Here is a 123,101-nt window from a genome sequence, read left to right on the forward strand (position 1 = left end):
TATTGATGATTCTATGTACTACATTGTAAACTTACTGCATCGAATTCCAGAGGAAGAGTTAACGAATTACCAACATCTTTTACACAATGTCAACTTAGTGAAAGAGGAAACTTCTGAACGAATTGTAATGTGTAAATTAGTGATTAAACGATTTAGATTCGACAATGAATTAAAACTATGTCTGTGCAAACGGTACATTTCTTGTGTCAGAAAGAGGATTTAGTATGACCTATTCATGGATACTTTACAAGAGAACATTCGTGCTTTGCCTGTGGAGTTGAGAGAACGCATTTACCGAGAGCTGGTCAAAATACAAGTCAAAGGTAAAGAACAATTGCATCCGTTACGTCACCAGATGTTTAACCACTGGTACCTAAATGGTATAAAAGGACTGATTCGTCAGAAATTGTTTCAGTGGTCAGACCTTGTTCAACACTTTGAGTTAGTGAGTGAACGAAATGTTCATCATTTTGGTTACTTCGAGATTCACCTGGAGCAATGCATTGAGGAAGACGAGTTAAAGGCTTACCAACATATTTTACTTGGAATCTGCTTAGCGGAAGAGGAAACTTCTAAACGAACTCTGAAGTGTAGGTTACAGTATGCAAGATTTAGATTCCCAACTGGAGAACGAAGATCTCTAGTTAGAAAGTACCTTTATTGCTTCCGAAATAAAGAGACTATAAAAACAGGAATCCATGCTACGGCTTATGTCACAAGTGATTGAACAGATTCCGTGGAAGGAACTCAATGACCATATTCAGACCGTGGATCATTACCATCAATTATTACAAGAACTGTATCCAATCAATTTGGGACGACGCATAGTGTGTGTCTTAGTAACTTGTTTTCTGGGATTTCGTTTACCAGCCGATTCCTTGTGGGCTATTTACGAACAGTATTTACCACCCCATTCAACATGAAAGTGGTGCCTTTAAATGTTCACGGGAGACTCATTTTGCTCAAATCTTACGTTTTCATCTGGATACTTCTCGACCTCAACGGGAAAAAAAGATTCGTCAACTTTTAGCTACCCAAGACGTGTATGACGATGTGTGTGTAGCTTGTGACTTACAGCCCGATTGGACAGATGTCCTTGCCTGGAAAAAATGGGATCTTGAGGCTTGGACCCAAGAAGTGGCCCAGTATGCACGAGACATGTGATCCTTCCTTTCAACGTCCAAAGAAAAAAGTCACTTTTCCACCAGTGTTAGTGACAGTGCCAGAAGAAGAACTCGTCACTCAGGACAGGACTGTCGTGGACATGCCTGAAAGACCCTTTCGGGAGGACACTTGTGTGACCTTACCCCCTATAGAACTGGTCAGAACATTACCCAAAACATGTTGTACAGACACTTGTTTTTATTCCACGTTGATGGTTTTCATGTGCCATTTATCGTTGTACTTAAAGCCTTTGGCTTTTTTGTATTTTTGTCTTTCGTGTTCATGTTTAAAACATTCAATAAACGTGTCCTGAAAAAAGTATATAAACTCTTGTCTTGTTTGTTTTCGTGTCACAAGTGACATTCCTAACACTATGGCTACCTCTGCTGTCTCTGCTCCCTCTTCCTCCACTGTCAAAGTCATCGACGAACACTTAGATTGTGCCAGTTGGGAGGCTTTGTATCTTCGCCATCCCTTTAACATGCTCATTGCTGGACCTAGCGGTTCAGGCAAAACCGAATTCGTCAAACGTTTGATCGAACATAAACATCATTTGATCGATCATCCACCTCATCGCATCGTGTGGTGTTACAAAGAGTGGCAATCGGCGTACAGTCTCTTGCGATAAAGTCAAGGCGATTCCATCGTGTTTGTGGAAGGCATTCCTATAGAAGACGACGGCATCGTCTCTGACTCCCGTCAAACCCATTTGGTCATTTTCGACGACATGTTAGGAGAAGACGAAGAAGAAATTAAACTTTGGTTCACGCGCAAAGGGCATCATCGTAATGCCAGTGTCATTTACATCACTCAACTCAAAATTTGTTTCAACAAAGTAAAGCCCATCGCACCATCAGTCTCAATGCGCATTACGTGGTCTTGTTTAAAAGCCCTCGAGATAAATCGCAAGTGCAAGTCTTAGCCAAACAGTTAGGAACGCCTTGGCTGACTCAGGCGTACGACGTTGCCACTCAAACTCCACACGCTTATTTACTCGTCGATTTGAAACCTACGACCCCCGATGATTTGCGATTTCGTACCCACTTGTTTCACCACTGGTGCCAAGACGGAGGGCCTGTCCTGTACACGTCTCCGTCCTCGACTTAATTTCACTCAAAAAAAATCTATAAAAACCTCGGACACTTTTCGTCTGTCTCACACAGTTTGAACATGACGTCCCTTCAGTCGCATCTTCCCGTCAAATTGATTCGTGCCTTGTATGGCATCAGTCGAGAAAAAAATCCACAAATACGGGCTCGTGTCTTAGAAGCTAGTCTCAAAGAAGTCTTACGATGGTTCACGGTGACAGCACGTCAAGTACTACAAGGGATCATTCAGATTACTCATCAAACCAAACGCTTTTTTGATCGAAACAAAGTCGCTCTGACCCAACTGGCCGATCGCCGCATCGACACTCAAACCAAAAAACAAATCATTTTGAAGCCTGGAGGAAGCGGTACTCTAGGAGGGGTCATCATTCGCTGTCTCTTAAGATGGGATCCTAATGCTCCCAAAGTTCTCCCAAGAAAAAAAGTCAAACGAAGCTCCAAGAAGAAGAAAAAGAGCCACGGTGGCAAGACCATGTCCCCAAGGAGACCCGTGTCTCCAAGAACTTCTCCAGTGGCGAGACCCTCCTGTTACCAGTCACCACCCCGGAAAAAGAAAAGCCCCCAGAAAAAGAAGCAGAGAAAAAGTCCCCAGAAAAAGAAAAGTCCACAGAAAACTAGTCGTAAGAGAGGCACTTCGGCTAGGACGCAACCTTACACTCGCAAACCACGACTTGCAAGGACGGTGACCGCGTCTCCGGTAGCCTCAGGTTCATTCACTTCTCCGTTGATGACACCAAGAACTGAAAAGTACTTGGAGACGTTGATCACACCAAGAACTTCCCCGTTAATGACCCCAAGAACTTCCCCAGTGGCAGGACCCTCCAATTTAGCGGCGGTGGCTGCTGATCACAAAGTACCTTCTCCCAAAATCAAAGTCCAAGAGAGATCGGGCATGTTACAAAGTGAACTGGATTTGTCCAAGCAAGAACTGGCTCGATTTAGTCCGTTGCGTACCCATGCACGACGTGTCATGCCTGTCCTCAAGTTGATACGACGTAAAGACAATCAGTGGCGACGCGTTCCAGTATAAAAACGGCCTGCGACCAAGTAGGGGTATCAGTGAACTTCCAAAAGATGTTACCTCAAAGAAGTCAAAAAAGAAAGAGACAAAGGCAGACTTGTCATCCGACAAAGCGTTTAGCCAAGCATCGACGTTACCCTAACAAAAGATACAGTCGTTCAAAGAAAAAGAGGCGTCAACAAAGGGGAGGATTCCTTGGCGATTTTGGAAAAAACATTGTCACCTTTATGACAAAGCGATAGTCCCATAAAAAGATAAAAGGGCGTGTGTTAAGTCATCGACGTTAGTGTATGTTTGGTGAATGTCCCGGAACCCACAAGCAAAGATGTCACCCTCCAGAAAACATTCCTCTTCTAAACCCCAAGAAAGAAAAGGAAAGGACTGCCTCCACGTTTAGTCAAATGGGGACATGTTATCTGTCCTGACCAAAGCTTCTCCACCCCTGCGAAAAAAACTCATTCAATCGGCCTCCAAAGAGGTCATCGATACCGTGTGCGAATGTTGTTTGAACGTCTTGAAAGGCATGATCCCTTTGTCCAAACACCAGAAACAATGCTTAGGCAAACATCGTCACGTTCTTCGCCAAATGGTTCAAAAGAAAATTCCCATTCGTCAAAAAAAGATGTTGGTCCAACGTGGAGGCATTTTACCCCTCTTGTTAGGTCCATTGCTGAAAGGAGTCTTGGGAACCATGTTGGGAGGACTGGTGGGAGCAAGATAAAAAGGACCTCTGAAGTCCCAAGATCTCAGAATCGACCCCTGACATCCCATGGAAGGACAAAAACTAGCTTTAGTGCCTTACAAACGATGGATGGAATACCATCGTTGGCAAGAACAACGCACCCCGCATTTACCTCCCAATCCGCATTTGAGCGAGATGTCCCAGTTACAACAAGAATAGCAGTCCTTTGTGGATCGCCAAGATTTGTCCGAAACAGAAAAATCGCAAAAGTACGGTCAACTCTTGCAACGACTGCAACTCTTTCACCAGAAAGCCTCAGATGAAACAGCTATTCCCACTCTGAAAGATTTTAAGACCTTGATGAAAAGTCCAGCACCATCATCACTACCACCACCACTACCAGTGACCAAGACAGAAAAAGGAGAAGAAGAAGAAGAAGGGTTTCAAACTCCACCAGAAAAAGTACGCAAGTTAACAACACCACCTACCTCCAGAATTGGATGGATTAAAAAGATGATGACCACTCCTTCTTCATCAGAAGAGAAAAAGGTGAAGACAGAAGTGAAACAAGAACCGATATCCCCCGCTCAGACGTCCTCCTCTGCAACACCTATTGCCGGACGCACGCGCAAAGCATTGCAATCCAAGAAAATACCCCAAGAGAAAAAGAGTAGCATCCTCCAAGAGTGGGTGCCTTATTAACAAACAAACAAAAAATGGAAAAAAGTATTAGGCAGCATTTACTACGATCCCTCCCATCCTGCAGGTTACGCAGGAGTTCAAAAATTGTATCGTGCTGCCAAAACGCGACTGAAAAGTCTCCGTTTACCTCAAGTGCAACGATGGTTACAAGAACAAGCTACCTACACTTTCCACAAACCCATTCGACGCACGTTTTCCAGAAGTCGCACCCGAGTGGAAGGCATCGATCACCAATGGCAAGCCGATTTAGCCGATGTCTCTCATTTGGCCAGATACAATCGTGGCTACAAATATTTGTTTTGTGTCATCGACGTCTTTTCCAAATTTGCCTGGGTCGTGCCCTTGACTTCCAAATCGAGCAGCGAGTTAGTGCGAGCCAAAGCGGTCGTCACCCTCTTCGATGGCAAACGGACAAAGGTACCGAATTTCTCAACCAAGCTTTCCAAAAAGAATTAAAGAAACGTGACATTCATTTTTTTATCACCGAGAATCCTGAAACCAAAGCCAGCATCGTGGAACGTTTTCAACGCACTTTGAAAGAACGCATGTGGAAATATTTTACGCATCACCACACTCTGAAGTACATCGACATCTTACCGCACCTGGTGCAAGTATACTACCAATTTTACCATCGAAGCATTGGACGTGCCCCGCAAGAGGTGACTCCCGAAAACGAAGTGATGGTGTCTAATCGCCTGTTTGGTACGTCCCCGACGAGGGTTGTCCCCAAGAAAAGTGAAGTGTTGGCCGTAGGAGAATGGGTGCGCATTGGCAAAACCAAACGCACCTTCGACAAAGGTTACTTACCTAACTGGACTACCGAATTGTTTCGTGTCACTGAACGAGTGCATGGTCGTAATCCTACCGTCTATAAATTTGAAGACATGAATGGAGAAGTGCTCAAAGGAAAGTTTTACTTACCCGAGTTACAACGTGTCACCAAACAAAGAAGACGACGTGTACGACATCGAAAGCATTCTCGAACGCAGAACCCGTAAAGTGAGCAAACGACGTGTCAAAGAAGTCAAAGTACGTTGGAAAGGATATCCACCCAGTTTTGATTCTTGGATCGACGCTTCGCAAGTCATCGACTATAAAAAGAAGTGACCATCATGCCATTTCATACAGACGCAGCTACGGCGACCACTCCTTCACCCAGTTCTTCTCTGCAAGATTTACAAAAACAACCCTTGTGGGTGTGGTGTGGAGAACGTGTGCCTAAAATGCAAATCGTCTTTTTCTGTCAAATCTTTGTGGTGTATTGTGTCATCGGGGCAGCCATCGCCAATTTGAGTTTTCAACAAGGAGAGAAACAATTGTGGACCATTTTATTAAGCAGTTGCATCGGTTACCTGCTTCCCAATCCCTCCCTGAAATTCTCCTCGAACGGGAGCAACGGGAACCTTGTGTCCAGTACCAGTGCCAGTCACCATTCCAATAACAACAATCCCATTTTGAGCGGAGACACGCCTCTGACGTCCAGTAACCCCTCGGACAGCCACAGAACTCTGGAATTATGAGCAATAACAGCCAGTTTTACTTAACCTTATCCAGTGACAGTTCCATGGAGGTGTTTCCCAAGAACACGTTGTGCTGTTACACGGTCAAATTACCTCAGACCATCCAATTAGATCACGAAGCCCATTGCGAAGTGGCTTTGGTAGAAATGATTCACCCGACCCAAGTCCTCAATGTCCTTCCGAATCAAAATTTTTTACGGTGGAAGTTCATAACGAGCAAATGCAAAAGTACTTTAATACCCATGTCAAATATGATCACAAAACCTATGATGACAAAACTCAAAAGTGACCTACCACTTGTTCGTTCCTTCAGGCTATTATTTTAGTGGTCAACATTTGGTCAGCACCATTACTTCCAGATTTAATGACGTGTTTCTGAAAGCTTTGGAAAGTGTCAAAAAAAGTGTCACCATGGAGTACCACAAAGCAACTCGTCGCTTCCTGATGAAATTTGACGGGGGTAAAATCATGTCTATTTTATTTTGTCCTGAATTGTTTGACATGTTGGGCGGGGACATGGACATGAGAATGACCATGATCAAGAAAAATGAATTACCAGTCATTTCTGACAACGATTCTTTTAGCAAGTTATTTCGTTCCCCGGTAGAAATGAACCAAGGACTGAATTTGATCTTTGTGTACTCCGATGTGGTGGAGTACAATGTGGTGGGACACACCTCCGTACCGTTACTGCGTGTCATTCCTTTCAAAGTAGATTCTGCCACGGCCGCTGACGAAGAAGGTGGAAACACTTATCACGTTCACCGCGAATTTGTACATCGTCACTATTTGCCTGTCAGCAAGTCTTATTTGGACACGGTCAACATTGCTATAAAAGGAGATCTGGGACAAAATATTTCATTAACCAAAGGGAAAGTCACGGTGAAACTCCATTTTCGAAAACGGTTCTCTAAGGAGTTGTAAGTCATGTATCCAGTGTACCGAGGGGTTTCTCGACAGCGAGGACACGGTTTAGGAGATATGTTAAAATCGGCTTTTCGTTAGGTGGCTCCGGTGTTGAAACCGATGATGACACGCGGATTGCACGCCTTAAAAGATGCGGCATTGACACACGGCAAAGAATTTCTCCAAAATGTCATCATCGACAAACAAAACCCCAAAGAAGCTTTCCTGAGGGCAGGCAAAAATGTCTTGCTGCAAACGGGTAAAGACCTTTTGGGCCGACGAGAAACACCTATAAATGCCCTACATGCTACCGAGTCAGGCATTCCTACTTCCCTGAAGCCACAGCAAGGAGAAGGCAGAAAAAGACGACGAAGAAAACACCCTTTCACCAGACTTCACACGTCTAAAGCTAGAAAGACAAAGAAAAGAAAAACCTTTCGAGACTTAGACGTTTTCGATTATTGAGAAAGAGAAAAAAAAAATGATGCACCGAGAGTCTTGCGCTTGTTCCAAGTCGGAACTGGATCTGTTTGCCATGCCACCCACCATGATGACGATGCAAGAATCCCAATGGGTGGAATTTCACCCTATCTCCTCTTTGACCGATTCAGCTCCCATCGAGTTTGATATCAAAGGTCAGCCCGAAGATTACATCGATCTGAATAGCAGTTACCTGGATTTGAAAGTCAAAGTAATCAAAACGGACAACACCAATCCAGGAGGCGATGCTAGAGTAACTCCTGTCAACAATTTCATGCATTCCTTGTTCAGCGAAGTGGACTTGTACTTGAATAACAAACTGGTCAACAGCAGCATGGATACTTACCCTTATCGTGCCTACCTGGAAAGTCTCTTGACGTACGGAAAAGAAGCCAAGAATACTCATCTGGATGCTTGCGTGGTATGGAAACCTGACACAGCGGGTGATAACACGTTTAACGATACAGCCCTGACAGCAGATGACGATCCTCACAATGTGGGGTTTAACACACGTATAAATAAAATTCTGCAAGGAAGTAATTTAGAACTGATGGATCGTTTGCATTTGGACATGAACGGGGTGGATATTCGCCTGAGACTGAATCGTAGCAGTACCGCTTTCCATCTGATGGCCCATGATAACGAGTACAAAACCATCATCCAAGAAGCCAGGCTCTACGTGAGAGGCGTGGAAGTGTTACCCAAGTGGGAAACAACATCAGTCAAACGTTGAGCAGAACGACCGCCAAGTATCCAATACGACGCGTGGAAGTAAAAACGTTCACCTTTCTTGCTGGACAGCGATCCATGATCTAAGATCATCTGTTCCAAGGCCAGTTACCCAAGCGTTTGATCATTGGTATCGTCAAGAATTCAGCCTTCAACGGAGTCCATAACGAAACTCCTTTCCTGTTTCATCATTACAACGTAGCCAAGATCGAAGTCAGTCGCGATGGCAATACACTGTGTACCCGACCCTTTGAGCCTAAGTTTGGTGACAGGAATTACTTGAGGTCGTACTTGTCCCTGTACGAAGCCACCGGACAGTTAGGAACCAACACCAGTGACGGCATATCGTACGAGGATTGTACAGGAGGCTACGGCTTGTGGGTGTTTGATTTCACTCCAGACCAAAGCAGCGACGAGGGACATTTCCACCCTATAAAATCCGGCCAGATTCGTGTGGAACTTCAGTTTACTAATCCTCTACCTGACACAGTGAACGTCCTCCTGTATGCAGAATTTGACAATGCCATAGAAATCAACAGTTTAAGAGAAGTCATTCTAGACTATTAGAAATCATGGAAGACTGTTATCCCTCTTTACCTAGTGGAGAAACTTTAGACTTGAAATGTGAGGAGACTGTGGAAGAAGAAGAATCCCAAGACAAAGATGAAGAAGTTATCATGATGAAGTCAAGATGGCCAGAACAAGAAGCCCGTTTAGTCTCCTGTTTTGCTACAGTCCTGGCAGATAAAATGAAAGAATTAATCAAGGAAGAGTGCTATGGATGTCAAAACGATCATCCCAGTCAAATTCAACACGATAAATGTCTGATGCCGAGTCAAGAAGAAAAATTGGACGAGTATCTGGACAAAGCTTGGGGTCTCATCTCGAAAGAAGTCGTGTTGCATCAGTGGTATAAAGGCTTGCGTGAACATTCTTGTCCTCCATTAACGCCTCTGGAGATCCGTCGCATCGAATCTGTCTTTGACCAAAGTAAGAAGTCGGAGCTAAACGCCTTTTACTTGTCAGACATTTTCCAAGAGAAAATCAGGATCGAATTGATCACTTATCATTACCTGTGAAGAAAAGAAAACACATACAAATAAATGGATACCTGGGAACTTTATTACCTTTTGAACCACAGTTCGTATACGGCTTCTTGGAATCCTGTCGTTTGTGCTAAAGATGAACTCCCTCATCGCAAATCTCAAGACCATCAAGGTTATGTGATCAACACGGACGACAGGAACCCACTGGGTAGCTGTCTACTTTCCTCAAGAAGGATGTGTGGAATATTTCGATTCGTATGGATTGCCTCCTTTGGAAGACGATATCATTGACTTTATGAGAAGAAATGCTCAGACCACCCGATTCAATAATGTAAAATTACAAGCCACAGATTCCTTGGTGTGTGGACAGTATTGTGTGTATTTTCTGCATCATCGCAGTCTGGGCTATTCCTTAGAACATTTAGTGACTCATTTTGATCCTCGTTCTTCTTCTAGAAACGATGTGAAAGTAGATAATTGGTTTTGTGACCATTATGCTTATCTTTTGTCTCTAGCTAGGAAACGTAGTGTCCATCAATGGCCTAATGACTTCCAACAGTGGAAATCACAATTTCATTCACAACGTTGTCAACCCTGTCCAAAATAATGTGTTAGTATAGTGAATGAGCTGGCTGCGGAGGCCATTGTTGAAGAAGGGAGAATAAAAGAGGAAGAGGAGCAAAAAAGAAAAAAAGAAGAGGAGGAAAAGAAAATAGGAGAGAGGATGGCTTACAATATTCCAGAGACAGAGGATTGGGGTGCTGAAGCCAATTATCCTCCCTCTGCGCTCCCATCTAAGAAAGTCAACTGGAAAGATTGGAGTAGAAGATGTGTGTGTGGTGCCAGGCCGGGGAGGTGCAACCATTAACCAGGTGCCCTGGAGTTCAAAACAAACAGCCCTTTTCAGGGCTAGCCAAAAACCTTGAAAAGAGCTAGTAATCCATTTGCCAATATGTGTATGTGAAGTAGTGTATTTATAAACACTCACTCTTTTCCTGTTAAGATTGTATGTGTTTATGTATATGATTATGTTTTTGTAAGTGCAATCGTAGGTTTGTGTGGATAGTAGATTATTGGGTTTTGTAATCACTCACGTTTGTGTGGATAGTAGATTATGAATATGTTTTTGCTGCTTGGCTTGTGTGGATAGTATAGTTTGGGTTTGATTTTGCTGCTTGTCATGTGTGGATAGTATATAATATCAGATGACAAAAGTAGGGGATGTTTTCCTTCACGTCCGCGCGTTTTAAGTGATGATCTAGCTAATATAAGATTTGGGTCTTAGGGGGATGTTTTCCTTCACGTCCGCGCTTTTTATATAAGAACCCACAGTGTTCGTCGTTCATACCATTCTACGGAATAACCGATACAAGATGGAAGTGTCAGAGCTGTTTAACAATTTAAGAAATGTTTACTTTTGGATGATGGACTGAGAATATGCTATCGAAAGGATAGAAAAAGAATGGAAGTTAAGAAAAAGTCTTCACTATGCGAATGAACTAAAATTAGCAAGGAAGATGATAGAGGAAATGATAGAGGAAGAAGTTAAGAGATTGAGAGGATTGATTAAACCAGAGTATGTCAGAGTGGGGACAACAAAAGAGGCCATGGACAAGGTAACAGAAGTAAGAAGGTTTTTGGAAGAGATAGAAGAAAGGTCAGACTGGTTCTTTGTGATAAGGGGCAGTGAACAAATAAAGAAGGCGGAGGAACAGATGAAAAAGGTAATAGATGAAGAAGTGCAGAAAATCAAGGACAGGTGGGCAAAAGATAGGAAAGAACAAGAGAATAGAAAGAAAAAGGAAGAATATGAGAGACTGAACAATAAATGGATAAAAATCCAACAGAAGTTTAGAGCGATCGGCCACCCTGACTGGATACCGGAAATTGAAAAGAGGAAGAAGAAAGGAATTTTGGAAAAGATAAGGGGATGGATGAACAACTGGAGGAAATAGAAGAAGAGGAAAACCAAAGGCCCTTTTCAGGGCCACTTCATAGGCCTCGAAAAGACCTTGACTTTCATGCCTACCCCTTTTTTTAAAAAATGTCTGTTGTCTATAGTGCGTGTGTGTGTGTGTGTGTGTGTGTGTGTGTGTGTGTGTGTGTGTTCTATCCCTCTCCCCTGTTCCATTTCCATAGACCCATAAGGTCGGGACCCTATTAAAATAGGGTCCCGACCCTGTTCCATTTCTCCCTTGTCCCTAGATAGGCCCACACTATATTCTTATGTTCAATTCCCCTTGTCCCTAGACAGGCCCAAACTATATTCCCATGTTCAATTCCCATTGTCCCTAGACAGGCCCAAACTATATTCCCATGTTCAATTCCCATTGTCCCTAGACAGGCCCAAACTATATTTCCATGTTAAATTCCCATTGTCCCCCTAGAGCCGGGCCAGTTTTCCCCATGTTAAATTTACATAGTCCCGCTAGTGCCGGGACCCTGTTTTTAATGGTAAGTCCCATTGTCCCTACGGTGCTCCTATTCACTACTCTCATTACTAAAATTAGCACCTGACTCTTTGGTGCGAAATTGAAAGCACATGTTTCAAACACCATGCAGGTCCAGAAAAATTCCTCAACACAAAAGCTGACATGTAGGTTTCATCTCTACTGATAAATAAAGGTTTGTTCATGAACACTCAAAAATTTTAAGCTATTGAATTTTTAATATCATGGAGTTTGCATAGGTTTACAATGGGAACTGAATTAGTATCGTGAGTCCTGAAGCACAACAGGGACATACATCGTGCCTATTTTGAAAATCGTATTGCTACTCCTCTCGAATTGCAGACAGTCTCACAGGTGAGGCAATCGAACCATCACGTTACCTCAGGTGAGGCAAAAGAACCATCGCGTTACCTCAGGTGAGGCAATCTAACCATTACGTTACCTCAGGTGAGGCAATCTAACCATTACGTTACCTCAGGTGAGGCAAAAGAACCATCGCGTTATCTCAAAAGAATGAAACGGCTCTTCAGCATACTTCCTTTATTCTATCTTCTAGTCCGTCGAGTCTGGCATATGATGTATACTTAAGGCACAAATGCCAAACGTCTTATGCTCAGAAATCAAAGTTCATCCTCACCTAGAAGAAGAAAAAAAACACATGTTGCAAATGCAGCAATCTTTTTATTTTTGTTCCCAAAATCACTAGTTATCAATCACCCCTCCCCTTAATATTTGATCTGTTTCAGATTATTAAGTTCTCAAGAAATTCGCATGCCTTTAAGAGTAACTAAAATAGATCAGAGCAAAGCGTGGTCATAAGTCCCTATAAACAGCCTATTCAAAGGATGGAAATAGGTTGCAGTTACAACATCCCATGGCACCATCTCTATTCTACAAAGATTCCATGTTTACAACAACAACAAAATTATAGCGTAGTTAAATCTTTGAACTGCATTAAAACTTTTCAAAAAGAAATATTTGTATCATCTTTGTTTCATTGAAAACTTTCCAAGACCTGAAATGTTGACAACCCGTAATTACCCCAAATCTTACATAACTATGTTTTGCTCATAAAATCGGCAAAAAGTAGATTGTGATTTTAGCTACCTGGTAACATCGGTATTAAGGGTAATGCAAGGACAGATAAAGCAGCCGAAGCTACCCTGCAGTGACCCGCTTCCGGTTGGAAGATTCCATGTAGTGACTTCAAATATTAAATAAAATCTGCATGCTATATGTATCTGGCAAAACATGTGGAATGAAAAATATAAAGACAAGCTTCGTAGCATCAAACCTATATTTGGACAGTGACATCCCTCAAACAAACCCCAGAGATGAAGTGGTATTATGCCGAATGAATATAGAACACACACATGCCTGATTTGTACATACCTCTTGATGGATGAAGCTCGACCAGATTGCATACCCTGACAACGTCCACTGACAGTGAAACACAATTGTCGAGTATATCTGATGTGAACTAAAGTACGGAACTTTATGATGGGCCTCCAGTATAATTTTTTTTTAACCCTATATAATTTGGACCGTATATATTTTTTACATTTATATTTTATTTTATATACATTTGACAAAATTTTAATATTTTAACGATTATCTTTTAATTTTTTATTCATTTTATAGAAAAATTGCTAGTACACAAACTACGTCTTGCAATGTGTAATCCCAAAAAGTCAAGTCTGTAAAAGGATTCAACGATATTATAAGCTCTGAGCTGTTTTCATTCGAGTTTTGTGGGTGATGATATGTTTTGATGTTTGCCCTTTTATAGACCTTTTGTGAAAACTCGTCCCAAGAAGAACAGCAGCAAATAAACTATAACAACGATTGTCATTGATTCTCAAAAAAATGGTTAGACGGAGGAAAACGCAAAACAAACGCATATTTTATAATAAATAGCAACATGGAATTACATGCACTTGAGAATTATTTTTTTATTGATATTTATTATAATTTATTATATGTGTAGAGATTATGTCAGAGATCTTATCTCAATATATTATATACATATCATAAATATTAAATAAATATTACAATTTCTCGTTTTCGTTTTTTTGTGTTGCCTGTATATATGAAACGTCGATAAGGTCTTGGTAACAAGGCATATGAAACGTCGATAAGGTCTTGGTAACAAGTCATATGAAACGTCGATAAGGCCTTGGTAACAAGCCATATGAAACGTAGATAAGGCCTTGGTAACAAGCCATATGAAACGTCGATAAGGTCTTGGTAACAAACCATATGAAACGTAGATAAGGCCTTGGTAACAAGCCATATGAAACGTCGATAAAGTCTTGGTAACAAGCCATATGAAAATAATTTAGATGATTCTTTGCATGCGTATCTTCATTTGGCAAAATGTCAGATGCAACAGACTTAACTTTGTACTGTTTTTATTACGAAGCAAAGAAGCTGGTCTTACTTTGTACTTGGTGAAACCTTGGCTCCCTGGTTCCTAGGAAAAGTATACTTCTCTGAAAATAATTATAATAATTGGTTCACGTAGTGTAAGGCACACCTATGCTCTCCACAGCTGTTTTACTGAACGAGCTTTACTCGGCAATAAGGAAACTGCAGGGCAAACCAGGCTTGCTAAGAGAAGAAATACTGGTTAACTCTGCTGCAGAAACCACACATTCATTCCAAGGTCACACGGAAACCGAAGCTAACATGACTGCCGCACCCGTGTCCAGCGCTTGGGTTGATAACCAGTTAGGGGTGCTGAGAGTCAGTTTTGATGACGCAGACAAGGACAAAAGTGGAAACCTAACATTTCCAGAAGTTCTGGATGTTCTAAGGAAATCCGGTTTTGTGGGATCTGACGAGCATGCAAAGGTATGCGTTTCTTATTTACGATCTTGACTGTAGAGTGCGCGTACTACAATATGTCCTTTAATCAGATAGTTTGGATTTTTGCTATCGGATTTAACATGAGGGAAACAAAAGGCATGCTCATTACATTTCGTGCTGAAGGTGGTAGATAAATAATGTAACTAACTTACCGCCAGATACATTTCTTACATTAGGTGCATAAATAATGTGATTCACTTACCGTCAGATACATTTCCTTCATTAGGTACATAAATAATGTAATTAACTTACCGCCAGATACATTTCTTACATTAGGTACATAAATAATGGTGGCTTAGTGGTTAGAGCGTCCAACTCGGAAGCGGGAGGTCGTGGGTTCGAATCCCGGTCGAGTCATACCAAAGACTTACAAAAATGGTACTGACAGCTACCTCGATTGGCGCTCAGCATTAAGAGGTTAGTGTTAGGACTGGTCGGCCTGATGTCAGGATAATGTGACTGGGTGGGACATCATGATACGTGTCTGCGGCATGATGCCCCAGTGCTAGACATCACTATAAACTGCCACACTGCAGACATCGTAGCAATATGACTGAAAAATTAATAAAGCTACGTTAAAAATCCTAATCACACACACACACACACACGCACACAAATATTGTGATTAACTTACCGGCAGATACATTTCCTTCATTAGGTACATAAATAATGTAATTCACTTACCGCCAGATACATTTATTAAATTTGGTACATAGATAATGTAATTCACTTACCGCCAGATACATTTCTTACATTTGGTACACAGATAATGTAATTCACTTACCGCCAGATACATTTCTTACATTTGGTACATAAATAATAAACTTACTGCCGGAGACGAGGTAATCACGCCCATTTATTTGCAATGCGCTTTACAAGAAATATATTTATTTAAGTAGTATGGTTATATTGACATTACGCGAAAGTTTTCGAATTAAAGTGGAAGTTTCACGAAATTTGGATTGTAAATAGGGAAATTGATATGAGGTGAACCTGCATAAGCATCAAATTATGCTGCCCAAAGGTCAGACAATCGTACCTTCCCGGATACAGTGAGCTGATGATTAACACACAGCTTGCAACAATTTTGGTCAGTAATTAATCCGGGAAAGCAACGCTGGGCTTGAAGCGAGCGAATATTACTAATGGAGCTGACATTAGTACAATTCATTCCATCTTGCCTCTCCTTCTCCTTCAACTTCTACTCTTCTTCCTCCTCCTTTTCCTCCTAGTAGTAGTAGTAGTAGTAGTAGCAGCAGTAGTAGTAGTAGTACAGCAACTGCTCCAGCTGCTATTGCTGTCACCCAATCACCCCCACAACGGTGCAGTAGCTGCTGCTTTAGCTACATAATTATACATTTTTTCCGAGGTTTTCAGCAATTATATTTGTTTGGTGTTTTACGTTTAGCAACGCATGATAGTGTTCAGGTGCTGAGACACTTCGAGTAAAATACCTTGCACAGGGACATACACAATAGCCGATCTTCGTCCGATAGTACGAGTCTAACCCGCACCCTATTGGTCGCAAGGCCAATAGGGTAAGCATTAAGTTACCGTGACTCCCATCGTGCACCATGCATACCTTGTGGGATTTGAGAAATATTGTTAGTATTTGTACGTAATTAGGGAGAAAAAAATCCGCATTTGAAGAAAATCAAGATGGAAATTGGTTGATGTAGCATAAAACATTAGATTCCTATCTTTTTGTCGAACCCATGTTAATGGGAAGCGAAGCAGAGCAGTCATTTTTATTGTTTTATAATGATGATGATGATGATCATCATCATAATTTAACAAGGATAACACAATAAGTAATGAAAAACACATCTGCCATGTGATCCTCGCCGTTGTCATCAACAGCAGTCATTTTAAGTTTTTAATTTGCTTACATTTTCTAAACCCCTTGATGGATTTTGTTCTTACTTGGAATAAATTATTACGAAAGTTAAGACCACTCTGCGCCATGACAAGCCCTTTTAAGTTAATAATCGTTGAAAATGTGCATTGATGTTTTTTTTTATTTTTTATATGTGCTTATATTTTCTAAATTCCTTCATGGATTCTCATGATACTTGTATTTAAGCTTAGGTTAAATAAATTGGCTCGGTGTGTGTGTGTATGTGTGTGTTAACAAATTTTCAGTCATATCGCTGTGATGTCTGCTGTGTGGCGGTTTATGGTGATGTCTAGCACTGGGACATCATGCGGAGAATACGTATCATAATGTCCCACCCAGTCACATTATCCTGACACCAGGCCGACCAGTCCTAACACTAACCTCTTAACGCTGAGCGCCTAGCGAGGCAGCTGTAAGTACCATTGTTATAAGTCTTTGGTATGACTTGGCCGGGATTCAAACCCGCGACCTCCCGCATCCGAGGAGGACGCTCTAACCACTAGGCCACCGGTCAAGGCTTGGTATTAAAAGTACCGCTTAAAAAGCGCTTACATTTTCTAGACCTTGTGATGGATTTTGCTCATAATTATGAAGCTAAAAGAATTAATTATGTGATACGCGCTGGCCCCTATGACTTTTGGGTGAAGATCACAATAATTGTTGTTGTTAGTGGTTGAACGCCGTTTTTCAGCACATGATGGCTTAACAACGCTATTTCGAAATAAAAGCAGTTCTAAGCAGAAGAATTAAGAATTTAAAAGAACCGACAAAACGATGTAATGTTAATCACCGCTTTCTAATTCTGTCAAGCAATACAAAATTTGCACACTACGTAATACAGTAAAGTCATTGGGTGTGATCTGCCTTTCACCGACTATCAAAAAGGAAACCTTCACTACAATTTATTTTCTCGTGCTGATGATGTTGAATTTTTTTATTTTTATATTTTACTTTTGTGTGTCTTAATGAACACGTGCGACTATAGGCTCCACCTGGTGTCGATCTTAACACAGATTCACCTGCCGATCATGTTTCATAGTTCTGAGTGAATGTACGGAAAAGAAACTTTTCCAATGTCACGTTTGATTCTAATGTTGGGACAAGCGTACGGAACAAAATCACATGCCTCAAACAAGAAAATCCGGTCGAAGTTTTGTGAGAATAAAAGAACTTAATTTGTTTATGATGATTTCAAGTCCTACCTACTAGACATGTCTGAAGTGGCGGATCCCGAACTATTGTTTGTAGGGGTGAGGGACATAAAGAACTAGGCGAGGAATCTGTACATTAAAGCGTTTCCAGGGCATAATTTTATATAATTGTAAAGAAGACTTACTCTAGGAAACATCCGCTTGTTTCGCGCTTACTTTTGTGTGTGTATGTGTGTTGGCCGGGGGGGGGGGGGCGGATACATACCGCTTCTCTGACCCCCCCCCCCCCATCCGTCCCTGATTTGTTGTTTGCGGCACAAATGTATAAAATCAAATTTAAATCAGAACTAATAGTATCGCTGAATTTCTGTCTGTCTGTAGGATGCTGCGGCTTAAGCACCGTGCACGGTATACCTACACTCGACTCAAGTTCTTGTTATATTCACTTCATATGCGGGGGGCCCCGAGTGTTACATAATTTCATTAAAAAATATATAATTTATACTACAAATACATTAAGGGTATTTAATCATAACAAGTGATTTTAATTATTCCTTTCCTGATTGATCCTACTTGTCCTGACATCAAAAGCAAACAAATTCAATTAAAGTGTATTAAAAAGAGGAATAATTGTTTCATGTTTAAAGCATGATAATTTGATTTATAAACAAGTGATAATAAAGATTATACAAATGTCTTCACTCGCCTTAATTAGACATGTTACATGTTTGCACCTTATGAAGTTCCCATGTTGTTTCTTCATGCAACCTTTTAATTACAGTTACCTCATCATGTACAAAATGATAAATATTGTTTTAGGACTTGTTAATGAGTAATGCAGTGTTAATACTTACTCTTTTGTTATCATTGAATGTTATCTTGTGAGACAAATCGCAAACCAGTAAGTCAACTTATTTTATTTCAGTCTACAATTTAAAATTATCAAAATTGTGCAAGTTTAAATGAATGTAAATATTTAATTTCAAGTTAATTGTAAATAATTTTAAATTTGATTTTTGAATATAGCTTTTTTAAAGTCAGCATTCTTGATATATGTCAGCATATTAATTATTAATGTCATTATTTTAGTTTACTAATTAAATTTAAAGAAAGAAAGTGATATCATGATACATACTGATACTGATGTAAGATTGCAAGAAAAAAAGTAACGTTAAGTGGTAATTCAATATATGTTTCTTGTTGTATCATGTTTGGACAGTTGTAAATAATTTGTACTCATTGTTACAAATGCATTCTTCTTCTTATTCTTCCGTTTCCTTAGTACTTTCGGCGGTGCATTATGCATATTAGTTACCTCAAAAGAAGCTTCGTATCTATGCAGATTACTAAGCTAGAATGATCGGTACCTCAGCCAATACGAGAACTCGCGAGACAAATCTAGCTAAGGCTGATCGTTCGAGGCTGATCGCCAGAAATGAGTTGCTATTATACCTCTGGTTCTTCCTCCACCATTTATACTGGCCGCCATATATAACCTATCTTGTGCTGAAAACTGGCATTAAACCCTATAACAACAACAATAACAACAACAACAATCACTTCATCTGCAAGGGCAAATATGAAAACTGATGGATTCGCGTGCACCTGCATCCCCCAAAGGGTCAATATGTCAGATGCATGTTTCAATCTGCATCCGCATCTTCGAGAGTGTAGCATTCATTTGTACGGTAGTGAAATTATTTTAGAATCCCACATACAAACTTTTCTTTTGATGACTCAGAGTATTCAAATGTATAGTCTATATCAGAAATTGCCGAGTTTCAAAGCATCGGTTTCTGCGAAGAACGCCGGGTGATGCGAGTGGGGAAGTATGCGTGATGAATGAACCGAGGAGAGTACGACAGCTGTGATCAGTGATTTCAAGAAGGAACGATGGTTGCACAAAGACGATATTTTGAACTCAACTTTTGCTATGTTATCGAGATACTAGTAACATTAAATAGACTCGCTCATGTATTCATTTCATCCATCTACGTTTAACTCCCCATTGCTGCCGCTAGGATGATAATAGCAACGATACAGATAATATTTATGATGCTAAGAAAGCTAACATCATTACCATCCTCATTCACACTACCGTACTTGTCGTCATAGTCAACATCATCAGTGGCAGACTTAAAAGCAGCATTAGCAGCGGCAGTAGTAGTACTAATATTAGTACCCTTACTCGTACCTCGTGGACAGGGTACTAACATGAGCACATACGTGTTAATGGAGCAAGCCGGGTGTGATTCACACCCGGCGCTCTTTTAGCCTAATAATAACACTTTAAACATATTCCTTGCATATAATCCAATAAACTGAGTAGTCCTCTTATTTAATACCGGAAGTATCGAAAATCATTGTAGAAATAGTTGTAAAATCTCGTTTACCTTTTTTAGCCGATATTTTCGTTTAGATCGTCCGCCATATTATTTCAAATAATGATTACTTCCGTTCTCAGCCTCGTTTGTTTGTGTGCCATATAAGGACACTGACGCCTTATTTGGAAATGTAAACAAATCGTAGTAAAAATTTGGCGCCGTTTGGGTCAGAAATTCTGCGCATTAAAAGTAAATACAGTTTGAAACTCACCAACAAGCGATTATTCGCACTTGATTGATAATAATATAGCGTAGAATATCCAAAATATGGTTTGGCAAGCCTTATGTAGAAAAGGGGTCACGGCGAGATTCTCGCGTTATCTGTCATGGCGGACAGTATAAGGTTAGAGTAACCATGCCAATTTATTGTATCGTGTAAGGGCTTAATAAATTCAAAATAAGCCAAACTTCTTTCACAACGTGATTATACTTATGTAGTTGATTTCTACACTGTTTGTTTTTCTGACTTTAGTGATGATTTTTTTTGCTCCATTACATGATATGGGATCAGTTCGTAGCCTCAACCACAACACAATCAAGTTGAGGCTACGACATCGTAGCTACGGCAGTAGTAACGATAGCGGTAGTAGTGTTGGTAGTGCTGGTCAACGCCTCCAGTTTGGTGTTGGTGGTAGAAGCAGCGAAGTTTTGGCTTATCCGATTGGTGAGATTCTTTTGAAACTTATGATTGGTTAGAATCGACAGCATGTGCACGAATCATTTGTTCCTACATATTCTACTATTAACCGTGGGGGTGCACAAATGTTCGTGGATGAAGAAATAAAATATTATCGCGGGTACTTAAATGTGGCTCTAAGTGCTGAAGACCTTTTGATGGAGCCTGATATTTGTCTTTCACCGCAAAAGTCTACGATAATTGATACATAACAAAAAAGTGAGAGAAAAAGGTGAATTCACCGTATACTTTTATGTGTATGGACCGCTCCGTTGGCCTAAGTGGTTAGTGTCCGCTTCATATGTAGGAGGTCGCGGGTTCTAACTCCGGCCAAGTCATACCTAAGACTCGTAACAATGGTATTAATAGCTGCATTGCTAGGCGCTCAGCATTAGGACTGGTCGACCTGGTGTCAGGAAAATGTGACTGGATGGGACATGATGCTACATGTCTGTGGCATGATGCCCTAGTTCTAGAAATCAATATAAACCGCCACACTGCAGACATAGTAGCGACATGACTCAAGAAGTGTTAAAGCTACGTTAAAAATCTGAAACACACACACACACTTTTAAATGTTATTTTTCTTCGAATTTTTTCCTTCTCGTTATTTATACATTATCTATGTTTTCCTGTCAGTTGATTTATACCAGCATAATTCACAGCTTTAAAAAAAAAAGATTAATTTTCATATTTCCAGATTATTTTTCGATTTCTGGATAAAGACAAGAACTCGTCCATCTCTAGACAGGAGTACCTGGATGCCATGGGAAAAGTGCCAAGGATTGAGATGAAGTAAGTATCCTCATCCCGACGAGACGATAACAGAAGATCAATGGTCTCTCACAGTTGTAGGTTTCAAAGAGAACGTAAGAATGTATCGTGATATAGACGAAGTCGCCTTATACCATTTATATTATACGGACCAATAAAATTCAACTAATTTAGTGGGAATATGCATACACTAGTGTCACATCAGGTGTTGTGTTGTATCGAGTCGTTTTATAGTGAGGGACCAATATAAATATATTGTTACGTATATCTGATTTAATTTATATTTATTTTACCTTGATTGTTTGCTTGTCAGCTTTAATTTTTTAAAATTCTATTGCATGCTATTATAATGTAATCTTGTTTACGTGATTTTGAATTTTTTTTCAAGAAAATAGTTTGACCATGGCAGTTCATTTGGTAAACACTTAAAACTGACCTAGTTCCCGACCTTAATTCAAAATTAGTAGCAGCCACATGAACAAGTTCTTTTATTTATTTATTTTGTATTGTGGGAATAATAAGAACGAGATCTAGGCTGTACTGAATACGTGACCCTAGGCTTGTAAATAGTTTTAGTGAAGTAAACAACTTTTTTTCTCGGAGTAGGGTGGTTGGTTTTTGTCGGGTTTATAATGGGGCTTCGTAATTTTTTTTTATATGTAAACATGATCACGTGATCCTTTTTTTCGCAATTAGGCATTTCCAAAACTGCACATTACTTAGTTTTAATAGTGATGTTTAGCGAGAGATATCTCACAGTCTGGGCTTATAACACTTGATGTCAAGGTGTTATTTTGTTGTGTCAGTTTGGAGTTATTTTGATTTGTTTGGATTCAAAAGGATTAATTCTTTTTTTCTGGAAATAGATGTGTGCTCATACGAAATTCTTGAACAAAGGCATTTCTTAAAACATTTATTTGGATTTTAAACACTGGTGGATTATTGTTTGTGAATAACACAGAACTGTAGACGACATCACTGTACCGGATAAAGCATACGTCTTCGCCTTCCATCTTGGATTCTTCGTCGGGACTAGAACTTGAATTAATTAGAATATTTCAATGTTAGGACTTCTTAAAATTTATTCGTAGATTATTCTTGGATTATTGTTTGGATATGATTCTTAAAACCGTAAGTTCTTATCTTTTCATTGTTACAGTCTTTTTCCAGGGAAATAAATTATTTGTTTAATTTTTCAAAGCTTGTTGTTTTCACTTTTTCTTGTGTTGCTGTTTATTCGAGCCTAAACACGTAACATAGGAATATATATATATATATATATATATATATATATATATATATATATATATATATATATATATATATATATATATATGCATGTATGTATGTGCTTGTTTCTATATTAATAGTGCATTTCTGTCATCGTTTCGAACTCCTGAATACATATTGTAGACCCGTTCATTTCTCTCTCAAACACGCGACCGTTTGGTGCTTGAATGGTAAAGCGTTCTCATGCTCATACAGTGAACTTTTAATTCGAACAGAGAGATGGCTTTGAGACGAGCCTTCAAAAAGCTGGATAAGGATAACAGCGGGTTCCTTACACGAGATGAAATAATTGACGCCACGAAAACTGAAGCCGGACTTGACGTATCTGCTGAAAAAATATCCGATCTTCTTATATACCTTGTTAAGGAAGATGCAGACCAAAAGGTAATTCCCAATCAAGTTTGATTTCCAGGAGTAAAAGTTTCTATAGCCTGTACGGTTGAGAGAGAGAGAGAGAGGGGCTAACAAAATTTTTGCGGATATCATTGTTGTACGACAGTTGATATTTTCGTTGGTACCGAGGGTGGGTTCTATCGTTTTCTTTGGTGGGTCTTAAATCCATAGTGTGTAGAAACCGCAAAATTCGCGACAATTTATCCCCCACTGATGGCCATCTGTTGGGCCAACCTGTTAGGCTAACGTTTCGTCAACGGATCATCATATAATTGCGACATTGGCCGACATTGGCCTACGATAGTTCAAAAGTGCTCACGGTTAAACCAACCTTGGCCCAGTAAAGTCCAGTTAGCAAAATGATGTTTAGCGAACTTCATTTAGCCACGTTGGACCGACATTGGTACAATGTTGACCCAACACAAAATCGATACAAGCACTCTCCTCGAAGTATTTTTCGCGTAGTTGTTTCAATTGGAATTTAACTTTGGAATTTTAGGGAGAAAGCGATTTGCCGAATTTCTTTTATTCATATAAAGACAACATTTATCAGCCTCCCTTCATGCGAGAGACTTCCTTTATGTCAATCCAGCCTTTTGTTAAGCTAGAAAGTAACAAATTTGAACATTGAGCTTAATCTACGCTGCGGTCGGGCAGGCGGACAAGGACACGGACGCCAAAGTGATGGTCATGTTAAGCTTCGGCCAAAGTTCGTATGTAAGGCTTTGCCTAACAACACATGGGTTCTCGCACATATGGGTGAGGTGGGTGCATTGCCCCTCCCCCTCCCCGGACTTCACCTCTAAACATGTTTTGGCTTACATCCGTAAAACTTAATAGCTGACCACTTTATGTTTGCCCACACCATAAAAAACGAAAATAAAAAATTCTGCTGCTCCCCTGCTGACACCTAGCTAAGATATTAGAAAAGAAAAAATACAATGTAAAGTTATGGCCGTTTGATTATAAATATCGCCGCAGCTAGTAGCAAATAATACTACTGAACTAATTTTGTTAATTTAATTTTAAAAAAAATAGCCTCTCATCTAAGAGCCCATATATCTTTTCTTATTTCCTTAGGTTGACTATCGGGAATTCCTGCACGTGTTTGAAATACGGTCAGCAGGAAACGTGATGCAGGAACTTTTCCGGAAAATTGACACTGATGGCAGTGGGACGTTATCCAAAAACGAGCTGATAGCCGCCATTAAGTCTGATCAAGAATTGGAATTGAAAGCGGAGAAAATCAGTAAACTTCTCTTGAAATGGTGCCAGGGCGATGACAAACAAGTCAAATATGACGACTTTGTGAAAGTATTTCAAGAACAATCTCGTGAAGAGTTTTCAAATATCTAAACTAATATTGCTGATACATGCATTTATTACTGGCCATTTCTTATTGAATGGATTAGATATATATCTTCCTTCCCCCTAGACTGGTTATTTTGTTTAGTAATTTCGATAGCGAAAATCAGCACTGGAATATTCCAACAATAACATGGTCTGAAAAATGTGTAGCTTTATCGTCTTCTGGGCAATCCTTGATTTCCAGACGTCGTTCAGAATGTATCATTGTGTGATGCAATTAGACCAATAAATCGGCCCTGCACCTATTATGATACTGACTGGCAGTTTAGAGGCTGATATTGCCTGTTCATTAAAATTTGCAAAATTCTGCAACCATTCTTGTCTCCACACATCGGTGTATATTTTATACACTTACCGGTATTTCTCGCGGCTTGTGAGCTACCATCGGCATAAAATTTTTCTTTTTTAGCGAAATGTACATACTATTTCCAGACCAAATCCTATGTTTGGCGACTTGTAAATCCATGTGGATCCAATAACACAACACTCTGTCCTGCGGCCATTTTGAATTTCACGCTATATATGGCTGTTACCAAATACCGATAAGTGTCTAAACTGGACGTTGGAATGTTCCGGAAAGATTTGCATGCAGCAGAATTGCACATTTTAATAAACCGGTGACATCATACCCATATATCGTTCATCAGTATCAACACAGATTATTTTAATCATTATTTTTTTTTGGCGCGGGTGGGGGGCTTATTTATCGAACAGTGATGTCATATGCTTTAGTAAAATGATTCAATATTGTTGATATAAAAATATGTGGACGTGGAAATGATCAATCTAAATAATGTATTTTGTTATATTTAATCAAGTTCTGTTTTAAAAAGACCGAAGTCTGTCGTTTCAATAAATCATAATTCAAGCAGTTTAAAAAAAATGTATAATGTAATAAATCAGATTTTCTTTATATGCATATAGAGGTAACTTTTTTGTTGTTTTGTTGCTGAAACTTGATGTATTGGTTCCACTCATGATTATGTCTGTCTGTCTGTCTGTCTGTCTGTCTCTCTCTCTCATGAGTTTGTAGTAATTATGTGTTTTTTTTTTTCTTTACTGAATGGCATATTGCATACGAATGGGAACCAACCCATATTGGTTCATGCTAATGGAATAAAACACGTTAAACTAAGGTTTGATTTGTTTTAACTTAAAAGATCTTAAAGTAGCAAAAAAAAAAAAAAAAAAAAACACCTCTAAATTTAACCATTCTGATTCATAGGATACGTTGATTTGAAAATTTCATTAACTTGAGAATCTGAAACTCACTTCCCAAGCAAAAAGTCTCCGAATTTAGTCCAATTTAATTCATGGGGCATATAAAATCTAGTAGTTCATTAAGAAAGACATAACAACAACAACAAAAAAAAAAAAAAAAAAAAAAAAAAAAAAAAAAAAAAAAAAAAAAAATAGAAAAGGTCAGGGACTATGGTGATCTTGAAAACCCTAAACCGATTTCTTTTTCTTTTTTTTTTGACGAGGCTGTAGCTGCCTCTGACTCCGTAGCAAAGTGACGGATTTGTCTCATTTTCCACTGAAGTTGGCTCAACAAAAATAACAAAGACCTTACCTATTTAACTACAGGGTAACAAAACTAGATCCGAGTGAAATCCGCAAATTCGAAACTTCGGGGTCAAATAAGCTGGTTTTTGCAGGTCCTGATTGAAATACTGAAGACCTTGTCAGCTCAACTGTGATCGAACTTGAATTCATCAAAATGATGTAAACCAAATACTTGCCTGTTTCGTGATCAAGTGCACATACGAAGTCTTTTCGCGAAAACCCCATGTTGATATGACCATCCATACAGGACAAATAGTTTTCGGCCAATGTGGTTACGGGAGAAAGCTTGCCAGTAACTTCTCGTTGGTCGGTGGTTCTTTCCGAGGTTTTCCCAGGTTCTTCCTCCACCATTTATACTGGCCACCATATATAGCCTATCTTGTGCTGAAAAATGGCGTTAAACCCTACAACAACAACAACAACAACAACAGGACAAATAGTGATAAGATTTTTGAAGATGGCCCTGAGGAGGCCACGCTGAATGTCAAAACAGCCCTCCCCCCAATTTAAAAAAAATCTCATTTTATATCCCCGTTTGTTTGTACCCCGTACAGATTGACTAAGTTCCTTGCACTTTTTATGACATTAAAGTTTTCTATCATTGAAATCGTTAAGGGGGTACAAACAAACGGGGATGTTTAGTCAGACTTAGTTTCATTTTGGACCTTGAGAGGAATTTATGTGTAAAATTTCATGGTAATCCTCCAAATAGTTTATGAGGAGATGCAGTAACAAACTTAGACGGACGGACGAACGATAAAAAAGTCTATAAGCCTTTCTGATTAATGGCCAGTAGAGCTAATGATAATGGAGAAACATTCATAGTTTCCGAATTACGTCATAAGACGCCATATTTGTGACAGATTTAGCGTTGAGTTTATATGGTGTTTGGAAGTTGAAATAAATTCATTGAATCTCAAGATACTGTTACAAACAAAAAATACTTATATAAATAGAATGCAAATCAGGCTTTCTGTTTTTTTAATTATATTTGTAATCTACAAGTTGATTCTGCTTGAGTGTGTCTTGTTCAAAATGGTCCCAAACTGCCAGGTTCCCCATGGCCCAGGTAAAATGGGCAGAATATCGTCCGCTAGTGACCTTATCGTGAAGCATCTCTTGTTAAGCATAGGAATCGCTTCAATGAACAATTTACACGTAACTAATCGTGTACGAAAATTTAAAGTACTACCTTGATTAGTTCTATCCTCATTCCAGACAAAACTGCAGATATGCCTTTTCTGCCTCAATTCACAAAATTGTTGTTGTTGTTGTTGTAGGGTTTAACACCATTTTTCAGCACACGATAGGCTATACATGGCGGCCAGTATTAATGGTGGAGGAAGAACCCGGGAAATCCCCGAAAAGAACCACCGACCAACGAGAAGCTACTGGCAAGCTTTCTCACATAACCACATTGGCCGATCCCGAGACTCGAATCCACGCAGACAGAGATGAGATGGCAGTGATCCGTAACGCAGAGCGCTTTAGACCACTCAGCCACTCGGGGCCCTCACAAAATTAAATGAAATTCCTTAAGGTGCAGAAAACTGTACGTATAATGTTACAGAGACCCAGATATGCTGCTGTATGATGATATCTATATTTATTACTTTAAGTGAACATCATAGATCCAGATCTGCCATCATATAATAACTGCTCTACTTTAAGTGGATACTGACCCACATTTGCCACTGTACAATGATCGCTGTATTACTTCAAGTGAACAATATAGAACCAGATACGCCATTGTATGATGATCGCTGTATTACTTTACGTGAACAATATAGACCCAGATATGCCATTGTATGATGATCGCTGTATTACTTGACGTGAACAATATAGACTCAGATTGTGCAACTTATGATGATCGCTGTATTACTTTAAGTGAACAATATAGACCCAGACATGCCATCGTATGATGGTTGTATTTATTACTTTTAGTGAACGGTATAGCCTCAGATCTGCCATTGTGTAATGATCATCACATTATTTCTGAGTGAACAGCATATACCCAAACTTGACATCATACGATGATCGCTCTATTTTTATTATGCAACGTATAAATCCAGATTTGCCTCTGAATGACTACTCTACATTGCAGAGATCCAGATCTTTCATCGTATACTGATCACTCTATAACTTCAAGTGAACAGCATAGACCCAGATATGCCACTGTTTAATGATCACTATATCTTTAAGTGAACAGCATAGACCCAGATATGCCACTGCTTAATGATCACTCTATATCTTTAAGTGAACATACTAGACCCAGATATGCCACTGTTTAATGATAACTCTATATCTTTAAGTGAACAGCCTAGACCCAGATATTCCACTGTTTAATGATCACTCTATAACTTTAAGTGAACATACTAGACCCAGATATGCAACTGTTTAATGATCACTCTATATCTTTAAGTGAACAGCCTAGACCCAGATATGCCACTGTTTAATGATCACTATATCTTTAAGTGAACATACTAGACCCAGATATGCCACTGTTTAATGATCACTCTATATATTTAAGTGAACAGCCTAGATATGCCACTGCTTAATGATCACTCTATATCTTTAAGTGAACAGCCTAGACCCAGATATGCCACTGTTTAATGATCACTATATCTTTAAGTGAACAGCCTAGACCCAGCTATGCCACTGCTTAATGATCACTCTATATCTTTAAGTGAACAGCCTAGACCCAGATATGCCACTGTTTAATGATCACTATATCTTTAAGTGAACAGCCTAGACCCAGATATTCCACTGTTTAATGATCACTCTATAACTTTAAGTGAACATACTAGACCCAGATATGCCACTGTTTAATGATCACTCTATATCTTTAAGTGAACAGCCTAGACCCAGATATGCCACTGTTTAATGATCACTCTATATCTTTAAGTGAACAGCCTAGACCCAGATATGCCACTGTTTAATGATCACTCTATAAGTGAACATACTAGACCCAGATATGCCACTGTATAATGATCACTCTAATTATTTCAAGCGAACATCCGATACCCTGGTCTGCTATTTTATACTACTTGCTCTGCTTATTATTTCAAGTGAACCAGATCTGCCAATCTATTTAGCAACAGTAGATCTGGATATATGCCACTGGTAATTGGATGCAAATATTTATATGGGTAAACATGGTAGGCTTTTGGTACATATAATAACCAAGCGATGGGAACATCTCGTCTCTTTCTAATGCAAGTTGAAGATGGTTGTTGTTGTTGCAAGGTTTTACGCCATATTTCAGCACAAGATAGGCTATACATGGCGGCCAGTATTAATGGTGGAGGAAGAACCCGGGAAAACCCCGGAAAGAACCACCGACCCACGAGAAGCTACTGGCAAGCTTTCTCACATACCCACATTGGCTGAATCCTAGACTCGAACCTACGCAGACAGAGGTGAGATGGCAGTGATCCGTAACGGAGAGCGCTTTAGACCACTCGGCCACTTGGGGCCCCAGTTGAAGATGGACACTCGGAAAGAGAGGTATTTTTCTAGCATGAAATCGAAAGGGCTGAGGACATTAAGTGATTTTTAAGATTAAAATCGAAGCGAGATTTACATATCTGGGTATTTGACTGACACGTATATTTTGGATGCTTTCAAGTTTTCACTGAATGCAATATTTTACTTCTGATTTTCAGTTTGTATTGCACTAAATGCATACATTTTTTTCAATAAAAAATTAACAAACAAGAAAGTCAGGGACTGATTGTCGTGCCAACAATCTAATCATTTTTATGAACATGTGACCTTTTCCCCAAGGTCAAAAGGGAAGAGAAAGCATTTTACATAAATAATTACCCCAAATATTCTATGATTGCAACATTGACCCCAAAATCCAAGAGCACGTGTAAATGGATTGTGTATGACGTGGATATGTGTCATTTGGATATATATCGTAGCTTTACTCAATTGTTTCAGTCATATCGTTAGGGTGTCTGCAGTGTGGTAGTTTATAGTAACGTCAAGCACTGGAGTATCACGCTGCAGACATGCGACATCATATCCCACCTAGTCACATTATCCCGACACTAAGCAGACCAGTCCCAACACTTTCCTCTTAACGCTGAGCACAAAGCGAGGCAGTTGCTAGTATAATTTATATAACAAAAATAGGTCTTTGGTATAACTTGGCCAGGATTCAAATCCGCGACCTCTCGCATCCTAGGGGTACGCTCTAACTATTTAGGCCACCAGAGCGGTGTGTGAAATGGATTGTCCTAGTATTATAAAGACTCATTATAAGTATGAAAAATACCCATCATGGCATTTACGAAATGTAAGCAAATAAAAATCCTTAAACTAAAACCGTAACTCAAATTTTCTACCTTGACCACAGGATCGAATGGACAATAGTGCATGTCACCGAACGAATTGTTGTTGTTGTTGTTGTTGTAGCAGGGTTTAATGCTATTTTCAGCACACGATAGGCCAGTATTAATGGTGGAGGAAGAAACCGGGAAATCTCCGGAAAGAACCACCGACGTTCGAGAGGCTACTGGCAAGTTTTCTCACATATCCACATTGGCCGAATCCAAGACTCGAACCCATGTAAACAGAGGTGAGATGGCAGTGATCCGTAACGGAGAGCGCTTTAGACCACTCGGCCACTCGGGGCCCCCCGAACAAATTAGCTTCATAATGATTCATGCCAAGTACGAAGAAAAAACAAACCATGGAGATTTTAAGGAAATATATGCAAACATAAAACTTGAACCATATCTGTAAGAAACTGTTGATGCTGCCACCACAATTGCTTCCACTGTCAATTAAATGACATCTAAATTCCCACTCACACTGTTGATGCTGCCACCACAATTGCTTCCACTGTCAATTAAATGACATCTAAATTCCCACTCACACTGTTGATGCTGCCACCACAATTGCTTCCACTGTCACTGAAATGGCATCCCAATTGCCACTCAAACTGTTGATGCTGCCACCACAATTGCTCTACCATCACTGAAATGACATCTCAACTCCCACTCAAACTGTTGGTGCTGCCACCACAATTGCTTCCACTGTCATTGAAATGACATCTCAATTCCCACTCAAGAGGGCTCAACAAAAAAACACTATCAAAGTCTTGAATACTTCAGATCTGATGTTATGAACTTTTGTCTGTTTAAATTTTACTGGCACATCAGCTCAGGAAAGATTATATTATACCAAGGCCATATGGGAAAAGAGTCTTGCCCTGCAACACATCATGGAAATTGACATGACCTTTTCTTGGTAGGATGAGCAATGGAGGACAACATGAAGTTATGCCACTGAAGAATGCTACACAAATGATTGGCTACTTTCTCTATAAAATACAAACATTTATTTGGAAACATTCCATGAATTTTATCATACAAGACGACAAAGAAATAAACCACTGACAAAAGAGCGATTTAAACTTGTTAAACATTAATTTTATTACTTTTAGATATTACATGACACATGATAATAGCAACATGAGATTACTAAAAATATTATACAAAAATAATTTTGTTTTCCAAGCAGGAATTACAAACACGTATAAGTATTAAACCCCCCCACCTCCCCCACACACACGATAACTATCAGGTAAATTAACACGTGATTGCCCTCTCTCCTTACATGCTGCACATGATTACAGGTGTTGTTAGAATAGCTATAAAAAAAAAAAACTGTACTCAAGTGTTCTGCAAGATTTTGTTTTTGTTTCAATGGCACTTAAGACACATTGCTAGCTATTATCATTTATAGGAAATAAGACCCAAGTTATCTTTCCCCAAAGCACACCTAGTGGCTGACCCTGACTAGCCTGGACAGCATATTGACCCAATGACTCTTGCAGTCCGGCAATCAACCAATTGAGCTAAAACTGCTCCCATGTTCTGCTAGAAAATTCATTTAGTTTAAACCTCTACAACTTTCAGGAACAGTAATAATGTGACACAAAAATCCTGAACTAATCACTGTAAAATAATTCTGACTTTTTGTTTCTGTGTCTGAATCTTTGTTCACATGATTACTTTTTATGGCCATTTTGTATTGAAATGATTGTCAGCATGGGAGGAAACCGCAAAGTGTAATCAATCCCACACAGGATTAAGATCTGAGTAACATATCTTTACACAGCGAGCCTCAATTCAAGACCAAATGAGCTAAATACAGAAAAGTTCCTATAACACTCTACTATAATAGCAAAGTATTCATAGCATTAAAATAAATAGCATGCGACATCCTTAGAGGTATAAATCCATCCAGGCCAGAAAGTCTGCAGCTTTTCTTTTCTACAGGGTCACATTTCACAAACACACACTCAAAACAACTTTCATATTCTAATTTCTGTACGGAAATGTATAGCTCTAACATTTTCTTTCATCTGGAAAATTGAGAGAAGCACACAAATTTAAATACTTCAGATTAACTCTTTTGGAAAATGTTGGATTGATAAAGAAACAAAATAGAAAAATTCCAGTTAACCCTACCATAAGCTAAAACCTGACAAGGCAAACTGACCAATCAGAGTATAGTTTACTTATACGGGGTATATATATTTTACAGTTCATTTCAGTAACACATGTGATCAAATGAGATGGCTGGTCTGCATGACGTTGAAGCCGTGCATAATAACAGCTACTGGGTTTTGTAAAGGAATGCTTTCTGACAAATTGTTGACACAAGCTGCGAACACAAAATTATGCAATACATAAAAATTCAGTGTAGTTGGAGCTTTGTCGACTTAACTAGGTATGCTATTACTGCTGGGAAAAATAAAGCTTGGCATGATGTTGGTTCGTTTTAACGACTACGCAAAAAAAGTCATGGGATTGATCTGTTCTTTCACTTTGTTGACGGATACTTGCATTTTTATTTAAGTGATTAACCAATACTGTTGTTAGTTATAAATATTACCAACTTGTCAAAAGCATGAAAATGAACAATTTATCTATTAAAAGCCTGGGTATACCATTAGTACCAGTAAACTATCATCAGGTTTATTTTTTACTGCTACTAAGCAAGTTAAAGAAATCTGATGCTTAATAACACAACATGTGCCAAGGCAACTGGAGTGAAGTGCCTTGCCCATGGACACCCAACAGCAGTAGTGCTCTTTGGGTGAGATGTCAAAGAGACCTCTGTCCTCTACAATTATCAAGCTGAGTGGATTTGTTAAATTTAGGGAAATATGGCAGTTTGGGATGGAAAATGTCCACTGAACTTGCTCAAGACACAACACTGCTGACTGGGGCTGATTGAATAGTAGGATTCAGATGCCAACAGTATGCTGATCAGTTAGCCACCATCAGTCCAAATCGATTAAGGACCAAGTTTGTAAAATCTGGACAATAAGTATACAACAGTATGCTGATCAGTTAGCCACCATCAGTCCAAATTGATTAAGGACCAAGTTTGTAAAATCTGGACCATAAGTATACAACAGTATGCTGATCAGTTAGCCACCATCAGTCCAAATCGATTAAGGACCAAGTTTGTAAAATCTGGACCATAAGTAAACAACAGGCAGATAAGAGTCTACAGAAAAATAAGTGTGCAGGGGCCTTCCAGTGTTTTGTAGCAAAAATAGGGGCATACATATTTGTAAAAGAAACTGATGGCTGATAAAAAAATTTTGTATAATCTAAGGTCTTGTTTCTAATGAATGAACAACCACATTAACATTTTCTTTTGGTGCTCCAGAGCAACTTTTGTGCTGAGATGCCATAAAACAAGACTACATATATACCTATTTATTACACATTACCAGTTATTATTTATCTACAGTACATTGTTTATTAAATTACCTATATTTCTGAAAAAGCACAAACATAAAATTAGTGATCACATGATACTTTTCGCTACCAATAAGCATATATAAAAATCAAGTGTATACTATCTGCATGAAAACTAAGGATGTCTACATCCAAAAACCAGTCTATAATTTGGCAGTGCTGAAGTACCAAAACCTTGTATGAACAAAAATCTCAGGATGTAATTTTTTTAAAGGCACTATTTTAAGTGCAATGAATTCTTTAATTTTTGTGGTTTTCTTTTTTCAAACAATACCTTTTTTATCCGTACCATTTATAATCTCATTTAAATCGAGTTCCACAGCAAAACAACACTGACCCTCACCTGCTGTTGCATAATGCACCGGTAAATCAGGGTCTGTATTGTTTGTTCTACTGATAACTCCTAACAAATGCATAGACATGGAGCTGCTGATGCATGAAACAACAACAGATCTGGCTCTATGTAATTGGTTTATAAGTGAGTATACATGACATAAATTCATGGACTGCAGATGGGGGTCGTCATGTTTCCACAGAAAATCATCCTTTTTGGGTATTTCAATTCATGGTTTTGCAAACATAAAATTCATGAAAATTAGTGCCCTGAAGACAACAATGCATTCAAATTGCATGCATTTTCAGAACTTGTCAAAAATCTGACAAAATCTGCCACTTATACATTTGTTTCTCATCAAATATTAAAGTTTACACTCACAGTTTGCATGGATATAAATTTATAATTATATTCAAAAGCTTTTAGCACAACAGAACAAGGAAATTTTATATATAAATAAAAGTAATGAAAACACCGATGGCTTGTTAGTTGAAATGACACTTATTTACAGACAATTTGAGGAAAGGAACGCAGTTCCAGACATAGCACTATTTATCTGTCCTTTTAAGTTTTGGTAAACAGAATGCCATATATTCGAGGTTCTCAAACTGTGGTATGCATACCACTAGTGGTCCATTCAGGAGGTCTGCAGAAATGTTTACAATAGTTAGCTAATGGTAGGAAAGATCACAAAGTGGTCAGCCAAGACCGTCAGCAATGATTAAGTGGTCAGCCAAGACCCTTAGCAATGATTAAGTGGTCAGCCAAGACCCTTAGCAACAATTAAGTGGTCAGCCAAGACCCTTAACAACGATTAAGTGGTCCGCCAAGACTTACTGCAATGTTCAAGTAGTCCACAGAGAAAACAAGTTTGAGAACAACTACTCTAAATGTTTATATTTATTCTAAAATTTTGTTTCATTAGCTGTCACAAGAAAATTTTTATTACCATCTTAAACATCATTCCAGGAAATTAATATTGTAATTTCCTTTTTAAAAGCATTTCCAACTCTTGTTTCAAATATTACTATCAGTAAAATATTTATGGGAGATAACTAATATATGGTATAATAATTTGCCTAATGTTGAGTTGCTTCCCATGATAATAAAACTGAGATGACATGGCCTTTACTTTGATACTTATTTTTGCCAGACTGTTGCGTTCATTACGGTTATTAGTAATACAAACTATATTTAAATAAAAGTGAATGGAAATGAAATGCCATAAGCATGGAGGGATTAAAGTCTTTATAAACCAAATAAAAAGCAATTAGATAATTATTCACTGACAATAATACAAAGAAAACAGAAGCTGTACAATTGAAATGACAATTAATGTACATACATTCGTACAAATGTACAATAAGCAATGCTTGGAAAACCATACAAAATATCACAACTCTAGCTTTGTTAACCGTTTTATCAACATAGTAATACAGACTTAGAAAGAACTTTCTACATCATATGCAAACATAGTGAAACAGAACATATAGAAAAACATACAACATGCTACCAATACAAAATGCAAAATGTTACCTAACACAATTCAGAAAAAAATTCATAAAGTTTACTTTAATTACTTTGGCTGATTTTTTTTGAGAGTAATGGTAGAGATCATAGGACATTTCACTTTTGCTACATTTTTATTATTTTGCTTATTTTGTGTAAACTTGGACCATGCATTTTAACTGTATAATACATTCCACTTTATCCTCATTCACCCTGATTATTAAAGAGCTAAACCAAATGTAAAAAGAATTTTTAGTGGTTTAGCAATTCTACTGATTCAGGTTTCTTAAAGTTACACTTTAAAAATAAACATTTAACACTTTAAATGCTGTAACCTTTCTAGATCTGCTAAAATACTGTTAACCACCCACAATGAACACAATTATCAAATGTCATGTATGCAGTTTTGTATTTATATCTTTCGTGCTTTCATTTTAAAAGTGTGTGAATACAATTCAAAACCATCTGTTATTTATAAAAGCTTCAAATATCGAACAATGAAAACATGCATTTCCAATCTTGTAGTACAATACAGAATTATGGACTGAACATCTGAGTGAAACACCTGATCAAATTGGTCTTTAAAAATATGACTTTCTACGCCATGTTACTTTCATATGAATAATACGCAACACTCCATCCCTTCGGCATCAGTTTAACCATTACCTAGCTGATGCATTGAACATCAATTCTTTCATGATACGTCTGAAGTTGTTAAAGTACTGAAAATAAATATGAAAAGAAAATGGATTTTTGTCTTACACATACTATGGAGGTAACTGGAAATGAACTCAAATACAAGAATTTCTTTGTTTTAAGTATTTTGCACAACAATTCTGACAATTTACAGAATGTGCTCACAACTAAACTTAACTAAACCATGATGAGTACGTCCTGTTATCTGTGACAACCGGTTGTGAATAATATACAAAAAGACTGAAAAAAAATCAATACCACCTTTTTCAAAATAAAAAAGGAGGAACAACAACAGAAAAATAACATATTTCTAATGACTGAACACTACAAAAAATGATAAATTAATTTTTTTGTTATACAAGTCATGATTTAGCTTTTAATATACAATCATTTTAGTGTAATGACTGACGTATAGTCATTTTTGCCAATGTTCTGGTATAATGTTAAGCCATGAACTGAACAGTAAGAATACTATGCAGTGCTTTATTTTTCTAATACTACTATTGCAGTGTTTGCTTTATGTAGGAATGCCACTATTTATTTACTCTTTTCTGTAAAGAGTACCTGAATAAGCCATAGAGTCAGGCATGGTGTTGACATCATTCTAATGACACTGGTTTAATCATTTCAGGTAAACCTTAGACGTAATTGTAAACTAAGGCATGTTTGATGTCTTTTCTTACATTGTGGCTATTTTTATCAAAGATGGATACAATCTTGCAATAGGACTATACAATTTTTCATGGAGATTTACTTGTGACATGCATATGTGGCCATACTTGATGGATTAAAGTAGTCCAAGTGAGAATGTATACAACTCAATAAAGCACTCCCTCATTACAATGCAGCCCTGTAGATCACTCGAGTATACAGTCTCATAGCGAGACCACCTTATAATGAAGTATATGATACATTACTTTCCGATTATAATGCTGTCCTGTAGATCATTGAAGTATACAGCCTTATATTGAGATCACCTTATAATGAAGTATATGGTACATTACTACCTCATTATAATGCAGTCCTGTAGATCCATGGATCATACAGCCTTATAGTGAGACCACCTTATAATTAAGTACATGATACAGTACTCCCTCATTACAATGCTGTCATGTAGATCACTGGAGTATACAGCCTTATAGCAAGACCACCTTATAATGAAGTATATGATACAATACTGCCTCATTATAATGCAGTCCTGTAAATCAATGAAATATACACCCTTCAGGAAGACAATCTTATAAGTACATGGGACAAAGGGTTGCACATACTTAATGTAGCTTCGTGTAAATATCCTATGTCTTGATATTATAATTGATATTGTAATTGATATTATAATTGCATCAGGAATTGTTGGTTCATGGTAGATGTCTTCAGTTGTATCAAGATATGTACAAACTAGCCAATTAAGTAACTGATTAAAAAATGTTCAGCTGGTTATCAGCAGAGAGAAAAAGCATCTGGGTCTGGTGTTTTGCTGCAGTGCAATACATAAAGGTTACATCGTTGCAAGGCAATAGAGTAAAGCATGTTCTCGAAGAACACCCAAAAGGCTGCTGTTCTGGGCTGATCAATGGTGGAAACTGAACCCAAAACTTTCTCGTTAAAAGTTGAGACAACGGAACTGGGTTGCTATAAACTTATCCACATGATAAGAACATATATATATTTGCTTGTAACTTGAGTCCAACTGCAATCATCCAGATCTGCCAGCACATAATGTTTGTAAGGATTATTCTGGAGAACACAGATCCTGATCTGTCAGTGCATTATGATGAGTGTTACACTGAAATGTATATAGCTTTGATGACAAATTTGGTTTTTACATGATTAATTTTTTTCTTCAAACAATTAAGTTTTTGGTTAGTGACACAAAACAGTGACATATCCTGTTGATAAAATGTTACGCCTGACATAATACAAAGAAAACGATGAAAAATGAAGAATGAAGAAATATATACAGGACATCTGAATTCTGTACACATTTGGGAGAGTTTCCTCCGTATTCTCGCAATTTTCAGAGCACAGGACTCCTACACTTGATACAGAATCCCATGAGCAGGTTACGATACAGTAGGATAAATTACAATAAAATATTATGTCTTTTATGGACAGGTGATCTGCATATAAATTTTATGTATGTAATTGAAATTTGAAATAAAATAATTTGGGGTTTATAGATGTTTTCCTGTTGGAAAGGTTTCCTTTGTGAGAAAAGTGTACAAAAAAACAGATTTCATGGTATACCTAATGCTGGGATCCCATCTCTGTCAATAAAGTTCAGCAAGCAAGGACTTAAATCAAAGCTAAGAAAATCCCAATATTTCCCTCAGCTCAGAATTGTGTTTAATTTCTTTGAATTATCCAGCCCAGTCGGAAAAGCAGAATTCTGAGCAATAATTTTTTTTAAAATTGCTAGCCTTCAGGCTTTAGTTTTGAGTTTAAACATCAATTATTTTTTGTTGTTGTTATTAGGTCTGAATATCAACATAAATAAATCAATCATAAAATGACAAAGAATCATGGGAAATATGCCACAAATAATGTGAAGTGCGTTCGCTCAAGACAACAGTGACAACAACAAGCATAAAAGTGTCATTTTAGGACACACCCTTGACATATTTTTCAAATTTGGAAAAGGTCCACTGGTTCATCAGTTAATTCATAGTGAATTAATTCCAAGTGCTTTTAAAACAATATTCAACTGGTCTGAATCAAAATCTAGATTATGGGCATCAGCTTAAGATGGTCAACTTTTGTAAAGTCAATATACAGTGTTCGATTCAAATTATTTATTATCCAATTGTAATGTAGTAATGTGAATTCTGTGCTATTGTAGCAATGTGAATTCTGTGCTACTGTAGCAATGTGAATTCTGTGCAAGATTTTAAATAAAATTTCATGATTGTCATGGTTGCATATTTGCCCTCTTATGAAATAACGAATCTTTTACAAATCTGATAATCCCAATAACAGAAAGAAAACTGGCCAGACTGGCTTTCTGTTTGTGGAAAAGCAATCTGATCTCAATAACTGTGTCAGACTAAAACAATCACAAATCAGATATACATATATTTGTTTATTTGATGAATTTAAACGAATTCATCTATTATTTGATTGACAATTAGCGACAAGGTACCCCCCCATGTAATGACCTTTACTTTGGGATATTCATCTAAGAGTAATACACAAAAATACATACCAACCTATAAATATTTTAGTGTTTCAGCTTGTATAAAAATATAAATTTTTAAAAAGTTATATATTCCAGCATTTAACTAATCAAAACTTGATGTTTCTTCATTTAAAAAGGCTGCCAATTTGTTTACTTTTATGATAAAAACCAATCAAAGATTCAACATTGTTCATCACGGTAATAAAGCAAAACTCTCAATAATGAATACATATTTACACTTGTCACATTTTTATCTTTGTGCAAACTGTGACAGAATTTGACTCCTTTCTTTTTTACACACACTGTAAAGAAATTCCTGCAAATATCTGCAATAAGCATACTGACACGAACAATTACATTTTTGCCATAAGTGACAAGAAAACACCTAGAAATAATAAAAGACTATGCCAGTACAACTCTTCAGCAAATGTCCTTCAGTACTTTACACACACACACACACACACACCATAAAGATCTTCAATAAAATGCAATCCCATCTTATAACATGGTAATGGATCATACAGACAATTTTACTTAATTTGCCCATACATTTTTATCTTATTTCACTGGAGTTTCATTCTTTGTGGGTATAAACCAAACATAACACGATTGAACATCATTACATATCCTAATTATTGTGGTTTTGTTTACAATTTATACTATTATTATGTTAACCTACAAATAAGGTGGTCTCATGTATGAATGTAGTATGCTTTCATGGCTCCAACAAAATGCATTATATTGAGGGTGCATTGTATAATTGACTAGCTACCTCAGAATGAGATGGTCTAGTGTATGACCTCCCATTGAAAAGTGTATGACGTGCAATGCTTTTATGGCCTCCCATTGAACAGTGTATGACGTGCAATGCTTTTATGGCCTCCCATTGAACAGTGTATGACGTGCAATGCTTTTATGGCCTCCCACTGAACAGTGTATGACGTACAATGCTTTTATGGCCTCCCATTGAACAGTGTATGACGTACCATGCTTTTATGGCCTCCCATTGAACAGTGTATGATGTACAATGCTTTTATGGCCTCCCATTGAACAGTGTATGACGTACAATGCTTTTATGGCCTCCCATTGAAAAGCGTATGACGTACAATGCTTTTATGGCCTCCCATTGAACAGTGTATGACGTACAATGCTTTTATGGCCTCCCATTGAACAGTGTATGACGTACAATGCTTTTATGGCCTCCCATTGAACAGTGTATGACGTACAATGCTTTTATGGCCTCCCATTGAACAGTGTATGACGTGCAATGCTTTTATGACCTCCCATTGAACAGTGTATGACGTGCAATGCTTTTATGGCCTCCCATTGAACAGTGTATGACGTGCAATGCTTTTATGGCCTCCCACTGAACAGTGTATGACGTGCAATGCTTTTATGGCCTCCCATTGAACAGTGTATGACGTGCAATGCTTTTATGGCCTCCCATTGAAAAGCGTATGACGTGCAATGCTTTTATGGCCTCCCATTGAAAAGTTTATGACGTGCAATGCTTTTATGGCCTCCCATTGAACAGTGTTATATTATGGAAGTAGTGTATAATTGAAAATTTACCTCAGAATAAGGTGCTGTCATGTATAATTTAGTATACTTTGACCCCCCCCCCCTTCCATTATATTATGGAAGCAGTGTATATCTGAAAAGCTACCTTGGAATAATATGGTCTCATGTATGATGTAGTATGCTTTTATGCCCCCCTCCCCTCCATGAATTGTGTTGTTATAAGGATACACTTGTGCATTACAAAAGGAACAATTTTCAATAGGATTATCTGAATTGGTCAATTTCACTGAATTGCTACCTTGCTACTCATGCTGTTCATTTACATAGTCCCAGACTAGTGAAGCATACTTATAACTTCTTTCTTCGGTCCAAGAATTCACAATACCATTAGATAAAAATAAAAATAAAACTTACAAAAACTAAGTAGTACTATGAAGAAACTCAATACGATAGTAAAATATGTCATGTTCATCCAGATGCTCTGATATGTTAACATCAATATCATTTACTTTTGTAACTGTGAAAGTGGCTAACTAAAAAGGACAGCAAACTGCGCATAAATTGACTGTCAGTAAAATTGTTATATACTACTCCATGATTATGGCAACAGTATTTTGGACTAATGAGCAATAATGAAGGAAACACAGCAAGGTTGGCACAAAAATATTATGCCCTATATGAAGCAACAAAAGCCATAAATCTGTAATAGACACAGTTAGTACTAAAATATATCCTATGCCGAGATGACGGTATAATGCCTAATGTTGAAGAAAATGATTGTTCCACAAACCATGGTATTCTGTCTGCAAAGGCAAAGCTTGCAGACAGAAATTAAATGTTTACAAACCAACACAAGCTTCAAGATGGCAATAGTTAACATTGTCAAGTTTATACAAAGCATAGCCTGTGTAATGCTGAAATCCATTATTAAAAAAAATTGGTTTGCTTTCATAGGCAACACAATTTGTCACTTATTTTTCATATCCTCTGGAATGCTGTAGTACGGCATCTTTTGTAAACCTTGTGGCTTGACTCGATATCTGGGGAAAAAAGAATAAATAAGATGTTACATTTATTGCAGAAGTAAAACGTTTTAGAAACAAGTAAAATTAAAATGCATGCTAAGTGTAATGCATTATTTCCTCACTGCTATACAGATCTGGGGGTGCAAATGTTTGCATATGTAATTGATTAATAATTTCCTAGGTAAAAGTAATCATATGTAATTGATTAATAATTTCCGAGGTAAATGTAATCATATGTAATTATTAATTTCCTAGGTAAATGTAATCATATGTAACTGATTATTAATTTCCTAGGTAAAAGTAATCATATGCAATCGATTATCAATTTCCCAAGAAACTGTGATCTTCAGTAAATGATCACAAAGTTTCAAAGTAACTGCAACAATTTTTGATTACAAGCATTGTAATGTTACCAACTAGTCAAAATTATCACATAAATCAAGATTACTTTCTGATTTTATTTTCCTGAACATACATACATCCTGAACCGTTTTGATTTCTATCTTTCAAACTGAATGACTGACAGGAATGTAGTTAAATTTGGAGTAGATTTTAAACAAAAGTATTATTAGTATGTTATATTTTCCTTATTTCAACTGTATTATTAGTATGTTATATTTTCCTTATTTCAACTGTATTATTAGTATGTTATATTTTCCTTATTTCAACTGTGGTTCTAAATAACATACTGTAGTACCATTTCTCGTGGGTCTCAATTTTCATGACATTGTTAAAAAAAAGAAGCATTTTTTTCATGGGTACCTAAATTCATGGATTTGCCTGTCAAAGTTGGCATATTCATGGGTATTCAATTTTATGGACTATGGCATATTCATGGGTATTCAATTTTATGGACTATTGCATATTCATGGGTATTCAATTTTATGGACTAACCTCAACAAATAAAGAGTTAAAAGAACAAAACCATGCTGACTACAAACAACAATGGTTAAAACAATACACCACATTTATAAGCACAAATCAAACACCTATCCAGATCAATCACTTATACTCAACAAAGGGAGTTAATGCAGCCAACAACACTACATGTAAGGTAATCAGGTAATAAAGTACAAGGGTATGATCTATTCCTTAAAACAAGGTCCATCAATTACTTTCTCATGACCATGGCATTAACACAGTGGCTAAAGAGTGGTAACTCAGATCCCCTTCTTTTTATGAAACTAAAAATAAATACCTTTCTAGGCAAAATAAGTTTTTGACTCTTTAACTTTCAACCTTTTAATGAGGTCTTCATCAGAATTATGTCTGGACTGGAGTCACATGATCATCTAAATGCTAATCAGGTGACAAAACTCTTCCGCAGGAGTTCCAATCCAGACTCATGGTTCAACACCGACTTCCCCTCCATGATTTCAGTAGCTTCCTTTATTTTTCTCCTTAGGAAAGTTATCCCAAGAGAAAGTAAGTCCTGATTCTTTGCAATGTTCACCAAATGCTGTCAGGGATTCTCTGTTGGTGTACAAGTGTTCTGTAAGTCATGGAGGGGGAGCCAGTGTTGAACTGTGATGGACAAATCTGGACAAGTTTCTGTAGGACGTCAGTATGCACACTCCTACGTGTTCACAGAAATGTCATATTCAGAGTGGGTTTATGTGATGTGATGTGATTTTGGATTTTTAAAGTAGCTTTCAAAAAAATTCGGTCATATTGCTACGATGTCTGCAATGTGGCAGTTTATAGTGATGTCTAGCACTGGGGCATCATGCCACAGACATGTAGCATGATCTCCCACCCAGTCACATTATCCTGACATCAGGCCGACCAGTCCTAACACTAACCTCTTAATGCTGAGTGCCAAGCGAGGCAGCTGTTAGTATCATTTTTGTAAGTCTTTGGTATGACTTGGCCGGGAATCGAACATATGACCTCCCACATCTGAGACGGACACTCTAACCATGAGGCCGCTGGAGCAGTTGGGTGGGTTTATAATGGAAATCACATTGTACAATTGTAATGGCAATGAAAAGACAAAACCGCTAAATGTACAGTGAAAACATGCATATGGATAATATTCAAGTGAATTTTGAGGACCTACTAGAAACTTTTGTTTGCCTCTACAAGGTAATCCCCAAACCCACAAACAGTAGGGAGGGTGGGTCTCATTGTGACCAAATACACTGAAAATTATCCCTCTGGACAATCAAAAGTATTTTTGTTAACTGACAGACTGAGGGATAATACTTGACAATCAATAGGAATAGGAATATAAGGTTCGGAACAACAATAAACCATCGCTGAAGGTAGTTTTTCCTGAGAGAAAATTTTCAATGTGAAGACAAGTTGATGTCTAGAAAAGAATGTGACACTGTTATGCATGTGCCTGTGACATGGATCAATGCAGGTGATCTAAAATCTTTCTAGAACAGGAGGATGGTGCATCTAGCACAGACAAGGTTTTTTCCATTGTGGAAAGGGTAAGCTAGGCAATAGGGGCAGGTACTGCATTACTAATATTATTACTGATATTATGATTTAAATTTATTTGAAGAAAAAAAAACATTGATGCTGTATATGAAGCAAAATAATAGGCTCTGGATGGAAATAAACACTATTGTGATTTATTAAGGTTCAGGTATAATGGAATTAAAATAAAATTGAAAGGATGTTCAGTGACTATTATTAACTCCATGCTGTCATGAAGTACAAAAGTTATAATACTGAAGCAAACATCCTGGGTCTGCATATCAAGCTCACAATCAAAACACTACTGTAAAATACTACTGTAAAACACTACTGTAAAACACTGCTGTAAAACACTGCTGTAAAATACTGCTGTAAAACACTGCTGTAAAACACTGCTGTAAAACACTGCTGTAAAATACTACTGTAAAACACTGCTGTAAAACACTACTGTAAAACACTGCTGTAAAATACTACTGTAAAACACTGCTGTAAAACACTGCTGTAAAACACTACTGTAAAACACTGCTGTAAAACACTACTGTAAAACACTGCTGTAAAACACTACTGTAAAACACTGCTGTAAAACACTACTGTAAAACACTGCTGTAAAACACTACTGTAAAACACTACTGTAAAACACTGCTGTAAAATACTACTGTAAAACACTGCTGTAAAACACTGCTGTAAAACACTACTGTAAAACACTGCTGTAAAACACTGCTGTAAAACACTACTGTAAAACACTACTGTAAAACACTGCTGTCAAACACTACTGTAAAACACTGCTGTAAAACACTGATGTAAAACACTACTGTAAAACACTGCTGTAAAACACAAGACCTAAATCAAAAGGCTGTTGCTTTCATCATTGTGGGCTGAATGCCATTTTTCAGCACATGATAGGCTACATATGGCAGCCAGTATAACTGGCAGAGGAAGAGTCCAGGAAAACCATAGTAAGAACCAATGACCCACAGGTAGCTAACCACACTGGCCAAACCTAAGACGTGGAGTGAAGTGAGATGACAGTGATCGGTAAAGGTAGGTGCTTTAGACCACTTGACCACCCAGTCAAAAGGTAAAGTGAACATGTTGCACAATGAACTGTCTTCACTTCATAATGATTTACACAAAGTATACAGAAAATCAATCAATAGGTTTAGGAAATGTAAGAACATAAAAAAATCTGTAACCAAATCCTTAATGCAAATTTTCTGAAACTATGACCTTGACCCCAACATCAAAGGAACAGGAGCAACTGTTGTAGAATTATGTGTGTGATTTGAATTTTTAATGTAGCTTTAACAATTTTTCAGTCATACTGCTATGATGTCTGCAATGTGGCAGTTTATAGTGATGTCCAGCACTGGGGCATCATGCTGCAGACATGCCGAGCGCCTAGCAAGGCAGATGTTAGTACCATTATTATAAGTCTTTGGTATGACTTAGTTGGGGTTTGAACCCACAACCTCTTGCATTCAAGGCAGATGCTCTAACCACTAGGCCATCGGAGAGGTCAGAATTAAGTGTCTTAGCTTCATATTGATTCATCCAAATATATAAGCAAATCACATTTTTGTAAAACCAAGAGCAATGCAGATTTTCTATGTCTGTGATATTGACACTAAGGTAAACAAAAAAGGGGTGAGCACGCATGTAACAGAATGGATTATCATAACCTTTTAATGACAGACAAAGAGAATCTATCAAGGGGTTTAGGAAAGAAATGCAAACAGAAAAACCAAGACCATAAACTGTCCATGCTAAGTGACTGTCCTGACTCGCTTCCCATAGACATTAGCTCACAATCAAAATGTCAGGTTGAGAGCATTTATTTGTGTTTATCTTAAACAAATAAACTCAATATCATAACAAAGACCTTGATAGTCCTCTGCAATATTGTAAAAAAGCATAACACATATAAAGATAATCATCATTTTGAAAAGGAGCATGTATATGCATGTTATTTTTCTTTATGCCACAGAAACACATAAAGGTTATTTAGTGCCATTGCAACTGGAATAAAATGCCTTGCCCAGGAATGCATCAATATAACCAATCCACACTGACCTGATGACAGGATCTGAACTAGCATCCTTTTGGTTATAAAATCCGAGAATTAATCAACACAAATATGAAAGGCCCTGGTGCTAGGTTGTTCTCCCTTCAGGCAAAACTTGAAGTGCTTACGGATGGTGTTTAATGATTTTTGTACGTGTTTATTAATAGTGGCCATATATATCAGTTTGTTGAGCAAAACAAAATGGACACTTACCACCAATGCTTTGGTCCTACTATTCCACTCCATGAGCAAAAATCATGACTAGGCCAGGTTCCATAATCAGGTCATCTGGCATGTGCTGGTTTTCACAGTACATCACAACCACTGCTTGCTTACCTGGGTAAAAAACAATAAAAGAAGAGCAATGAAATTATATGCTTTTTTACCTGGGTAAAAAACCAATAAAAGAAGAACAATGAAATTATAAGCTTAGGATATGCACAACAGTTTAGCTTGCATTGGACAAGTGGGTGATACCAGTCTGACTGTTATGTATCCATGTAATCATTGCTCTGATTGGATGCATTTGTGATGTCATAATAATCACCCATATATCATTCTCCAGACTTTAGATAAATAAATAAATATATAAATAAATAAATAAATAAATAAATAAATAAATAGGGAAAAGCCTAGCAGTGTAGTAACCATATCCAACATAAAATTTAATTTCAACAGAAACAGATTAAACAGTTAAAAGTTCAATAAATTGAGGGAAATAATCCTTTCACAGCAGTAAAACAAACACTTGACAGTGATCTGTTTTTAAAAAAGGTTTTTATCCTCCATTTTATAAGAGTACCCATGGGAAACAAATCTTGCTAGAATAAATGTATAATAAATTCCTTCAAAGGTACTGCTCTACAGTTTGTACTTTGCATAGAGTTTGATTTTTAAACAAAAAGAAGTTCACAGGTTTCCCTCAATGGTTATCCTGATATTTAAAAAGAGACCTTTTATATCTAAGGTATTGTTAAAATAACTTATAGCTCCATAAGTTTGGTGTATGACTAATAGGTGTAATTTGAGTTTCAGAGTATACAGCTTAGTCTCATTGCAAAAGACTGTTCCACCTGGTCATTTCACTTCCTGGAATTCAAAAGTAAATTGGAGAAAAAAAAAAATGAGCCAATAACTATTTCTGGCACTTACAGAAGCTGATATTGTCTACTCTGGCAAATGAATTTTAAAAATTTTAATATTACTTTGGCCATTTTAATAGCTGTCTACCTAACAGAGTGCATAGCTTCCATAATTACCACATTTAAAGAAATTTCAGTCATAGTATATGAAAGTAGCACAGAGATATGTCAACTCTTCACTGTATGTTGCCAATGCAAACAATCTTACCTTCTACTGGTCCCTCTCTCAGAAGTATATAGTTACTGTAGAGCAGTAACATAAAATCAATGTCAGATGAGCGGCAAGATTCGCATTCCATCAGTAAGAATGAGATATGGGTAGCCTAAAAATATTTACTTGGGCATGGAACAATTTTTATCTCACAGGCTGTGTTCAGATATAATTCTAGAAGATTTAATTATTTAAATCATTCATTGGAATTACTAAGCTCATTGACTGGATTAACATCCTATTTTGGGATTTTTGTGAATTCATTAAAAAAAAAAAACATTCTGGATTGCATCACTGTTATATCAGGTCATTCAAGAATACTGGAATTAATTTGGAACATTCTACATTCTTGGACTTTCCCTGAGAGTCAGTCCTTCCAGGATTGTAAGGCATTGATGATGGCCTTGATTTGAAGAAGGTTGAAGTGGAGAGGCAGTTTCCATGGCTCCCATATGCCACCAATTGAAGCCTGGCGACAGGTGGGCTACTCAACAATATGTAGTCATCTTCATGTAATGTCACTTCTGATTAGGACTTCTCCAGAGGAATTCCAGTCATGGGCCAGCTGTGCTTGTGCCACTGATCTAGGAATGATTTTACCTCATTTGTGATCCTAACTGTTTGATCACTTGGACTGGAAAATGAGTGTCATTGAGTCGGCAAAGTTGTCTGTAAGGGGTGCATAAAATGACTGTTCACTGGGAACAAGTCCATTGCCACCTTGAATAATATGAAGCCTTGAATGAACTCTCTCACTGAATTCTATGTCCTGTTGGAAATGGATTTGCTGAGTCTGTCAAACTGCACTATGCAAACATGATGGAGACATATCTGATTGAGACTGGTGATAAACTCCATACCCTGGTGATAAACTCCATACCATGGTGATAAACTCCAGTTCACTAGAAAACTGTGATGAGTCAAAAGGGATAGATCATTCCTGCCCTTGAGAAAAATAGAACGTAGCAAATATTGCTGGAAGATTTCATTCAAGTATGCTGAAATTTCTGTAGGTGAAGTCAGCTGGAACAGGATGACAACACAATCCATGATTTTGGTAAAGACCCAAGGGCTTATGCTTTGAACAGACGAAGAACTTAAAACTGGTAACATTGTCACGTTAAGCAAAGTGAAGAAACTTTTGCGATGCAGGGTGGATAGCAATGTAAAAACATGCACTGGCCAGAGTGAGAATGATGGCATACTCGTCCCTTCTGATGGAGAGTCATATCAACATCTCCATTTCGACTTTGGTGGAACATTGATCAACTTGACTGTTGCTTAAAGAAAAGCCTTGAATACAGCCCCCCACCCACCCAGATTGTAGTTTTCTCACAATTTTTACCATTCTCTTGTCAGTGAGCAACAATATCATTCTTCTCCACATCTGATGGAATATCCACTAGATGGGGAGAGGATCAATGAGGAGTGTGCTAAAAGTATCGCCAAAATGATTTTTAATCTCATTCATTCTGAGGAAATACTGATCCAACGAGATTGGAATTGTAAGAGTCTGGTGCCCACCAGTAGGTTGTCTGTAGGTGATGGAATTGACAAGTCAGCTGCCATGAGTAGGAGGCTTGGAGGAAGAGAAACTTAAGATTCTTGCTCCACCCCAAAAAGGTTGCCTCCTAAACTGGCTAAGTTATTGCATCTGGCAATAGGCTGGGATCTAAACTGAACCCGTGGGAAAAAAGATTGCCTTTTCCAAATGTCTGTCACGTTGTATCTGGTTGAGATTCAGAGGCTGTCTGGTTATTTGCCATGGAATGGTGAGCTGCCCTGTGAATGCCCCATGCATTTCAGACTATTGCCTCCCAGACATGCCGATTTTTCTGCAGTTTTCAACTTCGCCAATGGTGGCAAGTCTAACACATAGAATGTGGCAACAACATTCTGAACCAGCTTTGATGTGACATGAATGAAACACATTCTTCACTACTTTATAACAAAAGAAAAAAAATGGACAGGTAGGTGGAAAGCAACTAACTTCTTAACAGTAACCAGGATTTCAGTATGGCAGGCAATGCAGTGTACTCTGCACAAGCATGATAAAAAATGTTGCTGGTACCTGGCTGAGTGAAAATAAATGTTGCTGGTACCTGGCTGAGTGAAAAGAAAGCCTGAGTATTCCTGGGATCACAGACTCTTCCAGACAGACAGACAGTCAATCATCTCCCTGAAATTTGCTGATTGAGAAGGAAAGAGTCTCTTCCTTATCATCAAAATCTACCAAAGCCTTGCCCTTAAAATCTTGGATTGCTGTAGGGGGATGGATGGCATTTGAACAACATCTGGTGTATCTCCCTAATGGCAGACTTAAAGCTGAACTCAGTCCACTCCATGGCTGGATCTGAGTAAGGCTGTTATTTACAAGCATCTTCACACTCTCTGTGTAGTGACCTTTCTTTTTCTTCCACTACAGATAAACTATCCTGGGTAAAACATAAACATATGGCATGCCCGCTCTGCAAGATGAATGTGTTACCTGTTTGCTGGGAGTATTGTTGGCATGGCTACCAGCTGTGCGGAAGGAGGTCCAGTGGGTGTCAGAAGCAGCTATGCCATGGGAATGACTGAACAAATATATATATTACAAAAATCCCAATCATAATGTTTGCGTAGCTGTATGCAAGACGAGGTGGACAGATCTATCACCAAGATCTCCAGAGTAGTATAGAGATGGAGCCATGGGCAAAGCTCGATGGATGTATCAATCACTAAGATCCTAACAGTTGTAACTGTATGTGGGAACAGGAAAGGCAGACAGACAGACAAATCATTAAGATCTCTGTAATTGTAGACATGGTTTGACCGATCTCTCACAGAGATCTCCAGAATTCAAGATGAAGCTTTAAGCCTGAGAAGATGGATGGATCTTTCAGTAATATCCCTTGAATGAGACGGTTGAACTGGATGGAAAGTTGGCTAGTTCAGTTGCCTTGACAACTGTGGATAGTTCATTTATTACTCTTCATCGACATGTTTCAATAAAATGACATAATACAACAAAAACAAAAAATATACAAGTTAAAAATGCAGCATATTAACAAGTCTCTAAAACAACACCCGTTACTAAGTGAGAAAACAGTAGGCAATGTGCACAAAAACATGACTCACAACATGCATCAATAATAGCACATTGTACCATTCAGTATAGTGTGTGTGTGAGTTGGATTTTAAGCACAGCTCGAACATGTCAGTCATATCACTACGATGTCTGCAGTGTGCTAGTTTACAGTTATACCTAGCACTGGGGCATCATACTGCAAATATGTAACATCATGTCCTACCCAGTCACATTATTGTGACACCAGGCTGAGCAGTCCTAACACGAACCTCTTGATGCCGAGTGCAAAGAGAGGCAACCATAGTACCATTTTTATAACACTTTAATATGACTAATGAAGTTAGAACCACATGCATCTGAGGTGGATGCTCTAAGCACTTAGGCCATTGGAGCGGTACCATGCAGTATAAATAGGCCAAGTCAGAGAAAGTGACAAAACCACAAAACATTGGTTAAAAATTCAAATAATATACACCACCTGTAGAGGAGTGATTAATGCAAAATATAAATCCAAATTTCTGGATGGATAGTAAAAATTCATGTCTATAATGGCATGTCCTGAAGGGATGTTTTTCACAAGGTGTTGACTCTACAACAGCATTGCTTAAAAACTAGGAACAGCAAGTGTTAGCATGGAGAGATAATGGAAAAGAGTTATTGCCCTTTGTCATTATTGCAAAGACTGAAAGATGAATTTTCATCTTTTCATTAGGGCTGAATTCATTAGGTAGTAGGCTTATATCCCTAACATTTATGTAATCAGGGAACATATTTCCAGGAGAAACTGCATTACCTTTCAGGCTGGGACATTTTTTGGGCAGAAAAGATGTGACTCTCCTTCATCTGTATTTCTATGGAGTTAAACCCCCTGTACTACAATGTCAACAATGTCAAAAACCCAGTATACTGTACCGCTAATTAGACAGGCTTTGTGGTCTGATAAGGTAAAACAGTTCACAAAAATTTACAATATCTAATTTACTGTAACAGATTTGATCATCCAAAACTGACTGTCCTCTTGGATCGCTGCTATTTTTATGACCAGCCAATGAATACAATTCAAACTTGGTGAACTTATGAAATCAAGTTCATGTCAGTGTGGGTGTTAATCATCTTAGTTTTGATCCAGGAGTAAATCTGAGATATAATAAAAACAAACTTTTCATTTTGTGCAAAAATGCCAGAGATATATTTCATTTTGAAGTACAAAAAAAAGACATTTTAACTCCTGGATTTTTGTGACTTGTTGAAACTTGTTAAAAAATTTAAGTTTTTATATACCACAAAATTTTATTTCTTTTAGACAAGTATAAATATTGACAAATTGTGGGGTGCAGATTGTTACTGATTGTTGCTGCTACCAACTATGAACCCAGCAAATGACACAGTTGTCAAGAAAGAGACCCCCACCACCACATATTTAAATGTAACAACAATTAATTTTCCACAAAATTACAACTTGTATCAAAAGAAACAAATTAAAGTAAATGCACCACAGTTGATACTGGTAATCTGTAATTCATGACAATTTATTATATATGAAAGCCCAACTACGAAGTACTTGTAGTCTGTAATTCATGACAATTTATTTGATACAATAGCCCAACTACGAAGTACTTGTAGTCTGTAATTCCTGACAATTTATTTGATACAATAGCCCAACTATGAAGTACTGGTACTCTGTAATTCCTGACAATTTATTTGATACAATAGCCCAACTATGAAGTACTGTTAGTCTGTAATTCATGACAATTTATTTGATACAATAGCCCAACTACGAAGTATTTGTAGTCTGTAATTCATGACAATTTATTTGATACAATAGCCCAACTATGAAGTACTGTTAGTCTGTAATTCATGACAATTTATTTGATACAATAGCCCAACTATGAAGTACTGGTACTCTGTAATTCATGACAATTTATTTGATACAATAGCCCAACTATGAAGTACTGTTAGTCTGTAATTCATGACAATTTATTTGATACAATAGCCCAACTATGAAGTACTGGTACTCTGTAATTCATGACAATTTATTTGATACAATAGCCCAACTACGAAGTACTGGTACTCTGTAATTCCTGACAATTTATTTGATACAATAGCCCAACTATGAAGTACTGTTAGTCTGTAATTCATGACAATTTATTTGATACAATAGCCCAACTACGAAGTACTTGTAGTCTGTAATTCATGACAATTTATTTGATACAATAGCCCAACTATGAAGTACTGTTAGTCTGTAATTCATGACAATTTATTTGATACAATAGCCCAACTATGAAGTACTGGTACTCTGTAATTCATGACAATTTATTTGATACAATAGCCCAACTACGAAGTACTGGTAGTCTGTAATTCATGACAATTTATTTGATACAATAGCCCAACTACGAAGTACTTGTAGTCTGTAATTCATGACAATTTATTTGATACAATAGCCCAACTACAAAGTACTGGTACTCTGTAATTCATGACAATTTATTTGATACAATAGCCCAACTACAAAGTACTGGTACTCTGTAATTCATGACAATTTATTTGATACAATAGCCCAACTACGAAGTACTGGTACTCTGTAATTCATGACAATTTATTTGATACAATAGCCCAACTATGAAGTACTGGTACTCTGTAATTCATGACAATTTATTTGATACAATAGCCCAACTACGAAGTACTTGTAGTCTGTAATTCATGACAATTTATTTGATACAATAGCCCAGTATGAAGTACTAAAGCTCTTATTTGGCTAATTACAGGTTCTGGATCAGCTCATAAAAAATGTAATCGTTATTGTAAATGAATCAAATTCTATTAATTATTTTACTAGTCACAGATGCAAAGTACAGTTTTCCTTATGTGGTGCTTTTTCCCTGTTAGTTCAAAACATACTTCGCTGAGTGAAGAATAAGTTATGATCTAACGGTGGAAATGCTGTTTATAATGGCAGTCTCACCTGGTATTCTTTTTGTCACATAGTTTTCATATTGCCGTCTATTAAGCTGTCTTGTTTCTAATGTGCTTAGACCACTTGGCCATCGTCTTTCATGTGCATTTTCCATAAGTTCGTTCACAATGTGTGATGGACAACCACTCTCTATCAATGAGCGTTTAATCACTGCCTGAAGCACTGCATCAGGTGTAGATATCATACCGCCCCATCTGGTCACTCGGGCTGCAATCAAACTTGAAACCCACCTGCAAAAAAAAACCCCAAAACTGATTACACTATGTGTTAAGTAGATTCTCAAATAATTTTAGGCATATGTCACTAGTTTCACCATACCAACACTTATATCAACAATTTGTATGAAACTAGCAAAGATTGCATGTGACTATTTCAAGCATCATTGATCCTTGAATCGGCAGACATCTGCCCCCACCCCCTCCCGGATTCTATACCAACAGTAGTTAGCATGGACTGGCTGATGCAAGGTCATAATTCTTCGTAAATACCTTGATCTCTATAACACCATATCTGTTATACAGAGAAATGCCATTGCCTGTTTTATTTGTCAAAAGTTCATCACAACATCAAAGTCACAGGATTCACGTGCAATGGCCTCATTGATAATCATGCAGGTGCTTGAAATGAGTGCAACATAGCATTTCAAGCTTCAGCGATAGAGCTGAATATATATGTACAAATATGGTTTGACAGCACTACAACACAATACTTGCTTTATGGTGTCTAGTTAAAAGCAAGTAATAAAAATGTAAATATAAAGAACTGCACCAAAAAAAGATCCAGCAAGAAAAAAACCTTCAATGAAACAAACATATACTACAAGATTAAAGATGTTAAAAGTCTATAAAACATACATAAAATAAATGATAAGGGTAAAATATATAAAAACCTTAAAATATGATACAGCTAAAGAACATAAGAAATGAACAGAACTCTGGCATGCAGCATCTTTGCAGAAAATTCTCTACCTATAAAATCAATACCTTGAACAGCAGTCAGTACTTTGTAAAATATTCTGTAGAAATTATGGCAAAATTGTAGAAGTAAACAGCTGGTTTATATACACCTGATCTTGACTGTATATTAGTTTGGTAGTTTCAAGAGAAAATATAGCAGTATATTCAACAAGATTTTTAACAAGCAGCAAAACGTTTGGAAACATACCTGAAGAATACTTTTTACACATTAATTATAGAATTTCAGAAGAAGAAAAAAAAAATGCTGAGACAATTCAAAATCAAAACAAAATTCTGCCAGCTGTCACTTTTGTTGTTGTTGTTGTAGGGTTTAACGCTATTTTTCAGCACACGATAGGCTATAAATGGCGGCCATGATTATTGGTGGAGGAAGAACCCAGGAAAACCTCGGAAAGAACCACCGACCCATGAGAAGCTACTGGAATGCTTTCTCACATACCCACATTGGCTGAGCTGCCACTTTTAAGGAGAACATGGGTCAGTTTTCATAATGAAATACCTAAGTGATGTAATTTTTGATTAAATAAACAAGTTTTCAAAATGGATCACACCAATCTTCTTGAAACTTGGATTTTACAGAATTTGCCGGGATAACGTTTTATAATCATGAAAAAGAGAAGAATATAAATGCTATTCCAGAATTAAATTTTGGGAAGGGCTGATAGAGGTGGGGCACATAAGCAAACTGTATGTTACATAGTAGCGTGTTGTGGCGCCTCAGCGCAATAATGGCTATATGGTACCATCTAAAGGTAATGTTTGAAAAATGTAAAAATTTATTGCACACAAATTTAGGAAGATTACATCCTTCCAAATAAATGTAAACACCAAGATAAGATATAAAACAAAAAAATATTAAAATTCTAGAAAAAGCACATAAAAGATAAAGGTAATACATGCAAAACCTTTCAAAATATGGTCAAAATGGGTTATATAACCTCACTATCTCAAAAAGTCCAGGAAAAAGAAACTTGCTTTTGTGACATAAGAGTGATGGAACCAATCTGGACTGGTTGATGGAGTTTCCAACTTTTTCAGAAAATAAATTAAACACTTAGGTTCTATTAACTTAATTCCCTGACTCTAAGGTTGCAACATTTACCAACGTTCCTAAACATCTATATGGTTTCCAATAAATAGAACAATACTGTTTAATTGAAAGGATTGGAAACTCAACCTTTCCCTGAAACTCAACCTTTTCCTGCATCTACTGGCTAGACTTGCTGAACTGTTGACCGCTGTTATAATGCGCATCCCATACCTCTTTCAACTTGTGTTTTCCTTTGCTGTCTGCTTTTTACCACTTATTATGACAGGAATCTGTACGCAAGATAGGTCTTTGTTGAATATATTGGCTTATTTATGTAAAACATCCTTTGGATTGACATGAAAATGTTTATTTCTGGTGCATGCATGTAGATGTTGGAACAAATTGATAATGCAACCAGAAGTACTGTGTGGACACACATGGAATATTTGCTGGAACAAATTGATAATGCAACCAGAAGTACTGTGTGCACACACATGGAATATTTGCTGGAACAAATTGATAATGCAACCAAAAGTACTGTGTGCACACACATGGAATATTTGTTGGAACAATTTGATAATGCAACCAGAAGTACTGTGTGCACACACATGGAATATTTGTGATAATGCAACCAGAAGTACTGTGTGCACACACAAGGAATATTTGTGATAATGCAACCATAAGTACTGTGTGCACACACATGGAATATTTGTTGTAGGAGCTACAACAACTAAGAAACTACAGTGTTTAAAAAAGCTTGAAATGGTGTTTCTTTAAAATAAAATGTTACTAATTATAGGTTTTGGTACAAAATGTTTTTGAAACATAAATAATGTAGTTTAAACACAGTTATATCAGCATTATCAATACATCAATCTGATTTGTAATGTAGTTTAAACAGTTACATCAGCATTATCACTAAATCAATATGATGTGTAATGTAGTTTAAAGTTATATCAGCATTATCAGTAAATCAGTCTGATGTGCAATGTAGTCAATACGATGTGTAATGTAGTTTAAACACAGTTATATCAGCATTATCAGTAAACCAATCTGATGTGTAATGTAGTCAATACGATGTGTAATGTAGCTTAAACACAGTTATATCAGCATCATCAGTAAATCAATATGATGTGTAATGTAGTCAATACAATGTGTAATGTAGTTTAAACACAGTTATATCAGCATTATCAGTAAATCAATATGATGTGTAATGTAGTCAATATGTGTAATGTAGTTTAAACACAGTTATATCAGCATTATCAGTAAATCAATATGATGTGCAATGTAGTCAATACGATGTGTAATGTAGTATAAACAGTTATATCAGCATTATCAGTAAACCAATCTGATGTGTAATGTAGTCAATACGATGTGTAATGTAGTTTAAACACAGTTATATCAGCATTATCAGTAAATCAATATGATGTGTAATGTAGTCAATACGATGTGTAATGTAGTTTAAACACTGTTATATCAGCATTATCAGTAAACCAATCTGATGTGTGATGTAGTCAATATGATGTGTAATGTAGTTTAAACACAGTTATATCAGCATTATCAGTAAACCAATGATGTGTAATGTAGTCAATACAATGTGTAATGTAGTTTAAACACTGTTATTATCATTAAACCAATCTGATGTGTAATATAGTCAATACGATGTGTAATGTAGTTTAAACAGTTATATCAGCATTATCAGTAAATCAATATGTGTAATGTTGTTGTTGTTGTTCTAGGGTTTAACGCCATTTTTCAGCACAAGATAGGCTACACACGGCGGCCAGTATAACTGGTGGAGGAAGAACCCTGGAAAACCCAGGGAAGAACCACCGACCCACGAGAAGCTACTGGCAGGCTTTCCCACGTACCCACGCTAGCCGTGCCTTGGACTCGAACCCACGCAGACAGAGGTGAGATGGCAGAGATCCGGAACGGTGAGAACTTTAGACCACTCGGCCACTCGGGGCCCCCAATATGTGTAATGTAGTCAATACGATGTGTAATGTAGTTTATACACTGTTATTATCAGTAAATCAATATGATGTGTAATGTAGTCAATACGATGTGTAATGTAGTTTAAACACTGTTATATCAGCATTATCAGTAAATCAATATGATGTGTAATGTAGTCAATACGATGTGTAATGTAGTTTAAACACTGTTATATCAGCATTATCAGTAAACCACTCTGATGTGCAATGTAGTCAATACGATGTGTAATGTAGTTTAAACACAGTTATATCAGCATTATCAGTAAACCAATCTGATGTGCAATGTAGTCAATACGATGTGTAATGTAGTTTAAACAGTTATATCAGCATTATCAGTAAACCAATCTGATGTGCAATGTAGTCAATACGATGTGTAATGTAGTTTAAACACAGTTATATCAGCATTATCAGTAAACCAATCTGATGTGTAATGTAGTCAATACGATGTGTAATGTAGTTTAAACACAGTAATATCAGCATTATCAGTAAACCAATCTGATGTGTAATGTAGTCAATACGATGTGTAATGTAGTTTAAACACAGTTATATCAGCATTATCAGTAAACCAATCTGATGTGTAATGTAGTCAATACGATGTGTAATGTAGTTTAAACACAGTAATATCAGCATTATCAGTAAACCAATCTGATGTGTAATGTAGTCAATACGATGTGTAATGTAGTTTAAACATAGTAATATCAGCATTATCAGTAAACCAATCTGATGTGTAATGTTGCTTAATGTACTCTGGTAGTCATCATCTTTGGGTTTTCCCCAAGATGACACATTACCTTCTATACTTGCCTGTAAGCTGAGTCAAGCCACAAACAAAAACAATCCTGATCTGCTGTACCATAATGCACCTGCAGATCAGGGCCTATGTTGTTTGTTTTACTGATTACTCCTAACAAAATGCACTGACCCAGACCTGATGTCACATTATGTGATGGCAGATCTGGGTCTGTGAAGTTTGCAGAAGGACTTGTCTTACAAGCTAGCATATACTAAATGACAAGAATGGCATATACTTAATGACAAGAATGGTATATACTTAATGACAAGAATGGCATATACTTAATGACAAGAATGGTATAAACTTAATGACAAGAATGGCATATACTTAATGACAAGAATGGCATATACTTAATGACAAGAATGGTATATACTTAATGACAAGAATGGCATATACTTAATGACAAGAATAGTATATACTTAATGACAAGAATGGCATATACTTAAAGACAAGAATGGCATATACTTAATGACAAGAATGGTATATACTTAATGACAAGAATGGCATATACTTAATGACAAGAATGGTATATACTTAATGACAAGAATGGCATATACTTAATGACAAGAATTAACAAGAGTCCCCCTAAACAGTAATCTTAAGCAGAGCTGTGGAAATATATAATTAATTCGAATGGGTAATTCCAGCATGAATGACAAATACATGCATGCTTGTTTACACGTCTTCCATTTTATAAAGATTTACAGCCAGTGATCAAAAGTAAGCCATTTACATATGCAAAAAATGCATCGTTATCTGCTTCTAGTGGTGAAAACACATCCGTATCTGCTTTGAGTGGTGAAAACACATATATGAAACAAACGTTGCAGCCTTACCTACTTCTGGTACTGAAAAATGAAACAAACGTTGCAGCCTTACCTACTTCTAGTCATGTAAAATATATATATATATATGAAACAAGAAATTGTAGCAAGGCATATCCATGGATCTGATTAAAAAATTTTAAAGTGGAATTTAAGGAATGTACTTCTCCAAAAATTCAGAGCTATGTATGGTAAAAACTGTAGACCCAATTTTCAACAATGCAAGTCCAGGATCAGAAACCGGACTCTCACTACAAAGAACTCTGATATTCCAGTACTTCTTGTAATACTGGTGCCCACCCACTTGTTATTATCTCCCCACACTGCCATGTTGCCCAACTCTATCCACTCACTCATTTCAATTTGCTCTTTATCACATCCCAAGGTCTCCATATTGGCATGCAAGAATGTGTGTGTGTTTTGGAATTTTAACTTAGCTGTAAAAGAATTTCAGTCATATTGCTACGATGTCTGTAGTGTGGCAGTTTATAGTGATGTAGCATCATATCCCACCCAGTCACATTATCCTGACACCATTCCTTACACGAACCTCTTATTAATGCTGAGTGCCAAGCGAGGCATCATCAAGAGAAATTATGTGACAATACATGTAAACCAATAAAAGATGTAGGTTGCATTGAACATATAGCCCTTCTATATTTTTTCTTTAAATAAAAAAAGACAGATGCAAGGTTTAATATGCCTCCCAAATGTGTCCAAATAAAAGTTTGTTAGGAACAAGAACAAAAATATAATAACTGGTATATTATCAAAACACATCATGCTGTAAAAAGTATTCTTATACTTCTATGTAAAACCCTCTTTCAAAGGTCAGATACTCGGGTAATGAAATACATAGCACTTGGGTACTAAAACAATTCTTGCTAAGCAAAGTCACCATGAAATTCTAAATGAAAGAAGCTATTTCACTGGTCAATGATATCAACAGGTATTTCGACAGTTATAACATGTGCGCAACTTGTGGCTATCTTGGCATTCATGGAAACTGGTGATTCGTCATTTTCAGTTTTGTGATTTAACTAAAGTTATTTTATGGAAAATGTATTTCTGGTGGCGCTCACCAGATAATATGTACTTTTGAGAGAGTGACGTATGTAAGGTGAAGTAGTTCACATTTAAAACATGCACAGTGGAGAGAATGTTTGCATACCTCTATGCTACATTAATGTAATGTGGATGATATTTCTTTTGGATATTGTACTTTTGGAAATTTTACATGATTTAAGCACACTGCTAACTAAAATGACTGCTCCCTTGTGTTAAAAAATCAGTCTGAATTAGTCTAAAGTACACTATACATAGCAGCTATTAAAATAGGGAAAATGAATTTTGCCAGACTAGACAATACCAGCTTCTGAAAGTGCAATGAATGAATTACCAAATATATAAAATGTAAAAAAAGTTATCGGCTCTTTTTTATACAATTTACCTCTGAAGTTCAGGAAGTGAAAATGACCAAGTAGAGCTAGCACTTTTTTGAAAGGTGCACATTTGAAGTAAGGCCAAGCTGTATACTCTATAACCCATAGTACACCCATCAATCATACACCAAAATAAAGGGAATTAAAGGTTCTTTGCATTATACCTAAGATATACAAGGTCTTTTTTAAATAGCCAGTATAACCAGTGAGGAAAGCCGGGGACATTCTTTTTCTTTAAAATCCTAACCCTATGCAAAATGCGAAACTGTATAGCGCCACCTCTTTCAGTCTGTGACCTTGACCTTCAACGTATTAACCTCAAATGCAAGCACACAATTTGGTCATAGTTTGTGGCAAGGGACATTAATTATTTTGTGGAAACTGTTTTACTTCTTGGAGTCCATCTGACTGTGAACATTAACATCTGAAGAAAAAAAAGATCAATAAATGTCTTAACCGACACAAATGCAACCCATCTACAAAGTTTTGTCAAGGCAGGTAACACAGAGCTTAAATACTCATAAGAAAATAAGTTTTGCTACATTAAATGTGATACTGACCTTTGTCATGTATACTTAATTTGCTTTGTTTATTTGTTAGTTTTATTTTATTTTATTTCATTACAAGTTATTTTAATGTAACATTGTATGTTGGACTTGAGCTTGTCCAAAATTGAGTTAATTTCTGCTTGACCCAAATTGACTTTTTTTATTTTATTCATTGTAAACAATACAGAGATAAATTATTCTCTCTGTGTATGAGCTTAATATCAGGATCATTATTAACAGAAGGAGTAAATATGTTTATTTGAGTGTAAGTTTTGGAATTTCCTGAGTGTAATCCAGGTTATGGTTTTGATTTTGTAAACATCAGGATCATTCTAGAAGGTTATTTTCCATTAGGAAATGTTTCGTTTAGAAAATGATAATTGTGACCTGAGGTCAATTAGAGAACTATATAATCTTGTAACTGTAAGGACTTGGACATTTGTGCTTTAACATCTAGAACTTTCGAGTTGTATTATGTTGTATCCAGTTGGGATGAATCTTTTTCTTCAAGTTATTTAATTCAAGTGATTATTTTCTTAAAATAAAAAAGTGCTCTGTTAAATTTTTGGATAAAGAGATTCAGTGGAATTTATACTGAATTCAAACTTGGAATTATGTCACTGTGATTCAACCAAAGACTGCTGACACATCAACACTCTATAAGCTACAACAGACATATCATCACCTTCAGTTTTTGGATTTCTTTGGGAATTTTATTGGGTTTTATTCAGGGCTTTTAAATTATTAGGATTTGTGTCTGTAATTCTTGGATTATTTTGGGATTTAATTTGCAATACCATATGTTTTTGTTTTTTTCATTTTCACTTTGTATTTTAGGGAAATAAATCATGTTAAATTTTACAAAGCTTGTTGTCTTTCACTCTTTTATGTTACTTATTTCAAGAGCAAAGACTCATAACACTTTTAACCCATAATGAACACATCATGTCTCAAATCAAACCATCCAGAAAGCACAGTCAAAGCAGGTGATAGAGCATTCAAGGTATGGTACAGAAACCATTGTTCTTCTTTGAATCACCATTACATTGACATTTTGACCCCAATAACATCAGGTGTCTTTCTTATCTCAAATGCATGCCATTTACAATGTTTGGTCAAGGTTCCTGGCATAGAAGTTATTGTGTGGAAGTAGTCTTCTGTCTTTCAGTCCCAGTGACCTTGACCTTTGACTGTTTGACCTGAAATCAATAGGTTTCTTCCTTGCCCTAAATGCAGTCTACTTACAAAGTTTGTCAACAGCAAATGAAACCAACTAGGGAGCAGATGGATTAATGTATGAACAACATTGTAATATGCTATGCAATGCTTTCTGGCATGTGTATTGAAAAAGGCAAGGAAATTAGAAATAGCACTTCAAACAAACTTACCTTTGCACATCGTTGTTTTCCATTTCACTCTGAATTTCTCGCATTCTTGGGTTTGAAACCCTCATGGACCTCATATACTCCTGTAAAAATGGGAAAAAAGGTATATTAATGGTACCAATTTTAAATAACATGCACACTTTTAAAAACCTTATTTCCACATACAAGAATTGTCAGAATCAATGACATACAGCAACCAGAAAGGCACACCCTACACAATTCCTGCATATATATATATATATATATATATATATATATATATATATATATATATATATATATATATATATATATATATATATATATGCCAGATATATAGATATAAAGCAGATTAAAAAAAACAAATTTGATTTCTCTTGCAGTCATGGTGGCTTAAAGGTTTGTGCACTATACCCACAACCAGTTGTTGGTTTCAAATGTCACTTTCAGCACTCTATTTGGCCACATCATGCAGATGAAATGGGAGCCAAGTGCCTATCCCTAGGGCAAACCAAGGTGGCTGGTCTGGGCTGGTATTGACTGAACCTGTTATCCTTGTGTACCCCATGCTCTGCCAAATGAGCTTCTTGGACCCACAAACAATGGGTTGCAGGTTTGAATCTTGCTTAGACAATCTGGGATCAGCTGCTGTGATGGTCAAGGCACTTTACTCCTGTTGCCAAATCAATAAATAGCCTTTCATGTTCTTGTTATATACCAATCAATCAACTGCCATTGGTCATCTTTTAGTGTCTCAGCCTGTTGCTAAACACAGGGTTGAGGTTTTAAAAAAGGATGGTTAAATGAGTTGTGTTGTTTTCTCTCTGGTTGTGGAAGTGGACATTATCTATGACAACTTAATGTCCACACTGGCTGTGGAAGTGGACATTATCTATGACAACTTGATGTCCACACTGGGCTGTGGAAGTGGACATTATCTATGACAACTTGATATCCACACCGGCTGTGGAAGTGGACATTATCTATGACAACTTAATGTCCACACCAGCAAATAACTATCTGGAGGTAATTTATTTGTCTGGGAAGATATAATCTGATATGTAGTGAAACCCTGCTATAACATCCTTTGTTGTAATACAAAGTCTGATATAGCATATATCATAGTTGGGGATGGCTCAAGATATTTTGCAGTAATTGCACTGATTGCCTGAAGCACTACAAAAATGTTAAGAGTCAAAATAAAAAAGTCTGATTTTCTAATTTATCAAGATATGTTGCATTCTCAAAGAAAAACAAATAGCACTGACTCTTCTTTAATTGTTAAATATGTTAGCTCCTTAAAATGCTGTTATTTGTAAATCATATTATTGCTGACCCATCAACAATAAAGCCATTAAGTCTTCTTTGTGTTTGTCTTCTATGCATCCTGTGTAAAACTGTTGCTCAATCAAGGGCAAACATGAGTCAACAGATCTTTGTTCAGTCATCTGGCATACACATCCAAATACCAATCAATGCTTTGGTCTAAAAATGTTTCTCACCTGAATTTGTAAATCAATTAACTTACATACCTATTTAAAGGTGCAAAAACTGAGTAACAATGAATCCTCAATTAACTATTCACTATAGACATAACAATGAATCCTCAATTAACCATCATGCACATAACAATGAATCCTCAATTAATCAGTATACACATAACAATGAATCCTCAATTAACATAATACACATCCAATGAAATATGCTTAATGCCCAAATTATCAGTAGCAGTTTTAGTCATTGCCACATACATCCCCACCTGTTTCATCATAGTGCTTTTTATTTTAGAGTCAGAAATACAAAGAGCAATTCTAAATCACATGCATACACTCAAAGCACTTGTTACTGTAATGCTAACTTTCAGGTTTGCAACCATTTAATTTGTGGGGATGGAATTATTTCCTTTACAATTAAACCTACTACTCCATGTTTTTGCTCTGTAGTAGTGCCAAATCAAAGTTGTAAACATACGCAACAATTAATATTGCTTTTTCTTTGTCCTTTTGAGAATAATAATAATAATAATAATGAGGACTTTGTATAGCGCCTAATCTTTAGAAGCTCTACGCGCTTTACAACATTAGACAACACCTATAAGATAAAAAACATATAATAATATTATTACAAAAAACAAACACCATGAAATTAGAAAAACATGAAAAAATAAAAAACATGCTGAGAATATTTCAGGTAGGAAACATTATTAGGTCTTTAAGTTTGTTCTTGCAGTCGAAATAAGTGAGTTTTGAGAGCCCTCTTAAATGTGATCACTGTGTCTCTGTGTCTAAGTTCAGTGGGCAATTCATTCCATGTTGCTGGGCCCTGGTATGCAAAAGAACGCTGTCCATATGGCTTTGTTTTCATAGTGGGAATAATGAGCATATGATTGTCAGAAGAGGAGCGTAACTATTTTGCTGGTGTGTACACATGGGTGAGGTCGGATTGGTATGTTGGACTAGAGTCCGACATTGAAATGTAGCACAGAGAACAAATTTTGTGTTTGATTCTGGATCGAATGGATAGCCAGTGTAGGGTACAGAGCAGCTGGAAGGTGTGCTCTGATCATGGTACTCTAAGTATGATCTGAGCAGCTGTGTTTTGAACTTTTTGAAGTTTCTGGAGTAGATATTGAGATGAACCAGACAGAATTGAGTTACAATAGTCCAGTCTTGAAAGTACTAATGAACACAAGTGTTTTAGTGGCATCAACTGAAAGATATTTGCAAATTAAGCTGATGCGTCTCAGCTCAAGATATGCAGCCTTGCATATGTTCATGACATGTTGGTGCAATTTGAGAGTACTGTCCAGAGTTACACCTAGGTTTCGTACTGATTGTGTGAATTTAATGTTGGCATTGCTGATATTTATTGTTTGAGGTAAAGGATGTGAATGAGAAAGTCTTTTTGTTGTGATCAGAATGGCCTCAGTTTTATCTTCATTCATCTGCAGCTTGTTACATGTCATCCATGATTTCACATCAGAAATGTACCTCTCTACACCTTGGATGGTAGCATCAGCTTCAGTTGGGTGGCTAGATTTGTATATTTGGGTGTCATCAGCGTACAATTGGTGAGACACTGGATGATGATCTATGACACTTGAGAGTGACTGAGTGTACAGAATGAAGAGAACAGGTCTAAGAACAGACCCCTGTGGAACACCACAACATAGATCAACTGGGCTGGAGTGTATTCCATTTGCAGATACAATTTGTGTCCTGTTGACCAAGTAGGACTTGAACCACAGTAAGGCTGTATCATGAATGCCAAATACATGCTGGAGACAGTGAAGTAATATATCATGGTCTATTGTGTAAAATGCTGCAGACAAATCAAGGAGGGTGAGGACTGTAATCTTTCCGCTATCCAACGCAGAAAGAATGTCATTAACTACTTTCAGAAGAGTAGTTTCAGTACTGTGGCAAGGGCGCTATGCAGATTGTACATTGCTAAAAAGACTGTTTGAATTTAGATGAGATACAAGCTGGGATAGAAGAACTGTCATGGAACTGTATATGCGTTATATCAATAAATATATGTTGTCAAAAATGTACTCGGGTTTCGTTGCCACGTACAGCATCACCCGAGGGTGGTATATTTTTTCAGCTCTAGTTATTTCAAAATCCTGAGTGAAACTCAGACCATGCTGCATGAGCAAATTGCCTGCAGTGGGAAACCTAAGTACCTAGCTGCGCATATCTGTCACAACTAGTGTACATATAGAGTAAATTCTCTATAACCAAATTACATTACGCTGAGTCTTGTCAGAAAGCTTACCCTTTTATGGGAGCAAATCTCCAGCTGTAGAGGTAATGAAATTTAAGTAACCTTTATTACTATTCGTTTTATATGACAGAATTGTTTTCGTACTTTAGATGCTTTAGAATTTATTCTAAATTCTACAGTGAGTCAATACCTAGGTTATACAACGCCATATTAGAAATACTACAGTCTGGTTCGAGTTAGCTATTTGTTGTAACTGAACAGACAAATAGATATTTAATTATACGCTGCATGCATTGAACGATTAATGTAATGGGTAACGAATTCATTTGCGCGCAAGAGCAACATATATTAATGCAGAAGTACTTATCCGTGTCATATGTACTACACGGTTTAGTTATAATTTTAGCTGCCTTATGCCATGCCTTGTATATGGTTTGATGTGGAGTCACCAGCTGTAGAGCTGCTTTATACACGCCTGCCATGCCTTATACATCGTTTGATGTGGAGTCACAGAACTCTGTGTGGTTTCGTGTGACGTATATGCTGTGTTATGGTGAAGTAGGATCATAAGAGTGTACTGGTTTTGTCAATACGGGGGACCAGGGCTTTGGGTCTGTGATTGATGTGAGGGCTCTCGAGGGATCGTTCAACAGACTGAGAGGGACATACCATGCATGGGTGCTTCTCTGGCCATTGACTAGAGCGAGTGGAATCGGAGTTTCATCTTGGACGTCAAATGGGTGCCACGATAGTTATATACAGTGTTCCATGTTATTTCCACTATTGCTATCTCATAATTTCATCCATTCCTATCGCAATATCGTTATATGAATGATCGATAGGTTCATAATTTCATTCATTCCTATTTCAATATCTGTTTACAATCAATAGGTTCATAATTACATGCATTTCAAAATCGTTATTTGAACGATACATTCAAATTTACATTCATTTCAGTATCATTATATGAATGATACATTCAAATTTACCTGCATTTCAAAATCATTATTTGAACGATATATTCAAATTCACATGCATTTCAATACTGTTGTATGAATGATACATTCAAGATTTTGTTTATATTGGGGTATAGATCATATACTTTAATTTTGTTGATCGGTGATAGGATATAATTCACGTTTGTTTGAAATTCCATTTGTTAAATTCATGTTTGAGGTTTTTCTCGTTGAGTTAATTGTTGTTGATAGTTCCATGTTAGGAACTTCATAATTTGCCTTATCTTTTTGTTTATAATGGTGTCAGATTTGTTAATATTTAATTTGCATTTATAAATAAACATCTTATAAACGCAGTTGCTTTTGGTGTCTTCCCTAAACCAGTCCCAACCTGGCTTCATCCTGTGACAACAACCTTTTCTAAGATTTTTGATATGAATGGGAGATTAGAAACTGTGCCGTAGTTCTTTAAATTGTTATGGTCTAGTGTTGGTTTCTTCAGCAGAGGCTTTACAATGGCAGTTTTGAAAAAATGATGGGAATTCCCCGGATGAGAGAGAGGTATTAATAACATCAGTTAGTGAAGGCAATACTGGATCTAACGACTCAATTGGCTTTGTGGAGGTACCTCTTCCCACACAAAACTGAATGGTTTACTCACGAGCTTCATCCAGGCACACATGCTGAATTGTTAATCAAGTACATTATGAACCTTAACATCCCTTATGAATTTTTGTTAAAGTGTCTATCAAAAAGCTGACTATTTTCCGCATATGTTGGGACATGAAAAAATAATTATTTTTAACAGCACATGTTGGGACAAGAAAAAATAATAGTTCACCAGAACATCTGGTGAATTTTTAAAAAATCCACATTATGTGTCCCAAGATTTAGGAAATTAAATAAATTGTGTTCAATTTGCACCCCCCTGCCACAACCAGCCACACCACATGTTACAATAAAATCGATAAATAAAATGCCTTTTTGATAATAAAGTGAAAGAAACTGAACTTGTACAGTTATCATTTATTCACTTTTTTGGTCAACATTAGCATTTTATTAAAGGTAAAATATATCCACGAACTCCATATAAGTAGAACATGCATCCACAGTGTTATCGCTTTCGTCAGACAATACAATACATTAGTTACTGATGTAAATATTGAGAAACGAATCATGTTTGGTTGTCCTCAAAGGTTTGAATGTCATGTGAATGAAAACTGGATCATGGAAAATAACATATGAATGAGAAAGAGAAAGAGTGTTGATTATCAACCCCATTGCTCAAAAGTACCTGCCATTCATGCGTGACACAGTGTAAGGTACAAAATAATAAAGACAGTATTATATCCAGGGTAACAATATGACAATATCTCGCCAACTAAATCATTATTAGAAATACATACACTGTGAGTACAAATGACAATCTTTTTTGATTTTGATTCCATGGGTTACAAAAATTATTGTTAAAGAAAGTTAATGCTGTGTAAAATATTTACACTGAAGAACTCTAAACTTATTTGTGTCAATTATGACTACAGATGGTATATAAATGAAAGCCCAGGTGTTGAATAAACACACCTTATAACAGCCATAAAATTGTTTGAACTTACCGGTAGGATATCAAATACGAAGGTTAATTTATTACAAAGCAAGCCAACCCCAGAAGCAGACTTTGGATTCCTTTTAGCATGGAGATTTTAAAAAAAAACTATACTAATGTATACAATGTTGGCTGACATGGGGAAGCAAACTTTAATTTCTTTCTACCGGTTTTCACTGGGATTTTGAATTCTTTTTAGAAACAATGGAACACTTTGAAATGATAACTTCTCACACATTTACACAAAAAGTGATTCCTCGCAGTCATTGTTATCGCATACATAGCATATATAAAGGGGAATAAAAATAAATAAAACCACATCATAGATCTCCGCTATTATGGATAAGTTTGTGGTGCGATACTCAAGTGGTGAAGAGGCCTTGCCTTGTGCATGGAAAGAAAATGAATTGCCTAAAGCTTCACATAAGAGGCCTATAGGTCGACCAAAAAAGCGTGCTAGAGAGGAGGAGTGAGATGTAAAAGAAAATGAACCAGGTAACAAAAAGACACAAAACTGGAGACCCGTCAGGAGAGAGAAGATGCCTACGAAAATGATGTCAGGTGAGGGCATTAAAAGCATGTTACATTAAAGCAAAAAGAGAAATTTCTCAAAATTGCATGGAATTTGAGTAACAGCAAGACACTTTGAAATCCTAAAGTCAACCATTGCAAATTGGTCAAGAATAGACTTTTCTCAGCAGCTGAATGAATGGAGACATTTAGCAAAGAGTGGGAGACCAGTATCATATGACAATGAGTTAGATGGAAAAATTGTATAGTGGGTTCTCGTCCAATGCGATCTGCAGATACCTGTTAGTGTGGACACTATAAGCGCTTATGCCAAGGAATTTGTGTCAAGTGAACGTACAGAAAACGAGTTACAGGTGAGTAGGAACTGGGCAACAGGCTTTTTAAAGCGACACAACCTCATGCTTCATTCACTGACAATGATGTCCCAGAGTCTCCCAGAAGATTTGGAGGAGAAAATAAAATTGTTCCATGAATTCTTAAAGGCCAGAAGAGAAGACAATTTCAAAGACAAGATGATAATTAACATGGATGAAACTCCTATGTACTTTGATCTCGTTCCCGGATGAACTGTTGAAAAGAAAGGTATTAAAAGTGTGAGAATTTGCATGACTGGTGCGGATAAAAAGCATCTAACCTTAGTACTTGCAGTTTCCGCAGCAGGACATGTGTTGCCCCCAATGACAATTTTTCATGACATGAGGGAGTTAAAAGATATTCAGGCACCAAAAGGTTGGATCATATGTGTGCAGGAGAATGGTTGGGTTGATGAGGAGGTGATGCTGCAGTGGATTAAAGAGATATATCTCAAGTATACAGAAAAGAAATGAGCTCTTTTAGTGATGGATTCATTCCAGGCACATATTACAGATGCTGTAAAACAGGCTTTGAGAAGGGGTAACATGGTGCCTGCAGTTATTCTGGGTGGATGCACCTGCAAGATACAGCCACTAGATGTCAGTGTAAAAAACAGGTCAAGTCCGACATGAAAAGCTGGAAAATTTTATTCATAAAGCTGCAGAGGGCCTTTCCAAGGAAAATGACAACACATCTCATATTAAGATAAACAGTTGTGGAAGCAGCTGAATCACTTCGGGACAAGCCAAATCATTTAAAGTTTGTGGTATTAACAAAAACTTGAATGGATGTGAAGACAATATCATAAGAGATACTGAATCGGATGGCAGTGACAGTGAAGAGGACAAATTTGATTGAATTGAGCCTGAGAAGGTTGAGTGGGCAATTAAAAATGTGGACAGATTGAAGGATTTAAATTAAATATATTAGCAGCATGCAAGTTTGTTCAGCAGTACTTGGGTTATGTCAGATATCACAAAAGATGTTCATTTTCAGAATTAGTATGTTTATCAATCACTCTGTACCATCACTATTTACCGGTATCTCTCTCTTTCTCTTTCTTTCTCTCTCTCTCTCTCTCTGAATATATATTTTACGTAATTACAGTGACTAGTTTATACTGTGCTCATCGATAATTATTTTGCCATAATAAGTCGTGTAACGAGCACGAACGGCAAACAAACCTTGACATTTAATTTTAAAAAAAAACTTTGTTGAAGCACAATTTAGAACAGATAAAGTTGAACTCGTTCTCATATACACAAACAATTCATTTTTACCTGAGCTCTTGTTCTTAGCAAATCTGTATCTAGGAAGAAAAGTGTAGACAAACAACAATCAGTGTTTTCTTTTTTAAAGTTTTCTTTACTAAACTTTACGTTTGATTGCATTTTCCAACATGTAATTTTCAAATGATTTAAAAGGTGTCCCACCATTCATGACTCTAAAATAACAATGTGCCCCAGAACATACAGTGTACAGAAAAATTACTTTTAAAATAAATTTATGGCGTCCCAGCAAATATTTTGTCCCAACATATACAGTAAATATGGTATCTGGACATGTCTAGTAAATATGAATGTTTCAGAACATACAGTATTTTGCAAAGTAGGATATATGTATTATCAAGAAACAAAGTATTTGGAATCTAGCAGGAAAACTTTAGAAATGACTATTATGAATACAATGAGAGCAGTTCGTACATTATGCAATAACTGTTATTAATATTAATATGTTTAATATTAAACAGTTTAATATGCATTAAGTTGGTGACCTCGTTGTTGAAGTCCTTAGATTTGAACCACTCTGCACATCTTAAACAGCTATGAACATACCAAGGCAAAATTTCTTCAGTTAACTGACATGGTTGGATACGGCATATGGTACACAGCACAATAGCACTTTATGGACCCTGACCATAGTGTTACAGTAGAACCCCGCTATAATGCAATAATTGGGGTCCAAAAAATTGGATTGCATTAATATCCCAGTCGTATTAATGCGGGGTTTTACAGTATTTTACTTTTTTCAGAGAACAACTCATTGGTACATACACGTGTATTCATTTTTAATGCATATGATGAATAGGGTATCAACACCGTTTACTATCGTGCCATCGTGGCAAGCAGTTTATCCATAATGCATGTAATTCCATTGAAAATTGCACACAGATTTACAATATTGTGTCTGAATTCAACGTCTAATATACAGCAAGAACAGAGTATTAACACCATTTACTTGCTGTCTGATATCGTAGTTGGGGCTTGCAATTAATCTATTTTACATGCAATTCCACTGCAAAAATTGCATACATATTTAAACTATTCAATAATTTTTTCACAGATCATTATGTGTCTGAATTCAATAGGAAAAATTAACAGCAAAATTAGGTTAAGAATGACAAAGCACTTGTACGGTTCATTATGTTCCCGGGTCTATGAACAGTGTCTGTACAAATTTCATACTGCTGACATTTTCTCATATGCATTTCTGTGTACATTTATCCAATGCAAATTTCCAATAATTAACGCTTGTACGCCCATTCTTTTGAATGTCTCCAGCAAGAATAATTAAGAACCAATGCATGCTTTCAGCATGCATATAACTTTTACTTCAGATTTTGTGAATATTGAAAGAAATGTGTGGAAACTATGATACTAATCACTGCGCAAAGTGCAGAGAACGACTTATGTTTGTGAACTTGCTTTTCCATAACGGTAAAATATTTTTAAAATCAAAAAATAGAAATTAATAACAGTTCATAATCAAACACCATACACATGTAAAACCAGAGAACTAAGTGCAGTAGGCCTGCAATGGTCACGAGTCTCTTTTATACAAAATTTGAAGCTGAATGCATGTACAATTTCATACCCTTCAATTTCCAGCTAATAAAGTGGACATTATTTACTGGTCAAATGATTGCGTCTAATAACACCGCCAAACCCAGCAAACATGTTGTCGGCTTTTGTTTTTTGATATTTATTAAATTGTGAGAATCTGTTATCAACCACCGCATTGTCTGCTGCTTGGCTGTGTATGCAGTTAAAGAAGAAACACATGTTGGCTATTGTTTGAGCAATGATTGTATACAGAATTATTTGAAGACAATTACAAAGACGACTTACAGGCGTTATTCATCGATCAGTAATAAGTAACATTTCCGGTAATGTTTATTTTGGCATAACACTTCAAGAACCCCGTGATATTGTTAAATTTCACAAGCAATGCCATCTTCGTATTAAAATTCATATGTGAACTCTTCCCCAAAATGATAATAAATGTTTTACACACTATTTCTCGTACTTAAAAAAAATAAAACTTTCCCTGTACGAGAAAAATACATGCACATGCATTTTAAATTTCAGGAACCATGCCACGATCATATTATATTCGAATTCATACGCAATCTCTTTCCCAAAATGATAATAAATCTTTTATACACTATTTCACATACTTGGAACAAAAAATATTTTTACATGTGTGAATGAATATAAACAATTTCGGGAGCCACGCCACGATCGCGTTATATTCGAATCTGTGTTATCACAGGGTGCGTTATGGCAGAGTCACACTGTATAACGGGATTGCACTTTATGGACCCTGACCAGTGTTATAAGACATGACTATCGACCCTGACCATAATGTTATAATGGGATTTCACTTTATGGACCCTGACCATAGTGTTATAATGGGATTTTACTTATGGACCCTGACCATAATGTTATAATGGGATTTTACTTATGGACAATGACCTTAGTGTTATAATGGGATTTCACTTTATGGACCCTGACCATGGTGTTATAATGGGATTTCACTTTATGGACCCTGACCATAATGTTATAATGGGATTTCACTTATGGACCCTGACCATAATGTTATAATGGGATTTTACTTATGGACCCTGACCATAATGTTATAATGGGATTTTACTTATGGACAATGACCTTAGTGTTATAATGGGATTTCACTTTATGGACCCTGACCATGGTGTTATAATGGGATTTCACTTTATGGACCCTGACCATAATGTTATAATGGGATTTCACTTATGGACCCTGACCATAATGTTATAATGGGATTTTACTTATGGACCCTGACCATAGTGTTATAATGGGATTTTACTTATGGACCCTGACCATAGTGTTATAATGGGATTTCACTTATGGACCCTGACCATAATGTTATAATGGGATTTTACTTATGGACTCTGACCATAGTGTTATAATGGGATTTCACCTATGGACCCTGACCATAATGTTATAATGGGATTTTACTTATGGACCCTGACCATAGTGTTATAATGGGATTTTACTTATGGACCCTGACCATAGTGTTATAATGGGATTTCACTTATGGACCCTGACCATAATGTTATAATGGGATTTCACTTTATGGACCCTGACCATAATGTTATAATGGGATTTTACTTATGGACCCTGACCATAGTGTTATAATGGGATTTCACTTATGGACAATGACCTTAGTGTTATAATGGGATTTCACTTTATGGACCCTGACCATAGTGTTATAATGGGATTTCACTTTATGGACCCTGACCATAATGTTATAATGGGATTTCACTTTATGTTCCCTGACCATAATGCTATAATGGGATTTCACTTTATGAACCCTTGACCATAGTGTTATAATGGGATTTTACTTATGGATCCTGACCATAGTGTTATAATGGGATTTCACTTATGGACCCTGACCATAATGTTATAATGGGATTTCACTTTATGGACCCTGACCATAATGTTATAATGGGATTTTACTTATGGACCCTGACCATAGTGTTATAATGGGATTTCACTTATGGATCCTGACCATAGTGTTATAATGGGATTTCACTTATGGACCCTGACCATAATGTTATAATGGGATTTCACTTTATGGACCCTGACCATAATGTTATAATGGGATTTTACTTATGGACCCTGACCATAGTGTTATAATGGGATTTCACTTATGGACAATGACCTTAGTGTTATAATGGGATTTCACTTATGGACCCCGACCATAGTGTTATAATGGGATTTCACTTTATGGACCCTGACCATAATGTTATAATGGGATTTCACTTTATGTTCCCTGACCATAATGCTATAATGGGATTTCACTTTATGAACCCTTGACCATAGTGTTATAATGGGATTTTACTTATGGATCCTGACCATAGTGTTATAATGGGATTTCACTTATGGACCCTGACCATAATGTTATAATGGGATTTCACTTTATGGACCCTGACCATAATGTTATAATGGGATTTTACTTATGGACCCTGACCATAGTGTTATAATGGGATTTCACTTATGGATCCTGACCATAGTGTTATAATGGGATTTTACTTATGGACCCTGACCATAGTGTCATAATGGGATTTTACTTATGGATCCTGATCATAATGTTATAATGGGATTTCACTTATGGACCCTGACCATAATGTAATAACAGGATTTCACTTATGGACCCTGACCATAATGTTATAATGGGATTTCACTTTATGGACCCTGACCATAATGTTATAATGGGATTTTACTTATGGACCCTGACCATAGTGTTATAATGGGATTTCACTTATGGATCCTGACCATAGTGTTATAATGGGATTTTACTTATGGACCCTGACCATAGTGTCATAATGGGATTTCACTTATGGACCCTGACCATAATGTAATAACAGGATTTCACTTATGGACCCTGACCATAATGTTATAATGGGATTTCACTTTATGGACCCTGAACATAATGTTATAATGGGATTTTACTTATGGACCCTGACCATAGTGTCATAATGGGATTTCACTTATGGACCCTGACCATAATGTTATAATAGGATTTCACTGTACCTGTTAGGGAACATTACACAGCAGATACTCTTCACGAAAATGTGCAAGAAACATACAAGTGTTTTTTTCTCCTCTGCTATTTGAGATATATATCGGGTAAGTGGGTCACATTCCTAACATTTTGGGACACACTGCCCTACCTGTATATCTTTATGCTGGGCTCACATCAGCAGGTCAAAGGTCAACTTTGTATAAAATAGAAGTGAGAGTTAGGCACAAATATTGGTTGCTTACAAAGAATAGTTGAGCTGTGTTAATGCAAGTCCCTGTACGTTTTATATTATGATTATAAAAATGGACAGAATAATCCTGGTGGTTCAGATTACATATATATACCCTACTGTATCTTGGAGACCGATTTTCATTATTGACTTGTGATGTTGTGACAGGGAATTTAAACACAACATACTTTGAAGAAAATTTTGAATGGCTGCAGACCCTCCTCCTTGCCTGTCTTTAAGAAAAATAAAGATATTTAGGGGGATACTAGTATTTTCCAGGACTGTAAGAAGGTACCTTGAGCAGTTGCAATTCTCGTTTCTGTTCGTTTATTTGTAATTTATGTTCAGCAAGTTCTGACTGCATCTCTACAATCTTTTGGTTCTGTTGCTGCACCAGGCCACGCAGTTCCCGTACACAGTTGTGATTCTGGAAAAGAAATAAATGAATTAAGCTACAACAATTATACATTAAATGAGCGAAGGAGGGAGACATTCTAAATGCAGCAGTACTTTTCAAGCAGGCAACAAAAAAAAAGCTTGCTGAAAAACATTATTTTCATGCACTGAATTGATTTTTTGGCATAATTGTTTGAAAAAAAAGTGCTGTGTCTACTAAGACTGCAGTGTTTGTGTAAAATGACTTGGTTGCACCTAGAGTGTGAGCCTGCATGTTTCCCGCAGAGTTTAGTCCCCAAAATTTTGACCCAGTATGCACTTTTTCATGTTATAGTTCAGAGAAACAAAATCTCAAATTCTCCTTGCTGTACATCAATTTCAAAAGGACAAGTAAAATGAGAAACTTGAACACACTGAATTCCTTATACTAAATCGCTTGATAATGTTGACATAAGCATGGATGAATATGTTGTTGTTGTTGTGGGGTTTAACGCCATTTTTCAGCACACGATAGGCTATACATGGCGGCCAGTATTAATGGTGGAGGAAGAACCCGGGAAAACCCCGGAAAGAACCACCGACCCTCGAGAAGCTACTGGCAAGCTTTCTCACATACCCACATTGGCTGAATCTTAGACTCGAACCGCCGCAGACAGAGGTGAGATGGCAGTGATCCGTAACGAGCGCTTTAGACCACTCGGCCACTCGGGGCCCCCATGGATGAATATGAATGGTATATGAGTTGCCTGTTTATGATGTTATCACTTTTAGGAAATATAATTAGCTGATGCATGCATGGATTTCATATGTAATTAGGCCAAAAAAAATATGTGTTACTTATTGTCCATTTTTCATTGCCGACCCTAGCACACATCACCATAAAAAAATAATAACTACTACTAAAAAAATATTTTAAAAATAATTCCCCGAAATATAAAAATTCCTGAAATTGATTTGTTCATCTAAATGAGCCTGTTGAGCCCAGTACTTGAGGTGCTTTGTACATTATATATACTAACCATTATAATATATATTTAAAAAACAAACCAACCAAAACAACTACCTATCTACCCTGATTTTAAAACCAGTGCAACAAGAAACACTTTTGTGGCCTTATTGCAAAGAGGAATTGCAATAATTGATCAAAAAATGGTATCCTCCATTATTTTCAGAATCAAATTTATCTATTAAGCAGCAAAAACAAACCGTCTGTTGGTAAATACTAGCTCAGAGGGATATGTGTAATTCATTAATAACTGTCATTTACTTGAGCAACCATGACAAAGCCAGATTCATCAGAAAGAACATGTTAACATGTAGTCACATGATAAAACAAAACCAAGGTTAATGTTCTTGATGATAGTATCAGGTTTCTGATCATTGTTCTTGGAATAAATATGCTGAGAATCATGTGTTTTTGTTCTGTTACAAACAGTATGAGACTTCCATTTAATAATTCAAATTTTTGTACAATAACATTGTAATGGTGATTATTATTTGTATCATGTGACTCTTGGACCTCTCATGTCACTGACATGTAAGTTTCAAGATTTGTCATCATGCACTAGCGATGCAAATGGCAAGTACCAGGTCAAACTCAATGCTGTAGTTTTGTCTCATCTGTCAGTAGATTAGAGACAAAATGATTATAATACTCAAAACTTCTCATAAAATAAACCATTTTGTTATTGATTTCATGCAGGTATGATGCGGTGTAACATTGTTTATGTTTGCTAGACACGCTGATAAGTGGCTACCCTATGCCAGTACAGCATGGTGGTGGTGAATTCCAAGTTTTTTATAAGCAAAAGACTCGGACCATACCCCAACATAAATAATAGTGCTAAAAAAATCTGATAACCTGATGACTGGGGCCCCTCTAATTTCAGATCAGGCCTGTTCTGTATTCAAAGTGAGGTGCCTGTTGGGCCTGTCGAAAATGTTTTTTTAATTTGCCTGAGGAAAGTTGGATCATTCTGATGTAAATGTGTATAAATGTATTTTCAAGATGTTGACATACTTGCCATAACATGACACAATCTAAATCAGATCACCAATGTCCTATGTGAAATTGAGGTCTGATTTTAATGAAACTGGAGCATGGCATGTAATGATAAATTTTGTACTCCCATACTCCCTGACACAGTTGTTTCAAGAAAAGACAATTTTCAGTCATCTTCAAAAAGAAAACAAGAAAGAAACCCACTTTCAGTATATGCCCCTTACATGTAGCATGTATAAACAGCAAACAGACATGATTAGAGCTGATGTAAAACTATCCCTTGGGCAGTTTAAATAGTGGCAATTAAAGTACAGGAGGTCAGGTATAAACCACCATTTCGCACATTACTTAACTGGCTGAAAATAGCTAGTGTGATGTATTTGAAGGCTGCAGTGGGTGAGCCCATTGTGCAAATTTGTAAAGGTAGGATCAGGAAGTGGAACATCCCATTATAGGTAAATCAAAGATATGCTGGATGTGTGTACAAGAACAAAAGTTATCACATATCATTGCCTACAATTAAATTTTTTAATCCATATGTATCATATTTTTGACAAGTTTGTGAACAGTGGAAATGTTTCAATGAAGTCAGATTTTTGCCGCATATATATAATACAAAGCATGATCGTTTCAGTTGCTGGAATAGTGTTCAAGTGTAATTAACTTTTGAAGCCAATTTAGGAAGCAATGAACAATCAGCAAAGTCCCCTTCTCAAATAAATTTCAGAACTCTTGGTTGACAGAGTTTTGAGAGGGAGCTATTAATTATTTGCACATAGCGCATACATAGTTCTGACCAGGATTAACTCAGAGAATCTAGCAGAGAAGTTTGAATACCAGGAACGTCTAGTCCCAAGTCTGTGTAGTGATGAACACTAATGACACTTGCATTACCTTCAAACCCCTAAGAACCCTACTGAATTTATATTCAAATTGTATATTTTGCAATGTTGTGTGACAATATCAAAAACATGGAAATTTGGGGGATGTGGAAATTGGAATTCGGGCTTGTGGAATTTCAGTCAGGGCTTGTAAATTTATTTAAGTCACCAGCCCTGGTCCAGTGTCCAAAAATATTTTTCTTTGACACTGAATGTCCAAAAAATTATCAAAAATAGGATGGGAAGGGACTCGGACCAGGGAAATATTATCAATGAGACACATTTATTTCATGTGAAGATTAAGTTTTACATGGCAATTATGAAATTCATATGATTCTTGATCACTGTGATACTGTGAAAACTGCAGGATAATTTTAACAACAGCCAGTACTAGATGCCAATATGGCATCTGAGGAATGGAAGGCTGTGACAGTTTGAGGCTGTAATTATCTCAAGAACAGCCTTTATCTCAAGAACAGTCTTCAAGCCCTATGGAGACATAATTGCATGTGAACACAGATTTAGCACACATTATGGCACAAAGATAGTGAAATGCAATAGAAGATATATTTAAGTGTTTGATGACTAACTCTCAAAATGGAATGAGAGTAAATTATCATGACTTATTACCTGCTCTTAGGCGTATAGAGAGCAGAAAAAGATAAAAGATTCTTTCAATAACTGGACAGAGAGATGATAGTTTTTAAATAACTGGACAGACAGATGATAGTTTTTCAATAACTGGACAGACAGATGATAGCTTTTCAATAACAGACAGATGATAGTTTTAAATGTAAACTTAAGAAAGGATCTGCATTCTACATAAAGTACATGTGTACTTTGTTCTTTTTATTATCAATTCAAGATCTTTCGCAACAGTTGTCTCATCCCTTTTAAATTTTGTCAGCCCCCTTAATTGCAAGTCAGAGGGATACATTGTCCCTTACCCAAAGAATGCTGAGTGCAACACTGTGAAAAGCACATCTGTTAACACTACCATTGGTGAATAACAATATATTTTAGAAGAACATTGTTTCAAGTTTGTAAACCACTTCAATTTGTTAATCACTGTACATGTAGGTCCTACAAATGCATCCTATGTACCAGGTCAAAAAGTGGGGTAATTTAGTTGTTGTTGTTGTTGTTGTTGTGGGGTTTAACGCCATTTTTCAGCACGATAGGGCTATACATGGCGGCCAGTATTAATGGTGGAGGAAGAACCCGGAAAACCCCGGAAAGAACCACCGACCCACGAGAAGCTACTGGCAAGCTTTCTCACATGCCCACATTGGCTGAATCTTAGACTCGAACCGCCGCAGACATAGGTGAGATGGCAGTGATCCGTAACGAAGAGCGCTTTAGACCACTCGGCCACTCGGGGCCCCGGGTAATTTAGTACTACCCCACGAAAAACACGTGTCGCAAAATTCCATAACTATTTCTTACTTAGTTAGGAAACTTAAAAAACAAATCATTTGGCCTTCTCTGTTTGATCCAACAATACTAAGATTTTAATTCTTCAAGCTTGAATAATAATTATCATTTATAAATTATTTGCATTATGTGAGTCTACATATTTTCTTCCCTGTACACTACTTGGGAAATAAATAATGAAGTGTCTTTGTTAAACACTAAATCTTTTCTTCTTTACAGTTTCTAACCACAATCATTGACCATGTGTTCTTGATTGGTGCCCAAGTAAATATATTTCTGTCATGCAATGAAATTAACTGTCATGTGCTTCTCTAGTATTGAGTGCAATCTACCTAGTATGCCAGCTTGGAGTGCTTTTCTTTCGGTCGGTCATATAAATAAATGCCATCCATTAGGTCTAAAATGCAGACTGGGGAAAATGCTGAGCTTTAAATCAGTTCAATCGAACATCATTTAAAACAAATAATTGAATACCATGTACATGTACATATTTTGAAATTTTGGTAGACATTCCAGCCTTACATTAAACAAAGGAACTTGCATCCTGAAAGCAAAGTTCATTTCTTGTTCTTGGTTGGCTTTTAATGGCACTCTGAAAACATTATTGCTTGTACATGAGTCTCTCCATGTCAGACAAGCAGCCAACAGCTTTATATGGCCAGAAACCCTTGACACCAATGAGCCTGTGTTCTAAAGTACCCCTCTGGGATGTCTACCCTTCTAGTTTGACCAGCAACCCAGATCTGAGTTCAAAAACTGTAAAGTTAACCCTTCAGGTGCAGCAAATAACAGGGATTAAGACAGAAATCTCATGAATATTGTTTGATTTCTACATACATGTATAACCTTTTGACAATTGTTCCAGCATACTAATAAAGTAAGTGGTTTTAGTCCATAGAAAGAGGTAAGGAATCTGAGTGCTGAGCATCACTCATTTTCATTGGGTAAAAATTTTCATGGATTTTGTTCTTGTCCCAAACCCAGAATTTAAAGACCCGATGCTTGATGATAAATGAATAGTTGAACAAACTCATCTAAAACATCTGGTAGGCACAAAGTGTAGATGCTTGGTATTAGATGAGGTTGAAGAAATACACATTTGATTGACTAAGATCAAGTTTAGACTGGTACTCCAAACATTGGTCACTAAATCTGTCAAATTTTGGTAATGTTATAACATAAGTCTCTCACTAATGAACAATCAACTTCTGCTTGCATCAGCACACTTGTATGATTATTTTCAAACATATTAAGGATGTAGCAGCAGTGTATTCGATTTTATGGATGAAGCAGTACTCAGTTTTCAATTTCAAGGATGAAGCTGCACACAGTACTGTATTCAATTTATACGATGAAGCATCATGCAGTATTCAATTTTAAGGCTGATGAAGCAGCAAAGATTATTCAGTTTGGGGCCCCGAGTGGCCGAGTGGTCTAAAGCACTCTTCGTTACGGATCACTGCCATCTCACCTCTGTCTGCGGCGGTTCGAGTCTAAGATTCAGCCAATGTGGGCATGTGAGAAAGCTTGCCAGTAGCTTCTCGTGGGTCGGTGGTTCTTTCTGGGGTTTTCCGGGTTCTTCCTCCACCATTAATACTGGCCACCATGTATAGCCTATCGTGCTGAAAAATGGCGTTAAACCCCACAACAACAACAACAACAACATTATTCAGTTTAATAGGATGAAACAGCAGAGTATTCAATTTTAAAGATCAAGCAGCAGAGAGTATTCAGTTTTAAGGATGAAGCAGCACACTGTTTTTAAATTTACTCATTAACCCCTGGCACCTCGTTTACACGTCAGGAGGTAGTAGCCTACCTCCTAACTCTGTAGTGTCAAGGTCATTTAAGATACGCTAAAGTGAGTGGCATTATAGAAAGGTAGACAGATGTAGCTCTAAAATAATACCAAATAATCTGGACTTTCTAGTTCCACTACAAAATACAGAGGGAAAAATGTAATTTTTTGGATCTGCCTTTTTCCATCAAAAAATTTGCCCATGGATGGAATCCAATTTTGTGTAATGGATTTTTAGACTTTCTGGCCTCAGATCTAAGGCAGACAGGTCTGAACTGCACACAGACAGGAAAACCTTTGCAAAAAGTAAGATAAGATGGGCACTTGGAATAAAAACAAAAATGATGAGTCAGTTAAGCACCCCACCCAAATAAAACCTACAACATTTACCCTTCTGCTCATGCGTGAGCAAAATAGCCAATTGAAAAATGATGTTTCTAACACAACTAGGCATTAGGCTAACCGGAAATCTCTTGGAAGTCAATGTATTAGGATGTATTCAGAAATAGCCCCCAAAATGTGTTTCCTACCAGCATTTCAGGCTAAAATGACAAAAACCTCCAGGGGTTAATGAGTTCATGGAACAAATAATTAAAGGTCCAATTGGCTTCTATGACAAATCAGTCAAAAATGACAAAAACCTCCAGGGGTTAATGAGTTCATGGAGCAAATAATGAAAGGTCCAATGGGTTTCTATGACAGATCAGTCAAAAATGACAAAAACCTCCAGGGTTTAATGAGTTCTTGGAACAAATAACTAGAGGTCCAATAGGCTTGTATGACAGATCAGACAAAAGTTACAAAATCCTCCAGGGGTTAATGAGTTCATGGAATAAATAACTAGAGGTCCAAAAGGTTTGTATGAAAGATCAGTCAAATAATTAGAGGTCCAATGGGCTTGTATGACAGATCAGTCAAAAATGACAAAAACCTCCAGGTGTTAAAGAGCTCATGGAACAAATAACTAGAGGTCCAATAGGCTTGTATGACAGATCAGACAAAAATTACAAAAACTTCCAGCCATTGATGAGTTCATGGAACAAATAACTAGAGGTCCAATAGGCTTATACGATAGATCAGACAAAAATTACAAAAACCTCCAGGGGTTAATGAGTTCATGGAATAAATAACTAGAGATCCAATAGGCTTGCATGACAGATCAGTCAAATAATTAGAGGTCCAATGGGCTTGTATGACAGATCAGGCAAAAATGACAAAAACCTCCAGGGGTTAATCAGTTCATGGAACAAATAATGAAAGGTCCAATGGGCTTGTATGACAGTTCAGTCAAAAATGACAAAAACCTCCAGGGGTTAATGAGTTCATGGAACAAATAAATAGAGGTCCAATAGGCTTGTATGACAGATCAGACAAAACTTACAAAAACCTCCAGGGGTTAGTGAGTTCATGGAACAAATAACTAGAGGTCCAATAGGCTTGTATGACAGATCAGACAAATAATTAGAGGTCCAATGGGCTTGTATGACAGATCAGTTTCTGACCTTGGATCATCTTTATTTTCAGACCCTGTACTACAGTGCTCACTCATTATAGTACTCTTCATGGCAGCCACATAGTATACTGCCTTATAATGAAGTACATATTTAATACTTACTCATTAGAGTAGTCCATTAGGAGCCACAGAGTATACTGCCTTATTATGAATTACATATTTAGTAATTACTCATTAGAGTAGTCCATTAGGTGCCACAGCGTGTACTGCCTTAAAATGAAGTATGTAGTAATTACTCATTAGATTAGTCCATTAGGAGCCACAGAGTATACCACCTTATAATGAAACCACCTTTGAATGAAATACATGATACATATAAATTAACAAATGGGATACATGACCATATGCACATTATGAACGGTATTACAATGAGGGAGTGCTATATACATATTGTCTGTTATATGAATGGTATTAATAATAATAATGAGGACTTTGTATAGCACCTAATCTTTAGAAGCTCTAAGCACTTTACAACATTAGACAACACCTATAAGATAAAAAAAAACATAATATGATTACAAAAACAAATACCATGAAATCAGAAAAACATTAAAAAACATGCTGAGAATATTTAAGGTAGGAAACATTATTAGGTCTTTAAGTTTGTTCTTGCATTCGAAATAAGTGAGTTTTGAAAGCTTTCTTGAATGTGATCACTGCGTCTTTGTGTCTAAGTTCAGTGGGCAATTTATTCCACGTTGCTGGGCCCTGGTTTGCAAAAGAACGCTGTCCATATGACTTTGTTTTCATAGTGGGAATAATGGGTATACGATTGTCAGAAGAGGAGCATAAGTATCTTGCTGGTGTGTACACATGGGTGAGGTCGGATAGGTATGTTGGACTAGAGTCCGACAGTGAAATGTAGCACTGAGAGCAAATTTTGTGTTTGATTCTGGATCGAATGGATAGCCAGTGTAGGGTATAGAGCAGCGGGGAGGTGTACTCTGATTGTGGTACTCTAAGTATGATCCAAGCAGCTGTGTTACAATGAGGGAGTACTATATACATATCATGTTATATAAATGGTATTAAAATGAGAGACTGCTATATACATATTGTCTGTTATATGAATGGTATTACAATGAGGGGGTGCTATATACATATATGTTATGTGAATGGTACTACAATGAGGGAGTGCTATATGCATATTGTATGTTATATGATTGACATTACAATGAGGGAGTGCTATATACATATTGTCTGTTATATGAATGGTATTACAATGAAGGAGTGCTATATACATATCTGTTATAAAACTATTATGATCTTCTAGGTATCAATCAATATGGAGTATCATTAACAGGACCTAAAAACATGCTAGTAAAATGAACCTCTGTTATGATTACACAGCCACTTGACTAATATCAAAGTGCTGAGGATACTGAAAGCTCTGAGGACTTCAGTGATGATAAGTAATGCAAGAGCACAGGGAAAAACATAACTAGAGGTAGAATATTGTAAATAACCTTTATAACATTTTAATTTGTCTTTTCTTTATAGATTACTACAAAAATTATACTAACATCGGAAACAAAAGTAGAGAAATTATTGTGGTGATTTCTGTATTAAAAGTATGTTAAACTAACCTTTCATGTATTACCATCAGTGCAGCAGTATATACAGGAGATAACTGCTACAAGATATAATCATTTATCTAATTTAAGTGTTCCCCTTGACTGAATTTAAAGGCCAGTTCTGTATATTGTTTACAAGCTTAAAAAGACCGTACAGTTTCTTACTAGCAAGATAAACTATATTGGTTAAACATGAAATGGATGCTATGTCACATACATGGAGGGACTGAAATCAATCTAGGCCAAAATCCATGTGGAACTAAAATTACACATCTACTTAGAGAAAATACTGTTATAACAAATATGAAGTTACGATGAATCACAGCTTCATTATGACCATGTCTGTAACTGTGAAAAGAGTCCTTCCTGCTTCTACAACATTAAAAAGGTACAAAAAGAAACATAAATTGTTTAAATAATTGGCAGTATACTTCTAAGTTTATTAAATAAAAAAATAAATAATCTTTACCTTAAGTTCATCTTTAGGCACAACAAGCCCACATCCTAATTCACAATGAACTGGTTTTTTGGGGTTGTGTTCACATTCGGAAAGGTGTGCTGCCAGCATGTCTAGCTTTATAACTGCTGTGCAACCATAAACTGCATTCTCACATGTGATTTGTAGGCGAGATAAGAGATTCCGCAATATACGTGGGACTGGCTTGAGCTGGTTTGGGGTGATGGGGTTCCGATCAACGGGGCACGTAGGTTGTCTTGTCAACCACTCATGAATGCAAGATCCACAAAAAGCATGCTCACACTGCGGAGCCTGAAAATGGACAAAAAAACCATACATTTAAATATTATTATTATTATTATAAATATCATCATCATTATTATTATAAGTTAGTATAATGGTAACCACTTGGGCTGGTTGTTGGTTGCCAATTAGCATGCCAAATTCTCCAATGCTGGCAATTTTCTTTCTCTGAGAATATTCAAGATCTTTAAATGAAAAACAGGTTAAATGATGCTAAATAGATGCCTTAAATGACAAGTGTACCATTGCCATATATTAAAACTTCAGAGGTTTATGACTGGGCAGCCCCCAATGAGGGATGAGTACATCTTAGATACCATTGCTATATATTAAAACTTCGGAGGTTTATCACTGGGCAGCTTCCAATGAGGGATGAGTACATCTTAGATACCACTGCCATATATTAAAACTTCAGAGGTTTATGACTGGGCAACCCCCACTCCCCATGAGGCATGAATACATCTTAGATACCACTGCCATATATTAAAACTTCAGAGGATTAGTATGTTGCAATGCCCTCCTAAAACAGGCTAGGTACAACAGTGAGTAATGATTTTATATACAGTGTAAGTGAACACATGCATGTGACCAGAATCAACAAAACACAGCTTGCCTAAAGAAAACATTTTGTTGTCTTCAGTATCCATTGTTGACATTAATTATCATGCAGAAAACAAATTAAGACTAAAGTGATTTTCACACTGATATGTTAACCCCTGCTACTCATCATAAAAGAGAAAAACTATAAAAGAATATTCCATTCTACTATATCAAAGTAGATGTAATATGCAGAGGTGAAGAAAAAAAAAACATCCATTTTGTTTTTCTTTTATAAATCATTGTTCTAAAAATCTGCTTTTGAGGCTATTGCCATTATCCAGCTCTAGACATCAGGTTTTACAGGGTGAAAGTCCGAGGCTTTGAATAGCCTTGGAGTGACATTTAGCTGGAACAATTGTATAAGCAAAGTTCATGCATTACTAATTACCTTGATTAGCCACTACAGCTTAGGACTCACAAGAAATTCATGCAGTTCAATCATCTAAATTCTTAACTCATTCAGTGTACAAAACACAGTTAACTACTGCTGGCAAACCTATCACAACATACAGTCCCCTGTCATTATTTTGCAAAATCTACCACTGAATAAACATTCCACTTGTATTGATCACAAGGCCTTCTGGGTTGGCTAAGATATAATATGGTGTGGACGAATCTGAGATGTTGAGCTAAACAATTCATAACCCATGATAATGCAGCATGAAAGTTTGGTCACACTAACCTACTATGGTTGTCAGGGGGCAGCAGTAAAGAGATGCATCCAATTACATTTCATGATTTTAACTTAAACAGCACCCAGTGATTCTAACACGAATAAGACCCAAGAAACGAACCTTTAAACACAGTTTTAACAGTCAGTGATGCATTAAAAAACCCAGGTCACTGAGGACACTTTTTTCAATGAGGGGATAGTACATATCACCATGTTAATTGATTCTATGGAAGACGTATGCACATATAACATGCAAAAAAGTCACGCGGTCATGATGAGCAGAACCAAAAAACATAAGCAAAGACAGTAAAAGGTCACAATGAATTTCTTTTGTTATAAGGGTGTAGTACTAACAAATGTACACAAAAACATAAGCGAAGACAGTAAAAGGTCACAATGAATTTCTTTTGTTGTAAGGGTGTAGTACTAACAAATGTACACAAAAACATAAGCGAAGACAGTAAAAGGTCACAATGAATTTCTTTTGTTGTAAGGGTGTAGTACTAACAAATGTACACAAAAACATAAGCGAAGACAGTAAAAGGTCACAATCAATTTCTTTTGTTGTAAGGGTGTAGTACTAACAAATGTACATCATCATCAATTTCACAATTCTAGCATGCACAGTACATGAGAAAAACAAAATTTCAACTATGGTATTATCAATAATGGGTCATAATGACATATTTCTGCAATGAGGGACAAGTGCCCATCAGGAAACTACCCTTTATCAAGTGTCACAACACACACAGCATGCAAAAAAGTCGGGTTATGAGCTAAAAGCAAAACTTCACAAAAGCCAGTAAAATGTGAAATCAGGATCACAATGATCTTTGGACATGGGTGATGCTAATAGAGATGTATAGAATTCTTGAATTCAATGATTCTCTAGCATTAACAGTTTCTTTAAAGTCGGCGAAGTATGAAATATGGGTTAAAGTGACCTCCTTTACAGATGTGAGATGCATCCAATCAAAAAAATACCAATTTCCATCAGAATATATTAATGGTTCTTGAACTGGGCTGACTGCAAGCAACATTGCAGTTTCCATGTGAATATAATAATTCGCTTGACAAGGGGCATAACTCTGTCTAAAAGGACAAGACTATACAAAAGTACATTAGAATTTTCTGAAAGGTTTGTATGATCTGCCAGTTACATGCAATTTCCCATGTGAATATATGAAGCTAATTGTCAGGGGCCATAACTACCCAAAAGATAAAACAATTCATTGGGACGCTGTAAGGTCTATGAGACAATGTACAAACCACATGTCATGTGATGCTAAAAACCCAACAATTAACCCCAAATCCCTCCAATACAGTCAGATTTTGAAAAACATAATTTTTTCAGCAATCTTCTTAAAAAAACCCAAAATACATCACATCAGTATATGCCTCTAATGTGTAGCATGTATAAACAGGTAACAGTCCTGTGTAGAGCTGTCAACAGGTACCCGACTGTAGTGAAAAACCTGGGCACATAAAATTAATGACGAGTACCCATTCACAAAAATAATTTGTTGACAACACTATCAACATATCATATAGCAGTACGCTGGTCTGAGTTGCAGCTCCAGTCTATATTTAGGAGTAGGACCACCTGTTATGCATCAGTGGCCTACTACTAAACGGCTGCTGCATGCTGGGCTGTGCGAACGGCTTTACAGTTCATAACAATACTAATATGTAGACTACACATGTTAACATATCACTTACTCATCAGTCAGCGAATGACCGACAAGCTGTGGCTGACCGCGACTGAGGGGAGGGTGGCAGGGCCAACTAATCTACTGCTGCTACATGCACAGCTTACATTACCGGAAGCTGACTTTCACCGCCATTCGTCGTGAATAATAAACAACAAAACACGCTGTGGAAGTTGTTGGAAGTTTATTAATAAGTGAAACGACATTGTAATATTAATTCATTATTATTGACAAATCAAACAAAATATTATAGTACAATTTATAACAGACAGTTTGAAGTACAACAAGAAAACAAATTATCTCCACTGACAGACTATCAGCCATCTCCCACTGGGTGTGAGTAAAGTGCAAATGTGAAAATGCAAAAGTGCAAATTGGTAAAATGTGAAAAAGAGAATGCGAAATAGTGGATAAAGTGTGGTAAACAATGTGCAAAATGATGTAAATAGTCCATTTGTTTCGTCACCCTACAACAATCCAGGTTTGTGCAAATCTGACAGTGGGGTAACTAGGGTTGTACATGTCTTTCATGTTCTAATGGGTACCCGGTTACCCGTTAAATGGCACAACGGGTACCCGGGTGAAGTTTTCCGTGGTTTTTGACAGCCCTAGTCCTGTGTAGCATATATAAACAAGGGAATAGTCCTGTGTAGCATATATAAACAAGGGAATAGTCCTGCTCTGAGCTCATGTAAACTATCCTTGGTTCAGTTTATATAACAAGCTGTCACAGAAGCAGAGAGGTCAGGTATAAACAATTACAATTCGGACTATCACTTAATTGACAAACAAAAACTAAAGTGATGTGTTAAGTCCTCTGAAGACTGCTATGAGGTAGTCCATTGTGCTAATTTGCACAGGTAAAGTTCCCAAACTGGAACAACCCAATTTATTTAAAGTTATAGTTAAAACAGAGATCCTAATTGCGTGTTGAAGAACACAAGTTATTACACATCATTACCCTGAAGAAAATGTTTATGCGATCAGTATTAAAGAATATTGGCAAGTTTATTAACAGCAATGTTTCTTTGAAGTTGTATTCTACTTTATATTATATGAAACACAAAGAATGATTAAAATATTTCAGTGTGATTATTTTTTAAGGTGATTCAGGATGCAACATACATAATTTATTTTGGTCATTCATACTGCCCCTCCGATAAAAATAACACATTTTCTGAGTTTAAAAAAAACCCAACCCTGTCTGGGAATATGGCAGATATGCATTGCATTAAATAATAATAATAATAATAATAATAATAATAACAATAATAATGAGGACTTTGTAAAGCGCCTCATCTTTAGAAGCTCTAAGTGCTTTACAACATTAGACAACACCTATAAGATAAAAAAAACATATATAATGATATGATTACAAAAAACAAACAACGTGAAATTAGAAAACATTGGTTACAAGGATCTACTGTAGTCGAGATCAAAATTGATGCAAAAAGGCCAATAACTTAGTCAAAATAAGACCAGAAACAGATAAAAGATTTAAAAATTATCCCAAAGTGTAACAGACAATTTACAACCAAAATCTATTTTTGTTACTTAAACTTCACTCAATACTGACAAGTCCCAAAAGTTCACCTAGGCTTTTGAACTGACCCCTGAAGCATGCTGCTGTAATGTTGAGGTTGTCATCCACAAGGTCAGTCAACTTTTATCATTATGATCTGAACACATGACCACTACAGTATGAAAATTTACCCTCAGATGAAGATTTGCCCTCAGGTACATTTACCGGGAATGTTCTAAAATAACTTCAAAAGAAATTGTTCTAGTGGCAGTATATTACATATTTGTATCAATTAGCAATTACTGTAATTTAATCTTGGTACTAACAGCAGGTACTTGCAATGTAAAGTTTCTGATGCGCACATTTAAAGCTGTATGTTCCAAACTACAAAGTGTTTTGATAAACCTTAAATGTGCAGATTATTGTTGTAGCTGTGTGGGGTGGGTGACAGCTACATTGGGGAATTTGCTGGTACAGCAAACAAACATCTATGTTACATATTTAATTCAAATTCAAAAGCTCTCTCTAATCATTTCTGGCTCTGTATATATATATATCAGCCTAGCGGACTTCACAGCAGCTATACTGGAGAATTTGCTGGTAAAGCAAACAAACAACTAGGTTACATATTTATTTAATTCAAATTCAAATGCTCCCTCTAACTATTCTGCCTCTGTATATATATCAGCCTAGCAGACTTCACAGGAGACATCTTGATATCATATTTCTTTAACTGGCTTGATTGTTTCTGGTACATAGATCTGTGTTTGGTACATTAAACTAAACATTTGATATCTCACAAATGAGTTGTCTAGAAGTCTATTTCAAAACATATAAATGATTATAATATATCTGATCAGACTCACACTCACTTTCAACCTCTTCCTCAAAAACTAAATGTTAAATAAATGTAGTTTATGTGTGAGGGTTGGCAAAGATTGTCAGAGTTCAAGTATAAAATATCTATTTCTTTAAAATCTATATATAAGATACTCTTGGTAATGAGAGATCGTAATCTACTATCTTGTCTCTAATATCATCAGCATTTTCAAAATCTAAAACTAATTGTAAGTCCTGTAAATAATCATTTAATTAATTTGCATAAACACAAATGCCTGTTCTCATTTACATAGACCATAGAGCTAGACCTGTTAAATGAATGATTAACGTCCATAAGGCCATGGGGTGAGTGTGCTGTAAAGATTCTGCTTGTATTGTTTTGGAAGATGTGGATTCTATTCAATATGACTATGTACAAGACTAGAAAATTAGAAATCAGTTAAATCATATAAAAAGTCCTGACTACATTATGTCCAACTTAAAAGCTGAAGCATAACTACTTGTACAAAGACCTCTTTCATGTTTCCTTGTGTTTCAATCACTGGCCAAAATTTTAAAAGTCATAAGACACAGCAATGGGGTACCATATATACTTGTGTATAAGCCTGTTCATGTATAAGCCGACTGCCAAACCAAACAGGTATAAACACTAAAAAGTGCATGACCTGCGTATAAGCCAACTTACATCTCCGAGGCATCTCAAGATGCACGAGGTAAGTTCTAAATGCATATTTAGGCAAACCTGTATTTAAAAAAATTACATGTATACTTATCTCGAGGTTGGCGTGCATGATTATTAAAAAGAAATGGTATAAACTTGTTTGAAAAGTAATTTATTTCATTTTCTGTTTTCTTATTGTTCCTGCCTAATTTAGATTTGTGTATAATTTGATCAAACGATGACAAGAATTTAGCAATCACAAGTTCCTGTAATACTACCTCTACCTTTTGACTCAATTACTGTTTGTTTATGCATTACTGCATTGGACATTTTATATCAGTGCACTGGTAATTATGTTTTTACTTTGCTTTGAAATTGTAAATACCTAAACTCATTAAAATGTAATCCCAGTATGACAACACAACGAACAAACAATACGGTTCAATTCAACGATCGCAATTAGCCTACTGAACGTGTTTACATAATGGCGCCAAAGCATATACACTGTAGGTTTGATTACGCACTGAATTAAGTACATCCCTTGGAGTTGAATCATGGGCACCATTGCTCTCAACTTTTATGATATCTCCAAAATACAATAATAAAGTTTCAGAAATAATGCTTCGAAAATTATGCTAATACCGTAAAAGCTGAGTTGCAGTTTGCTTTGATGTAAGCAACCTTACACAGGGGCCCCAAGTGGCCGAGTGGTCTAAAGCGCTCTCCGTTACGGATCACTACCATCTCACCTCTGTCTGCATGGGTTCGAGTCTCAGATTCAGCTAATGTGGGTATGGGAGAAAGCTTGCCAGTAGCTTCTCGTGGGTCAGTGGTTCTTTCCGGGGTTTTCCCGGGTTCTTCCTCCACCATTAATACTGGCCGCCATGTATAGTATATCATGTGCTGAAAAATGGCGTTAAACATTACAACAACAACAACAACATTACACTATACCTGTCAACTTTCACGCTGAGAGGGAGAAAAAAATCTCCCGATTTTCTGGGTCGCTCCACACCTACCTGCTGATTTCATAACACATGTATCATCCTAGTTTTGCAGAGAACTCCTGATTATTAATTTAAATTATGTTTTCGATTTCGTTTCTTCTAGACAAGAAAAGTCCTACATGTTCTGTTGTATCACCTGTGAATTACTGTTGTGATGAAATAATTATTTTAGTATAAAGTATCTGCTTCTTCACTAAATAGAATGTTAAGTTTAAACAATAATAAAAAAAAAATAAACTACAACAATAAAATCGTCCACAATTAATTTCAATCCGAAGAGTGATCACTATGAATGCTGTAACTCCATATGCTATAGCGCCATTCCCACAAAAGAAACTTACACGAGTGAACACATGACATTTTAATACCGTGTCTACCAATGTTAAACTGGTATAATTACCAGTCAAAATTCCCACTTATCACAAGCCAGTTTCAGGGTTTTAATGATTTACTGCGTCGCAAAACGAAAGACAAATTCACCGACTATCAACACAAGAGACACAGAAACATCAAGCTTTCCACTGTGTGGAAAGTTATGTTTGTTCAACTAAAACACAAAAATAAAATTGATTGATGTTGATCATAGTTGATCTCTATGAGAATTTTAGCCTTTATTATTACAACTCTTCGTGAACATGTAAATTATGATGGTTATGTGCCTTGTACAAATAAACATGCATACCTTTTAAAAATATTACCTCAATTTGTAGGATCGCTTAGATCATTGAAAGTGAGTAACTCGTGAGTGTGTGATTCAACGTAAATGAAACAGCTATTAAGGACTAGCTGAAATGTTATCTGGAAGAATGAAATTTGGTTGAAACAATGAATAAATCAAAATCTGCATCTATGTTTGGGAATAAGTAAGGATTTAAGTGACGCTATGCATGCTTTGCACTGTGTAAGTACTATAGTTCAGCATAAAAAGGTGGCGAAGAGAAAGTGGCACTGACGTTTTAAATGTTGCTGAAGAAGATATGTACATTGCAGGTTTGATTAAGCGCTGAATTAAGTACATCCCTTGGAGTCGATTCATAGGCACCATTGCGCTCAACTTTTATGATATCTCCAAAATACAACAGATGCTATAAATGCTGCTGAAGAGGAAATGGCATGTGTGCTATAAATACTGGTGAAGAGGAAGTGGCATAGATGCTATAAATACTGGTGAAGAGGAAGTGGCATAGATGCTATAAATGCTGGTGAAGAGGAAGTGACACTGATGTTATAAATGCTGTTGAAGAGGAAATGGCACAGATGCTATGAATACTGGTGAAGAGGAAGTGGCATAGATGCTATAAATACTGGTGAAGAGGAAGTGTCAGCTTTTATAAATACTGGTGAAGAGGAAGTGGCATAGATGCTATTAATATTGTTTAAGAGGAATACTGTTCAAGAGGAAGTGGCACAGGATTCTAGTGTTAGCACATCCACCTCGGATGCAGGAGGTAGTAGGTTCAAACCCCGGTTGAGTCATACGAAAGACTTATAAAAATGGTATTAATAGTTTCCTCATTTGGTGTTCAGCTTTAAGAGGATAGTGTTAGGACTGGTCGACCTGGTGTCAGGATAATGTGAATGGGTGGGACATCATTCTACATGTCTGTGGCAAGATGTAACAGTGCTAGACAACAATATAAACTGCCTCACTGCAGATATCATAGCATTATGACCGAAAAATAGTTAAAGCTATGTTAAAAATCTAAATCACACACACACATTCTTGTATACAATCAACACATCCAGCAACATTTCACTACTGCTGTAGATGGCATAATAATAATAATGAGGACTTTGTATAGTGCCTAATCTTTAGAAGCTCTAAGCGCTTTACAACATTAGACAACACCAAAAAGATAAAAAACATAATAATATTATTACAAAAACAAACACCATGAAATTAGAAAAATATTAAAAAATAAACAACATGCTGTTTATATTTATGGTAGGAAACATTATTAGGTCTTTAAGTTTGTTCTTGCAGTCGAAATAAGTGAGTTTTGAGAGCCCTCTTGAATGTGATCACTGTGTCTTTGTGTCTAAGTTCAGTGGGCAATTCATTCCATGTTGCTGGGCCCTGATATGCAAAAGAACGCTGTCCATATGGCTTTGTTTTCATAGTGGGAATAATGAGTATAAGATTGTAAGAAGAGGAGCGTAAGTATCTTGCTCGTGTGTACACATGGGTGAGGTCGGATAGGTATGTTGGACTAGAGTCTGACAGTGAAATGTAGCAGAGAGAGCAAATTTTGTGTTTGATTCTGGATTGAATGCATAGCCAGTGTAGGGTACAGAGCAGCGTGAAGGTGTGCTCTGATCGTGGTACTCTAAGTATGATCCGAGCAGCTGTGTTTTGAACTTTTTGAAGTTTCTGGAGTAGATATTGAGATGAACCAGACAAAATTGAGTTACAATAGTCCAGTCTTGAAAGTACTAATGAACACAGAAGTGTTTTAGTGGCGTCAACTAAAAGATAATTGCGAATTGAGCTGATGTGTCTCAGCTCAAGATATGCAGCCTTGCATATGTTCATGACATGTTGGTGCAATCTGAGAGTACTGTCCAGAGTAACACTTAGGTTTCATACTGATTGTGTGAATTTAATGTTGGCATTGCTGATATTTATTGTTTGAGGTGAAGGATGTGAATGAGAAAGTCTTTGTGTTGTGATCAGAATGGATTCAGTTTTATCATCATTCATCTGCACCTTTTTACATGTCATCCATGATTTCACATCAGAAATGTACCTCTCTACACCTTGGATGGTAGCATCAACTTCAGTTGGGTAGCTAGATTTGTATATTTGGGTGTCATCAGCGTACAATTGGTGAGACACTGGATGGTGATATATGACGCTTGAGAGCGACTGAGTGTACAGAATGAAGAGAACAGGTCTAAGAACAGACCCCCGTGGAACACCACAACATAGATCAACTGGACTGGAGTGTATTCCATTTGCAGATACAATTTGTGTTCTGTTGACCAAGTAGGACTTGAACCACAGTAAGGCTGTATCATGAATACCAAATACATGCTGGAGACGGTGAAGTAATATATCATGGTCTATTGTATCAAATGCTGCAGACAAATCAAGGAGGGTGAGAACTGTAATCTTTCCGCTATCCAACGCAGAGAGAATGTCATTCACTACTTTTAGAAGAGTAGTTTCAGTACCGTGGCAAGGGTGATATGCAGATTGTACATTGCTAAAAAGACTGTTTGAATTTAGATGAGATACAAGCTGGGATAGAACAACCTTTTCTAAGATTTTTGATATGAATGGGAGATTAGAAACTGGGCAGTAGTTCTTCAAATCGTTATGGTCTGGTGTTGGTTTCTTTAGCAGAGGCTTTACAATGGCAGTTTTGAAAAATGATGGAAATTCCCCGGATGAGAGAGAGGTATTAATAACATCTGTTAGTGAAGGCAATACTGGATCTAAGCACTTGAGCAGCAGTAATGTTGTAATTGGATCAAGTTCACATGACTTTGGTGCACTCTTCATCAGGATTGTACGTACGAAATCCATAGAGACAGGTTCAAATGCTGCTAATGGTTGCCGCTCAAATTTTGTATCCTAACTGTATGGTGACAACGAGTGAATTGAAATTGTGGTGTCAAGCTTATCTCTTATGGTTTGTACTTTGTCACGGAAGAAATTTGCAAACATGTCCGGAAGGTTGACTGGAGAGAAGGTAGTTGGAAGTGGTGTTGATTTGTTCCTTGACATTAGCTTGTTAGTAATCTCGAAGAGCTCTTTGCAGCTGGAACTTTCCATGATCTTAGTAGTGTAGTGGGCATAGCCAATTCTATATCTCCAGGCCTTTCACATGGATGTTATTTTTTCAATTTTAACAGGGTAGTTTTATATATGAACAGTATCTATGAATAGACCTCTTGTAGTGTGTTGTGTGTTTAACATATAAATAACTTTTAACGAATCAAGATAAAACTCAGTTATTTATCTTCATTAATGGTACATCATTAGCTATCATGTACAGTATTGTAACAAAAGCATAAATTTGTATGCATTAGCTATCATGTACAGTATTGTAACAAAAGGATGAATTTGTATGCATTAGCTATCATGTACAGTACTGTAACAAAAGGATGAATTTGTATGCATTAGCTATCGTGTACAGTATTATAACAAAAGCATGAATTTGTATGCATTAGCTATCATGTACAGTATTGTAACAAAAGCATGAATTTGTATGCATTAGCTATCATGTACAGTATTGTAACAAAAGCATGAATTTGTATGCATTAGCTATCATGTAAAGTAATGTAACAAAAGCATGAATTTGTATGCATTAGCTATCATGTACAGTATTGTAACAAAAGCATGAATTTGTATGCATTAGCTATCATGTACAGTATTGTAACAAAAGCATGAATTTTTATGCATTAGTATGGTGTGTAGCTTCAGAGACATTACCAGTGAATATCAAAATCTGCATGCCATTAATGTTCAGTTTGCAGCTGAAAAAATGCATTTAATGTCTAGATAATATATGAAAACATCTCACTGCCAACAAGCATAAAGTAAATTAGCAAGTGCAGTTGATGCAGAAGTCAAGGCTGCACGTTATCAGATTTTGCATTGTTAATAATAAAGAGTGCCAAAGCTTTCATTTTATTCAATGTGAACTGACTGTTATCAGTTTATCCCATTACCTTAATCTGTACATCAGATTTCCCCCTTTTTAATTTGACCCCCAGTTCACACAAGTTAGTTTTTTACTCAATCCACCCCCACTTTTGACAACATGGGGATTTTTGACCTGACCCTCAATCTTTGTGCACTCACTCATTTTGCAATGGAGGTTCATCAAATTTAGGATGGACCATGCAGTTTCACATTGGAGAAAACACTGTCATGTATGTACCTGTGGATAAGATAAGGTACAGCCCAGGTTTTGGGACCAACACAATATTTCATGGATATGAAGTAGAATGCAAGAAGGAGGGGTGATTTAAACAAATACAATTTGTTTGGTTGTATCTGATCATAGTTGAACAGTTTTGTCACAAAAATATTGCAATGTTAGCTCTCCACACCCAACCTTCAACTACTATACCTATCTGACTGTGAATTCAACTGTGGACTACTATCCTAATTGGCTTTTGCATTACTGTTGTCAATAAATGCTAAAGTCAGACCATGAGACTACATGTCAATAGCTGTGCCAAGCATAAAGTGTCTTACTAACAAAACAAACAGTTTTTATTTGCTGCTCATCATCATATACACTTCAAAGTATCTTTTAAATTTTTTAAACCAATTTTGAAAATCATAATTTGTTTTCATTTTTTCCCCCTTTTCAGTAAATATTTAACTGACTTGTCAGCCAGATACAACCTTCATGCTTGGGACTCCTATTTCATAATGTTGGGAAGAAATTTTGAAATAATATCCTTCATTTTATACTTTTTATTGCACCCTCTCACAATAGGATCCTTCATTCAAACATAGTTCCTTTTATAAAACAGGCACAGTTATCAATCTTTTTATTAAGTGTCAGTAAAATGACATGTATCATGTATTTCATTATAAGGTGGCCCCACTATAAGGCAGTATACTCAATGGTTCCTATGGATAGCATTATAATGAGGGGTACTGTATCATGTACTTCATTATAAGATATTCCCACTACAAGGCAGTATACTTAACACTCATATGGATAGCATTATAATGAGGGGGTACTGATCATGTACTTCATTATAAGATATTCCCACTATAAGGCAGTATACTCAACGTTCCTATGGATAGCATTATAATGAGGGAGTACTGTATCTTTTATCATGTAAATCAAAAGATGGAACACTCTATGACTTCTATGGTTTGCATTATAATTTGTTTTTATGAATAATGTATTTCATTATAAGTTTGTCCAACTATAAGGCAATATACTCTGTGGCTCATAAGGATGACATGTACTTCCTTATAAGGTATTCCCACTATAAGGCAGTATACTCCATCACTCCTATGGATGGCATTATAATGAGGGAGTACTTATGTATTTCATCTTATGGTATTCCCACTATAAGGCAGTATGTTTTATGGCTTCCATGCATAATGTTATAGTAAGTACTGTTGTAAGTATGTTCATGGATACCACTTCATGAAATGGTAGTAAAATTGTATCATGTACTTCTTAATAAGGTAGTCTCAGTATAAGGTTGTACACTCAATGGCTCACATGGACTCATTGAAAAAAAAGAGTGCAGTATACTGTTAAAATTTTTTAATGGATTTTTGTGGCACTGTTCCGTAGCCAAAATTCAGTATATTCCCAGTGCCAAAATCTAATTGTCTTCCCCAATGAGAATGTAAAATATTCCCACTAAGATCCTTTAACAAAATCTGGTCAAGAAAACTACAATAATGTGAAACAAGGGATATAAAAAATTAATTAACTTAACATGTTGAATGTTTAGAAAATGATTGAAACTGTTTTGTTTGTAAAAATTTTATTTTATTCACAGAGTAAAAGAAAATCAAAATTCCCTCATCTGACCTGCTTATGCATACAATTTCTCAATTCCATGAACCCCTGGGCCAAATGTAAAAACATCATTTTACAATTTCTAATATTGTCCATTTTATTTGATATATATTGTTATTATTATTGACATCAATTAAATTAGTAAATCATGATATAAACAGTTACAAAGTAAATTTTATTAGGTAAAACATTACAGTTTTAATCACCCTCAAGCCTCTTAAAATGAAACTTACCCTAAGTGGTACATTCACAAGCCCTTAATTCCAATATGGCCTTCCGATAATGCAAAAGTGGATCATCTCTATCACTAATGCAAATACTGACTGCCATCAGCTGTAACATCATCACAATATGCACACAGTAATGTATGGGTCAAGGCAGCTGTTGATGCCAATCATCAATTAGCCTGTATATAGCAGATTCTCTCAACTAACACTGCACCAAAGAGCACTATGATTGCATTTGCCTGCATAACCAATAAAACTCCAGACAGAAGTCAAATATAAACATGGTTATTATTTTACAAAATAGAAACAGGGTAATTATTCTACAAAGGAACTTTATATGTGTTTCTCATGATAAAAAGAGCACCTTGTTTTGTTGCAAATTGTTAATAATGCTATTATTATCATTATGTTGTTACCATAAGTTTGTTGTTGTTGTTCTTGTGAGATTAGAATAACTGAATGGGGAGTGGTTGACTTTAAAAGTTTTAACAAGTATGTGAATGTGTATGATTTGGATATTTAACATAACTTTCACAATTTTTTCAGTCATATCACTATGATGTCTGCAGTGTGGCAGTTTATAGTGATGTCTAGCACTAAGGCATCATGCCTTAGACATTTAGCATAATGTGCCACCCAGCCACATTACCCCAGGCCGACCAGTCATAACACTAACCTCTTAATGGTGAGCACCAAGCAAGGCAGCTGTGAGTACCATTTTTATGTCTTTAGTATGACTCAACCTGGGTTCAAACCCATCACCTCCCACCTCTGAGACATATGCTCTAACCACTTAGGCCACTGGAGAAAGTATTAACAAGTTGTTGTTGTAGGGTTTAACACCATTTTTCAGCACAAGATAGGCTATACATGGCGGCCAGTATAACTGGTGGAGGAAGAACCCTGGAAAAGCCAAGGAAGAACCATTGACCCACGAGAAGCTACTGGTGAGCTTTCTCATGTACCAATGTTAGCCGAGCCTGAGAATCAAACCCACGCAGACTGCGGTGAGATGGTAGTGCTCTGGAATGGTGAGTACTTTAGACCACTCGGGGCCCCAAGTATTAACAAGAGTGTTATCAATGATTACACAGCTCAGAAGTCCCCAGGGCCCACTGTATCCAGTACATATTATGCTGAAAATAAATTGAGACTAAACTGATTTTGAAAACAAAATGTTGACCTTTGTAGAAGTATTTTTTCAATTTTTATCTTTACACTATTTGAACTTAATTTTTATTGGCACTACACAGTATTGTGCTGACATGCTGTTCAACCACACACACACACAGTTATCCATTTGGAAGGACTAGAGACATTTTCAAGAAGGCCATAATAATGGCCATATTGAGGGTCACTGTGCATCAGTTTTTGTCATTTAGGACCAAGCTGATGCCATAATGACTCCTCTCATTTTCTAGAGGGCCACAATGGTGGCAATACAGGATGTCAGATCAGCACGATTTTAAGTTTAGGACCAACAAGACATTATAAGAATTTTTTTCAGTGAAAATCCTATCATGATATGACCATGCATTCAGGAGGAGTAGCAATAACAAGATTTTCATGATAACTGTTGTGGTGGTCAGATACCAGATCAGGACCATTTTCATTCAGGACCAATCAGACAACCCCATGTCAATCAATATGTTTCAATCAGGAAGAGTATTGATAACAAGAATTTCAAGATGGCTGCCATGGCAGCCATATTGATGTCAGATTGGCCACATTTTCATTAAGATTAACTGGACATTATAAGAAGTTTTTCATTAAAACCCCATGTCAATATAAGCCATCCATTTAGGAAGGACCAATATCAAAACTTCTAGATGGCTGCTCTTGTGGCCATAGTGGATGTCCACTCCAAGCAGCACTATTTTCATTCAGGATCAAACAGACCATTGGATGAATGTGTGTCAAGATTCATGGCAATCCTCTAAATGGTGTAGAGGTAAGAAACTAGTGGGCAGACAGATGACGGATGACGAATGAAAGACATTGTTGGTCTATAACGGATGGAACTAAAAACAAACAAGAGATTAATGTTCTTTTTAATTAAAAAAATCATTGTTCTTTTTCCTAACAGATATTTAAGAACCTATTATCACTGTCCACCCCTAGAAGCCAGATGTTACTGATTGAAATTCACAGGCTATGAGAAACCTTGGAGACATCCAGTAGAACAAGCATGGTAAGTACACCAGTAATTGTTCTGATTAGCCACCATGCAAAAATCTGGCATGAAAAGCAGCCTGCACACAGTCTACTCATCTTGTTCCTACACTTGTTCATATTGTACAATACAAAGTTAACCCAATGGGAATAACTTATCACAATGCATAATGTATAGTCAGTAATATCAGAAGTTTACCACCAAATAAATATTCCTATTTCCAAATGTAATACCACATATTATCTCATGTGTGTGTTAGGTCGTAACACTGCATCTAACAATCAGTGCATTTATGAGCTAAACACAAATATTTAATCTATGTGAGTATAGCATAAATATTTAATATTGTCATAGAAACATGAAATATAGGTCACACAGGCCCATTTTGGCAATAATGGTGAAGATGTAGTACTTATTAAGATGCATCCCCTCACCAATAATGATTCAGTGAAGGATAGTATGCATATAGCAACTCTTGTGGTCATGAGAAAAACACAAAATACAAACAGATGGCAAAAGATGAAATAGTAGTCACGATAAGCTTCTTTTGTTGTACGTGTGTGATACTAATAGAAACGCAAATAATTATCATTCCATTTCATACTTTGAGCAAGAACTGTCTATGAAATGAACATCAGACACAAAAAAAATAACCCAAATCAGTGAAGCATAAAATATGGGCCATAACGACATACTTCTGCATCTGGGTATGGTGCTCATTAAGACACTTCTACTCAACAAGTTTCAAGACTTCTGATAGGACAATATGTACACAGCATTAACATTTTTATTTGGACATGAGCTAATGGGCCATCCATTTAGTACGCATGAAAGAAAACAGCCATCTTCAACCCCTCCTCCCTTCTTGCATGGTGTTCTTTTATCTACCACCCTTCCCTGTGCTTTGTTACTCCTCCCCATCAAAGCTTTCAGCACATGCAAAATCAGTTTTGTCATGTGTGCTCTTCATGTGGTGTTTGATGTTGGCTTGGGATGCACACTAAACATCACATACTAAGCATGTCTTTTTGCTAATCTCACTTTTGAAAGTGATGCACAGTACAGGCCAAAGAAAGCACTTTTGAATGTGACGGACAGTACAGGTCAAAGAAAGCACTTTTGAAAGTGATGGACAGTACAGGTCAAAGAAAGCACTTTTGAATGTGATGGACAGTACAGGTCAAAGAAAGCACTTTTGAAAGTGATGGACAGTACAGGAAAAAAAAAATACTCTTGAAAGTGATGAACAGTACAGGTCAAAGAAAGCACTTTTGAAAGTGATGGACAGTTAAGGTCAAAGAAAGCACTTTTGAATGTGATGGACAGTACAGGTCAAAGAAAGCACTTTTGAAAGTGATGGACAGTACAGGAAAAAAAAAATACTCTTGAAAGTGATGAACAGTACAGGTCAAAGAAAGCACTTTTGAATGTGACGGACAGTACAGGTCAAAGAAAGCACTTTTGAAAGTGATGGACAGTACGGGTCAAAGAAAGCACTTTTGAATGTGATGGACAGTACAGGTCAAAGAAAGCACTTTTGAAAGTGATGGACAGTACAGGAAAAAAAAAATACTCTTGAAAGTGATGAACAGTACAGGTCAAAGAAAGCACTTTTGAATGTGATGGACAGTACAGGTCAAAGAAAGCACTTTTGAAAGTGATGGACAGTACAGGTCAAAGAAAGCACTTTTGAAAGTGATGGACAGTACAGGTCAAAGAAAGCACTTTTGAATGTGATGGACAGTACAGGAAAAAAAAAATACTCTTGAAAGTGATGAACAGTACAGGTCAAAGAAAGCACTTTTGAAAGTGATGGACAGTACAGGTCAAAGAAAGCACTTTTGAAAGTGATGGACAGTACAGGTCAAAGAAAGCACTTTTGAAAGTGATGGACAGTACAGGAAAAAAAAAATACTCTTGAAAGTGATGAACAGTACAGGTCAAAGAAAGCACTTTTGAAAGTGATGGACAGTTAAGGTCAAAGAAAGCACTTTTGAATGTGATGGACAGTACAGGTCAAAGAAAGCACTTTTGAAAGTGATGGACAGTACAGGAAAAAAAAAATACTCTTGAAAGTGATGAACAGTACAGGTCAAAGAAAGCACTTTTGAATGTGACGGACAGTACAGGTCAAAGAAAGCACTTTTGAAAGTGATGGACAGTACGGGTCAAAGAAAGCACTTTTGAATGTGATGGACAGTACAGGTCAAAGAAAGCACTTTTGAAAGTGATGGACAGTACAGGAAAAAAAAAAAACTCTTGAAAGTGATGAACAGTACAGGTCAAAGAAAGCACTTTTGAATGTGATGGACAGTACAGGTCAAAGAAAGCACTTTTGAAAGTGATGGACAGTACAGGTCAAAGAAAGCACTTTTGAAAGTGATGGACAGTACAGGTCAAAGAAAGCACTTTTGAATGTGATGGACAGTACAGGAAAAAAAAAATACTCTTGAAAGTGATGAACAGTACAGGTCAAAGAAAGCACTTTTGAAAGTGATGGACAGTACAGGTCAAAGAAAGCACTTTTGAAAGTGATGGACAGTACAGGTCAAAGAAAGCACTTTTGAAAGTGATGGACAGTACAGGAAAAAAAAAATACTCTTGAAAGTGATGAACAGTACAGGTCAAAGAAAGCACTTTTGAATGTGACGGACAGTACAGGTCAAAGAAAGCACTTTTGAAAGTGATGGACAGTACAGGTCAAAGAAAGCACTTTTGAATGTGATGGACAGTACAGGTCAAAGAAAGCACTTTTGAAAGTGATGGACAGTACAGGAAAAAAAAAATACTCTTGAAAGTGATGAACAGTACAGGTCAAAGAAAGCACTTTTGAAAGTGATGGACAGTACAGGTCAAAGAAAGCACTTTTGAAAGTGATGGACAGTACAGGTCAAAGAAAGCACTTTTGAAAGTGATGGACAGTACAGGAAAAAAAAAATACTCTTGAAAGTGATGAACTGTACAGGTCAAAGAAAGCACTTTTGAAAGTGATGGACAGTACAGGTCAAAGAAAGCACTTTTGAATGTGATGGACAGTACTGGTCAAAGAAAGCACTTTCGAATGTGATGGACAGTACAGGTCAAAGAAAGCACTTTTGAAAGTGATGGACAGTACAGGTCAAAGAAAGCACTTTTGAAAGTGATGGACAGTACAGGTCAAAGAAAGCACTTTTGAATGTGATGGACAGTACAGGTCAAAGAAAGCACTTTTGAAAGTGATGGACAGTACAAGTCAAAGAAAACACTCTTAAAAGTGATGGACAGTACAGGTCAAAGAAAGTACTTTTGAAAGTGATGGACAGTACAGGTCAAAGAAAGCACTTCTGCAAATACATATCCTTTAACCTGCGTCAAAAAACAAAGGTATGGACTGTTCTGGTTTGGTAATAAGCTGACTATGTTAGGGACCCCTTGGCAACAATCAAGTTAGAAATTATAAACTGATGCATGAAATGACTAAGTTGTATACATTTTTTATGCAAGAACATGCACATGTACAGAGTTAGCTCTCTCTCTGCCCACTCCTTTTGTAGTTATTTGTGGTTCTCATGATCAAATGCAAAACTATAAAACCCAATAGTTCTTTTTTTTCTCTCAAAGACACAATACATCACCAAGATGGAAGGGGGAATGGCTTGCTTTCACTACAAAACCAAGTGCTCATTAACTATGTATAACAAGATCAATGGCACATTACATGTCCAACTCATGCTTAATTATTCTCTATGTAGACATCCCTGGGTCTTGAACTAAATTTACTGTGCAGATGTCATTATTTTCTAACAACAATTTCCATGAATTTTGACAATTAGACCCCAAAATCTATGCCTTTTTTGAATTACCCCTGTGCCAGTCATCCTCAAAGCTTGGACAGTGTTTGTGGCACAGAAGTAAAGTTACAGAGTGGAAACCATCTGTTTTTCTTTCAGTTTCCATCCGCAAAGTTTTATAACTATTGATGGTGTAGAACTCTCAGTGACATAAAACAATCTTTACCATATAAAATTACTTTTAATCTTCAATGGCCATGAAGAGATATTTGTTTGCCTCTTTATTCTTTATATTGTATCAATATGTATTGCATCAGAGTCGGTGTATTATGACTGATATTAATATATGGAACACTAATATCCTTTTGCCCATAACAATAAATGAGTATGTTTTAACAGTGCCAAATATTAATAACCGATTTTACCATATGGTGTGAGCAATCTTTCAGACCATTTCCAAAAAAGATTCATAACTCAGCTGATCATGTGCTGAAAATGTGTAGATTGATAGGTTTGTTTCACGTAGACTTTTCAGAGCCATTTATAATGGATGCCCATTATCATTACTGCTCAATATTTTTCTAGCCCTATTTTGGCCAATGAAATAAGTTCATTTTGCTATTGAGTTTGTGACATATTGTGATACAGGATACAGGGCATTTCAAATTTTATAACAGTTAGTCTACACAGAGCATGCCGACAAGAAAACTGAACTTGCCCTTGAGGGATATGAGCTTGCCCCCAAAATATGAAAACAACATGTCACAACTCAAGGCAAAAAACAAATAATGGTAAAATCAAATACAGGATATTTTAAGGAAATTGCATCACATTGTCCTAAAACTATAGAACCCTGTTTTCTTTTTATATTTGTTTGCACATTAAACCCATATTTTCACATTTAAAGTTATAAAAAAGAGACATATAAACAGTACGTCTAAATATGCTGATGAGGAAAAAAAGATTCATAATGTCTGCCATGGAATACAATGATTTTAAGATACTGTATATAGGTGCGACTATTTCCAGCTGAAACTATTCTGATCAGTATTGCAAATAGGATCTCAGTAGCAGGTGACAATGTGTCCTCACCCTCCAAGTTTGGGGGAATGCTACATTTTAGTAGTTCATGAGAAATATATAATGCACTAATAGTGCTATAAAATTTAGATAATCTTGTTTGCTTTGACAGTCTTGCAACCTTAACTTTCTGGTCTGCACAATGGAATATTTTCCTTGGATATTTACAATAAAAGCTTTGTCTTTAAGTAAGTCATGAAAACACTTAACTATTAGGAACATCTTGATAACCTTAAATGAGATGATCCAAGGAATTTTCTGTTCTGGATTTAGCTCTCATTCAACTTAGTGTATACTCATTACCTACCAGCATCATTATAATAAATTCCTGTATTTTCTAAATTACTTTTCTTTCCAAAATAACAAATCATTAATTAAATGACAAATTCTTCATACGAATAAATCAAGTTCTTTTTGTCATGATTACAACCTCAAAATACATTATAACTTCCTTGCCTGAGGGGATGACTTTAACCGTGAAAATACATTATAACTTCCTTGCCTGAGGGGATGACTTTAACCTTGAAAATACGTAACTTCCTTGCCTGAGGGGATGACTTTAACCTTGAAAATACATTATAACTTCCTTGCCTAAGGGGATGACTTTAACCTTGAAAACACATTATATTATCCACTGTAGAATACTTTTACACTGCAACTCGACCAACTATTACAAACCTTGAATAGGTCACTGTCAGATACATAGTTTTAAAATAGATACTCACTGCCATCTTACATTTTGTATTACCTTTTGCAAACTTTGCCTACTGCTAGTACCATGAGAGACATGGATGGACATCAACTAACAAAAGGTTATTGCTGTACTTCTCGAGATTATTTTTCCATGAAAGAGTGGGGGAGGAGTAGGCTCAAGATTTGGAGACTAGAACAAGCGAACCCATTTTCAATTTGCAACACTGGTGATATATTGTGATATAAATGACCATAGTAAGGTTTGTGAAGTCAGTAAGTTTTACTATTATAAATAACATGTCCTAACATCTGTATTTCTCCTTATCTGGGAAACAAACAGGAAGGTCTAACAAAGTGGAAGGTGTGTGCGTAATGTCCTAGTAAGAGATGCTAGAAAGCAGGTAAAAGATAAAGAAAGATAAGTAATTACTTACTTTCAGACACTGAGCATGTCCATGCATATGTGTGTGAGATCACTATTAGTCCCTCCAGAGACTGAGCATGTCCATGCATATGTGTGTGAGATCACTATTAGTCCCTCCATAGACTGAGCATGTCCATGCATATGTATGTGAGATTACTATTATACCCTCCCGAGATTGAAAATGTCCATGCATATGTGTGTGAGATCACTATTATTCCCTCCGGCGATTAAGCATGTCAATGCATATGTATGTGAGATCACTATTATACCCTCCAGAGATTGAGCATGTCCATGCATATGTATGTGAGATCACTATTATTTCCTCCAGAGATTGAAAATGTTAATGCATATGTGTGTGAGATCACTATTAGTCCCTCCAGAATATTTAGTGCTACTGAAGAATCTATGACATGATTTAATTGCGAGTTTGACTGCTTACAGTATTATTTCATAATATTTTGTGCAAACAAATATAATCCAAAAACCAACTAACTAACTGACTAGGTGACTAAACAGATGTGGAAGAATTTGTAGAGATAAGAAATGTGAAATGATAACACAGAGACTTGTATGCCACTAATGGTATGTCAAGGTGCTACGAAGAACACGAAACCAAACATTCTGTCAATATTACATTTCCAGACAATTTGTCATTTCTGTCACAATTCCTTAAAACATAACAAATATTCCACAATACAAAGTAGTCAGTTTGTGAATGCACTGCCTACCTGAAGTGGTTCCTCTAGAACACCACTGCAGATGGGGCAGATAAGTTCCTCGTCCACGTCTCCCTGGAACCTGTTCACCTCATACCCCATCCTCACGCCTGCAAAATAAAAAACTAATGGCTTTCAGTGGCTTACATTTTTAATGCCTAATAATAATAATATCTATGTAAAGTTAGCCTGATTTTATTGCATAATCATTTTGTTTTAATGCGCCAGTGCAATCAGTCTGGTGTAATAACCTAGTTTTGAATCAAATAATTTTGTGACATAATCTGGTGTGTGTGTGTATAATTTGGATTTAAAATGGATAGCAGGTATATACAGAAAAATGGCAATAAATCCCACAAAATCAAAACCAAACCAAGTGCAGAAGCAGCATTGCACCAATTGGGAAGGTAAAGAGGATTGTCTGTTTCATTCCCATACTGTTATTATAGGCATGAAAGAATAAAACAATCTTTCACCTAAATCAATATGCCATTTATTTGTTACAATAAATCCACAACAAACATATACAACAGCTGAGTTCTGCAGCAGTATGTTAATTAAAAAGTATTTCTTATGTTTATTAAAACTAATCAATCAAACTTAACACAAATGACTGTAATACCAGGATGAGGGATGCTCAACTGTTACTGTGTATACTTATTTGTTCCTAATGTGCATCTATGTTTGTTCATCTGATTGCTCCTAACAAACTGCAGAGATCCATATATGCTGGCCATGGCTCTCACTGACCTGATCTTCCACATCAGTTATGACAAGACACCTTTTCTGTGCATAATGTGTCCAGTGACATACCTCATTTTCCCCAATCTCCATATTATACTTTTGGTTGGCTATAACTGATCAATTGAAGAACTAATCACTAGGCTTGGGTAAACAAGCATGAAGCCAGTGTGACAAATTAAACAGTTCTTCCTTCTCTGATGCGGCTTTAAAGAAACCAAAGTTCCATTTAGTGTGCATGTAAGCACCTGTGATGTTTGGGCAAATAAATAATGACTTTTCTTGTTATAAGAGTGCTTAAACTGGTCACAATGCACACGATAAATCATGCAAGTAATCAAAGCATTTCGAGACTGAGATGCACAATACTGTCAAATCATTTATATATAAACAACCACATTTGTCTGTGCATCCAGGCTGTCAAGTGTACGATAAATTAAATGCTTTGTTCACGTAATTCCATTCATACTTGTGCTTCATTCTTTACCTGCTTAGTTGTTGATTTCACCTTAGATAGGCCTTGTGATGCATGAACAAGATTCACACCAATGAAGAGTACATGTACTATAATATAGTACTAATCAATAAAAGGCTTTCAAATATAACTTCAAAGTTACAAACAACTCCAATAAAAATTATATTATAAATTCAAAAGATAATGCATGAGTCTGTAACAAATTTGTAAGAATAATGGAATGGAAAATTCTTTTACTCAAAATGGAAATACAGCTATCATCATATTGCCATCATGAATTGAATCTAGAAAATCCTTTTATTCAAAATGGAAATACAGCTATCACCATACTGCCATCATGAATTTAATCCAGAAAATCCTTTTACTCAAAATGGAAATACAGCTATCATCATATTGCCATCAAGAATTTAATCCAGAAAATCCTTTTATTCAAAATGGAAATACAGCTATCACCATACTGCCATCATGAATTTAATCCAGAAAATCCTTTTACTCAAAATGGAAATACAGCTATCATCATACTGCCATCAAGAATTTAATCCACAAAATCCTTTTATTCAAAATGGAAATACAGCTATCACCATATTGCCATCCATCAAGAATTTAATCCAGATCATATAACAGTTGTTGCCATTTCATGCACACATAAAATGACAGACAGACAGTCCTCATTGCTGTGTGTTTGATTTAGATTTTTAATGCAGCTTAAACAATTTTTCAGTCATATCGCTATGATGTCTGCAGTGTGACAGCTTACAGTGATGCTTAGCACTGGGGCATCATGCTGCAGACATGTAGCATGGACACCAGACCGACCAGTCCTAACATGAACCTCTTAATGCTGAGAGCCAAGCCCTGTATGCTGTAGAAAAAACTTGAAATTAATTAAAAATTATGACTTAGAAATCAGCACAGTTCAGTGCAATGAAACACCAAATAAATTAATTAGAATAATGGAGGAGCATCCTGAACATGAAGACTGATAATCAAGGTGTATATATATATATATATATATATATATATATATATATATATATATATATATATATATATATATATATATATTTGTTATGTTCAAGAACAGGAAAAAGAAATGAAGAAACTTACTTGAAAAACAAGTATGCAAAATTTAGTACATTACGATATATATAAAAAATCTGGGCAATTACTGAAAAAGAGTTTCTCTCCAATGTGATCTTATAAGGCTGAGAATTTAATCTAGATGTGTAATAAGCTAATGATGATGTACTTCTCATTTTCCCTTCTGACCTTTTGAAAGTGAGGGAATCACAAATTTATGCCTGGGGACTCTCATAAATAGGCTGGGGACTCGTAAGTTCTATGAGTGAAGAGTAAAATATTAGCAACCACAGTCATTTTTCTGATATTGAAATAACTGCAAACGCTTGTTTTCTTTATACAGATCTGTTTAAAAGCATTCCAAAACAGTTTAATTTTTTTTTTAAATATCTCTATTAGAAAAAGAGATATGCAACTTTTAAGTTCCAAAATATTTACAAATTTCTAGAATTTGTCATATACAAATATATTCAGACTATGTGGCAGTCATGGAACCGAAGTAAAATGTTCTTTGCATAAAAAATGTTATAACTTTATTTTTGTTGAGATTATTATGAAATTTGATATTCTGATTGCATTTTTCCTGCTGAATTCATTGCTCATATTAAATCTGTTGTCCGACGTCAATATTTTCATTTCAAAATGAAAAGCATATAAACACTTCACAACTTTATGACATTTAACTTGATACAAATATATCACATTAGAAATAGTTCATATGTAGTAAAACAGCTTCAAAAACCACAAAAATGCAATGTTTATTCATAATTGTCATTGAAACAATGTTGCAAGACCTAATTTCATGAATAGGATTCAAGTTGGTTTAATCTTCTAAATCCTGTGATGTTATATTTAGCTCCTTGCAGAATGGACCAGGGAATGCTGCCATCTTTCACTTAGAACTAACGTTTCAATATCATATACCTGCAAAATAATTTATCACTTTCAGACTTTGCATTTTGTTTGTTTTGTATTTTGAAAACATTATTGATCCTATCAAATGTTATCAATGCATTGTTAACTTAAGAACCCACTTTAAGTGTGCGTGTAATTACTTTGCTATGCATCTTCAAAAAAAAAAATTGTCATACAGAAACTTTGCATTTGTCTGATAGTGATGTGATTTTTAATCATTATTTCATCAGACAATGTCCCATTACAAAATTTAAACAAATGTAATAACATAATGAATATAAGGTTGAACATATTTTAAAACCAATGACCGTTTGTCAGTTAAGATATTTACAGCATTGACAAAGTGAGCCTATTTATAGTGGACGAAAATGTACGCTTTGCGTGTTCATTTTGCAACTGTATACTGTCTAAACCGTACTACAAGTGTTAATACAATAAAAACTATTCCAAAAAATCATCTTATTATGTTCTTATGGCACACCAATTTGTACCAAATTAAAAATAAGTTTAGTTTTGAAACATCAGTTGCGGAAAAGTTGAAATCGTTATCAGGTGTTAGAAAATTAAAATATGGCGGTCAATGTCACCATGGGGAGAGTCAAATGTTTTACAAATTCAATGCTTGTTGCGGTTGGTTTATAAACATTTTTGATATATAAATTTGGCAGCAAAATAAAGCTTGGAATATGCCTATTTTGACGATATATGATGCATTTGTTTAAACTGTCAAACATTTGGTCAAATCTGCGTGAAGTTTGAGGGATTATTTCTTTGTGTAGGAACATCATATGAACATGCTACAACCACTGACTGAATTGTTTACATCTCCTCTGATTGGATTGAAAATTTCATGAATATTGGCAAAGTTTTAATAACCTGCATTTTGTAACAAAGAAGAATGGTGTCAGGCGACTGCGGCATGATCAGCGCTTATTTCCAATGACATGTGAAATCTGTTACTTTTGGTGATTATAAAGTAACAATTTCATTAATATAGCATCAAATATAAAAAGAAAACATACCCATTATAGATAATTTCATTTGCTTTTACAATATATAAAATGTGTTGCAATCTGATGACATGTATTAATGCTGCAATGAAAATTCTACACTTGGTCAACAGTTTCATCAGATTTCCAGGTAAACTGTAATCTTATCCATTTTAGTCTGGGGTTGCTACAAATATTCCTGACATTCTGTTACGACCTATGCTATGTCACTATGTAATCATGGTTAGTACCAAAGTTCTGTTTGATATTTTATGAAATTAACAAAACTTTGAAGAATGAATAAATTAATTCTTAAAATGCATTTGACACCAATGAGTACCGTATTTAACGGATGTTTTTGGACTGTAACATATAATTACTTTTTCTGTCGTCCGAATACATATTAAATTCTTTAATTAGGTGTCCAAAAACATACAGGTGAAGATAGATTTAACCGCACCACATTCGTAACGAAGTTACAGTTAGCTCACATGATGACGCACTGCCATGAAGTAAAACAAGTATTTTGTTTAACACCACGGAAAAGATAACTGAATGAAAAACAGGCATTACTTGTCTATTTTGTCTATTTGATACATGTCCATCCACCAGGAAACACAGCCATACATGTATTACAGCCACAATTGTGCGTGTATTTTCCAAAAGAACTGCCATATTAGTAACCTTGCAATCCACAGTTTAACACTCTGCTAATCAGTGACCAATAAAATCTACATTACAAACACACACAAGCTTTATTTCTGTGTAATTAAGATATTAATACAAACTAAATTAAAAGATTGTGGAATTACAATTCTTAAGATATTTATGACAGAAACATTTTAGTATCAAGAGTTGTTGTTGTTGTGGGGTTTAACGCCATTTTTCAGCACATGATAGGCTATACATGGCAGCCAGTATTAATGGTGGAGGAAGAACCTGGGATAACCCTGGAAAGAACCACTGACCCAAGAGAAGCTACTGGCAAGCTTTCTCACATACCCACATTGGCTGAATCCGAGACTCGAACTGGCGCAGACAGAGGTGAGATGGCAGTGATCCGTAATGGAGAGCGCTTTAGACTACTCGGGGCCCCAGTATCAAGAGTAGAAATACTGGTACATGTAAGATGGCTAATCTTAGAGCACCAAGGGGAAGAGGCTCCATATTGGGTGAGTGTTGTATGCACAACTAGGAAGGGTAAAAATAACAAGCAAGCTGCAATATACGAGTCAGTGTGATTAATATGTTAGTATTTTTTAAAAATAAAGGTGATCTATTTGTTGTGGTTCACTCTTCTTTTTTTCCCACCTAGCCGAGGGTAGCTTCAAAATGAGCAGAGCTTGCCAATTCAAAACATGTTGGAGATTTCAAGGTGTCTAGGTGATAATTGTTAATAATATAACTTGTGATTTCTTTGACAGGTGTGTTTGGAAATAAAAGGCAGCCATCTGGAATTCATTAAAAGAGCACATGATGTACCGAACATTTAGCACCCACAATCAATATTTATTGTCTATAAAGAGGTTTATTATCTGTAGAACAATAACTATGTTTAAACCTTGGTATATAATGCCTCAGGGATACGGGGTTTATTTTGTTGCACAATGCCAATGAATTTTAGTAATCCATACCGACTCTCTGTTGTATTGTTTAATGATATAAACCAGGGGTCATGGTTTCTAATCAAAGCCATAACTGTCACACCTGTTTGAAGTTGTTTCATCTAAAAAAAATGTCTACACTGACAACCAATCATATTTTTTTAGCCGAATCAAGCTATTAAAATATAAAGTATAAATAAAATACCCACCACAATCAAAAGTTTATATACTGGATAGCTTCATTGTGAAACATAATATTGTTAGTACTGTAATAATTTCAATGAATAAGTTTATCATACGTTATGAAACAAGCGAGAAGGCACTGCCTAGTTCGTGGAGGGACTCTCCCTTGCCAAAGTTGTCTCCAAAGAGGCCAGTATGCCATCCACAGAAGTGACCTCCAATTAATGATTTTGAGGATGCATCACAAAAAGAAATGCCTACGAAGAAAGCTGCTCTAGATGACAAGTCTGATTATCTTGAACCTGAGAATACTCCAACCGGTTCTGTACGTAGTCAGTCTAAACATTATACATTAAAGCAAAAGCAGAATATCGTTAACAATACAAAACTTCTGGGAATTAGACCTACAGCAGAAAAATTCAAGATTCCGAACTCCAAAGTGAGTACCTGGATGAAAATTGTCTTTTCTGCAGATCTGAACAGACATTTGCCTAAGTGTGGATGACCCATTTCATATGGACAAGCTATGGATGATAAGATAGCTCAATGGGTGTTCACTCAGTGTGACTTACAAATTCCAGTAAGTGTTGGGGGAATATGTATATATGCCAGGGAGCTTGTCTCAACAGAATTTTCGGAGAGCAAATTCCATGCCAGTCGTTCATGGGAAGAGAGTTTCATGACAAGATATGGGTTTGTGCTCAGAAGCAGGACCTATTTTGGCCAACATTTACCCAAGGATTTGGAAATAAAGATTGCTTCGTTCCACAAGTTTGTGACGGGTAGACATGAGGAGGACAAGCTTGATGATAAATTTATTATTAACATGGACAAGACATTGATGTACTTTAATCTTGTACCAGGGAAAACGATGGACAAAGAAGGAATGAAAAGCGTTCTGACTCATACAACTGGAGCGGAGAAGAGACACATTACTGTCGTTTTTAACCGCTGCAGGTTCTGGCGACATATTACCCCCAATGACTATTTTCAAGGGAAAGAGATATCTAGATCTGAAGGCACCAAAAGGGTGGATTATCGCAGTTCAAGAGAAAGCATGGATGGATGAAACGCTAATGCTGTGATGGATTGAAGAAATTTATTTGCCATTCACCAGACGAGAGAGATCACTATTAGTTATGGACTCGTTCCGGGTTCATATCACTGATGATGTGAAGAAACAGTTGCAGCGTGGAAATGTTGTGCCAGCAATAATACCAGGAGGCTGCACATCCAAGATGCAACCTCTTGACGTGAGCATCAATAAACCTGTATAGAGCTACCTCTGCCACAGCTAGATGGAATACACCTGGGATGCTACGAATGCATTAAAATCATCTGATGAAAACAGCAACAGACGAGTCAAAAGCCAGCAAACAGACTGTATTGGACTGGGTTGTAAATGCCATGGATATATTGAAGGAAAAGCACACAATGATAATGAAATCTTTTAAGGTGTGCGGCATCAGAGTCAATCTGAGCGGAAGTGAAAATGCGCTGATCAGAAATGACAATCAATTAAACAATATGGATGATAGTGATACATAGGTTGAGTGCTTTTCGCCTGAGGACCTAAAAAGGCTATGGACAAGCTACCTGAAATTGAATAATATATTTAAATATATTACAGCATTAAATAAAATTTCTTTTCATTCTTTGATATTGCTGTTTATTGTGTATGGCTTAAAATAAAAACGTTTATCTATTTATCAGTCTATATGCATGCATACATAAATATGATTAAGAATTTTAAATTATATTAGCTCATGGAAGTTCATGACCACATTAAATAATTGGCGACCATATCAGTTAAATTAAACATAAATTGTAGAAAAAATGATAGCAATGTCCGAAAACTTGTAAGGCATTTAAATAATATATCCCCCCCCCCAAAAAAAACTGTCTGAAAACATATGGTAAATACGGTATTCAAGAAACAGTTCAGACTTGAATTTTATAAATCCTGGATGCATCTCCTTGGAAAAATAGCTTGATTTCATTGTAAATACCAGTACTTCATTATTCAGATCATATATTTATCGGATTCTTAATCAAAAGAAAATGCTATAGAAATGTGTTTGTTCTTCTATATAGATGTGTCTTGTGCATTTGTTTCACGTGTTGGTTGTGTAGGATGTGGTTAGGAACATGAAAAAATGTTAGGAACTGAAGAAAGGAAATATGAGGACAACATATTTTGTATCACTGTACTGTATATTATGGGAATAACAGTTTTGGCTTGTCCCACAATGTAAAAAATCCAACCTGATATTTGTGTGTGTAATCTTACTTCTAACACAAAAGTGTTGTGTAGAGTGTTCTCCAGTTGTATGGTACACTGGTGTGAATAATTTTTTAAATAAAATAAATCAATTGACATTTATTAACAATACTGTGCATTTCTTGTTTATCTTAATGAAACACAAGCAAGTAAAGTGTACATGAATGTGGTCATGTAAGGTGCATTTAAATTAAATATTCACTGCTGCTGCAAAATGTAATACTTATTTAGTTTAAGCAAAGTCTATTCAATCCCGATTGTTGAATGTGCTGCACCTTAAATGTCATAAAAATCTTCTGACAAAAATTACTGATCACTATGGACTTTTACAATGGTGGCCAGGTACTAAACTGGATCAGGAAAAAAGGAATCGTCAGGCCTATCATAACAAATAACCAGGTAGTACAATCTTTTTTTTTTCAACACCTGGAAGTTTTATGGTGATGTCACAGGAGATGACCTTCACTCCAGTTTGTGTGTATGTGTGAGATTTGGATTTTTAACATAGAGTTAACAATTTTTTAGTCATATCGCAATGATGTCTGAAGTGTGGCAGTTTATAGTGATGTATAGCACCGGGGCATCATGCATGATGTCCCACCCAGTCACATTATCCTGACACCAGGCTGACCAGTCCCAACACTAACCTCTTAATGCTGAGCACCTAGTGAGGCAGCTGTTTGTACCATATTTTTTACAAGTCTTTGGAATGACTCAGCCGGGGTCTGAACCCGTGACCTTCCACATCCAAGGCAGATGATCTAACCACTAGGCCACCAGAGCAGTTCACTCCAGTTTGTACTATATGAAACCTTTCGGTTCACATTGTCTTTAAATGTCCTGGTAATTTCTTGAGGCATGTAACTAATTACATTCCAAAGTTAAATGAATGCATATTGATCCAAATAAAGTGATTAATCGCTACTTAAGGTACGTTTAACCAAATTCTGAAAATTAATAAAGAAAAAGAACTCCAATTAGGATGACATCTTGTCTGAAATAGTCGGCACTGAACACGTACATGACCTGTATGACTTGTACTTTAATATGTGCAACTGTGTCAAAAAGGGATACCAAGTGTATTAGATATTCTTGAAAATCTGGCCCCAATCGACCGCGGAACACACTTTACAACACCGTTTTGTGTTGGAATTAAGACGTATCCCTCCAACATCACAAATATCTATAGTTAGGATCGTCTCAGAAAGTAAGACATCGACCCTTCTATGTCTGTTTTGGGTTCCACAACATAAATATCAGGGTCGATGTGTTCTAACACTATAGTTAGGCCTACTGCTGTACTCCAGTAGTGTAGGTGGACGTCATGTTCAAGATGTTTTACACCGGTACTAGTAGTGGTAAACACTTTACGTATCAAAACGGGAAAGCAGTTAGGCTTCTCATAACATATGTTTGTAACTCACCATCAAACAAAAATCGTCTGAAGCCGCCAGATTTGAATAAATGAGAATTCTCTTCGAGTTTAGGTCAAGAAATGATGGAAAATTAGCAAAGGCAACTTCCGCTACACAAGTGCGCAGGGCAATTAGTAAAGGGAGGTAATACGAGGAGAGAAATTAACTTGAAGATTCTGCCCAATTACTATCCGACTATTGGTATAAATATCAAACCATTATCGTTGTATTCTTTCCAACTGTCGCATCCAGATTCACGAAAAATAAATCAAGAAATTACTAGTTGCACGCCAGTCATCTAAATATACATGCATGTAATTCGTTCAGTCTTGTGCTGTTATGTGTTACTATTAAGTACTACAGCACTGATTTACATGAATGCGTATCTCTATGTGTACTCCATAACGTCATGTGCACTATGTATTGATGTGTACTAATGTACTGATTGCTAACCTTGTATATTCCACATTTTTATGCTATATGAAGAGCCATGAATATTATCTAAATTTTTGTTTAAATAGAGGGCAGTGAGGCCGATAACGGAAATTAAGATTACGCCATATGTGTACATGTGCAGCTGGTATGGGGCATAACACGAAATCCATGCTGAAAATGTCCATAGGCTTAATACTTGAGAGACACTAGAAGGCACAAATGGAAAGCCGTATGTTTACATCTGGGAGACACGTGTGAGCAAAACGGGAATAGTAATATTAAATTATTTTAGTTAAAGGTATGTTAACATGGAAGCTGTCAGAGAAGACACAGACATTTGAATTTGTGACTTTTAGTATTTGATTACAGTAATAAAATAATAATAAAAAAAATAACCCGATTAGTTTGAAGACATTCAAATGGTCAGACATTGATCAACGATCACGAGCCTCCTGTAAAATTTTGAATGTTACAACGACTACCGAAAACGTTGCACTGATACTAAGAATTCCATAAAACCGAGTCCATGGAAATGTTAAAAAAATCACAGAAAAAAAAGTTTACAAAAGTAAAATAAGCGTCACTTCAACATGAAACTTCTACACGGCGTGCAATGTATGGTGAAACAATTGCTAATTTTTTTCTCTCGATTGCTTTTACCAGGTGAATATTATATAAGAAAAGACGTTCCTGTCAATGGACAGTTTAGAAGACCATGTGCAGAATCTACCACCGGAACTGTGAGTATAGCGAGTTTGCCAAGATTCAGGTGATACGCAAAGAACAACTGCATTCGAAATGTCATAAATTTTAGTCGTTGGTATCTGTATGCTATTTACTTTCAAATGTTCGAATACTTAGATATTGATCAGCTGCGAAGATACTAATAAGAATTACCAGGCAACGATCAATAGAGTGTTTAGGATATAGTGAATTACTTACTACCGTTAATAGAACTGACTCCAAAAGACGACGCGATTCCATTGAATTTTGGACGCCATGTGGTGCGTGTTAGTAACTACCTTTCTTGGATTTCGTTTACCAGCAAATTCGTTCTAACAAATGTATTAACAGAAGATACAGCAAAGACATGGCCACTAAATTTATATATGTACACGAAAAAGTCATGGTGTTAAAAGTGTTGCAAATAGTGATGAAAATGCGTGGTGTAGCTTTGTGTTAAGAGGAGATTCGCCTTGCTTTGTTAACTGTTATTACTTACCAAGAAGTGTGCATAGCTGTTGGTTAAACGAACAGATTGATGACTGGAAGGATGTACTTGACTGTAAAAATCTTGGATTTGATACTTGAACATAAGATGTGACTGGCTGTGCGAAAATACTGTGTGTTACCGATCAAAGAAAAGAATATGACTTAGAGGCAGTGGTTGAAAAATAAGAAGCGAAAGTTGATTTATCTTAGTGGCAGGAAAATACCTATTTTCCGTTAGTGTCTATAAAGAACATTTCCAGAAACAGACATATGGATGAAAGAAGAATTACACGAAACAAGGAAGTGTTTCAGACGCCTAGTGTAATAGCCTCCTTTGTGAAACATTTTCCTACGCGCAAACGAGAAGAAATGAAAGACTGGATCAAAAAGATGACGTCGACATCCCCATCAGCTGATCAAAAATAAAGAAGAAAGACGTGATGACCGAAATTTAAAAAGAAATAAGGGGAAAGAAGAACCCAAAGAAATCATGACTGCCCTTACACCTAATCCGATGATTTTCGGACACGTCAAGCATAATCGCAAACCAAAATATCACACGAACAACCTAACAACATTCGTGAATAGTGGGTGACTTACTGAGGAGTAGCAGCATCGCAGCAAACCAAAGCAATTTTAATTAACATTTACTACAATCCTGCTCATGCTGGTGGCTATGAGGAATTCAAAAATTGTAGCATGTCGCCAAAACCAAATTAAAAAGTTTAAGTCTGCCAGAAGTATAACAATAGCAACAAGACCAATCGAAGTACATGTTTCAAAAACGCATTTAATTTTTTTCAAAAAAAGTCACATGAAAGTAGCTTGCATCAATCATCAATGGCAAGCAGATCTAGCGGATGTGTCTCATGCAGCATCATAAGATCAATATTACAAAGACTTGTTTTGTGTCCTGGACGTGTTTCCAAAATCAATCATTTTACTTCTATAACAATGAAAGATAGCGCGGGCTTTAAAACTGGTCTTGAAACAAAGTGGCTGACATCCTTTACGATGAAAAAAAGGCAACGAATTTCTGAATCAAGAATAGAAACAAATATGGATTCAGTTTTTTCACCTCTGAAGATCATGGAACATAAACTTCTGTCACAGAACGTTTAAAGAGGGCTTTGAAAGGCTGCATGAAAAAACAATTGTACACATCGCAATGCTCTCGAATACATCGATATATTACCATGTCTTGTCAAAACTGTAGCACTGGCTGTGCTTTCGAAAAATGACACCTGAAAACGAAGTGATGGTACTGTTTGATCGATTGTTTATAACGTCAGAGACCAGAAAAAAAGAAAGAACTGTTAAACACTGAAGATTGGGCTCAGGAAAGTTAAATGAACTTTTGTTAATGGCCTTTTATCTAAATGGACGAGCTTTCTGTTTGTGTTTGTGTAGTCTGACGTCATCAAATAACACGTCTTGTGAAACACAGGCGCTCAGTTATTGGGAGTGATTCCTTTGAAAGTGGAGTCTGCAATAACCGATTACGATGAGAGAATAAAACACATATCAAAAGTTCACTTTCGTACGGTGCCACCGAGAATGTGTGCATATATATTATCTTTCTGTCGGTAAATCGTATTTTGACAGTGTCGATGTTAGCATTAAAGGAAATCATGGACAAAATATCGTATTCTCCCAACAAACGTCACCATAAACTACATTTTCGAAAAATAGATTCTTCAGTGAAGTGTAACAGATGTATTTTGTATACGAGGAGATAGTTTGGGAGATATGTTGATCAGCCGTTCGTGCTTATAGCTGAAGGTGACTCTAGGAATGCGCATGCTTTAAAATATGCATCGCTGACGCAAGCAAAATAATTTCTCCAAACGTACTTATTGACAAAGTCCGAAAGAAGCTTCAATGAAAGCAGAAAAATGTGTAGCTTCAGACGTTAAAAGAACTCATACGGGGCCGAGACAATTCTTTAAATTTTGCTTCACAAGATTATCCAAGCATTATTTCCCTTTCTGAGCTATGGTATGGACAAGGTAGAAAGAGACGTCGAAAACCCATCAGACCTCATAGACATGTTCAGAAAAAGAAGAAGAAAAACAGCATTCAGAAAATTGGACTTTCTTGAGTGCTAACTGAAAATGATACACAGAGATTAGTGTGAACGTTTCTGTTCGCCATGCCACCGAAGATGAGGATGCAAAAATCCCAATGTGTGGAATTTCATCCTGGGTCATCATTCACCATTTCTTTACCTATCGAATTTGAAATCAAAGTGCAAACCAGAAATGACATTGTTTTGAAAAACATTTACTTGTACATGAAAGTCAAAGTCCTCAAAACGGAAAACACCAATCCTGGTGAATATGCCACATTAGCTTCTGTGAACAGTTTCATGTATTTTTTGTTCAGATAGGTGTATGCATACTTGAATAGCAAACTGGTGAGCAACATCATGAACATTTACGCCATCGAGCATGCCCAGAAAATTCCATGACGAAAGGACAGG

At 36.5% G+C, this 123,101-nt stretch overlaps 2 protein-coding genes across 6 annotated transcripts; one reads left to right on the plus strand and one right to left on the minus strand.

The window, feature by feature from the left end:
* The first annotated feature begins 14,260 nt into the window (after positions 1–14,260).
* Positions 14,261–25,531, plus strand: LOC149790757 (uncharacterized). Its single transcript, XM_089972824.1, has 4 exons — positions 14,261–14,662; positions 21,486–21,580; positions 23,065–23,233; positions 24,323–25,531. Exons 1-4 carry the CDS (start codon positions 14,348–14,350, stop codon positions 24,596–24,598), a joined length of 855 nt encoding a protein of 284 aa, XP_089828950.1. The 5' UTR covers positions 14,261–14,347; the 3' UTR covers positions 24,599–25,531.
* A 6,064-nt stretch (positions 25,532–31,595) lies between these two features.
* On the minus strand, positions 31,596–119,304 carry LOC149790758 (E3 ubiquitin-protein ligase NRDP1-like). 5 transcript variants are annotated; one of them, XR_016423895.1, is made up of 9 exons: positions 118,982–119,110; positions 109,302–109,399; positions 86,395–86,694; positions 76,623–76,754; positions 63,106–63,185; positions 54,098–54,339; positions 46,929–47,051; positions 41,183–42,241; positions 31,596–40,480 (listed from the first exon to the last, which is right to left on the minus strand). XR_016423895.1 is itself a non-coding variant. In XM_089972826.1 (8 exons), the coding sequence occupies exons 2-7, from the start codon at positions 109,389–109,391 to the stop codon at positions 46,948–46,950; spliced, it is 948 nt and encodes a 315-aa protein (XP_089828952.1). In that variant the 5' UTR covers positions 109,392–109,399; positions 119,189–119,304; the 3' UTR covers positions 31,596–42,241; positions 46,929–46,947. The 5 variants fall into 5 exon arrangements, 2 of the variants coding, with proteins under 2 accessions (XP_089828952.1, XP_089828951.1); XR_016423894.1 differs by having other exon boundaries at positions 40,743–42,241; XR_016423893.1 differs by having other exon boundaries at positions 40,623–42,241.
* Between the last annotated feature and the right edge of the window lie 3,797 nt (positions 119,305–123,101).

The sequence above is a fragment of the Sinohyriopsis cumingii genome, chromosome 10 (assembly GCF_028554795.1).
Source record: "Sinohyriopsis cumingii isolate HCF-2022 chromosome 10, ASM2855479v2, whole genome shotgun sequence".
Classification (NCBI taxonomy): domain Eukaryota; kingdom Metazoa; phylum Mollusca; class Bivalvia; order Unionida; family Unionidae; genus Sinohyriopsis; species Sinohyriopsis cumingii.

Coding starts and splice junctions, on each gene's coding strand:
- LOC149790757 (XM_089972824.1), top strand. CDS start 14,348: ATGCTCTCCACAGCTGTTTTACTGAACGAGCTTTACTCGGCAATAAGG. Junction 14,663..21,485: donor GATCTGACGAGCATGCAAAG/GTATGCGTTTCT, acceptor TCATATTTCCAG/ATTATTTTTCGATTTCTGGA. Junction 21,581..23,064: donor GTGCCAAGGATTGAGATGAA/GTAAGTATCCTC, acceptor TAATTCGAACAG/AGAGATGGCTTTGAGACGAG.
- LOC149790758 (XM_089972826.1), bottom strand. CDS start 109,391: ATGGGGTATGAGGTGAACAGGTTCCAGGGAGACGTGGACGAGGAACTT. Junction 76,755..86,394: donor TGCCTAAAGATGAACTTAAG/GTAAAGATTATT, acceptor TTTCTTTTCCAG/AATCACAACTGTGTACGGGA. Junction 47,052..54,097: donor TGTGACAAAAAGAATACCAG/GTGAGACTGCCA, acceptor TTTTTTACCCAG/GTAAGCAAGCAGTGGTTGTG.